The sequence below is a fragment of the Thalia democratica genome, chromosome 5, assembly GCF_965202585.1.
Source record: "Thalia democratica chromosome 5, ktThaDemo2.hap1.1, whole genome shotgun sequence".
Taxonomy (NCBI): domain Eukaryota; kingdom Metazoa; phylum Chordata; class Thaliacea; order Salpida; family Salpidae; genus Thalia; species Thalia democratica.
In genome coordinates, this window is record NC_139169.1 from 56,868,888 (window position 1) to 56,987,059 (window position 118,172).

The 118,172-nt window shown below is 25.3% G+C and overlaps 5 protein-coding genes across 14 annotated transcripts; 3 read left to right on the top strand and 2 right to left on the bottom strand.

Moving 5' to 3' along the window:
• Nucleotides 1-306: 306 nt before the first annotated feature.
• On the top strand, nucleotides 307-6,546 carry LOC145836659 (transitional endoplasmic reticulum ATPase-like). The gene is made up of 16 exons (XM_082944445.1): nucleotides 307-399; nucleotides 665-837; nucleotides 1,048-1,185; nucleotides 1,633-1,768; nucleotides 1,887-2,003; nucleotides 2,193-2,310; nucleotides 2,784-2,917; nucleotides 3,100-3,348; nucleotides 3,524-3,688; nucleotides 3,928-4,050; nucleotides 4,368-4,580; nucleotides 4,758-4,914; nucleotides 5,097-5,251; nucleotides 5,339-5,497; nucleotides 5,618-5,775; nucleotides 6,543-6,546. The coding sequence occupies exons 2-16, from the start codon at nucleotides 671-673 to the stop codon at nucleotides 6,544-6,546; spliced, it is 2,193 nt and encodes a 730-aa protein (XP_082800571.1). The 5' UTR covers nucleotides 307-399; nucleotides 665-670.
• An 8,058-nt stretch (nucleotides 6,547-14,604) lies between these two features.
• Nucleotides 14,605-21,746, top strand: LOC145836127 (uncharacterized). The gene is made up of 8 exons (XM_082943937.1): nucleotides 14,605-14,666; nucleotides 14,927-15,069; nucleotides 16,666-16,741; nucleotides 16,973-17,005; nucleotides 19,076-19,237; nucleotides 20,528-20,736; nucleotides 20,836-20,898; nucleotides 21,096-21,746. The coding sequence occupies exons 1-8, from the start codon at nucleotides 14,642-14,644 to the stop codon at nucleotides 21,120-21,122; spliced, it is 738 nt and encodes a 245-aa protein (XP_082800063.1). The 5' UTR covers nucleotides 14,605-14,641; the 3' UTR covers nucleotides 21,123-21,746.
• Nucleotides 21,747-35,204: 13,458 nt separating this feature from the next.
• Nucleotides 35,205-40,634, bottom strand: LOC145836005 (uncharacterized). Of its 3 annotated transcripts, none has more exons than XR_014369874.1 (5): nucleotides 40,518-40,634; nucleotides 40,219-40,359; nucleotides 39,146-39,259; nucleotides 37,425-37,536; nucleotides 35,205-36,017 (listed from the first exon to the last, which is right to left on the bottom strand). XR_014369874.1 is itself a non-coding variant. In XM_082943784.1 (5 exons), exons 2-5 carry the CDS (start codon nucleotides 40,373-40,375, stop codon nucleotides 35,852-35,854), a joined length of 501 nt encoding a protein of 166 aa, XP_082799910.1. In that variant the 5' UTR covers nucleotides 40,518-40,634; the 3' UTR covers nucleotides 35,205-35,851. The 3 variants fall into 3 exon arrangements, 2 of the variants coding, with proteins under 2 accessions (XP_082799910.1, XP_082799909.1); XM_082943784.1 differs by having other exon boundaries at nucleotides 39,146-39,211; nucleotides 40,219-40,375; XM_082943783.1 differs by having other exon boundaries at nucleotides 40,219-40,375.
• A 7,328-nt stretch (nucleotides 40,635-47,962) lies between these two features.
• Nucleotides 47,963-88,926, top strand: LOC145837220 (receptor-type tyrosine-protein phosphatase beta-like). Of its 8 annotated transcripts, none has more exons than XM_082945003.1 (44): nucleotides 47,963-48,086; nucleotides 48,380-48,404; nucleotides 51,964-52,029; nucleotides 55,208-55,326; nucleotides 55,521-55,686; nucleotides 57,469-57,575; nucleotides 58,495-58,657; nucleotides 60,580-60,674; nucleotides 60,834-60,981; nucleotides 62,433-62,530; nucleotides 63,567-63,732; nucleotides 64,017-64,114; nucleotides 64,812-64,959; nucleotides 67,721-67,827; nucleotides 68,664-68,814; nucleotides 69,174-69,283; nucleotides 69,384-69,567; nucleotides 69,763-69,866; nucleotides 70,184-70,352; nucleotides 70,865-70,968; nucleotides 71,532-71,697; nucleotides 72,100-72,206; nucleotides 72,423-72,591; nucleotides 72,916-73,064; nucleotides 73,136-73,286; nucleotides 73,602-73,751; nucleotides 74,124-74,284; nucleotides 74,686-74,833; nucleotides 75,092-75,118; nucleotides 75,377-75,476; nucleotides 75,822-75,845; nucleotides 76,469-76,519; nucleotides 76,789-76,803; nucleotides 77,505-77,586; nucleotides 78,923-79,013; nucleotides 79,427-79,503; nucleotides 80,465-80,594; nucleotides 80,908-81,038; nucleotides 81,237-81,391; nucleotides 83,752-83,893; nucleotides 85,155-85,256; nucleotides 85,485-85,596; nucleotides 86,908-87,138; nucleotides 88,011-88,926. In XM_082945003.1, the coding sequence occupies exons 1-44, from the start codon at nucleotides 48,021-48,023 to the stop codon at nucleotides 88,085-88,087; spliced, it is 5,142 nt and encodes a 1,713-aa protein (XP_082801129.1). In that variant the 5' UTR covers nucleotides 47,963-48,020; the 3' UTR covers nucleotides 88,088-88,926. The 8 variants fall into 8 exon arrangements, with proteins under 8 accessions (XP_082801129.1, XP_082801130.1, XP_082801135.1 ...); XM_082945004.1 differs by lacking the exon at nucleotides 77,505-77,586 and adding an exon at nucleotides 78,088-78,169; XM_082945009.1 differs by lacking the exon at nucleotides 86,908-87,138.
• A 14,540-nt stretch (nucleotides 88,927-103,466) lies between these two features.
• On the bottom strand, nucleotides 103,467-113,467 carry LOC145837295 (myosin light chain kinase A-like). The gene is made up of 2 exons (XM_082945102.1): nucleotides 113,318-113,467; nucleotides 103,467-104,688 (listed from the first exon to the last, which is right to left on the bottom strand). The coding sequence occupies exons 1-2, from the start codon at nucleotides 113,458-113,460 to the stop codon at nucleotides 103,554-103,556; spliced, it is 1,278 nt and encodes a 425-aa protein (XP_082801228.1). The 5' UTR covers nucleotides 113,461-113,467; the 3' UTR covers nucleotides 103,467-103,553.
• Nucleotides 113,468-118,172: the final 4,705 nt, after the last annotated feature.

Below are 118,172 nucleotides of genomic sequence, written 5' to 3' on the forward strand. Positions count from 1 at the left end.
AAAATAATGTTTATTTTACTTAAAGAAGAATCTGTAAAACACACTATAAACAAAAAAATAAATGAGTTAACAGTAATTTATAATTAAATTAAATAATTATTTTTGTGAACATAGACTTTATCAACATTTTATTATTTTAGACTTATAGTAATTTCAATTTCAAAATGAATGTAAAGTAAGTTGCTTATTTTATATTGTTATGTTTTGTGTATCAGTATTATAACTTCAAAAGTTCTATATAAATATAAAACATAAAATTTTAAAATACGTTAGGAATTACAACAGTTCTTTTAAAACAGTGATCTTTCAACTGCAATCTTGGAAAAGAAGATCAAGCCAAACAGACTAATTGTTGACAGTTTAACAAACGATGACAACAGCACAATCATCATATCTTCAGTTAGTTTATTTTTGCAATATATGTTGTTAATCTATAAAGAAAACTTTCTGTTTAAAATAATTTTTAGAGAAAATAATTTTTATTAAAGAGTCTAATTTGTTTATGTAATATAAAATTTTTCATTTAATATCAAGCTTTATTTTACTTAAATACCTCTTAATATTTTGCCTTTCTAGCTATTATTTAAAGTTATAAGAATCATTTTCTATTTTAACTACTTTATTTGTTACAATAGTATAAATACTTATAAAACCAATTTTTTAGGCAAAAATGGAAGAGTTAGGCTTGTTCAGGGCTGACACTGTTATGTTAAAGGGGAAAAAAAGAAAAGAAACAATCTGCATAGCTCTTAGTTCAGATGACGTTGCAGATGAAAAGATATGCATGAACAAATGTGTCAGAAAAAACCTCAGAGTTCGACCTGGTGATGTTGTAAGGTAATAATTAGATTTTGTTGTAAAAAATCAAGCATATCTCCTAATATTTAAGCTTTTCAATATTCTATAACCCAGAATTTACTAACATAAGCTAATAAATTTAAACAAACAGTTATTAAAATCAAATGTTATTAATTTTTAATTTTAACTTAAACTAGAAAGATAAATAGCTTTTTTTTTTATAACAATTTTTTTAAAATATAAAAACAGCATACATTCATGCCCTGATGTAGTATATGGTAGTAAAGTTCATATTTTGCCTATTGACGATACTATTGAAGGTCTTACTGGGAACTTGTTCGATGTATTTTTGAAGCCCTATTTCTTAGATGCTTACAAACCATTAACGTAAGTTAGAACTTAAAATGTTTAATGATAATTATAATTCTAAGTTATTTCTTCAATTCGTCCTGTTATGTAAACTACTTTTTTGAGATGTTTTGTCTTCATAATGTACTTATTAACTGTTATTAAAAATATACAAAAATCTTAACTTTTGGCTTAGCTTACTATTTATGTTTCTAAGTACATTCAGTATAACTGTTTTAAATATCGACCTCTATAGTTATTCTAATTAATGTATATGTGAAACAAGTTCAAATTACGCTTAAACATATAATTTACTTCAAATCTGAAGTAAAACAGCTCAGTCATTGCATCTTTTCTCAAAATCTAGTGTTAACCTATTTAAACTTAGCAGTAGACTCAACTTCTAAAATTTAGTACATATAATTTAATTTGTATAATTAACAACTATGACTAGATAACTATCGGTATGGTATATTTTTTGAACAGTAAAGGCGACACGATTCTAGTTCGAGGCGGTTTGCGTGCTGTTGAGTTCAAAGTCGTGGAAACCGATCCTTTACCATACTGCATTGTTAGTCCTGAAACTGTCATTCACACTGACGGCGAACCAATCAAGAGAGAGGTATGATAATTTAAGTAGTAAAATAAAAAAACAGTTGTGTTTGAAACTTTATTGAGACAAGTTGGATCCATTAAAATGATTTATCTTAAGTTAATTAATAACTCCTGCACTTTTTTAGGATGAAGAAGAGTCTCTTAAAGAAGTTGGTTACGATGATATTGGTGGAGTGCGCAAGCAGTTGGCTCAAATCAAGGAAATGGTCGAGTTGCCCCTTAGACATCCTGGCCTTTTTAAGGTTTAATCTTTAGCGTATATATTTACTTAATTTTTGTGTATTGAGAATTTTATCTGACTATAAAGAAATAAATTTTTATAAGAACTAAATAATGATATTAAAATGCAATAAGGTAATAAAGGATATTAAATTATAAGTTTTATAACTGAAAAGTATACTAATTAAAATTAAAATGTTAATGGTTTATAGGCGATCGGTATCAAACCACCTAGAGGAATTTTGATGTACGGACCTCCAGGTACTGGAAAAACTCTGATTGCTAGAGCTGTTGCAAATGAAACTGGAGCTTTCTTCTTTCTTATCAATGGTTTGTGGTTAAATAAATTTGTATGTGGTAATATCGGTGTTTTAATTAAAACATTTTAAGTTTAAACCATTATATACATTTAAAATAATACAACGTTACAAAAGTTCAGCAGATCTAATACGATTTGATAAGTAAACTTGATTACTTACAAAACAAGTCATTCTTGACTATCACCATATCTGTTACGCTGTTTAAAGCAACTTCGATACTCTTGTAGACTAAATAAATTTAACATGTTTGTACTTTTTTATTTTTAAAACCAATTCTAAAGAGTTTTAAGACTACAAAAGTAGCAGTTTTAAGAATAGTTTACCTTTTAGCACCTTTAAATAACCAATGGGTTCAACTTCTTATATTTCAAGCACAAAAATGAAGTTTGATAGTTTTTGGAATATATTTAACTATATGATTACGTATAAAAGAATAAAATGTAGTTATAGATATTCGTATGATATCAATTAATAAATCAACAGGTCCTGAAATTATGAGTAAAATGGCTGGCGAATCTGAGTCTAATTTGCGTAGGGCTTTTGAACAAGCTGAGAAAAATGCTCCTTCTATTATTTTTATTGATGAAATTGACGCTATTGCACCAAAACGTGATAAGGTTTTTGTGTATACTTATTTTCGTATAATTTATGTTAATTAACTCCACTAATTCAAATCAAAGAAGAGCTTTTTATAATTATTGATTATTTTATAAATAATATTGACCTTATTTTAAAACCTAGTCAAATTATTTAACTGATATTAAGTAATCTGAATCTGAAATAAAACTTTTAAAAACAGGCTAACGGTGAAGTTGAGCGTCGTATCGTGTCTCAACTTCTCACTTTAATGGACGGTTTGAGGAAGCGGTCGCACATCGTTGTCATGGCAGCTACTAACCGCCCTAACTCCATCGACGCTGCTCTACGTCGTTTCGGAAGGTTCGACAAAGAAATCGATGTTGGAGTGCCGGATTGTACCGGAAGACTTGAAATCCTCAGAATTCACACCAAGAACATGAAACTAGCTGATGATGTCGATCTAGAGAAGGTTAAAAAAAGTATTTTTGTTAATAACTTTGTCTAGTTGAAATGAATGCAAAATTTTATTTTTACAAAACAAAAAGCCTAACTTTAAAGCTATTTAAAAAAGTTTCTAACTACATATTTTAAGTAAGCCTAATTACTAAAGAAAAAAGTTTTTAACAATAAATTATTAATTTTAGGTAGCTAAAGAGACGCATGGTCACGTTGGTGCAGATCTTGCTGCAGTTTGTACTGAAGCAGCATTGCAGCAGATCCGGGGAAAAATGGATTTGATCGACTTGGAAGAAGATACTATTGATGCCGAGGTGCTGGATTCACTCGCTGTCACAATGGAGGATTTCAACGTAGTTTATTCTACTCATACTTTTATATATTGCCTGCCCTTTGACCAGGAATTTTGTGCATCAGAAATAAAATAAAATTTAGAGGCAGTAAAGCTTTATCTATCAATACAAAAACTATGACGTATAAAACTTTCGTCAAGTACAATTTATTTATTTTTAAAAAGTATTATAAACTAATACTGATACTAATAACTTATGTTTATTTAAACTAAATAGCTGTATTTATATTAATACAACAGTTTGCAATGGGTGCTAGCCATCCTTCAGCACTTCGTGAGACTATTGTTGAGATTCCTAATGTTTCATGGGATGACATTGGAGGTCTTGTAAATGTCAAAACTGAGTTACAAGAGCTTGTACAGGTTTGTATGTTTCACAACATAGATGACTACTTCAAATACCTTAATTGCCAATGTTGTCTTAAAAACAGTTTTTAGATTAAAAATACTAAAAAGCATCTTGTGCTCTATAAAACTACATATTAAAAACTCCTTTTAAAAAAGGTAAGTCAGTTTCACGTACAGTAAAAAGTTTCAATACAAAATTGTCTTAAAAAATAGTTTTTTATATTGCACATTAGTACAACATGCACTTTATTATTTAATTGTATATAAAATTATATTGCCTTAGTAACAAGTTACTGTGTCACATCAAAATGCCTAACCAAAAAAAATTTTAGTACCCAGTTGAGCACCCTGAAAAGTACCTTAAATTTGGAATGACCCCAAGCAAAGGCGTGCTTTTTTACGGACCTCCGGGTTGTGGTAAGACCTTACTTGCCAAGGCCATAGCTAACGAATGCCAAGCCAACTTTATCAGCATCAAAGGACCAGAGTTGCTCACTAAGTGGTTCGGAGAAAGTGCGGCCAACGTCAGAGATGTGTTTGACAAGGTTTGTAACAATATCTGTTTATTGTAATCCTGCTCAAACCACTTTTATATTAATATGTAGAGTGATATGTACCTGCTTGTTAATAAATATTCTAAAAACACTTTTTTTTATCCATCTTGCCATCTGTACAAGTTGATAAATTCTATAAACCAACAGTAGAGGTAATTTACTTGACAGGCTCGCCAAGCAGCACCCTGTGTGCTGTTTTTCGATGAGTTGGACTCCATTGCAAAGGCACGTGGTAGCGGTAGCGGTGGAGCAGGTTGTGGTGCTGCAGACCGCGTCATCAACCAGATTCTCACTGAAATGGACGGTATGAACGCCAAAAAGAACGGTTGGTTGTTTTATTTTTTTATGGTGAAAAATCCTTAAAAGATTAAAATTATTAAGTTAAAGAATAATACCTGAGAAAATTGTTTCTAAATAAAAATGACTCACATAAAAAAAAAATTCTCACAATGCACTATTTATACGGCTTTAGTTTAATCCTTGTACTAATATGATTTTACTTTGCAGTTTTCATCATTGGGGCAACAAACAGACCAGATATTATTGACCCGGCTATACTAAGACCTGGAAGATTGGACCAACTGATCTACATTCCTCTACCTGATGAAACTGCAAGGATGTCTATCTTGAAGGCTAACTTGAGAAAGTCTCCTCTTTCACAGGTAAAAATTTATTTTTAAAACCTCCTATATCCATATCTGAGGTAAAGGAATTTATAAGGTAAACTTAATAATATAAACTTAACACAGGAAATCGATTTATCATCAATAGCAAAGGTCACTAAAGGCTTCAGTGGTGCTGATTTGACCGAAATCTGTCAACGTACTTGCAAAATGGCTATAAGAGAATCAATTAAGAAGGACATTGAGAAAACAAAGCAACAAACCGAAGACGGCGTAGATGCAATGGTTTTCACGTGTTTTAATTGTTCATACGACATTATTTTTAATACTAACTCCAGCAGTGTAAATTGTAATAAAAATAAATTTGAAAAAAAAAATATCAAACTAACTACTGTGTTGTAACAGGAAGACGACGATGACGTAGATCCAGTTCCGGAAATTCGTAAGGATCACTTTGAAGAAGCAATGACGTACGCAAGAAGAAGTGTCAGTGATAAGGACGTCAGAAAGTACGAATCATTTTCACAAACCTTGCAGCAAGCCAGAGGCTTTGGCAATTTCAGGTTAGATAAAGACATTTTATTTATAGATATGTCTCTAATCAGTTGAGATTTTATCATAAATAACTACAAGTGATAGAAATAACAGAGTAGGCTGAATTATTTTTTTAAAAGGCTATAATTACTTGAATTAAAAAGAAAAAAATACAAAGCACTGTACTAAACAAAGATACAAAAGTTATGCAAAAAAACTTATGTTTTTTGTTTTTTTGCATAACTTTTGTATCTTTGTTTAGTACAGTGCTTTGTATTTTGAATTTAACTGGCTGATGATCAGAGCTTTATGAAAAATTAAAGCTTTGTGAAACATATGTTCCAGAATTTTTAAAATCGCCATTTGAATAAATTATATATATATATATATATATAACAAACTGAAAATGTAAATGACAGGTTTTTTATATGAAGAAAATTCTGTACCAAATAATATCTGTCAAAGGAATATATTGTTTTTTAAATCGTAAAACTTCTGAACAAGTATTGAAAAATTCACTGATACAGAATATGCTTGATGTGTAAATTTTAAAATACAGTAGGTAGAAAAGTAATAACTAAAGACTCATGTATTTTGGAAAGAAACTTGTTTCTATAGTTTGTATTAAGTTTTTAGTATGTATTGTTTATTAAATAACGAAAGAAAAGCACTTAAAAAATTTATTCTAAGAACTCGGTGTACGAATAAAATCTTATCAATTTTTAAGATTTATAGCTTTAGACTTTAACAAAAAAAACCTAATAAAAAAAGAAAGTTAAAAAAATAATATTTTCAGTTGATGATTCATGTTTAAAAAAGTTATAAGTTTATGTAAGAAATTAGTTAAAAAAAACTGTTTTAAAACATGCAATAGTATTAATTACAAATAAAACAAAGTAAAAAAATGTTTTTTAGAATATTTTTGTAGACCATAACTACTTAGGTTACTTCGTAAAACTTCATAAATGTACTTATATTAGTAAATTTGTTGTTATGAACTTGAACTAACTAAAGGAACATATCTAACAAAAAGCTGTTTAGCAAATTAAAAATTAACAAAATCGTCAAAGGTTAACAAAATTGATTTAAACTGCTTTTAAAAGTGTTAAAACTAATTTTATGCCAAGCGGAATCTGTCTTTTATTTTGGCAATTTTCCTTTGTTAATAAAAAAACTAATTTGTTTTTTCATAAACTTAATTAATTTACAGGTTTCTTATTTTAGTAAATTCAAAGTGTATGAATAAATGAAATAAAAGAACGTTAACAAATTAAAAAAAAAGTTCAGTTTTTACTAAAACAATTTAAATTTTTTTTTTAACGCAGTATTCTAAAATTCTAAAAAAAAAATCCTGTGCTATTCATTAGAACTCGTCAAAAAATAACACAAAAATATCACTTTTTTTTGTAAAAATTCAATTTCTTTAGTTATTAAAAGAAATCTAAAACAAAATAAGTAATTTGAAAAATCATTTATAATAAGTAAAAAAAAATCATATTATTCATTGCAACATTTATACGTCAAGTATATACTTAATATGCTTTAAAAACTAAAACATCCGTAAATGAGTTTAAAGTAACGTTTTAGTCAATTTACTTCTAAGTGGTACACAACATAGTTTTACTCTAATACACCATGATAGCTTAAATAGTAAAGCTCAGTAAAGCTGTAAACACCCAATAAAAAAATTATAGTTTAGTAAGACCAGTTTTAAAATGAATATTTTGTTTCAAGTAAAATTCGAGAATTTAATAAAATGGTCTAAAATTATTTTGTATAGGGTTTTAAAAACATTTTAAAAATGTTAGTAGTACTTAAAATAGGTGATTGTAAATGTAAAATACTTTTAACAAACAAGTTTTGTTAAAATATTTTTTGCTGTATGAACATTTTTGTTGTAACTTTATTACCGTAAATGAAATTCATTTAACAATAGAAAACAGTGAATAAGTTTTACAATTAAGTTAATAGAAAAAGAAACTTGCCCCACAATAACTTTTTTAGTGTAAAACACATTTAAACGTGATATTATTTAAGGCTAATGCGGTTTTTTAAACATAAAAGTTCAATGAAAATTGAAGTACGGGTTCGAATATATTATAATATATAATTAAATTATCGTGTGTTATTTACAAAAAAGTATCTTAGATATGAAGCTATTTTTAAGTACGTTATGCTTATTTAGAAGTCTAAAATTTATTATTTTCTTTAGAATTTTAACAAATTTTTTATAACGCTTTCGATTTGGGTTTTCACAATTTTATTCTATACATTTTAAGTAAATACTTTCGATCTGTTTTATTGTTAAAAACTGGAATGTGGAATAAAATTCTTTTTATAAACACTTATGCTTGTAATGTAAGTACAATTTTTTTTCAAAATGAAATTAAAAAACTTTTATGTTATCAGTAAGCATGAAATTGCTACTAAGTTTATCTATAATTACTATCTCTTTAATATTTATGAAGCGTATTTACTAAATGAATGTTTTTAGCTTGGTACACTAAAAGTAACTAGCTCTTTTTTCTCTACTATCCAAAAAAATTGTAAACCAAACTGAATAAACTTCGGTACTTAAAACCTTGTTTGTATCAACTTTTTAAAAACAAGTTTATGTTTTTAAGTACAGTTTTTGATGATTGCTTCAGTTTACTTTAAAGTTAAACACAAATGATTTATTTTATATTTACTGCATAAATTTACCACTAAAAACAAGCTTAAGAGTAATTAGGTTCTAAAAGGTTGATTTTCAGTTTTTAGAAACCTTGTTTCTGAAAAGAGTTGTTTTAGCCCCCCGTCTTCTATTGTTACTGTACTATGTACATAGTAGTATTTTTTCTTTGTACATAAAAATTATCTTGATTTTTTTCAAGTTTAAATAAAACCTTTTGTACCAATAAAAGCCTTTGATGTTGTTGCTGTTGGTGCTGCGATAAAGCTCATTAATTATTAATGATGGCGCGAAACATCTCAACTCTGTTGATGATGGCTATAATAACTACTGGTTAAAACTGATCAAACGAGCGGAGACTAAAATCTCACAAAAAGCTGACAATGTCTGAGATGTTGGGCTGTGAATAATTTGACTATGTCAATTTTTTCAACTTTACCCACAAACGTCGCTTCAGTGCTTTGTACTTAATCCCGTTTGGTTAAGATCACAACAGCGGTTTCTCGCGACTATTCCTGCCTGATGAGTCCTAATTAGGACGAAAACGGTCATAGGATTGTCTCGGATGCTGTTGTTGTTGATCTTGCGGTAAAGTTCATTAATTATTAAGTACCAATAAAAGTTTACGCTAGATAAGAATGTTACACATAAACAAAATTTTAAATTTCTTCTAAATATTGATGACTAAATAAATTATCTAAGGAACTATTATTTATGTATCTTTTCACCAATCATTCTAAGTTTAGTATTATTTTAGACTTATGCATGACATATATATATACATATATATTAGAATGTTTAGTTATAAGTCTTTTTAAAGAATGATGCTATGCACCTACAGCTACCAAAAATCAATTTTTTAATTAGATATATATAATTTTAACTCTTAATTTCACACATGTAGAAGTTTGTCATGTGATATATATATATAAGTTGTATAATCAAAAAAAATCATGTTATTGATTCGCTAAAGATTGATTAACTTTTTAATATTTTTTAAGGCTTATCCTTAAAGTGATTACAAGTTATAAAAATCAAAAAAAGAAATTTTAACTTAATAAGCTTGTACTGTTTTACATACTTGAGTCTTTAAAAAGTAAGTAAACTGTTTTATATTAAAAAAGCTTTATAATAGCTATACTAAATAAAATGAAACTTTTCTAAAATTTGTTGCTAGAACTCTTTGTAAACTATTTGTGATAAATTAATTGTATGTTACATAATTAAACATGCAAAGTAAGAATGTATATTTTTCTTAATAAAGTGTTGATTTTTTAAGTTTAACAACAAATTCAAAACAACAACGTTTTTTGAGTTTATATACTAAGTTTGTTACTCATATTTTTCTTGTAAACTTTATTTTAATTTACACTAATTCGTAGAAAGTTTAGTTTAATGATAAAATTCTATTAGTTTTTAAGTAGAATTATTGCCTGAGAGTAGGGTTGTGATAATTTTTGTTTTTTATTATGTCAGAAGAAAACGACATCTAAAAAATCTAAAGAGCTGCGGAAAAAAAAACTGATGTACAGTTAGGTTTTATATTAATATTTTTAGTTTTATTGGTTATGTTCTTCAGTATTTGGTTTCTTTTTATAGTTTAAAAAAGTAAAAATGTAGAGTAGTTAAATAACTTATGATATTGTGTCATATGTTTTTTTTTATGAAATATTAAACCAAATGCAATATAAATACTTCAAATAGAATAGTCAGTAATTTTTATTTTTGTTTTACTGCAACTTTTATAAATTAATTTTTTCTCTGAAAACTTAGGAATGAAACTTTAAATGTTACTATGTGATTTTATTTATTCACTCTTATTAAAATTTTACCTCAACTTTAAAAAGATCACTTTCATAAAGAACTAAAGTGCTCAACATTTAGAAAGAAAAGAGCATGTTTTCGAGAGTATTAAACTATTGTTATTTATTTACATAAAGTTTAAGACATAAATATTTTGATTTACATTCTAGAATTGTTTTTACAGTAAAACATCTAAGTTAAATAAAAAAAGCTAGTTTAAAACTTGTCGAATACTTATGTTATACAGTGTTCTATTTGATTATTAACTTTTGTATATGTCTTTGAAGTACCAAAGATACTATATAAATATAAAATTGATAGTTTCCTACCAAAACTCATCATTTTTCAGCTAAAAAAAGTAACAAACATTAAAAGAACACATATAAATAGTCTCGTAAAAAGATAAGAAAACAAAAAAATAATAAAGCATATAAGTATATAACCATTTATCAAAAATGATAACAAAAATATTAATTGTTAATGGAAATACTCTTCAAAAAAAGGCAAATTATAACAATTTATTATCCATAATTATCTTAAAATTCAAAAATTATGTTAGCTAATACCTCTATTTAAAATCAAAGTCAGATTTTGTGTTTTTTACAAAAATATTTAAAAAATTTACCAAGAAAACAAACTTTTAGTTTTAAGCAAAAGCTTTACAACTTACTTAAACAAATACGCAAAACTTTTTGAACAACTAACTAAACAAAGTTGCTTCAACTTCAGCTATGTTGCTTATTAAAATTTTTATTCATGTCAGAACGAAACTTTGTTTAAATTCTTTATTTTTATTACTAAAAGACTTATAACTGTCTAAAAAGTTTCAGATGTTGCAAAGCCAGCGAAACTATACTTATTTAGCACTTATCTTATCAAACGGTTGGACCACTTTATATACACTTTGTTTCACAATAGTTATAAATTTTTATTAAACGACAAAATAAAAACGCTCAAAATGTTCATTCCTAGGAACTTGTGCACGAAAAAACCTTTCGGTTATCGAGTCGCATACAACGGATACCTTTTAACGCCTTGTCCAGGACGGAAAAAATACAAAGTACTTAAAGTAGTTTTTTGATCACAATAGTTGTTTAAAAAACAGTTTAATGCTAAAAGTAACCTAACAAAGAAATAAAGATTGTTGTTTTACTCAAAATACGTTTTGCACTTTCAAGTCATTTACATATTGATTTTGATCTCAAATATGAAAGTTAATAGAAAAAATAAAAAACTTGTTTTTAAACTGTACAGTACTTTAAAAAGTTTTCATTAAAGATATGTAACTTTATATATATGGTCAATAAAAATTTAAGATATAGGAGCTTATATTTATTTAAAAGTATAAATAAAGTGTATATATAAACTTAAGTCGTCATGTAGTTAGATTAACAATTGCAATACGAGTTGATTTGTTTTAGAGAATTTATTAAACGTATAAGTTAGTTATTTTGAATTTCAAAAAATTAGAAGTATTTTAAAAATGTTTTTAAATGTTTTTCATGTAAATGTGTAATAAAATTTAAATAATGACAATGTTAGGTCTTTTTAGTTTTAGTAGAATATGTTATGTTTTTTTATTTAATGTGCTTTATAAAAACATGTTAATAATTATAACATATAATTTAAAAACAAGTCCGTATTAAGGGACAACGTTCTGGACAAGACATTAAACGGTATCCGTGGTATGCAACTCAAAAACCTAAGGTTCTTTGTGCACCAGGTCTTAGGACCAAATATTTTGAGCGCTTTTTATCGTTCAATAAACTATTAACATTATTAAAACTAACGCGAGTTTTTATAACGAACGAAAGTCCTTTGAAATATTTAATTTACGATTTTTGTAGTTATCAGTTCACACTAAGTAAGAATTATCTTTAAACTAACTAATAGTTGTAAAAAAATTAAGGGAATAAAATAAGTTATATGAGCACTATAAAAACAATACAAGCTATTAAAACTCAATAAAAACAGAAGAATTTATAAATTTAAAAATATTTTTTTCTATCTAACTTTATTAATTGTTGTTAATGATGTAACTGAAAGTTAAAAAAAAAAAGTTTAAGTTAGACCTGATAATGTTAGAAAAAAAAAGCAAATACTTTAAAATGAATAATATTTTAAATATTTTAAGTAATATTTTATTACTGCTAAAATTCTATACTACATTATAACTTCAAGTTTTATTGTTGCTCAAAATACTTTCACTTGATAGTGGTGCTAAGTTTTAGTGAGAAATATTTTTTTACAACATTTGTAGTTGCAACGAACGTTTTTAAATCTTGTCCAATGCCCGAGTTTTTAAATATACATACAAATACTTTATAGGTTTAAATATTGTTCAGGAATTCAAAAATATATAAGTTTAAATATTAACAGAAAAAAAACTAGTTTTTTAGAATTTTAATAATGTTTTTTGCTAATTTTAAAACTTCTTCAGCAACCAAAAGGTTTCATTACTAAGCACAAAACAGCTTAATTACTTAATGAGTAATTAGAAAACTTTAAAAAGAGTTCAAATAAAAAATTGTTAAGTTTTCAATACCAAGAAAATTTTCTAATATTTACTTATTAAATTAAAGACATTTATTTATAAAACTATTTATATAATAATTAAATAAGTTTTTGATAAAACAACTTTAAATTTTAAAATTATTGTAAATACAATCTAGCTACGTTGCAAAAGCTTTACAACAAATTAGATCAACTGGTATAAATTTATAAAATTCAAAACTAGTTTTTTAAATATAGAATGAAAAATTTAAACTTCGTAATACTTTTTGAGTTATAGTAGCAATATTTAAACCAACTAAAAATAAGAAAAAAGTTTAAAACAAAAACAAAACATCAATTTATTTCATACAACAATCAATAAAACGTTTCAACTCCTCTCAGAAAACTTAACATTTCTTTTTGTCACAATGCTACTAAATTTTGGCATCTAATAATTCCTGTCATTAGCTTAGTAGCTTCAATTCTTTTTCAAAAAACTCTCAAAAACACCTTAAGTAAATACCGACGGAGATGACAACGAGAGAAATGTGAAGAAAGCTGTTTTGAATTTGATTAAAGGCAAAGGTAGGGTTTAGCAGCAAGATGCAGTACAAAGCTCCACATTCATTCAAAAAGTAATTTTTTAACTAAGCAAACTTAGCTTTAGCAGTACACTGAGTTTTAAACTTTAGTTCTAATTAGAGTAAAATAATTTTGTTAGCTTTTTTTTACACGTTTTTGCAATTTTTTTAAATTTCACTTGAATTTTTGAAAATAATATAGTAAATACAACTTTGAAATTGAAAAATTATTTAATTTGAACTGATCTTAAAAAAACCACAATACAGTATAATACAGCTATTTAATTTTTTTCTAGCTTGTACAAATAAATTTATAACTATATATTTCAAGTAAATAGTCAAAAGCTATTACGTTTTTTCTTCGTTTTTAGAAATTGAGGTTAATTTTATTTAAAGTTAGATAAAAATCAAAGTACAATAGTTCATTTTTGTTTCAACTTAAATTATTTTTTAGTCTTTTAATAAAATTTTAAACATTAATTCAAAAATATGCATTCTTATTTTTTTTAAATAAGCATTTTTTATTTATTTGAATAACTAAACGAAATGTATTTTATCTAAAATTTAATTGTATACAAATCAAAACTTTCTAAAACTAATGTTCAGCGAACACAAATTCTGTTCATCTCTTAATAATAAGCTCTTTATGTTGCGCGATAAAAGTTGATGTTTTGAGAAAGTAAATAATGTGTTCAACGTAACCGCACTTCATAAAAATATTTATTTATAAATTAGGTAAACTTGTAAATGCGTCTTTATAAAGTTGTTTCTCTTCACTTTGCAAACATTTGCATTTTTTATTCTAATTTTTCAAAGAGTAATATAACATTTAATATTTATTTAAATATTTATTTTATTTAATATTTAAGAATTACTTAAATAATAACTAATAAATAAATATTTTCTAAAAACAAACTAGTTCTAGGCTTTCACAACCTAACTCCTTTTTTATTAAAGCAATTTTGAATTAACTGCTGTTTACTCTTATCGTAAAACATTTCACTTTAACTGCTACACTGAAAATAAAAAAGAACGTCTTTTAGCAATGCGGCTATAAAAATACCTTAAATACTTGTGTTTTTCATCATGTAACTTTGACTGCAACTTAAGGGCGTATGTACAAACATTACTTTCTTCACTTGAAGAACACTTAAAATGCAACATAAAGAAATCACATTTCTGAAGTTTGTCTACTAAAAGTCATATTAAAATTACTATTACAAGAGTCAATACTTTTGTAAAAATAAAGAGACTTCATTAGAATGCTTAAGTTTTGGTTATTAATTAAATAAAAATAATGATAACTTTTCAGCTACTTAAAATAAAGTTTGTAGGTACTCTTAGAAAATGATAAAACTTGTTCTTTTTTCATGTAAGTTTACAACTTTTTTATCGTTTTATGTTTCTTTTATATTTCTAAACTAACAATTTTTTAAAATTTAATTGTACAAGCTTAACCATTTTACATTTATATATTAGAATTTAAAAGTAAAATTTTATAAAATGAAACAAAAAGGTCTTTTTATGAACTAAGTTTTATGAGTCAAAACCGAAAATAAAACTAACAAAAGTATTAAACTTTCTTTTAACGTCACATAAAGTTTCTTATACAATGTCATATCATATTCACAGCGTTGTTTTTACTCGTATCAACACAAGAGTGCAAGAAATGTTCTGAAGTCGCGTTCTTCTGCATAAACGGAAAGTATGCCCCAATAGAAGGATGTGGGGACGAGGGAGACTGTGCCTGCCCATGCAGATGCGCTTGCACAGAAGTAAGCTTTTCAAACTAAAACTTGAACCGTTTTTGCTTTTTCAGCCACTCGTGTACAAACTCACTCATACGTTTTTTGTTTTAAAATTTCACAACAACTTTTTTTCTTGAAAAGTCAGTCTTTATTGATTGTCGAAAGTCATACATTATTGATGTGTGTACTTAAATAGCTTTTATACTGTGTTTTAGTTAAAATTCTTAGTTTTAAAATATATAAAAAATATTTTTTTAACTGTTAGAAACTAAAAATAATTTCCTGCGAGATAAAGTAACATAGATGTTTAATTTTATCTAAATAAATAAATGAGTTTATTACATATATAGATATTTGTAACATATTGTGCTTTATTGGTAACATTAAAATTTTATGTCTGAATAACTGGTAAAATGACTTACTTAGTTGTCCAAACTTATGATTTTTAAGTTTATAGTTTTATTCAGAAACATGATTTTTTATTTCAACTTTTTTATATAAGGTTTGAACATACCAATTCGATCATCAGACCACAAGCCTTCAGTAGACTGAGACTGCAGGTTTTTCGGTTGTGGCTGACTGATAAGGATGATACCGGTCTCGGTCTACCGAAGGCTTGTGGTCTGATGATTGAATTGGTATTATCAAGACTTTTGTTAACTTGAGCTTGTCTCACGGCTTACGAAAGTCCAGACTCTGTAGACTTTCGTCGATGTTTTCGTTTTTATTTCTAAAAACTAAATTTATTGAAATTTATCTTAATAGCTAAGTTTAAGTTTTTAAACACGCTCAATTCTCCTAATTATATGCACCTTGCACATTTGTTGTTTTAATTAAAAATGAAGTTACATGTTTTAGTTGTTTATAAAATTTTAGTTGAGAAAATTAAAAACAATTAAAATTTTAGCTGGCAGTTATCAACTTTTATTTAAGAAAAATGCTCTTCCTTTTATTTATACTTTAAACTAACATATCTACCTCGGGTAGCTGTCAAATTTGCACGAGTTTTTTTTACTATTACTGTTACCCCTAACCCTTACCCTCGGTCGATAACTTTATTTTTAATTTATTAAAATTCTTTTTTTCTTATCGATTAATTTATTTTTATTTATTCTTTTTTTTTTTTTGTATAGTTATAATTTTTATTAGTTATTTTTAGTTTTATTTTTTCTACCACTGTTACCCCTAACCCACGGTCAGTATTTTTTTTTCTTTTTGTTTTTTTTATAATTTATCTTTTATTTTTCTTTTTTTTTTCTGTTTTTTTTTTACTCTAGTGCAAAAATGACACTCCGTGCGAAACTGTAACTCAAGCAAAATTGACCCTTGGTGCTAATTTATGTTCGTGCAATTTTGTGCCTTTGTGCAATTTAGTAACCTCGTACAATTTTGTCTTCGTGCAATTTTGACGTGTTCCCAACTCCCTTAGTTCATCAAATTACACTACTTCAATTCTGTGTCTTAGGGTAGAAATAAAAAATATTTTTTGTCATTTTAGGGTCATTAAAACCATTTTATAGTACACAACAGATACTAACAAACTTTTTTTAAACTACTATTTATCAAAACCAAATTTTCATTCTTTAATTATTTACATTTAAATAAAATTATTAAACATTTTAGGACATAGATTGCAAAGATGGAAAGGAATGTAGACCTGTAGACGATCTAGAAGGCATTCTTGCCTGCTTTTCTAAAGGTTAGTTGTGTAGAGATTTATAAGAATATCTTAGGATTTAATTACTTAATTTTATTTTAATTTTTTTCTTCTTTGATCAGAATTTATACTTGACAAATTAAAATAACGATTAGTTTAGTAAAGTGTAATAAGCAGTGTTGTTTATTTAAAAATAAAACCGTGTTATACTGTTAACATAAGTTTATTATACAAAAAAGTTAAAGTTTAAGTTTAATAAATAAGAAATTACAGAAGAGTCTAATTCGGAAGAAAATGCAGTAGAAGGTTAGTTTTTTTTAGTATTCTTGCTTCTGTAAAATACAACTCATAAGAGTATTTTAAAAATTCAAACTTATATGTGGAATTTAATTAATTTTTTTGAATAATATATATAGTGTTTTAAATACATTTTTCGTTGGTTTTGATTTTAAAAAACAACTTTTACTCACAAACGTTATGCTGTTATCAACGATAGATTTTTAATTAACCCTCAAGGTTTATATCTTTACCTTTTACTTGTTCTTTATTATGTTTTAAACAAACTTTGTAAACTCTATTTTCCTTATATTACAAAATTAATTTTTAGTAAATAATACGTAAAATACTTTACAAAAAAATAAACTAATACACTAAGTCTATAATAAATTTTTAAAACATCACTAAAAACTATTTTTAAAACCACTACTAGATTAATGTTAGTTATGGTGGTTTTAAGTATAAAAACTTAGAGTTTATTTTAAGTGTAAAACTTTGAAACTAAAATATATAATTTTACCTGCTAACATTTTTAAAATAAAAAAATTATAAAACAGTACTATATTTGAATTTACTGTATTAATTGCTTAGGTGATTTTGTTATATTGTCATATAATGCTTTGACCGAAATATTATGCTTGTTAGACCTATGATGAGTTTTTCTAATACTAGTTTTATTTACTTAATTTGAAAAATAAAAATTTTAAACTTTGTGATATAATTAAACTATTTTGATAAAAAAATGTTTTTATATCATTAGAAAAATCATATACAATTTTCTTCAAAGTATGATAAAACTTAGTTAGGAAATAAAACAGCACTTTAATTGGGTAAAAGTTTATAAGGATTTTTAATGAATAAATTTTTTTAAAGCTTATTAATTTTCTATAGTAAAGTTTACATCGTAGCAAAAAAAAATTGTATACAATGTTTTATATTAAACAAAATTTCTACAAATGCGTACTTAAGAGAAAATAAAAAAATACCATCAGCTATTTAGATTTTTGTCAGCAAATTGGTATTCAACATGTAAACTAACAATAAACTCATTGTAAAGCATAATTTACTGGTTTCGTAATTACGTTTCAACCGGTAAGACACTATTGCTTTATATTTTATGCTTATTTTTTAAACTAAAACATATAATTTCTTTTTTGTTTTTAAATTAAATACTTGAAATACTTTAAAGTATCAATAATTTTTAGAAGAATAAAAAAGCTTTTGCGACGCTTTCAAAAGATCGAGTAGTTGAATTACATAAAAAATGAAAAAATATATTTATCCTATAAACTACAGAACAACCTTATTGTAGACTTTACACAAGACAAACACTTAAAAGATAAACGTCATAGCAGGCATATTAAGTTTTGTGTTGCTTTAAAGGTCTTTTTGTGGAGAAAACGAAATACAAATATATATTTAAATGTTTTAATCCTTCTTTTTTGGTATGTAAAAACTGCTGATAATAATATTTACAACTTATAGAAGTTATTAAAAAATGATAATTTAAATTTTTGGTTCAAAAAACAACAAGTTTTTTTATTGGTTAGAAACTAATATATAAATAATAAATCTGTTGCATAATTAAAATTATTTATATCACATTCTAACTAAAGCTTAATTTGTCGAAAGTAGACTTTAACTTATACAAACTGTTAATTTACTTTTACATAAATAGTTTCAAGATTTTTCAAATGTACCCACTTTCTCAGTATCTAGAAAAACATTAAACTAAGAATATTACGACACTTAGACCTAAAAAAAGTTGCAATTTACTTTATTATTTTTATTTAAGCTTAAGTTATACAGTATCTAAAAATGTGTTAAATTTAGGTCATAATCTTTTGGAAAATTTCATGTGTTTGCCTTTTTTTTTAAACAATGTTAAAAGAATTAACATTGACTTAGATGTGTTATTTATAAAGCATTAAAAATAGCGTTTGAATCAAATGTCTCTTTGTTTTTATACGTATTACATAACTGTATCCTTGTTTTTAGGCAGAATATTTTAAATTAATGAAAATTAACTTTAAGCAAACCATATACACATAAGTAGCATTTCAAAAACTCTACCAAAATAGGTTCTTTTTTTTCCACAAGGTGATAAAGAAACAGATTGCGTTGAAAACTGTGATTTAACCTCCCAATGCGATATGCTGAAAAGTGTTTGTTTACTATTTCCAAATGCAGAATGTGTTACTGATAAATGCAAGTGTTCTGCAAAGCTCGATGTTAACGGTACAGAACCAAATTGTAACCCAGGTATTTTTTATTTGTTTGTTTTTTAACCGTTTTCTTTGTAAAATTATAAAAAAACTTTAAATGCAAATTAATTTAGCGTTACTATAAATTAAGTTTTGATAAAAAGGCTTACAGTTAATGTAGTTAAAAGTGTTAGTAAATATGTAATTGTGTGTAAGTGTTTTCTACTTAATGCTTAACTAAGTGTGGGTTTTATATAAAAGGTATTGATCTTAACTATCAACAATAAAGTACACATAAAGAAAGTGGCAGGTTACCTTGTAGTCATCTCACATAAATAAATTGCTAAGTGACGTAACAAAAACGATAACGTTTAGTGAACATACACTGAAATATATTATATTTCACTATGGCACACAAGGATTTTTGCTTATTTTAATACAGTTTCTTTAAAAAAATTGAATGATATTCGGTTTTTTGTATGAAATACTTTTTTCAATGAGACAAAGCACTAATTTAAAAAAAATTATAGCTAAACTATCGAAATCTTTTTGAACATAATTGTATCTGTCTAAAAGCTGAAGTGTATTTTTACTGTGTTAATTGTAAATTATATAAGAAATTTTTTTACGTTAAGTATTTTATAAGCTAAATATAGTTTTTAAATGTACCATAATTCTAAACTAAAAGCTATGTAGTGAATTTTATTCTATAATTTTTGTTATAAATGTTTTTTAAACGTTTTACTTTAATTAATTTACTTTTAGCGTTTAAAAAACTATAATAATTAGCCATGTTTAAAAAATAATAAGATTCTTTTATACATTTGCTTAAAATTATAAAACTTAAAGATTGTCATCTGTAAGCTTGATAAGTTTTGCTTGATTTTGTTGAACGCTTGAATTAATCTGTATAATTTAATACTTTAATGTCAAAAGATATTCTCTTTCAAGTCTATAATTATCAAAATATCGTCAGTCTCTGTGGTTAGCTTAAAATTGTTTGTATTACTTAGTTCTTGCTTTATATAAAACTTTTTTCAGTTACAAAGATAAATTATCGTATTTATCAAAAACTATAATGTACTGATTTTTTATTATTAATTTTTTGTAAAATTAGATTTAAAGGTGAATCTTATAAATAACTATAATAAAGTCTTTGAAGTTCTCAATTGGTTTAGTTTATTTTACAGTATACATAAATATATATAAACAGTTTAAATTAGCTAATTAAGTGTTTTTATTAAGTAAAAGTTATTAGCTTACTAAAGCTAGGAATTAATGTACACAAAAGGTAATTTTTATTATTTAAGAACTTCACATATATATATATATATATTTGTTTATTTAGGTGCAGATGGAGAAGAAATTGATTATGGCTTTCCAGATTACATAGACTATTTCCCTGCAGTGCCAACAGAAGCAGATACGAACCCACCAACTGCCGCTGAAGAAAACATCGTCAAAGAAGTAGAAGCAGAAGAAGCAAAGTCTTTAGATTTCTTGGTTCCTATTCTCATTGGTGTCTTGGTGCTGATAGTATTAGTCGTTGCTTTTGTGGTTAGTAAAGTGTTCTATAAACAAATAACAATCTATCTTTACTGTTAAAAATAGTTAAAACATTGTACATATCTTAAATAACAAATGTCCAACTTTAAGGCCTGGTCAAAACTAAGTAAAAAAGAAGAAGGTACGGAAAATGAAAAAGATGTTAAGGAAAAAGTGAGAAAATTTTTGTTGTAGTATTTACATAAAATATTAATAACTATAGTGTGTAATATTTTTCTTTTAAAGTTTTCGTTGGTTAGGGAATTTAGTTAAAGGTGAAAAATTTTGTAGGCAAAACTTAAAAGCTTTACAATAGATTGCTAAAAAATACTGGCTTAAACATTTTAATCCACGTTTGTTTTATAATTTAGGAACCACTGAGTGCAGAAAGCGTATGAAGAAATTTTTGTACTTTAAAACCCTGTATGACGTCAAAATATGCAACAAAGTGGTTTTACTCACTGCTAGAAAAGTAATATTTACTGCCAGTCAGGTTTTTTTGTGAGGCAGTAAAAGATTACCAGATTTGTTTTAAAACAGCAATTATTTGAATTTTTAAACTTTGCCAAATGCTTTATGCTTCAATTTTTACAAACGTTGCCTTTTGTTTTGGAATTATATTTTTTCCTCGCTGCAAGTAGCCTTAATAAGTTTAAACACAGTTTTATTTTTATAAGTATAGTTAAGTACAATCTCATAAATAGATATGGTTTGTGGTTTTAAAGTTTATTTTTTATAAATTTGTGTACTTGGTTCGAAACAAGTTTTAAATACACTTTTCAATTTATTGTACTAGAATATAAAACAACTAGAACATTTTTTTTTTACACTATACTAAATGTTTTATATTTTATGATATTTGAAATCTGATACATACTTACAAACTGAATGTGTTTCTTTAAACTTTTGATGGTCTTTTTTTCAATTTAGTTTTTGTTTCAATCAAAAGGCTTAATACTAAAGTTTATGTATGATAAACTTTAACTTTTAACTTTAAATATAGTTTTTTGATAAAATTACTTGCAATAAAATACACAGTGTTATATAAGAAATATGTTTAGTTCTATAACTATTCTGCTGCTCTAACTAAAAAATATATATAGTTATCTTTTGATATTGAAATCAAAAAGTTACAATAAATTGTTACAATAATGTTTATTTAACGACAAAAAAAGGTGCTCTAAATATTTGGTCTAAGGACCTGATGCACAAAAAAACGTTTTAGTTATCGAGTCGTACACCACTCGTACCTTTTAACGTCTTGTCCAGGACAGTAATAAGTTTAAACAATAAAGTATCTAAAAATCATGTTTGAAGCTATAATCGTTTTTTTTTTTTGCACAAACGTTTTGAAGAAGAAAATATTTTTGGTTTTTTGATTACATATATATATACATATAAAATAAGGTTAATGTTCAAACTTGAACTCCTTCTACTGAGCCCACTTGAAAATGTTCATATGTTCCAGCATTTTTAAAATCGTCATTTCAATAAATTTTATATATATATATACATATATATTTATATTTAAGATTTTATTAAAAGTTGTGGTCGATAGTGCTCGACAATTTTAATTGAAGCTAAATATTTATCTAACCTAGGGGTGGGCAACGTAAATAGTTGACGGGCCGGATCCAGAAAAATATAGTCCTCAGCGGGCCGGATCATTTCGAGTTAGTTATATTTTGGATTCAGCTGGATCCTTTTATAAATCCGGATCCCATTTTAAACATATTATGCGGATTCGGCTAAATACCAATTTTAGATAAAGATCTGGATCCGAATGGAAGCTAGATTCAAAAAGATTTGGATCGGTTAGATGCTTATTGATTGGGTATTTCAGAATTTTGAATCAAAATATAAATTTCCAAGGTTCTCAAGTATGAAATTTTATGTTAAATTTAGTTAAGTATTCATAATTCTATGTATATTATAACTCTGGACCGAATTAATACTAGTTAGTCCTAAAAAAATTATAATTTGGTTACTAAAAGTTACTCGAGCCTAACATTTCAAGCTAAAACATAAAAAACTGCTAACTATTCGAAATTAATTAACTTTGGAAATCCCTATCTGAAGTTTATATAGATAATATTTTTTCAAAAGTTAACAAGCAATACAATATTAAACTACTATTATTTAATTTAATTAAGCTTAAGAAGATTCATGACATTTTTTTGCATGTATAAAAGATACAAAACAAAACATAATTCTGATATAATAGACAATTTTACTATAAAAAGCAAAAAAAATAATTAATAGATCTCAATGAAACACTTAAAGTTGATCATGTATTATAGTTGTTTAAATCTAGTTACATGACAGTTTTGGAAAATCTGCAAGTGCACTGAAATACCGATTAGGTTTGAAGTTAGCTTATCCTTGTTAATGTTTATGGTCGGAAATGTTTGTTTTTAAATGTATGAAGTATCGAACAACACAACTAGTTTCATGGTCATCTTAAGAAGTTGACAAACTTTGGCTCGATCAATAATAGATAAAATATATCTAAAAATCTTAAAAAAGCAACAAAATTTGTATGTTTGATTTTAAATTTTCTTATTATCTTATTTAAAAAACAGTTAAGCCTACATAGGAAATTACTTTGGCTTGAAATTTTAACACTTTTACTTTCAAAATATCAAATAGTTATAATTATCATACGGAATTTAACTAAATTCTGTACTTTAAAATTATTATTATCAAACAGTGCACCTAAAATACTTTAATAAGAGTACAAACATAAAATAACGAAATATTGAAACAAACAAGAAATTAAAATATATTTTTAGCATAAATTTTTTTTTAATTTAATAGACTTCTAGAGTAAGATCGATTTCACTAGTGAAAATATTACTAAACGAAAAACTAAAACATAACACTGTCACATTGTACTTTAAATTTTAAGTTTAAAAAACTTAGCAAGAATGATTACACTAAAAAGAAGTCAGTGAGACATTTTTGGATCATAAAACTTTTTAACAAGTTGTTTAAAATTTGTAAATTTATTTGAAGTAGATATTCTCAGTAATGACTGCAAATTAATATCAGTAAGATTTGAACGCAGCTTACTTTTGTTTATACACATGGTTAAGAATGTTTGTTTGCAAAAGTATGTAGACCAAAACAAAGCAAATGACTTCATTGTCAGCTTTTTTAAATTAACAAACTTTGACTTGATAAGTAAGTCATAAAATCTGTCAATTTTTCAGCTTTGAACTTTTCTTTTTGTGTACTGCCACATTGAAGTTTAACAATTTTAACAATATTGCTAAGTACATTTTCGGTGTCAAACTTCGACGGTGGTGAAATAATGTTGAATTCTTGACTTAATTTTTCAAGTCTCCAAAACGACGACCAAACTTATTATCAAGTGAAACTATTGTCATCAATTGGTCATTACTAAACTTAACCATATATTTAATCAAAAAGTCCTTAATGAAAAAACAATAGCAGAAAAAGTGCAAATTGCAGTCTAAAATTAAAACATTTGACAAAAATTCAAATTTGAGCAGTTTGAATTAAAAAATTTGTCGATGTTTAAAAAGATATTTTTTTTTTACTTTTTTAAACATTATAAATAAACTCAATACTTATCTGAAAAGACAGCAGTTTTTGACACGTCTATTTTTTATGAAAACATTATGGTCGGTAACATCATCAAAGTTAGTTCAACAAACAATTGCTTTTGGATAATTTGAGAAAGGATTACTTCAACTGACTTGAAACAGAACAAGATACTATAACAAAATAGTGTTTTATCACCACAAAATGGTAAGCCATTTTAACAAACGTTTTCAAAGTCAAAGTCTTACAGTTTTGTTTAATGAAATAGTTCAAAAAAGGTTTTGTACAAGTTTTGTGATAATTAAATTGGCTGGCCGGATTTTAATATAAATTTTGAAAATGCTTAGCGGGCCGGATCATCCACTAGCGGGCCGGATCAATATTGTCCGCGGGCCGGATTCCATTTAAAATTAAAAAAGGTTTGGGGGCCGGTCATTTTCACTCTTCGGGCCGGATCCGGCCCGCGGGCCGTACGTTGCCCACCCCTAATCTAACCCTATAAAAACAATAGTTTAGACAGCTGTTTCGTACATAAAACATAAAACTTCATGTACTCTTCGGTAAGCTACAGTTTATTAAAATAGTAAACAAAAATTTTGATTTAAAAAATTTTATAATAATTATGACGTAGTAATTGAAACAGTTTATTGTACAGTTTGCTGAATATGAAACAATAAAACAATAAATAGAAGACTAATAAAACTTTCTAACAACGAAAAATCCTTTAACAATGTAAAAAATGAATACTAAAAAGCATTAAATTCAGCCAATTATAAAGACACCTTAATACACGACCACTTTACTAAAAAACAAACAAAAGAACAAGAAAAAGAGACATAATATTTTTAAACCCACCAATTAGTCTAAATGTAAGTTCTAAAATAGGCAAACAATTCTTAAACCTGATAATCACATCATTTGACGAAAACCACCCATTCCATAAAATATTCAACCGCAACACAATTAAAATATCATACAGTTTTACAAGTAATTTCAGAAATAAAATAATAGCACACAACAATAAAATATTAAGCAATAACAATATAGACGATAAAAACACTATAAAAGATAAACTTTGAAATTGCCGTAAAGAACCTTGCCCTATAAACCACCAATGCCTAGTGTCAAATATAATATATAAAGCAACAATAACATCAAATAAAACAACAAAGCAGTATTTAGGCTCCACAGGAAATACTTTTAAACAAAGATACAGAAACCACAAATCATCATTCAACAATATTAACAAAAGACATACAACAGAACTAGTGAACAACATATGGAAAGATAACAATACAGACTACAAAATTATACGGAAAATATTAAACAGGACAAAATTAAAATTCAGTATTAAGTTCGGCTGCAAACTTTGTAACTTAAAAAGAATAGAAATTGATAAATCAGATAAGTACGTAACACTAAACAAGAAAAACGAAAGACAAAACATAATGCATTCATTACCAAAATTAGCAAAACTAAATAAATATTAAAACAAAGTAAAATTTAAGCCGCAAACATGATTAGTTTTAAACATTTTTCTAACAGTTTAAAACATTTTTTTTTAATAATTTAAAAGACCTTTCTAAAATAAGTACTATTATAGGAAGGTTTTTGAACGTATTTATATACCATTTGCAACTTAATATCAATAGGTTCATTTTGTTTTTTATATTTTATTACACAAAGCTTTTCAAAATCATACAAGATTTCTTTGTCAAGTGATAAATTTTAAATGAAATTTGAAAAATTTTTGTTGAGTGAATAGCTTAAAAATAACTTTAAATTATGACGTATTAATAAATTAAAATAAATACAAGAAATAGAGATTCAGTAATTAAAACTAAAGGCATGTTTATTAATAGATTGTTAATAATTTTGTTTTACCATTTAATGCTACTTGCGTATTTAAGTTAGGTCGCTCTTCTTCAATCAATATTGATTCCAGGCTGTAAAGTTCGCTTTTCTTACATCGTTTTAAAACTTTAAAATTTTGAACAATGTCAGAGTTTTGACAGGATGTGCAATTAAAAAGATGTTCAAATATTGCGCTGTTTTTATCTGTTCCACAGTGGTCTGTAATTCGTCGGAATATTTGCCGTGATGTTTCTCCAATGTAAGAGATGCTCTGATCTGCAGAGCAGGTATATTTATAAATAACATTTGCGTCAAATACTTCCGAGCATTTACTTTTGTTGCTGAAGTAGTCAGAAACCTTTTTGGTGGTGTAGGCCGGTTTAATACTAATGTTGTGTTTTTGAAATATGGATGCTATTCGTTTTTGGAACCTTATTGAACAGCTTCCAACGTAAACTGTTGTGAAATAAGCGTAGTTTTCGGTTTCTGTTTTCTTTTCATTTTTTGTGTTGATATTTTAATTTTGTTTAAATGTTGAATTGTCGATTTTGTGAGCTTCAAGAAATTTGTTGATTTTGGACTCTATAAGGTTTATTGGATACTGATTCTTGAGTAATAAGTTTTTAATTTTTGTAAGTTCATCTTTAAAAGCGGTAAAATTTGAGCATATATTAAGCGCTCTGTTTAGATAAACTCTTGGAAACTCGGTTTAATAAACTTTTATCTAAACAGAGCGCTTAATATATGCTCAAATTTTACCGCTTAAAAAGATGAAATTACAAAAATTAAAAACTTATTACTCAAGAATCAGTATCCAATAAACCTTATAGAGTCCAAAATCAACAAATTTCTTGAAGCTCACAAAATCGACAATTCAACATTTAAACAAAATGAAAATATCAACACAAAAAATGAAAAGAAAACAGAAACCGAAAACTACGCTTATTTCACAACAGTTTACGTTGGAAGCTGTTCAATAAGGTTCCAAAAACGAATAGCATCCATATTTCAAAAACACAACATTAGTATTAAACCGGCCTATACCACCAAAAAGGTTTCTGACTACTTCAGCAACAAAAGTAAATGCTCGGAAGTATTTGACGCAAATGTTATTTATAAATATACCTGCTCTGCAGATCAGAGCATCTCTTACATTGGAGAAACATCACGGCAAATATTCCGACGAATTACAGACCACTGTGGAACAGATAAAAACAGCGCAATATTTGAACATCTTTTTAATTGCACATCCTGTCAAAACTCTGACATTGTTCAAAATTTTAAAGTTTTAAAACGATGTAAGAAAAGCGAACTTTACAGCCTGGAATCAATATTGATTGAAGAAGAGCGACCTAACTTAAATACGCAAGTAGCATTAAATGGTAAAACAAAATTATTAACAATCTATTAATAAACATGCCTTTAGTTTCAATTACTGAATCTCTATTTCTTGTATTTATTTTAATTTATTAATACGTCATAATTTAAAGTTATTTTTAAACTATTCACTCAACAAAAATTTTTCAAATTTCATTTAAAATTTATCACTTGACAAAGAAATCTTGTATGATTTTGAAAAGCTTTGTGTAATAAAATATAAAAAACAAAATGAACCTATTGATATTAAGTTGCAAATGGTATATAAATTTCTAAAATAACCTTTTCCAAACTTTCCAAAATGCATAAATTAACAACTACAGCGTATTTTTCAAATTCAGCTATCTGTACAATAAACTGTACGATTGCTACGTCATAATTATTATAAAAATTTTCAATTTCAAAATTTCTGTTTAATATTTTAATAAACTGTAGCTTACTGAGGAGTACATGTAGTTTTATATTTCATGTACGAAACAGCTGTCTAAACTATTGATGTTATGTAATTAGATTAATATGATTTTATTATATGTATAAATATATATATAATATATATATATATATATATATTTATTTATTTATTTATATATATATATAATAAAATCATGTACGCAAGAAACTCAGCATGAATTTAATTGTATATTTCAGATTTTATCGAGGAAGAAACCAACGGGCCGCTGTTTTTTTCCGCATACAATAAAATAAAGTCTTATAATAAAACTATATTACAAAATTATTTGTTAGACAACCATGTTATGATAAGATTATAACGCAAGTAAAGGCTTACTAAATTAAGACGATTTTTTTTTTCAAATTGTTTAAATTTTATAACTATAATGTTTTTTTTTTTAGCTTTTATGAATAGACATAAAATGAACGATTAAACTTAACGTCTTAGGCTGTAGTTTGTCGATTCCTGAGGTGCATAGATGTTTAAAAACGAAGTACAAGTTATTAATTGATGATCTAACAAACACTGTCTTTAGTATTTTTTATAGAAAAGCAACTTAATTTGCAACTAATAATAATTATAATTATAAGTAATTGTAAAGCTTAAATGGCTTGAGTAAAACAAATATTTTATCGGAATGAAGACTCTACCTTTGTTACTACTTATTTGAGAGGGTAAAATTGTGGTTTTATTAAATCTTATAAGCTTTTTATAGGTTTTATTGTTTTTTTTTTTGAATTAAGAGGCTTATATACTTTATGTGTAAAAAAAAGATAAATAGATTTATAAATAATTCTCAGCTTAATTAAAAGAAAATTCATAGTTATAAACTGCTTAGACGATGACGCTACATATCTATTGTTCTGGTGCGTTTTTCGCATAGTCTTACGTAACCTATCAGTCAGTTACAATTTAATTTTTATAATAGAAAAATGGGATTCAAATTGTTGAAAGAGGTAAACTATGGACAAGTATTTTAATACTTTCTAAAGCAATCACGTGCCTTGATATCATCAAATTGTGATAAGATTGTTAAACTCTGTTTATAAGATTATATATAAGTTTTTATGATGTAAAAAATCAAGTCGAAAAAAAAAAACTGAATTAGGTTTTAATGATGACAATAATACCAGAAAAAAATTTAGAAGATTTTAGAAAAATACAGCTTTTTAAATTTTAAATCATTTACTCTAAGAATTGTTAGTATTAAATCAACTAAATAGTCAAAACTAGCGACAGTTTTTACAAAGAAATAAAAAATATCAGATAATATCAATATAAAAATGTCTGTAAAAAAACTACAGAGTCAAAATGAGTAAACCTAAATTTAAAACTAGTAAACCTATAAATGTCAAAGCTTGTGAATTATACGGCTAGGCTCTATGGAACTAGTTTCACTCTGATGATCAAATCAAGCATAATAAGCAGTTCTTGTAATTTTTGTGAAAATAAGCTAAAGTCTAAAAAACATTGTGTAAGTTCCAAATTAAAGGATGATATTATAAATTAAAAAAAAAATAGATTTCATGATACTCTTTAGCCCACTTTAGAAACGCAGAAGCCATAAGCTGTAAAGGGGGCCAAACGGGGACCGTGACTAGTAAAGGGACCATAAGACTACAATTTTAACGTTCTACTAAAAACTCTTGAATTCACAAAGAAGAGCAAAAAAACTTAGGCGTATAAAACGTTGGCTTTTGCTTTATATATTACGGGAAGATATATTGCACGCAGTAGATTTTTAAGAAGTGTTATCGGAGGGGGGAGGGAGGGAAATTGCTTTTTAAATGTCTACAAAGGGGGCGTTATAAAAAATATTAGGGAATCTGTGTTTTTAATGATAAATTGGATATGTATTAATAATTTTTTTGTCTAAAAGTTGCTGATTTAGGTCCCTTTGGAAAACCCTGTTTTGGAAAGTACAATATTTATGTACTACTTAAATACAATTTATTAATTTATTTGAATATGTGCATGTTCTAAAAAAGTTATTGAAAAAAGTTATAGCTTTAAGTATCTGAATATTATATTGTTTTGATGTATTAACAAGCTGATATTGTTTACTTTGAATTTTTAATTTTATTACCCTTCTAAATAGTGTTTTTCATAAAGAACGCACAGTAATTTACCTTTTTTAGTATTTAAACATAAATGAAACAAAATTAAATTTTAAATCATGTTGCTTGAAGTTTTAAATACTTAATAAAGAATTCTATACTAAAATATGAATCAATAAATATCTTACAAAATCACTGTAACTACTGTAAATAGTTGAAAAATTATACGCACAATATGTTTTGACAACTAAGCGAAGTTTTAAACAAGGCAAACAACTTTTATTATACTTTATACGAAAATAAAAGTACACAATTTGTGTTTATAAACTTATAGGGTACGTAATAAAATATATTTTAAAGGTTCGTTATAGCGAGTGTCTAATTAGTTTACAAGTTATAATATTATTTTATCCTTTCTATTTAAATGTGTTACTGCCGAAAAAAATTAAAGACAATGTATATGTAAATCAATACTCAAACTTTCATTTATTTGTTGTAGTAGTTATCTACACGCTAAGTATACTAAGTTTTAAGATTAAGATTTTTTTTAATGAAAATGTTGCGATCATCTGTTTGATTTGCTCAATCGATAATTCATAAATTTAAGCTTTCGGGATCGCGCTCGTAAATTTCTTTGTAACTTAGCCTTGTAACCAATGTTACGCTTGCATACAACCAACTTACTGCATAGCAAAGCTTTTTGAATGCGTTCACCACTTGTCCTCAGAAGCATGTAAGCAAGTTCAGCGTTAACTTAGGGTGTATTTATGAGATCAGTAAGTCTCACCACTTTTTATTCGCTAGTCTTCTGTTGCCATCTAGTTGTGAGAAAACAACTAAGACATAATTAGTAGAAAGTGTTAATTTGTTCTCTTGCACTATCAACGTTTTGCAACCGTACTGCAGAAAATTTAATAAACAACGACTTTGTGCTATAAATGCTTTGGGACTTGCTGAGTTCATAAACTATCATAAATAAAATGAAAGAATTATAAATGTATTTAGTCCTACAAAATACATCAACTCAAATTTTTTTAATGTCGAATACTGTAGATTTATTATGCTGTTTTTTTTACTTGTATCTTTACATGAGACTTATTGTAATTAATGTAGTGTTACTTTTTTAATATAAAAGTTTTGTTTAGACAAAGAAAACCTTGCATTTTTATTTTACTTTATTCGGATGCGCCTGCATTCCGATCATTTTTGAAATCAGGTTTTGACTGCATCCTTATTTTAGCAAAAAGTTAAGAAATAGTAGATCAGTAACCATCAAATTTGACAGTTTACTTAGTGTAGGCGTAGAAAGACTTCACAGTGTATAAGAGGCTTAAGGCAGTCAATCTTTAACAAGATCGCAAAAAGCCTTTTCTGCTAACTAGACCTAAAGCTTTAGTAGGTTCTAAAAACGTAATACACACCTCATGGTATATTTTATTTTTTGCATATATCCTGCAGCTGTTTCAGAGGGATAATCAATTCAGTAGATTAGTGTTGAAATTTAAATCCAAGTTAATACTTTTTTTTCAGATAATTTTTTTTGTAAGCAAAGTACTTATGCAAAAGGTTTTCTAGCAATGTACAGAAATATTCTTCTGTAGCTATCTGATTCTGCAACCGTCTGATTTGGCACCCTTGATCAGTATATAAGGTATTTTTCAAGAAACATTTAATTGGAGAGTTTAAAAAGAACCCTTAGTATTTTTTAGCTTTTTTATTTTGTATAAAAAGAATTAATAAGAATTAATTAAGAATAAATAATTTAAAAGTTTGTAACATACTTTAAGCATTAGTGATTAAACGCATGTTATTTTAGTAGGGCTAAGATTCTGTGGTATAAACGACTTTTTTGATATCTTGTTTTTATACTATGATTTCATTGTTTAGCAAAACGTACAATTTTACTTAAATAATCAAATTCTGATTCATTTAAAATTAGAAAGGTACTAAGTCTTAAAAAAAAGTTTCACATTTTAATTGATTCTGAAATACTTTTAATATTATGGTCCAATTGACACCAGTGGATATCTGTCCTGGACATGACGTAAAAAGGTATCCATGGTGTGCGACAAAATAACCGAAAGGTTCTTCGTGCACCAGGTCCGGGGACCAAATGTATTAAGCGTCTTTTTATGTCGTTTAATAAACTATTGTAAACTATTATAATTCTTCTAAACTAAGCATATATTTAATATCAAAATTAGCTAAAAGAAAACATGTCATGCAGTATTCTTGCCACAGTTTTAAATGAAAGTGTATAAAAGATATAGTTGGTTTTTTTTATTTAATCAAATTAAATTCATTAGTTTCACACTTTTTCTTTTGTATAACATTTTGCTTTTATTGAAAAATATATTTGAAAACAACTAGTTATGTTATATAAAGCAATAATTATATTATATATAAAGCATCAATTCTCAAAGTATAAGCAATTACGGCTCTATATCGCCCCTTTCGAGAAACTCTACTATGGACTTAAGAAACGTTAAGTTAACCTCCCACTCAGGTTTTAATGAAAAATAACTAGTGTAAGTTTTTTATTACTAGTTTAAAAATGCACCACATGCTTTGTTATCACCACATGTGCTGTAAAAAAGCTAACTCTGAACTTATTTGCAGATTTGAGATTTTTGAATACTCTTTTTAGTAATCTAATTATTTTTTGTTTCAATCTTGAATTAAAGAAAATAAAAACACGTATACTTATAAAACTTACAATTTAAAGACTTTTGAAAGATTGATTAGTTATAAACTTTGTAAATGTCAAAAATATTAAATAACATTTACTAATGCAGCTGCTTTATTTTCTACAAATAAAACATCGTATTGTTCAAAAACAAAGTTTATACGTTACAATGTTGTAATTTTTTTATTATGTGCAAAAATTTTTCCTTAATAAACATTATTTAAAGTGTTCCTTTTTATCGTACTCTATTAGAGGACTGTGACTAACTACAGGCGACCTTATATTTATAAAGGTCTGTATTTTAATAACCAAAATACATCATTTTACTGCTTTTTATCAACGTTTTACTAGCAGAACAAGATGGTTTTAGATTAAATCATTTAGATTTTATCAATAGAAAAGTTATGTTTCTTTAAATTAAAACATAATTTTCAACGTTAAATATTAATATTATGAATTTTTTTAAGTTATTCTACAGCAAATACTTAAACAGAAAAAAAAAATTAATTGTTTTTAATTTTGTTTATATTTTTGTTCAATAAACTTTCTACTATAGTTCTTTGTGACAATATACACAGTGATGAGTGTATAAAACTTAAGACTAAATTATTGATGAATAACTTAATTTTTCATGAGTCGCTTTGACACAAGTTGGCGACAAAACTAACATTATTTAGAAAGTATAAATAATTTATCTAATTTTGTTTATCTTTTTCATATAGAATTTATTTTAGTAGAACTGTCAAGTAGAGCTGCCATTATTATATTTTTTGTTAGTTTAGTGGTTGAAATTTCTCAAATTTCTAATTTTTAGGTATTAATGTGTTTATTCTTGATGAACTAAGTATAAAAAATTCTTTTTTTTTTAACTTAAAATTCAAGTAAGCTTCGTTTATAATAACCTGGTTTTAAAGCACTATCACAACTTGCTATGAAATTGTAGCCAAATAACATCTATGCTGTCCAGATAAACTTTTAAATGATTTATCTAACATAAAAAATGCTTCAGTGGCTACTTGTGCTTCAATTAAAAAAATCTTTTTTAAATGCCCACAATATAATTTTTTTTTTATTAGAACAGTCTCTTGAATGCACAAACATTCACTTACTTTATTATCTGTATACATATTTTTTTAAACATTTTTGTCGGTTACTTCAAAATTATAATATAATTACAACCAAAAGTTTAGTATTTGTTCCTGGATATTCTATTTGATAAACAATAAATTTTTAAATTAACTGTAGTTTTTTATTTTAAGACAATATATCAAACTTAGTGATTTAGAGAACATAACTATTTTTATTTAAATAACTGTGTTTTAATTTTTTTTACAATATTGGTTTTAATATTGTAGTTAAAATATTTTCTAGTACAAAAGTCTAAAATTATTCGTTTACATCTGAAATCTACATTTTCAAACTTATTATTTTTTAAATACATGCAAAAATTTTTTATTTCTTTTTGTATAAACTAAAAAGCTACTATAATTTTTGTCAGCAAAAAATTGTTTTGTTAAAAAAAATATTATTACATGATTTAATACACATAAAATTTGAGAACAAAAAATTATGTTAAGTTAGACTGTTTTTAGAAAAGTTATTCTAAACAAAATAAAAAACAATATATTTAAAACAAACTTGAAGCTTAAAAAGAACATATATTTGTAGTAGAAATTTTTTATCTATAATCAATGAAATTGTATTTAACTTAAATAAATACACTCAATGCTATTATCGAGAAAAATTTAAAGTCACCAAGATGTAAGAAAAAAGGCTAAGATATATTAAAACAATAGAAATACTAAGATAAATTAACCAAGCTTTGTACAAATCAGTAAAAAATATTTTAAATAATACTTTAATCTTCTAATTCTTGAAAAAAAAGGGTCTTAAAAATATTTGCAAATTAAAAAATCAGAAAAGTATTACGTCTTAAGTTACACACAATTTATAAGTTGAAGTTATGTTTGTATACAATTATTAAAAACATAATTTAAACATTTTTAAAATACGTAGCAGATATCAAATTTGTTTTTCGCAAGCACAACAAAAGATCGGTTTTTATAATTTACTAGTTATTAAATTATCCAATACAGAAATTTCATTGCATTAATAATAATAAGTTATGTCTGAATAATAATAGTTACAAACAGATAATGGTTCCATAAATATAGTTGTTTATACATTTAATTGTTTTTCAAAACACTGTCATACTTCACCAAAAAATTATATTTTACAAAACTAATAGATACTTTATATAAAAAGCTTAACAATTTGTTTTAGTTCATAAAAAATCGACAACTTTAAAATTTTTCTAATAATACAAGAATAATGACAGTTCTACAAATATAACTTTTAAAGTTTTGTGTCAAACAAAAATGTTTGTTAGAATAGTTTTTTTTGTCTAATGTAAAAAAAAAGTGTAAGTATTTAAAATATTGGACTTATACTTTGTAAATACAATAAAAAATGTAAACATCTCATCACATATTTAAAAGATTATTACATATTAAAAACAGCATAGTAAAGTATATATAAGATCTTAAATCTATGAGTTTAAAGATTAAGTTTGATTTGATTTTTTTTTTTACTTTGCTACTGCTTTTGTTTAATTTAAAAAAAATAGATAAACTTGTAACGAATATACTAACGGTTAATTTAAGTTTACTCCAAATATTATTTGACCACTTTATGACGGTAGATAGTAAAATATAGAATTATTAATCATTTTCATCAAACTATTTTACTAATCTTCGGGGCTTTTTTGATTGTCTAAACTTAAAAAAGTATTATAGTCTTTACATAAAAAATAAATTTAAATCATTGATATTATGCAAAAACATTGCTCAAAATATTTCAAAAACTTGCGAGTTATAAAATATTAAACTAAGCAAATGTACTTTATGCATTACTTAGATTTAAATTTTTTTAACAAAACTTAGTTGTTTATATAGCACTAATTTTCTTTTTAAAATCGATAATTAAAAACACAACTAAAAAATTACATTAATTTAATTTTTAAATAAATTACTAGAAAAATATTAAAGTTGTGTTGAATTATATTTTGTCTTTGCAAATTTCAACTCATGTTAAATAACAAACTTTAAAAATTAAAAAATTATTTTAGGTTTTTACTTAGTAGTGCTTTCTTGGTTGTTGTATGGTTGCCCTGATTTTGTTAAAGTTTGTTTGTTTTATTTTAATGCAAAATAACAGTTTTTCTTTTTTTTGTTGATGTCCTATATACTTCAATGCTTGCCTTGATGCTCTTCTTAAAGATCGTTTTGTTTTTATAACCGCTCTGTTTAATTATAGCTTTTTTCATAACTTAAATGTAAAATATCTATACACTAAGAAGCAAAAAAAATTGCTAAAAAACTTTAAGTAAATCATTAATTTTAGCGCTATATAACGGAGAACTAGTATTGGTACTACTAGTTAAGTAGTGTAAGCTATATATTAACAAGTTTATATATTGTTAAAAAAACATTATGAGTTTTTATGATAAAATTGCTTTCTTATCCTATTAAGTAGGACTAATTATTTGTCAGTTTATTAATCAAATTAAAAATAAGCTTTTAAAGGCTATTTAATAGGATTGGGAAACAGACGTATCAGATAAAACCGTTGTGTGTTATCAACGATATTTAATGGCACCTAAAATTCCTTGAAGAGATTCTATCTACTTTCACATTTATTTATAAAAAAGAAGTATATATACTTAATTTAATTTTTCAAAGTTGGTTTTCCAGGTAAGTTTATTTTGCAAACTTGGTAATAATCGTTCTTTTTTCGTATCATAATGATGCATTAAAACAAAAAGTTTATAAAGAAGTATTGTTGTAAGGTATTCAAAGTTCCTTAAATGAATCGAATAAAATAATTAATTTGTACATCTTTAAAATTTTATGTTTTTTTAACAGATAAAACAAACTAAAACTATAAATTTTAATCCTAGAAAATAAGTATTAGTTTAGTAAAATTTAAATACTTGTTGTTGTTTTTACGACAGAAAGCTTGTAAAGCTGTGCTGAAGCTTGAACTTGGCTACTTCGTCTGCGGTCAGTTAAGTAATTATGATGTCACAATAAATAATTAGTCTTAGTTATTGCCGATGAATTTATGCAAATTAGTGCAGCTAATAAAAAATAAACTGTGTACACACTCGTAAACAAAAACACTCAAATACTTGCTTAGTTTTAAGTAAATCATAATGAAAAATTTTGGTTTTCAACTTTGCTTTACTTAATTTATTCTTTGTTTTTGCTCTATAAAATAATTAATTTGTACATCTTTATAAATTTTATGTTTTTTTAACAAACAAAACAAAATTATATTTTTAAATGTTAAAAAATAAGTATTAGTTCAATAAAATTTAGATATTTGCTGTTATTGTTTTTACGACAGAAAGCTTGTAAAGCTGTGCTGAAGCTTGAACTTGACTACTTCGTCTGCGGTCAGTTAAGTAATTATGATGTCACACAAACTAATTAGTCTTTGTTATTGCCGATGAATTTATGCAAGTTAGTGCAACTAATAAAAATTAAATTGTGTACACACTCAAATACTTGTTTAGTTTCAACTCAATCATGAAAAATATTTGGTTTTCAACTTTTCTTAACTTGATTTATTCTTTATTTTTTCCCCACAAAATAAACACTTTTATAGAAAACAAGAAACTTTAACAACAAAAGGTATTTATAATTACCTTGGTAGTTTATGTGGTCTTCTGAAGTTACTTACAAATATTGAAGGATGCTCGATCATAAGATTTTCTCTTTGATGTTGTTCAACTGATCCTAGTTCTTCTGATACTGATTCTTTAAAACAGTATCAAATGATACTTTTATAATACATTTAACGATATATTGAAGCTTATATAATTCCTATACTAAACATTTATACAAAGTTTTCAAAAACAAATGTTGCAAAAAAACATTTTTGTAACCTTTTAAAACTGTTTTATTTATTATTATTATTATTGGAGTTTATTTTGCGAAGATGGACTCGGGCATTGAAACCTTAGCCGCTTAAACAATACACACGAAAAAAGGAACAAAAAAATTACATTCAATAAAAATAAAAAAACTAAACTCAACATGGTAAAAAATTACAACAAGTAGTCCTGTATGATCAATTATAACTTAGTATGCACAAAAAACAAAACGAAATAAATTCTCATATAAAAACTCATTCATTGACTATAAAAGATCACGCATTTACAAAAATTATATATAATAACTTATAATCTGTAGAGGGAAGGCGTAGGGAAAAAAAATTACTCTTAGTGATACTAATACTTTAAAATGAATATTTAATCGATAACCACTGCATTTTGCTTGTGTTTATATTATTTAAATCTATTTTTTTTAGTTTTAATAGAAAATGTCCTTCACGAAACCAGATCCTGCTGTAACCCAACCCACATATTTATTGTTCTGCAGAAAAAGAATTTGCCACTGACTGTTATTGAAATTATATTTACTTTTTTTTTTTAATCATTTCTTCTCAAATTATAATTGGTCTGAGAAAAAACAAAAAAATGATTGAAAAATTCTTTATATTTATCATTATCAATTTTAAAAAAAATTATCAAGTCAAACCGCAATCTTCTATACTCTAGAGACTCCAATCTGAGCTTTACCAATCTATCTTTGTATGAGGTATTTGAAATGTTGCATTTATTACAAACAAAACGGGTAAAAATTCTCAGCACAGACTCAATCCTAATAATGTATTTTTAAAAATAGGGGAACCATATTGGGGTATTGTATTCGAGTTTAGGGCGAACGTAGATTTTGAATAATTTAATAAGAATACTAGCAGAACTGGTCTTAAAACTTTTAAGTATTTGATAAGATGAATTTTGAGCCATTTAATATAAATAATTTACATGTTTGTTCCATTTCAGACTTTCAGATATATGTATTCCTAAGTATTTAAAAAATTTAATTTTACTGCTGTTATTTTAGTTTTATTAATTAAAAAGTTAATAGAAAAAGGTTTATTTTTATTGATGTTTAGAACTTGGCATTTTTTGGATTTAAATCAAGTTTTCTTGTTTTTAGCCATCCGTAAATATTATCTAATGTTATTTGTAAAGAAGTTTCTGACTTGCTAAATACTTTTGCGTCATTTGCAAATAGACTTATTTCGCTTTGAATGTGATTATTAAAAGTAATATCGTTGATGTGAACTACAAAAAAAGAATTATCAATTTAGCTAGAATTTGTTTTTTTATTTCTAGTATAAACCATAAACAACTTTAAAACTAATTATTATAAGTTATATGTATCCCCAAAGTCATTACATAAGTATCTAAAATAACTAATATTTTGAGTAAGTTAAATACTAAAATTTTACAAGATTAAATAATAAAAATGATTCATTTATATTGTCTTTTATTAAAGTTTTATTGTAAAGCATTACCTGCATTAAAACTGCAAGGAGATAGTGTAAGTACCCAGCCTTGTGATATTGAGCTTCTTCGAGAACCTTGAAAATAATAAGAAGTACATTTTTGTAAATTTTCATCCACAAAACCTAGTAATCAAGTATAAAGTTTTAGATTGATACTTTAAAAAACGAACAAGTAACTTCATATTATAATGTGTATAAGTTAATTAGGAATTTAAATCTTTCTAAAAGAAGTAAAAAACTTATACCGGAATAACTTGCAAATTAAAGAAGAAAGTTTTTCTAATTTTAAGGTACTTAATGGACTAACATCCTTTTAAACCTTTTTGATAATAAGACAACAAGTTAGGTTTTTGCTAAAGTGCTTTCTTTCACTGAAAAAATAAAACAAATAATCTAGTAAATATAAATAGAAGTTATTTTAAAATATTTTAAATTATTTTAAAACAGTGTTTCTCAAAGTGTGCTCTTCTGCAGATTTTTGTGAATAGAGCTTAACTTTTTATCTCATAAACTTTTGTGAGTAGCAAAAATATTTCATACTGCTGTGTTACCATAATGAAACGTTTTAATAGTTTTAAAAATATTTTTAAAAAATTTCTGTATGTGCATTAGGAAATGCTTCTAGAAATCCTTAAACAAAGGCTTCTTAAAATGGGCGTATAAAACTTATTAGGTATGAACATTTATTACTACAATCAAGTTTATCTACCTCAAGACCAGAATAAATCTATTACAGTTTATTCAACAAAAAAAAAAGTGCTCAAAATATTTAGTCCTAGGACCTGGTGCACTAAAAAACCCTTTCATTTATCGAGTCGCACACCACGGATGCCTTTTAAGTCTTGTTCAGGACAAGATTCTACTAATCACTTGATATTTTTTCTAAGTTGAGCTATTAAAAAAAAATTGAATTAGAATCTTATGCAGATAGACCTATTGAACATAATACATTTTTCCCATTATAAGGTAAAGACAGATCAACAACTAGGTATTAAAAGCTTATATTTTACTTAATTTTTGATAACTACACTAAGTTTATAGGTATAGGTATATTTGCAATTTAGAACCGATTAATTGCAAACCTTCCTGAGAAGACTTTTCTATTAAACCCCAACCATCTTCTTCTTTCAGATCATTTATTTTAAACTCATCACTTGCATCTCGATGATAATAAAAGTCTTCGGAATTATCTTCTGTAGTCGGTCCGTATCCGAGGTAGTATGCTAATGTATTAAACATCTATAATTGATTTTATACACAATTTAGAAAAATTGCTCAATACTTTAAAATATTTTTATAATAGTTTTATAAAACACAAAGTTTTAAAACTAAACTTTTATGTTATATATGTAATATTATTAAACTTTTAACTCTAATTTACCTATGAGTTTTATCAAGTACTTTCAAGTGTCAGCTCTGTTTTGTTATGAGATGTTTTAAAGCTTAACTGTAGATATCGGAGATTAACATGTGAACTTGTAATATTTAACTTTATCGATTATTCTCTTTCGAGTATTTCAGTTTTGTTTGTGAAAACGATATATATTTTTTTCATGAAACGTTATTAATTACTGGTTTCCTTTGCTTTTTTGAAAAACATTTTTGTAATAATAAGATTATTTAACTAACTAAAGTAGTTTAAAAAAAGAAGAAGCTTTTAAGTTCATACTTATATTTGATTTTTTAAACTAATTTACTGATTTTACTGTAACTCATATCCATAAAAGATGTTACATACTCTGATATTTTATACTGCTTTTACATGTAACATAATTTAGTTTTAAACTAATAGCTCTAACTGAAATAAAAATGGCTTTTAAATAGATTAGGACACTTATTATATTTCAAGCAAATGTTTAAAATTAAAAAAAAAATTAAGAAATTTTTTCCTGATTAGTATTTTATTAAACATTCAAACAAAACGTAGAAATCTATACAATAAAACATAAATACATAAACTAGAAGTAAATTAGTTAGGAACTTATTGATTACAATGAAAATATCAAAAACACAAACAAATAAGTAATAAATAACTATATGCTACTTGTAGTATCTTAAATTAAAAGAGAGTTTTAAAGCACGAAAGAAAAACAGCTATTTTCTCTTTTTCTTTTCTCTTTTAAATAGTAAAAAAGTATTGACAAAATGTTATTTTGTAGTAAAACATAACTTTATAGATAACCTTCATGGATAACTAAAACAACATTGTAGATTTTTGCCATATTTTAAGTGTTTTAAATTTTAATTCATGTGTGAAGTTCAAATTCAAAAAGAAGAATTTTTTGAAAACATATTTTGTAGCGTGCTAAATGCAGCTGTAAAAAAATTCTTAGTATTAGAAAAAGTAAGAACCATAAAGTAGATATAATACACAAAAACTACAGGTATGTATTAAATCAAAGTAAAAATTGCAAAAAAAACAGCAATAGTTTATTAAATAAGCTGTGAAAGTAGTGAAGGTAAGTTAGATAAGAAAATAAAGTACTGTATCTACTATGTTATTACTTGATCTATCAACGTATTTTTATTCACTAAAACATACAGTTTTAAGAATAAATTGCTATCATTGTGGATAAGTAGTTTATACTTGTTGTTAGTCTCAATTAACATATTGGGTTTAATTGTGATTCTTTAATTCATATTTGTATAATTGTCATATTTAAATTATTTAAATATCCACTTTAGAATTATTAGGTATCTTCAACTACTATCTAATCAAATTCCTTAGAGTTAAATTTTAACTATTTTAATCTGCCTTTTGTCTTAGCATATTTATAATTAATAATACTTAAATGGAATTCCAGAAACAAAAAGATACTTTTTCATCCTCTTACTTTATTGTTGAAAATCTATCAGGGCAGATTTTCACGATGTAATAAAACTGCACACTCCGTGTTTATTTTATTCACCTAAAAAATAGCCAATCATAATTTTCCATGTATACGTGTCAAAAATAAATCCAAGTACATCTCACCAGTTACAATAAAGTCAATCGTTGGTAGCCCGAGCTAATTACATCTAAGTCCAGAGAAGTATATTTGAAAACAAATAGTTATAAAAATAAATGAAAACTTTTACTAACTGCATAATGATTTTTTGGTAGTTTTATTGTTTATATCAATATTTTCATAAAAATAATATTGATTTTTTATAAATTAATTTTTTCTATTTTCTTACATCTTTTATTGTCATTTAAAGTTATAAAATTTTTAGAGCGACCTTAATAGCAATCAAATTATTTGTTAAGTGTTTCTTTCTATTTTAGGTGAACTCTAAGGCAGGGGTCGATAAACTGCAGCATACAACACAAAAATTTGCAGCCCGCGAGTTATAACGCTTTTCAGCTAAAGAAACTTTTAACTATGAAAATAAATTTTTTAGCTAATATTTTACAATATGCCTGTTAATTTAACAGTTACTTATTATTAATGCTCTACATTAGCTTTTTTTTCATATTTGGTTTAAATTAGTATTTCTTAATTGTTTATTTCAAAATTCTATAATATAATAAAAATGCGGCCCACGGAAGACTTTTCAATACATTGCAGCTAGCGAGCAGATAGCCCGCGAGTTATAAAAGTTTGCCGACCCCTGATCTAAGGTACAAATTGTAATTTAAAGTAAACTATAAATACTATGAACAAATGTTTTAAAGTTGCTTTATATTAAGTTACTATTATATTCTTTAGATACTGTAATTGCATCTCATTTCGATTTGTTTGTAAATTACCACTGTTTATCATTAATTTGTTTACCTATACTTATAGTTTATATATGACCATTCGAAAATTACTAGCTAATAGTTTTTTTATATAGAATGTAGGTCCTAACGAAACAAGTTCGGTGGAATATACAAGAACAGCATCAACTTGCACAATGTTTTTTTTTATTTAACTGACAAATATTTCTCCGTGTTAAAATATTGTTAAACAAAATAAATGCTTATTCCAATTTACAATGTGAGTGATTGTATCCTTTATTAGTTATTAGAATACTGTTTATTGAACGATAAAAAAAGCACTCAAAAAGTTTGGTCTAAGGTAAAAGAAAAAAAGCTTGGTACGAGAAAACCTTTCGGTTATAGAGTCATAAACCACATATCTAAACAATTTTTTACAATCAAAAAAAAATAGTATGAACTTTTAAACCTAAAAGAAATAGAGCAATTGATAAAATGAACGAATAGAAATAAAAATTAAACGACAATTAACTAAGTTATGTGTTTGCTTAAACAAGTTTTATTCATAATGTACTAAAAAACTTGTCTAATAAGATAAAAATGAGTATATAGTCTAAGCCTAAAACTCAAAATAATAAACATAAGAAATACATAACACTTTTAGAATTAAAAAGTTAAATAAAACTAAATTTATAAAACGAGATAAACAGTACTAAAGCAGACATGAAAATAGTTGAAAAATAAGTCACAGTTTTTTAAATAAGGTAAAATTGTAAAAAGCTGAATTACTTTTACGATGAATTTTATCAGTATTTTAAGCCAAAAATTTATTTTATTTCTTTTTTAAATTGGTACAAATACTTAAAGAAGTTAATATTTGAATGAAAAAAAAATTTAATATATATTACGAAATTTTTATTATTTTATAAAGAAAAAATTTGACTATAAACTCAATCTAAATAATAATAATAAATTTAAATAGTAATAAAAAAATAAGTACTGTAACATTTATACACTATGAATTTTATGCGAAAAAAAAAAACAAATAAACAAAAAATAAAATAAAGCAGTAACAATGAATAATAATATCAACAAAAAATTTTCTTCTATTGAATTTTTTATTTATTTTTTCCTCTGAATACTTTACTTATCCCAAAATGTAACTATAATGAAGCAAATAATATTTGCAAACATGTATAAAAATGTTTTAGGTTTCCTCAGAAAAATAGATTAATTGATTTCATGTTAACTTGAGATAGTAATCTCAGCTTACCATTTGTTTATATACTTAACTCTCTGTTATAAAGTACATCTATCACTTAATTTTTATATGTACATACTAGAGAAAAAATAAATATATATAAAGAAGTTTGTAAAAATTCTTAAGTTAGTTATAAATAAAATATTCTAAAGAATGACCAGATAGAAAATGCTGTAATTAAGACTGAACCACTGTTACTGTAACCAAACTAATCAACTTTTTAACTATTTTTTGTAATTGATGACAATTATTCTTAAATCCTTAAACAAAAGTAAACTAATAAATCACTATTTGATAAATGATTTATAAGTTCATCCTGAAACTTTCCAAAATGACTTTTACTTTCAAACATAATGGTAGCTCAGTCCATAATTTACTTACTTAATAAGCTAACAATATAATAATGTTTGCTTATATTTTAGTAAATTGACATACTATCTTCGTTGTACTTTATTCCTTTTTTGTCGTTTTTTTTTACGAACTCCGTTGATTTTTGCTAAATGTTTATCATAGAGAATTGACATTAATTTTAAAAGTCTAAGAGTTTCCATAATTTTATTATATTTTAACAAACTTTTTTTTTCGTATCTTTAAAAAACCATCGTTTTTAATATAAGGTTTTGAATTTTATATTAACAGTATAGTACTGTTAGGTTTTTGTTTGTATTAATTTGCTTACAACAGAAGGATCATCACTCATTTGTTGTGTCTAAAAGATGCAATCAGAAAATTTATAATTGATTATGAGCAGGAGTTTTTTAAGTAGTCCAATTTTAAATGCTTTGTCTGCTACAGACGTTTAAAAATTACACCCTAGACACTCAGTCCACCTGCTGCAAAAACTCATAGTAAAAGAAAAATTCAATTCTGATAGTCCACCATACTAAACTGAATCTGTGGTTGTTTAACCTGAAAATTTTTTAAGTCATTAAAAATCGCTAATGTAATAAGAAACAGCAGTTTTACCATTCAGATGTTATGTTACTCTTTGAACAAACAATCTTTACTTAAATACAAAACTGGACTATAATAACTGAACCTAATTGATAAAACGTTTAAATCCAAGTTTGAATGAACAATTGATTTGTCAGCCACAATTCTAGGAGCTTTATGATTGGCTAGCAGTTAATTTATTTTTATCTTACGTCTCAATTTTTTTTTTCTATTTATTGTTTTGTATACCTGGGCAAGGCGGGTTAGGGATAAAAATGAAAATTCAAAATTTTAGAAAAATTTCTAGGGATAGGGATTTAAATCAATGGTATTTTTAATAGTTTTCTGTTTCCTCTGCAACCCCTGAAAGAAAATTTAAAATAAACATAACAAAAGGCATTTGATGTTTTTTTAAGCATTGCTTACTAAAATTCCATATATATTCATTTATAAAACTAAAATACACAAAATAAACTTTTGCTTGCAACAGCTGTTTCTGCGTTTAATACGCGTCTTAAGACAAATTTTATTCAATGAAAAGCAAACTTGTAAGTACAGCGATATTCATTTACATTTATATTTATTTATATTTATTGATATTTAATAATATTTATTTATATTTGTTTATATTTGTTTATATTTCTTTATATTTATTAATATATATTTATATTTATTTATATTTGTTTATATTTATTTATAGTTATCTATATTTATTTTTATTTATTTTTATATATATTTTTTTATTTTCATTTATATTTATATTTATTTATATTTATTTGATTATATTAAAAACAATAGGTTTATACGACCGTTTCGTATATGAAATATAGTACCTTATATACTCCCCAGGAAAAATAAAGTTTATTAACAATGTTTTACAGAAATTTAGAACTTGAGAACTTTATAAGTATTATGACGCAGTAATAGTGGAGGTTTTTGTACAATAAGTGAAGTTTGAAAAAATACGCTGATCTTGTAAATTTAAGAATTTATTCATTTTAAAAAGTTTGGAAAGGGTGTATTAGAAAAATGTTTTAAACTACCATTATTACTACGTCATAATACTTATAAAATTTTCAAATTCTAAATTTCTGTTAATCATTTTTGATAAACTTTTCCTTTACTGATGAGTAAATGAGGTAATATATCTCATATATGAAACGGTCGTATGAACCTATCGTTTTTTATATAATCAAATAAATATTCAGCTCCAATTCAAATTGTTAAATCGCTATCGACCAGAACTTTAAAAAAAAAGACTATTAGTACATATAAATATATAGTTTATAATAAAAATCGGATTAAAACAATTCCAGAACATATGTTCCATAAAGACAAAAATATATCTTTAATCTTCAGCTGCTTCAATTTTAAATAGATAATAGCACTTTGGTAAACAGAGATTCAAAAATTATACAAAAAAAAAAAAAAATAATATGACGTAACTACTGAATATTTATTTTACAGTACAAATACTTGGTGTAAAAATTGATATTTCATCTAAACAAACAGCTAAAATTCACAAAAACTGCAATAAAATGACCATAAAATACTTCAAAATTTATTTTATTATAAGACGAGTGAATTTATATCATCTTGTCGACATATGAAGTTACTAATTTTACTAGTAGTTTGTTTTTAGTTTCTAATGTTTAAAAAAAATTGTTATACATGTTATCTTCACAATGTATGGCACAATTTTTACATTAATAATAACAAAAAATAAGTTTATATTTAAATTATTTCTTCAAAAGTTTAAGAACTGCAGTACGCTTTATTGGTATTTAAACTTTTTTAAGTTTTTTTTAATTTTTCTAGACCTGAAAAATTTTAGATAGTGCTGTAGTAGTAGACAGTTATGTAGTTTTCTTAAGAGTATAATTAATTTATTATCATTTAATTACATTTCAGTAAATTGAGCAACCTTCGTTAGTTAAGACAAATAACTATATAAGTTTATAATTACAAACTACTACGAAAATACTCTACTAGTAAACAAAAAAATTTTGAAAGCCTACTCAAAAAGACTAAAAATACCTTGCTTAAGATGTTATTAATTCGCTGCTCAATTATTATTTTACCTCGTTAACATATTATTATGTATAATATTTTTTCCAAAACCTTACAACTGCAGCCGACCCAACAACTTATAAAGCCGGGAATTACCCGTACTTAGAGCATTTTTGAAAAGGTTTTATGTTCACTTAGGATTCATGTTTGACCTCATGTGTTTCTTTTGATGGGTGTTTTAACATTTTTAGTTGTAAGCTCTTTATTAATAAGTTTAAATATTATTTAGATTTAGTTAAAGTTAAATTTTTTTTATATGATATAGATCACAATATTATGTGCTTAGATTTACATTTTTTTGTTGTTAAGCATAATAGTTTTTACAAAATTAAAAATAACACATGATGAAGTGTAAAAACAGTCAAATAAATTCAAATATAGTCAGTTTGTTTTATTGATGGCACTTAAAAACTAAAATAAACTTCGACAATTATTTTTTATTACTTCAAGCAATAAGTTTTTTAATGTTTTCAATGTACTAGTTGTACCATGAAAAAAAAGGTTTTATTTTGTTATTTTAGCTTCTAAAAACTTATGTTGTTTATCACATAAAATTATTTCTTAAGTTAACAAGGACTATAGATCTAAAATAGAAATTCATTTTATTACTCTAGAAGTATTTTTTCTGTAGAATTGAGAATGCTATAATAAATGAAAGATCTCTTTCAAAATGTTTTGTTTTAAGAATTGAGATTTTTAGTTGTTTTTCTGTTAAAACTTCTTTATCAAATTTAGCATAAATTATTTTGGATTCTTCTCTAAATATATAACAAACTACCAGCTTACCATTCATCTTAGTAATATTCTTGCAATAAGTGTCTTTTTAAATAAAAGTTAATACTCAATAAAAAACATTTTTTAAATTTGCAGTTTCATACAGGTTAACAACATCAGTTCTTTCTCTAATTTTTTGAAGGATAATACAAGCCAAGAGCTTGGTTATGAATACATTAATATTGAGTTTATATTCCTTGTTATTATTGACTTGCAGTTGGAACTTTGTTTGTGTGAGTTTTGAATTTGTTTTAAAGTAGACTACTATTATTTTATTTTTTATCCTAAAATTTTAATGTATTAGTCATTATTAAATAATAAAGCTTATATTTAGGAATTTTAAAATGTTTTATTAAAACAACTACTTCAAATACAGTTTTTTACTTGATATAATAAAAAATATAATAAAATTTAGACAAGAGTAAGAACGTATTATTAAAAATTTGCATAATGTTTCTTATAACTAAAAATTTATTCTTTTAAACAGCTATTTTTAACAAAAACTAATTATAATATAAAATTTTAGGTCCAATCACAGCAATCTACTGAAGGTAACTTTGAAACATAACTTATACTTAATAACTAATATATTTGAATATGTAACATTTATTTAGTGCAATAGTTCATCTTATGTTACAATATCAGGGTGGCAAAAAACTCTGAAATATGGAAAATCTATATCTTGACACTTTAGGCAAAAAAAACCTTAAAAAACCTAAAATTTGGGAAATTTTGAGAAAATTCTAGAAAACCTGGAATTTGTACTAAATTAATAATGTTAATTACAATAAAGTTTACAATTGAAAAGAATATGATAATGATTTATCCTAGGTTGATATTCTGGTGAATATACAAAATACTGAACTTGTGATTACTATTTTCAGAAAGGAAACTTTTACTGGGAACAATTATCTGAATTTTTAGTCACATGTGGTCTGAAACAAAAAGTCAATCTAACCAGGACACTGTGTCATTGTGCACATTTAATCTATTTACCTGAGTTCTTTGAAGAAGAAATTAATTACATTAAGGCCTTGTTGTATAGGAATGGATATCCTACTGATTTAATAAATAGAACTATTAGATCACACCTAAATGGTTTAAAAAAATGTAAGGAAATTGGACCAGAAAAATTTGAAATCACCTTTAAAATTCCATACATAAATAAAAAATCTGTTTATTCAAAGAAGAAGATTAAGCGACTAATAAGTTCTACTTTTTCGGCTGCAAAACCAAGAGTAATTTTAACCTCAAGTACTATGTTGACACCTGAAGGCAAAGACCAGATTTGATAAAAGCATGGATATATACAAATTCCAATTTTATTAATAGCTATATCAGTCTTACAACTAGACAGCTGAAGAAAAGAGTCAAAGAACACATACCGGCTTCCCTTGATAAGTTTTTGAATTAATCTAAAAATGAAAAAGAAAAGAAGTCTAATAAAATTATAAAAGCAATAAAAAGATCTGCTATTGCAAAACATTTGGTGAACAATCAGAGTTGTGCTGAATATAATATTTTCAAGAGATTGATGATAATTAATAGTTATTGTAATATTTTTGACTTAGTCAAAAAGTAAGCTATTTGTATTTTAAATAGAAAACCTACCCTTTCTAGGCAAAAGGGATTTGACTATATTGTTGCTTTATTAAATTAATGTTCATATTGTTTTTTTTGTATGTTTGTATTAGTCCAGCTCTAATAACTAGTATTTTGATTAGTTTTTTGTAATTGACTTTGTATGAATTAGTATTTGTTTATGATGATTACTGTTTTATGTAACTTAAATTAATCTTTTATTTATTGCTTTGTATTCCCTGATGAAAGTAGTGTTAAATATATCTGGATTTTTCACTGAGTGTCTATTGTATATTAATAAAAATAAAGATTAATTTACAACTAAAAATGGTCACAAAAGATGTAATATCAAAAATCTAGAAGTAATTTTGAAAACCTGAAAAAAAAATCAAAAACCTGGAGAAAACTTGTCAATAACATATGGCCACCCTGCAATACTTATAACTTAAGTTCATTAAGGTCATAAAGCGGTCTACCTTGATTTTTACAAGTTGCTCTTATTTTGTTAAGTTTAAATCTGAGCTATCAGATACTTTTTACCGTTTAACAAAATTCTAAGTAACTTTTGAGATATAAGCAATCAAAGTCGGCGATCTCAATAGGTACCTCGTTGAAGGTGCAAACCAAAAAAGCAAAAATAAAGGCTGTTTCACTAAAATATATATCTTTCAATTTTTAACTAATCTTTTTCAAATTTTCACGATAAATCTATTACTAATATTCAAACTGTTTTCATGCAGGATTTTTTTTTAATTACAAAAAATAAAAGTTTTATTGGAATATAACCACCTTTTTACGTTTTTTTTATCTACATACTTTATTGTTTAATATTTTGAATATTGTAACAGTATAAGATTTTAAAACTATAAAAGAAATATGGGTGAAAATTTGAGGTCTTTAGCTTGAAAAATGAAGTAGGAGGTAGATTTTTGAAATTTAAAATTTTTGAGAACATTGGCCCAGAAAATTTTGCACTCAATACATATGTATCAGAAACTTTTTACAAAAACTCCTATTTCTCAAAAACTAATTAAATTTTTAAAAACTAGCTTTTAGTTTATACTTCAAGCTTTTATATAAGAGCCAATGTTAATTTTTGTTAAAAAAATGTCGGACATTCCCTATGCCCTTCACTTAAATTATTAATTTAAGAATAAAATGTTTAAAGAAATTTATACTCTAAAGTTTTGTTGAAATGTAAAGTGCTAATTAGAAATACCATATCAATACTTTTTAGTTGTACAGAATAAGTTAATTTTATTTACTTTAGTTATTAGTTTTTGGTTGATTATTTATTAATATATTTTTAATTTACTAATATTTGAACTAATTGTTAGTGCTTAAAATAACATTAGGAAGGATTAGGAACATTTTTGCATGCTGATTTTATTTAAAGTTTTGAAACTTAGTTAGTATTTGCTTTTTGCCGTTTTGTAAAATTAACTTTTGGGATACGCGATTACAAAGTTGCTTTTAATAGAAAGACCAAGGTGAAAACAAAAATAGACTAGTTCATTGAAATTCTCTAGTCTTCTACAGCTTTTAAACAATTCTTATATAACTTCCTCAATTTAATCTTAACTTAAAAATAAACAATCTTATTGTATAATATTTTAGATTGTGAGTAATTTGTTTTTCTTAAAAAAAGTAACTATTACTAGTTTATACTATTTGGTCATAAAATTTTGATTTTTTAAAAGTTGTTGTGATATGAGTTTTTCTATCATTTCCTGAAATTTTGAGGTTATTTAATCAAAAAATTAAAACGAAAACAGATTTTAAGTAAATTTTTCAAAATTCTGAGAAATTTGACAATTTAAATTATTCCTCCTTATATTTTATACAACTAAATATATCTCAAAAGTAAATAAATGTTTTTAATTCTGTAAAAAGTATTATACTTTATAATTTAAGTTTTCATGTATAGGTTAATGTTATTTTTGTACTATCATTCTAATGTTTTTTTTAATCAAAAAAAATATTAGGAATGTTTTTTTTCCAACTGTTTTTTATACAATATACCTTGATTTTTTAGAAATATTGCTAGCAAGATTTTAAATAACTTGTAAAAAGAAATTAAAAAACTAATTTTATTGATACAATTAAATAAAGTTTAATTTTTATCTAAAATGTAAAACTTCCATATCTAAAACTTGTTCATTACATATTAAGTATTAGGCTGAGGTAGTTTAAATACAATTGTTCAAAATTGGTAGAAAATTAATTTTTAGTGAACTAGTCTGTTTGTGATTTTTGTTTTGTATCTTTAGTAAAAGTATTATGAATTCTCTATTTAAATTCTAACTTTAATTGCTTGTATATCAAATATTACATTTAATTTAGAAACAGTGAAAAAATAGTAGCTTATTTCTTCATGTAAAAATAAGACTAACTTGGAAAAAAATAAGATATTTACCTTCCTCCCCTTTCCCCTTAACTGCATAATTAAATTCATATACGTAAGATTTTGATGTTATCAGGTCTTTTAAATTATTTTTCATAAATTAATGAATCAAAATTATTTTACAGTTACTACTGAAGTTACTACACTAGAAAGTTCAAATGGAAGTTATACTTTAGTTAATCGTGCAACATGTAAGTTAAAAATGTTGTTTTTAAAGTTCCTTCCTATCTGCTTTTTTAATAGCATTAATTGTAATAAATTGTACCAGCACATAATAATTTTTTTAATATTCTAGAAATATTAACTTCAATCAAAAAAGTTTAAATACTTTTTATGTTTTTTATGTTTACATTTAGTTTAACTTTATTATATAAGTTTTTTCCATTAAAAACCCATTTGAAGTGTGTTGATTTGTTAACACACAGAAACATATGTTGGTACAATAAAGGAACATTACTGTATAATTTGTTTTTATTTATATTCCAGTGAACTTGTTTCACTATTTTGAACTATATTTTGAACAGATTATATATTTTCTATATTCTTATTTTAAACAAAGTTATATTCAAGTATGGTTTAAGTTAAATTTGTAGAAAGTATTTGTAAAGTTATATTTCATTTATATAATGTTTATTTATAATTTTCTATAGTATTTGAAAGCTTTTATAATTTATAATTTATTAGTTGTATAGTTTTTATTTATGCATGAACTGTAAATACATCTTTAGAAAGAGATATTTTTGTAATTGTAAATAAATCTCTGCTAAAAAGTATAAATAGCAGGGTTGCCCCACACTCATGTTAGTTTAGACTTTTAGTAAATATTTGGCTATATTAAAAACTTGGCTAATTCAGATTATTATGATAACTCAAGCTTACTAATAGTAGTTTAAGTTTTTTCTGTGAGAATGTGTTTAATTATTTTTTGAAAAGTGCATGCCATTTTTTTGTTAAAACATAAATGGATACGGTGTTAATTCAGTTTTCAATGTTTTATTTCTTTAAATTAATTTATGTAAAACCATTCAATTTTTGCTTTTTTTAGTTTAAGTTTTTATTCATATTTTTTGTCATATACTGGTGTAGTTGTTAAATGGAATTTAAGATTTTATTAAAGTGTTTACCAATTTTCTTCCTCGTCTTCCACAAGTATTTGATCTTCGTGCAACCATTTTTGAGGAGTTTTTTTTAGTTTGCTAGTAACAACTTTTTGGTAGTGAGCAACAGCATATTAGATACAGGGCTCCCACTTCCCTATAATTCCCTATGAATCCCTATAAATTTGTAATCTTCTGAAAAATCCCTATAAATCCCTAGAAAAAATTAAAAAATATGTGAAAATCCCTAGAAATTGTTATTTTTTTGCTCGGTGATTAAAATAAAAAAACTAAAACAACAACACCGCGTGGTTAATAAATAAGTAAAAAAAAATTTCACTGTATAAAAATCTTTGCAATCTCAGTAAAAAAACTGTGGCCCCACATAGCGGATAATTTTTGTTTTTAAATTAAATACAATTTATCCAAAGTTTGCTTATTTAAGTTTAATTAGAGCTCAAAAACCATTGAACTTTCGTAAATTTCTTATTAAGACTGTGCTTATTAACGCATAATGACATGTTTTGCTTTATGTACCTAAAAAATATGTTAGTATTATTTAAAATTCAGTGTTTTTCATCTTTTAAGTTTCCCTATAAATTTGCTATATTTTATTGATTTCTCTATATTTTTTTTTAAATTTTAGCGGGAACCCTGTAGATAGGTCAAATTTTTTATTTTTTTCAAACGAAACAGAGCTTCTTATGTTTGTTTGCATTGGGTAATCATACCTTTGATATTTTATCACTAGGATTAGGGTACCTTACAAAATTCAAGTGTTGCTGACCAATATTAATGTCTTGTGCAACCTCAGGCTTCTATACGACTTGGGATTTTACATATATATTACCTACTGTTTGAATACACCCTAAAGCAATTTTGAACTTTCTCTGCCAAGGTCATATATGGTATTGGTCAACTTTAGAGATTGTTTTTTATTTTTCATAAACTAAACAAGTTTTCCAATCCTGCAAGTTGACCAATATTGGAGGAGCATAAAAGCTTAAAGAAGAGAAGTTTTGTACTAAATTTATAAAGTATGCAGAAACGCTCTACCAGAGTCAGAAAATAGTGTTCACTATATGTTGGTAATAAATTTCTACTGCATGATCAGAATTGTGCTTATCTAAAATTGGATTAAGTAGGAATAGTGCTAATAAAGGTGATATTACACCATCAATTTATAGTCAGAAATGATGCTTAACAGAGAATCACTTGGAGAAACAATAAACTTGTAAGGTTCCACAAACTAGTGTTGATTCAAAGGCAAATAGTAGCTATGGAAGTATTAATTTGTATCCGGTCATAAATTATCTAGTTCTCTGAAATATGTTTGTGACCATTTTGATGGTGCTACTCTAGGTGAATCAATTATAAAAAAAGTAGGAAAAGAGCAAGTTCCTGATTCAATAGTTCTAACAGAAATTATTGTGCTACTTTTCTTACATAGATTAAAGGATTTTAATGAGCTTGTTAGACTTAGAAGTAAAATAATCAGTATTAAAAACAATTGAGAATAAAATTTAAATGTCCTCTCACATGTTGATGTTAAGCAAAATGCTGTGAACATGAATGTTTTTGCTGCTTCTGATGAGCACTCCTAATTTGCCAGGAAAGTTTCAGCATATAGTTTTATCTAATCAAAAAAATATGTATGCTTTCTCATAGCTATTCAATTTAGGATTCTTGTTTTATTTTTATCAAATTAGACTTAGGATTCTATTAGTTAGGATTCTTTTTAGTATGCAAATTTTCAATTCCCTTTAAATGAATATTTTTGTGTTTTGCTTAAAACCAGAAATAAGGAAATTTTTAGCTTATTTTAAGGTATTTCATTGTATATAAGTAAGTAAACTAAACAATAATTCTTCATATTATCGTCTCATATAAATCTTATTGAATATTAGCTAGCTTTGAGTCATAATTTGTTAAAGCAAGAGGTTATATTTTTATTAGAAATTGTTAAAAACTATATTGTTAGTCGTTTTGTTTTAATTAAACCATCAAAAAACACCAAAGTAATACAATTGTATATAGTTTCAAATACTTAGAATTTCTAAAGGAAGGCAGTATTAGGTAAAAGGTATACTTAAAACACTAAATTATTTTAATTTTTTTATTTCTTCAAATAATATTTACAAATTCACTCCAATTTTAAAACATTAATGTACTTTTCAAGAATAGTTTAAACATATATTTTTTTAATTAAGACTATAATCTAAAACTTAAATAAATTTGAAATTTTAGGACTACATTATTATAATAACCTTAGGTGATACTCTTGGAAATATAACAGAATTAGCTGCGACTCCAACAGATGGTTTAGAAACAACTGATCTTAGTATTACATTTCATGAAGCTAATCTGAATTTCAAACAGTGTCAAAGATTAGTAAGTTTGTTTATTTGTTATTGAATTTTTACAATAGTTTGTAAAATTTATTCATATACATCTAATTAGAAACGAGAAGTAAAGTTTTTGCATACACTTATTCTCATCTGTACAAAAATTTTTGTTATTTAGTACTCTTAAATTTATATTTGAAGCAAAATTTGACAAATAAATATTGAGCTAATTTAAATTAGGTTGAATGTTTTATCGAAACAAGCAATAAAGAAAAAACATGTTTATTAAACATAAACGGAGGATATTGTCGGTGCCAAGGTCTTAATCCTGGTAGTAAGTATACAGTTGATATTTATAAGGACAGCAGCTATTCCGAAAAGGGTGCTTCTGGTGTTGGTTTTACTTGTAAGTTTTTTTTTTCAAATGGAAATAGATTGTTCTAATTAAGGGTTTATTACAATTTAAATTTTTACCTTGAATAAAAACCCGGAAATTTTTTCTGTTTTTCTCAAAAAGTATTTTTTTTTCAGTTCCTAAAGTTATTTTTATTTACTATGATAAAAGTTTATAAAGCTTTATGATTCTAAAACACCATAATACACTTATAAACTATTTTTATGCTTTTGTCTCAATTTATTTATTTAACTACTTTTTTGTATTTTTTCAGGGTATCTACACTATAATTTTAAATCATTTAACAGCTAAACTTTACAAAAAGTATTTAATGACCAATCAATTTGATATTTATCTGAAAATCATTACAAATCCTTTATTAAAAAATTTAAAGTGTTTTATCAAGACATTAATGTGTCTTTTGACAATTTTATGCAGTTTATTCTCATGTAAAACTTTTAAAGCAGCAGTTCAAAAATAATGGTTTAGCTATGGGTTGATATTGCCCGTTAGCTAAGCCTTTCATTTTAATGATATTATTCAGAAGTTGGTTGAGCATCATTCTTAACTATGAAAGTTCGATAATTTTTAGAAAGTCTTCTCTTAAGTTACATATAATTAGAAAATAAATTGATAATTTTTTAATTTTAAACAACTTTCTAAGTTTTTTTAAGTGCATCTTTATAGATCTAAATTAGTTAATTATTAATTGCTTTAAAAAATAATTACTTTAATTAGTTGCAGTAAAGTTAACTAACAGTTTAAAAAAACAAGTGTTATTAAATTATAAATAACCTGCATACTTTACAATGCTAATAATGTTTACTTATAATCAGCAATCTTTTCAAAAAACTTAAGTATGTAATGATGTAACATGAACATACTTCTTATTTTTTTGACTCAATGCTTTTATTTATTTTTAAGTTTTAATTATTTTAGTGTTACACATAAGTTTTATATACTTGTAATTACTACAAACTATTATAGCATTTTTTCCGTAAGTAAAATTGTATATTTCCTATGTTATATAGATAAGTTAAGTAATAAGTCTAATACAAAGAATACCAAAAAAAATTAAAAAAAGTTTTTATTTCTTGTCAGGTATGTTGTAAAGTTATCCGTTTATCAATTTATAAACATATGCTATGAATTCTTAATATAAAACTATATATGACCATGCAAAGTTTTATTTTTATAATGGTATTTTTCCAGTTTTAGGTACTATTTATTGAACTTCGTGTTTAAAGCTTGTCGAATTTACTGCCTACAAAATTTTTAAGTAGGATTCTATAGAGATTTTGCATATTTTTTCGATTTAGGATGTGAATAAGATTTGAATTGGTTGTTTTATTTTTAAAACTAAAAATTAGAATAATTAAAACAAAAAAGAAGCATTTTATACGTAAAGTGCTTTAGATACGTTAAACTAATATATAAAAACTTATAAAAAGCAATTACAAACCACAATATTAATTTTTTCTGTGAAATTTATAGTTTTTTTAAAGCTGTTTTAAATTGTATTGTTCTTTGTAAGATACAAAATATAAGTTCGTTACTTTTTATTTCTTTAATGTAGGTCTAATTTTATAAACTTAATTTTCAATTGACATTTTTATTGTTAACCATTAAACTCTAAGTATTAAGATTTGTTTTCTTATTTCAGAAATATGTATGATGTTTTAGATTAATTAGTAAGCTAGAGAAACTATTATTTTTTGATATATGTTTTTAAGTAATATTAATTTGATTTCGTTGCTTAAGATTTGTGGTTGTTTTAACGTACGTATAATTTAGTTCCAGAAAAAGTCACCGACTTGAATATTGCACCTACTGCTGAACATCCTAGTTCATCCTTGACTGTAACTTGGAATGCACCGAGTAGTAATTACGATAAGTTTCAGGTTAGTCTAAATCAGTTTTTTAGATTTGGTTTACTGTCATTAAGTATGAACTTTGGTAATAGTTTAGTTTAATTTTGTTTTATATATGTGATTTATTATTTTATTTAGTAGTTACCGGTTTCACCGCTGAATACCACCATAATATTTACAATAGGTAAAGTACTTTATATAATAATTGTACTTTTACTTCTCCTATAGCTATAACAATGTTATTAAGCATACATTTTTGTAAATAATTTTATTTATAAATGTTTGTGTAAATTTTTCATATATGTCGCTTTACTTTACAGTTTTGTAATTTTAAAATTTCTTCAGCTGTGATACTGGTAACTACTGAAGTAACTAATAAATCATCTGTATACTACTACTTTTCAAACAAGTGGATTTGTCTGCTATATATGTTTTAGCTAAGTATATAAATTTTGTAATTTATATAAAAATTTTAGCTAAGTAGTTTTTATTTTGTTTAGTCATTTTGTTCAATTTTTTTCTTCTTTTCTTTTGAAATTAAGGCTTTTTAAATAGATTTTATTTTGCTAAAATTTTTTTGTTAATTTATTAAATAATTACATATTAAAAATGTTAAGATAACTATTAAAAAAAGTAAAAAAGTGAATAAATATTTCCTTAAGTTTAAAAATCTGAATTTTCATGATCAAGTTTTAAAAGTAGATAGTTATTTTTTTAAATGAGAAACATTTTGCAGATTTGAAAAATAACCTCTTAGTTGTTTGATTTGTAAACGTATCTATAAATTTTAGTGCATGATATTGTATAATATTACATTATTAATTATTGAAAGTATAATGATTTTAGATTATTATTTTTATTTCCAGTTTTGAAAGTTTTTACTGGTTTAAAATTACTTTTTATAATTTATATGTTTTTAAAGTTATTGTTAAGTATGTTTTGTTTAAAGGTGAATTTGAATAATGAATCTGGACTTGTTGAGCAGAAAAACACAAGTAGTCCGCATATAAGTTTTAGTAATTTATTCGGTAATACTATTTACACTGTGGAAGTTTTTACTGTAAGTAATGAAGTTCTAAGTTTCATTGTATCAACAAATGGAACTACAAACTGTTAGTTTGATTTTTGTTGATGCTTATACATTAGTTTACTGCCTATAACAAAGACTGTGACAACTAAACTTAAATTAAAGCAAGAAAGTCTATAATTTTATTTAAAACCAAAGTTTCGAAATTAAAATACTACAATTTATTTTTACAGTTTTTTATTAATAATTAAAAGATATTATATGAAAAATTTTACTCCATGTTTAAAAATTAAACTATTTAATTGAATTTATTTTAAGATTTGTAGATTTTATAGTATAACAGCATTTTGCACTTTTAGTTTCTTAAAAATTAGTTGTAAATGTAGTTGATTAACTTAAGAGGAGGTCTCAAAATTTTAAAAAACAATTTTTTATATATTTTTTTTCATTTATATTTTGTTGAATATCGTTTTTAAAGAAAGTCAATGTAACTATAATTGTAGTATTTTTTATAAGTAAGCTTTGCTCGTGGCAAAGATTACTTAAAATAGTTGATATAAAAAATTTGATTTATTGTATTTAATTAATTATGTATTAAAGAAGGTTTATGTGTTACTTTACATAGTTTAAAAAGGTTACAAATATATTTTAAAAAATATTTTAGTTACTTCACATTTGATTTTGTCTTACAACTTTGTCTTAGACAATTTTTGTAGTTAAGTAAAGTATATACTTTAATGAGTTTAATCAACCTTTTGTGAATTTAAATAATCTTAATAAATAGTTTCTTTTGCAGTTGGTTTTTTTTTGGTAACTTTTTTTATGATCATAGAGTTATATTAGTTTGTTGTATAATATTAATTTTTTAACACTTTTGTTAGTTATTGCTAATTTTAGCAAAGTGTTTTGCGTTGCATATAATTTTTACTTGCATATTGTTTTATTTAAAATACTATTAATTCTAATAGTTCGTTTACTTTGCAAAATAAATGTAACTAATTTTACATTAAGTATGTTTTCAGTTTACAAGCATATTTTCATGTAAAATAGATTTATTTTACAAATAAATTACAGCTTGTTATTCTAGCAAAAGATAAATATATACTAAATTTTTTAAATTAAACTAATTATAAAAGCAGTAGTATTGAAAAAAAATTAAGTATTTTTTTATAAATTTCAAGGGTAAAAAACATTATGTCGTTTAAATAGTAGGGGCTTTATTCTAGGGTTTTTACCTGGGATACGTGCTGTTTAAAATTTAGTTTTTTAACAATTTTCGAATGAAAGTCTTTTGAATTGATAATGGTTTTTTGATAGTTTTACTATATTTGCTTGATTTAGTAGTCTTCCAATGATCTTATTGCAAATAGTTTAAACTGTCGGAACTATTTTAGTTAAAGTTTTAATTTAAGTTATTACGTAGTTTTTCATATATATTTCTTTGCTACTTATTTTCCAGAAAAAAGTTAGCGAATCTTGGTGAACGCTACTTTATTATAGATTATGGATGTTTCATTTAGTTTTAAAATGATGCTTTCTTCCATTTATTTTTTAGTTGTTAATAATTAAGCTAAGTTAAAATGTGTATTATTTTTATACCTGGATGATTTTAACAATGTTGTAATATGTTTCATACTTGTGGCGATGTATGATGACACGTCGCAGTGGGCGCGGAGCAAAATAAACTAGAGTAGATAAAGTTATCTGTTATACTATTTTTTTTAACTTTAGCATGAGTGCCTTTATCAATTTAAAACACAATAATACTCGAGGTAGCTTAAAGATCCGCATTCATTATTCGTCCTTGAGTAAATATCAAATGTTAAAGTTAATTTTATATTATAACTCTATCAAGTGAGTATGAGTATATTGTTCATTTCTTATAAATTTAAAGCAAGATATGCAAATTAAGTTTCAATAGTTACTACAATAAACCATTTATAAATGTCAATAAAATTGACTATAGTTATATTTTATTACTGAATTCATTTTTGTGTTAAATTTCAGATACGGATTCAGTTTCCTACATAACAATTTCAGATGAAACCACCAACAGTTTTAAAGCTTCATGGGAAAAAATTGATGGAGCTCAATCTTATGAGGTGAATAATAACTAAAAATTTTTAAATAAAATCAGGTAATTAAAGGTTTATTTAAATGTAAATGCAGCTTCTGATAATTACGAGTGAAAACATAATATTTAGCAAAATTAAACAAAGTTTATAAAAATTACAAAACTTAAAGTCATATTTTGAATATAGTTGTTCAGAGACAATGGGGATACTGCAATAGATACAGTTTACAATACCAATTATGAGTTTTCTGAACTTACTTCAGGTACAGAATATACAGTCAGCGTATTAGCAAAAGGTTCAAATGGTAGATCTCCTCCAACAAAAGCATATACCTGTTAGTTTAATATTTATTTTTGTTTTATTACTTTTAAAATTTATTATTTTATATTTAAAATAGTTATAAATATTGTTTTATAAATTAGTTCGAAATACATTTATTTCTATAATGTTTTTAATTTTTTTAATATTTTTGTTGTGTCAGTATATATTAAAATGCTAATAGTTTTGTTTAGACTGTATAAAGGTATTTAAAGTTTACTTATATTTTTAATTTTTATAGTACACATAAATTTCTTTTCATGAGATTTTTATTAATTTTAAAAATACTTTAGATTTCTTTTTGATTTATGTCAATGAAAAAAAAACTTAAATCGATCATATTTCAATCTTTAACAATTATAATTTTCGTTCAGTTTAGTTTTTTACTTTTTTTTTTGATATTTTTTTTTGTCAACATTATAGATTTAACATTGTATCATATACAAAACTTAAAGAAATATTTAAGTTAATAATAATGTAAGTAGAGCATCAATGACAACATGATATTGTGATTTTTTATTATTATAGTATCTTTTTATTCTTTTTAGTAATTAGCAAATTAGTTTTCTTAGAATAATGCCAATTCTTCTCTAGATAAAAAATAGATGTAAAGGTTTAAAAAGCGACTCTGTAAATTGTGTCTAAATTTTTAAAAGTAAAGATTTTTTTTCATGCTTTCTATGTTTACCTTTGTTTATTGCTTCTATGTTGCATCAACAATTAACTGTTAGACAACTAAAGCTTGTATAAAAGTTTAGTATTTTTTATACTCGAAACTCTAATCTAATACATATTTTAATAAGTATATGACGGAAACTTTATAAAAACTACTAAGTATTTTAGTTTTAAGTTTAAAAGTTTTTGTTAAGAATTTAGTGTGATTAAAAATCTTAAACATATTTTTTACGTCTAAAATTGAAACTTGCATGAATAACGTCTAAAGACATTGTGATAATTATAACTTTCAATAAACTTTAGCTTTTAATAAATTTGATTTGTTAAACTATAAGGTTACTTTCAGTTTAAAATATTTTGTTATATTTTTTAGGTTATATCTAAGTTGTATATTTCAAACATGTTTCATTGTGAATTATTTAAAAAATATTTAGTTAATATCATAAAAAATGAGTCTTACAAAAACGCAATAAAAATAACAATGTATAAAATTCAAAACTTTGAATCTATCTAATTAAACTAAAGCTTTGTTAAAAATAATGTTAGTGTTAATATTGAAAATGATAATAACAATTTTGTAATCTTTTTAAAATTCAACAAAAAAAGTTCTAAACTTAAGTAAGTTTAAGAAGACGAATTAGATTCTATTTGAATACGAATTGTTTAAACAACTGATGATCTAAGATTGTTTACTATAAGAGTGAATCATTGTATTGTTTGTAATAATCCTTGGAAATAAAGTCTAATAGTAATACTTATTCTAATAATAAAAATAACAAAAAAAAATTTCAGTACCAGAGAAAGTAACAAATTTGAATTCTGAAAGTAGTTCAACGTCATCAATTTCTATAAGTTGGACTGCTCCATTGACGAATTACGAAAGTTATAATGTTAGTCGATCGAATCTTTTCTACTTGATTAGTTATTTTAAAAGAGTTAACTTTTTTATCTTAGAGTATAATAAACTGAATTTAGTAGACCTATACTATTTTTTTAATTATTTTAGTATGACAAAAAAATAACCTTTTATGTTGCTATGTAGTGTTTGTTTTTTGTTAAAATTTTAATAAATTTTTTATAACGTTATATGTAAACATGTGCGAAAAATTATACTATAGCTTAAATTTATAAAATACTAATGTTATGTTTTTTAAAATAGTTAACACTCTTGACAAACATTTTTTTATTATTTTTAAAATTTTAAAACTAGTAAATCTCATTCCAATTTAAAAATAGTTTCCTATTTTTTAGAAAGATTAAAGGTTGAGTAAACTAGTAGAGCTTTTAGTGTAATAATTAATAAATAAAAAAACCTTGCCCTCGGTGGTAGTTTTTTTTATATTTTTATTTAATTAATTTATTAATTTTTGTTTTACAATAGTTTTTATTAGTTATCTTTTTATTTTTGTTTCTTATATCACTGTTACCCCTAACTCTTACTCTCGATCAGTAACTTTTTTTTATTTTTGTTTTTTTATTAGTCTATCTTTTAGCTTTTTTTACTCTAGTGCAAAATTGACTATTGGTGCAAAATAGTCTTCGTGCAATTTTGTACCCTCGTGCAAGTTTGTCTTTGTGCAAAAGTATCTTTGTGCAATTTAGTCCCCTCGTGCAGTTTGTCTTCGTGAAATTTTGACCCATTCCCAAGATTAAAACCTATAAAAGAATGTATAATTAAAACCAATTTTTTCGGTGTTAGAACTTGCAGTTAATTTTTTAAATTGTTTACTTTAAATTTTTGAATTTTTAGTCCTAAAAGTTATTAAAAATAAGTTAAGAACTTGAAATAAACAATACAGTTGTTTGTACAACTAATTTGGTCTGTTTTTAATATTTGTTTTGACTATTTTTTGTTTATTAATTATTGAAATATTTAGTTTCATTTTGAATATGTACTTAATTTAAGTTTTTTTTTTTATCAATTAGGTTCAATTATTTGAAGAGAACCTTCAAAAAGAAGAAAAGAGTATTAGTAATACAGAAACTCAAGTTAATTTTAATGGTTTGACAGCTGGTACTCTTTACAAAGTTGATGTGTCTACAGTTGGTGTTGGCAACAAAATAAATACTGAACGTATAGATGCTCCTACTGGTAGTATAAATTTATATATCCATATATAGAAACTATATATTTTGTTGCTATATTAAAAATGGTCTTATATACTTTTTCTCAATATGCTAAATATTAATTCTAACAAACTGTTTATATTTTAATTTATATTTATCTTTATATCAAAGTACAATATCGGGACAAAAAGTTAACAAAAAAATTGTTGTAATACCAGGATGATTTGAGAATGAAAAATATATTATAATAGTTTTTACGTAAATTTATATTTATAATTGATTTCTAAATAAAGTTTTTATATCTTATAGTTCCTAACGATGTAACCTCCATTAAAATTTCAAATGAAAATACAACTGGATTTGAAGTTTCATGGAGTTCACCTTCGGGAACTGTTGAAGAGTATGAAGTTTGTATATTCTGAACCATTAGTTGGACTATTGTTTTATTAATATTCTATTTTGTTTAATAAATTAAGCTTAAAGAAATAAATTATTATTTAGAAAGACTACATATAAAAATAAGTTTTTAGAGTTTCTTATTCTTTAGTTTATTTATTATTTTAGTCTTGAATTGTAAATACCTAAGTTTAGTGAATTTTAAATAAACTTTGCAATTAATCTTGTTATTTCGCAATTGTTTATGTAAAACTTAACTAGAAAGTATAAATTGTACTTACTTAACTAAAGTATACTCAACTGAACATTAATAACACTACAAACTCCGTCACTTACTTAACTAGGACACTAACTTTGAAACTATCGAACATGCTAAAAAGTATAAGGCGTTTAACAAATTAGCTTAGCATTTTTTGTATAAAATTTTAATCTTTTTTAAGATTAATTTAGACTTTTTAGTTGATAAAAGTAATTAAATGTGTATATAAAAAAAAATGAAAATAGATCACTTATGCACGAAGCGTCACTTTAAGCTTCAAGTGTTCTAATTAAGAACTTTTATAATTTAAAGTTATTTTATTTAAAACGTTGTTTGCTAATTCGTTTTCAAAATAATGTTGGTTCTTGCAAAAGTGACGTTCTGTGCATTTCTGACACCTACCCGAAAAACATTTATAAGTTTGGTTTTATTATTTTTTACTAAACCAGGTAATAGTTGGAGGAGATTCAAGTGATTCAACAATCAACTCTAAAACTATTAATAACTTAGACCCTGGAACTGAGTACAATGTGATTGTGTATTCAAAAAGTAATGGTTTAAAAAGTCTTCTTCCGGCGTCTGAAACTGCGTACACAAGTAATTTTTTATATATGTTTATGTTTACTTGAAGCTTTTTCTCCCACGAAATTTAAAGTAATACAATATATAAACATATATATTAAATAAACAATTAACTAAGCCGGGTATTACCCATACACTAAGAATTTTTGATTAGTTTGATATATATTAATTTAACAATGTGTAAATATTTGTGTAACATATTATTTTATTGTAGTTTATAATTTTAATTTATAAATGTTTATATAACTTTAAAAAAATATAGGTTTAATAGTTTGTTAAAAAAAGATCCTAGTGAAGTGACTTCACTGGAATATAAATAAAAACAAATTATACAGTAATCTTCCTTTATTGTACCAACATATGTTTCTGTGTGTTAACTAATCAACACACTTCAACTGGGTTCTGTAAAAAAATAATTACTGTAATGAGAGAATAGAAGCATATAATAAAGTAGGTGTATACATGTTTTCATTAAAATAAAATATTTTCTACAGATAATAGTTAATAATAGGTAAAATACTTAATATTAAATCCGACTGTTATAAAACTATATAATATTTGTGATTATTAAGTCTAAAATAAGTAAAGTAAGTTAAATTTCACAACAAAACAACAAATCATAATTTAAACAAACAACTCACGTTAATGGGAAAGATAACTGATTCAAATTTTATCGTTGTTAACTAATGAAACAAATACATTCATTACAACTAATAATTACGTCACATTATAAATGAGGTTATTTAAACTATTTAATTTGTATTGCAAATTATATTAGTTTAGTTTTTATGTAATCTATTTTAAACAAAAATAAAACATTAACCATTAGTTAGTGTATTAATAAAATTTAATAAAACTTAACAACGGTGAAGGCAATAAAAGTCAATAAAAACTCGATGTAACATGTATATTATATATTGAATGTTTGTGATGATTGAATCAAAGTTATATACAATTAGGAAGCAGATTTAGTTCAAATGTAAAAATCAAAAGTGAAAAAATTAAACTTTAAGAAAACAAAACACAAAAAAATTGTTATTGAGCTTACAATGTACTGACCGATAATTAATTTACAGCGACGCACATGAAATCACAATGACTTAAATTAAATATATATTGTATTTAATAATTATTAAAATAACATATTAAAATAATTATTAAAATAAAATAATTAATTAGTAAAGTAGCAGTCGGCTGTTTAATTTAAATATCCCATACAGATATTTTAAACATTTAATAAGTAAATTGTGTTATATATGAAAGTTAAAATGTAAAACAACAAGGTAGTAATATGCTAAGTATAAACCTGCAGTAAAAAACCTACTAGCTTTCTTGGGCGTAGTAGGTAAAAAAGCACGGTTTATCTGTGATTTGAATACAGGCTTCCAATTAAACTTGGAACTTAACATATAAAGGTGTGAAGAAATATAGTCGGAGGGTAAAGTGAATATATGAAATTTCGGAGAATAGAAAGTGACTTGTGTGAAATAGATGTGAATAATAAATGAATAAAACTATATGTTACTTAGGATATATAATTATATTAATATATGTTAAGTGAATGTGTGTGTGTATGTGGAAGGTGAATGAAAAATATGAAAGGTGAGAAGGCGCCAAGGTGTTATTTGAAGAAAAACCGTCGGTTGTGTGCACAGTTGTTTGAAATATCACGTCTTTTATTTAGTAATTGTTTACTATCTTTTGCTGATATTTATATATTGTATTACTTCAAAATTTTCGTCTACTTAGTTTTTTAACACTAATTTTAAGTTATTTTGCAAATTATTTTGTTGGTAATGACTGATGAAAAGTCGAAACGTCGTCTGCGAATAAATTTTAAACTTAGAATGTGTTTATCATTGAATTGGTATTTAAAAGTTCGAGTATGCCCACCTGTTTTTTATTTAAGTTATATCAAAGTTTAGCTTTGAAAAATCGAATTGAGACATATTAAAGTTACTCAAAGACTCAAAGAGTGGCAACCCTGATGTTTGCATGGTGGCTTTGTCTTGTCCAAGGATTTGAAAACTTCTCCCGCAAGCATGTTTAAAAATGGGATACAGTCTGCGAAAAAAAAATACCTTACCCGGGAATATTTTACTTTAAAATTTGGCCTGCTACCCTCAAATGCCTACCGTTCTTTGCCCTTGTCTATGAAAATAAAACTCCTAAGTATTAATCTGAAATTTGTAATGGATAGACAAGTCAACATTGGATATTTATTGTTTTTATCAATAAAAAATCTATTCAAAAATTAAGTACTTTAAATCGCCTTGTATTTTTAAATACAAATAATTTTATTTTGTATGTTTCAATTTAACCATGATCAGTTAAACTACCCACAGATGATACCAGTAGTAGTACGAAATTCCTAAAAATAATTATCTAGTATAGAAAAGATTATATTTCGTAAAACTTCACAATACTTTAAAAATTTGGTTCAATAAACTATAAGCTTGCTGTTATCTGATTGTGTTTGAAACTATTTATGTTATGTTGATATAAAATTCTATTTAATTCAAAGTTTTAGTCGTTTTAATTTTTTGTTTTTATTGCTTTTTTCTCGTTGCTATATGTAATTATAGATCAAATGATAAGTTACTAAAACTAAAAGTTCAATAAAAAGTTTAAGTTTTAATCTAAACTTAATATAAAAAATAAATAAATAAAAACTTCGGATTTTGTATTAGTAAATCAAATTTTGTAGTTATAGTAGGTTCGTACTATTTATACATTTGTTTTGTAAATAGCTGAAAAATTAATTTATTTTTTATAGTCCCAGACGAAGTAAAAGATCTAAAAGTAACACCAGTGGATGGATCTGAAACAAAAGAATTAAAAGTATCTTGGGGTAGACCTAATGGAGGCGTTGAAAGCTATAATGTAAGTTTAAAGTGTTGTTTTTTAAATGAATAAATTCATGACATATTGCTGATGTAAACTGCTTGAAGCTTGTAACATAAACATATATAAGATGTATGTATATAACTTAAAGAAAAAAAATCTATTAAACCTCCTGAAAGCTTAAATATTGAATGTTAGAGCATTTAATTTGATTTAATAACAAACATTTTCAGTCGAAATTAGTTGAAGTTTCATTCATATGTAGATTAGTAGGTATTTGATTAAAAATGGGTCAATAAAAAGTATTTAAAGAAAAACTAGTTAAAATAGTATTACTTTTTAATATAAATATATTTTTAATACAGCCTTGATTTATTTCTAGCTTTAAAGCTATATTAATGCATCTTTAACTTTTGAAAAACTTTTTGTTGTAAAGCCTTAAAATAGATAACAAAGAGTTTTATATAATGTTTAAAAGTCAAAATACATATATAGTATACACTGTTACAAAAACTACGATTTTTGCTTTTTACAACAAATATATATTGCTTAAGTTCATGTTAGCTGATATGAATTATAAGTTAATGTTAATTTACTGTCTTTTAGTTACAAAACTGTATAATTTTACGCTAGTTTACTTTTATCTCAACTCTAAAATTTATTAATTAAGTTATAATATATTTTGAAACCTTTGATTAACAAAAATTTTACCCAGATTAAAATGAGCTTTTTTTATTAAACAGCTCTTATCACTTTATTTCAAAATTTAAGTATACAAATGTCATTTTTTATGTTTTATTTATTTTTTGTAAAATATGCTAAATGGTACTCAAAGTTTGTACGGGGTGTTTTTAAATTAATTCAAAATTCGTAAGGTTCAACTTGGAAAAGTTCAAAAAAATGTTTTCTCATCAGAAACAAGTGTAAAATTTTACAACCTTACTGCTGGTGAAACGTACGAAGTTAAAGTCATTACTATAAGTAATGCAAAAAGTAGTTCAGCTGCTGTTGCTTATGGAATAACTTGTAAGCTCTGTTTTTGTGTACTAATTTCCAGTCTCATACTGCTAAAGTTAAAAATAACTTAGTTTACCCTTTCCGTTTTTCTTTACTATTGTAATCTTTACTGAAAGCTGAACTGTAATATTTATTATTATAGTTTTTGATTGTGTATATCTTGCTTTAGTTACAAAGTAAAGAGATTTAGATTTGTTATACTAGCATACTTTGTTTTTTTCGAAAGTATTGATTTTATTGTTTGTTAAGAGTTTAAATTTAAATTTATTTTTTTATTTTATATTTACTTTTAATTTACTTTCTTTTTTTATTAACTTGAACTTTTATGTGTAAAAAGTGAATACTTTATAACCATAGTTATGTTTCAGTACCTATGTCTGTAAGATCACTTAAGCTAGAAGCAGTGAAAAGTTATGAAACTGAACAATTAGAGGCTTCTTGGGAAACTCCAACTAATGGATCTTTTACGGGTTTCAATGTGAGTGTGAAAATAAATTTTATAAACTGATCGTTATTCTTCAAGTATTTGAAATAAAATATTTTGCTCAATTAAAACTATTGTTTTGATACTTTTATAGCTTACTCTTTACGAATCTGAAAATAACACTCGTGTAAGGACAGCACAATTCAGTGAATCTGTATTAAAAGACACGACTTCCTACATATTTACGGATTTAACTCCTGGCACTAAATACAAAGCTGAAGTTAATTCTACAAGCGGTGGTGTAAACAGTCAACCGGTGTATGAAGAAAGCTCAACTTGTTAGCTTATATTGCAAACATTAATATTTATAATGTCTTATGGTACAGTTGTAATCAAAAGTAATGTCAACAATTAGTATTTTTTTATTACTAGCAAAACATTTTTCTCAGCTAGTATAATTGTGTATACTAACTATGAGTTCTTACTTTTGTTTTCAGTTACAAACAACTACTCAATATTCAAATCACATACAGATCCAGCCGTAGCAATGAATATAGCTTTTCCTAATAATGAACACAACACAGAAAGCTTGCTGATCAATTGGAATAGTGCAGAAGGAAATGTCGAAAGTTATAATGTATGTTTTTTTCTTCTTTTAAAAATTTGTTTAAGTTTTAGTACTACCTAAAACCAGTTGTCACATAATAAGGTTTTATTTCAGAAGCGTATACTTTTAAACGTAAGCTTGTATATTACCATATTAAAGAGAAAACCTAATAATTTAAAGTTATTTTTACTTCAAAAATGCCTTTTATTTCAATTTAAAACAATAATACATTTTCCATGACAATAATATTACTTGTAACAACTGGATATAATACTTTCAAGAAGGCTTAAAGTTTCAAAACTCTAGCTATGAGTAATAATTTAAAGCATATAAACTCGTTTTTATAGGTTACTATATATAACAATGGATCAATAATCAATGCAACTACTACTGAGGATAGCGAAACTCAAGTTCTTTTTCAAAATTTAACTCCTGGAAGAAATTACAGAGTTGAAGTAAATACAATGTCAAACGATCTTTACAGTTTATCATCACTCAATGGAACATCTTCAACTTGTTAGTTTTGCAAGTATTATTAAACTTATTTGTGCAAAAGTAACTTAAGTATAATTCTAAAAGTGTCTGAGTTATATTTTTTCAAATAAAGTATCTTCGTAACTATTTTTGTAGCAAATTAATTTTTCTGTTAACTATTTTAATCTTTGCTATAAGTTATTTTTAATAGACTTTTAAGTTTATTGTTTGCATGTCATTTGTTAACACTTAATAAGTGACATATATAAAAAAGCAATTAAGGGGTTTATGCAAATAGTAATAGTGATTAAAATCTATTTAAAAAAATTAATCTAAAGTTTTTTTTTGATATATTAATGACTCAAATTATCTTTTAAAAAGTTTTAAATTTGGCTTGAATTTTTTTTGACTTACTTTGTATAGGTTTTTTATATCTTGCCATTTTATGTTTATGAATTATAAAACTTAGGAGAATAACTTAGCAACATTTAGTTTTAGTACCGTTTGACTGAAAGTTGTTTTTTTTAAATTTATTTTTTGTTGACTTATAACAGACCCAGAGGCAGCAAAAAATTTCACAGTATCTAATGTTGATAGTGAAAAAACCAAATCTCTCTTAGCAGTTTGGAATACTATCGGTGATTTTGATACATTTAATGTAAGTATTAAAAAATAACTGTTTAAACTTATAATAACATTTTGTATTATTCTAGTGTTTAATACATGTTCAGCATGTTTTGAATTTGTCTTTATACTTATTCAGTTATCTTCAAATATAACACCTTATGATTATATTTAAATAAAGTTTTTAGTTTGTATATGTTTTTTATAAAAATATACGTTCACATTCTATACCATTGGTTTTCAAAAGCTTGAACTTTAAGATTTTAGTTAAAGTTTTAAAGAAACTTGATTAATATATTTTAGTACTTTAAGTATTTCTTAAAGTATTCCTAAAGTACGTTGAAAATTGTTAAAAACAAAACTTGTTTTATCAAATTAATCCTACTAGTAATTATTTTGTCAATTAATTTTTCAACAAAAATAAATGAGTATGAATACTGAAAGTATACATATTTTTACATTGTGTGTTAAACTTAATAACCATATATAAAGTATGTTAAAAAATATAATTTATTGTTGCTAGCTGTAAATGCTTATAAGTTTCAAATATAATCTTATTTTATTTATTTTATTTGCAAAACTTTTGATAAATAACAGATAAGCCTCACTAATACTATCGATGGATCTACTTTAAATTGTCCTGACATCAAAAATCTAACTTATACATTTACTGACTTGGTTCCTGGCACTACTTACAACTGTGAAATAGTTTCAATATCAAATTCGTTACAAAGTGAAACTAGTCAAAACTCGAGTTATACGTGTAAGAGTTAATAATAATAAATTAAGTGGTAAACATACAGAGAAATTTATAATTTTAATTACATAAGTAGACAGATGATTTTTATGTGTATTTTTGTTTTTAGTTTCTGATAAAAAAACAGGAAACTTTTTTATTTAAATTATTTTATTAGGAATAGGCTTTATTCATGCTTTGTAATATATGTAATAATCTTAAATTCTTAACATATTTATAATGTGCAAAGTTTTATATAACATAAATCTTTTTTGTTTTATCTTACTTATCACTATATATTTTTTATTTTCTTATTGAATTTTTATGCATCATATTAAATTTTCATCTTATAAATCGATTTATTTTAACTTATTTTTGGTTTTACTATGATCAAGTGATAAGATAAAAAAATAATTCAAATTTCTTCAGACCCTGCATCTGTAATAGATTTACAGTTTGAACAAGTAGTAAATAATGAGGAAAATAAATTAATTGCAAAATGGACTTCACCTGAAGGAAACTATTTTTCATTAGATGTTTGTTGCACCAATTTGTTCACAAATAATGTACTCTAGATATAAATATGAATAAGAACATAACTTAAAAAACTCACATGAACTATGTTCAACGTTCATTGAGTAGAGTATTTGAATAAAAGAAAGCAATCTTTTTAAACATGTTAAGCTCTTACTTACTTAGTATAGTACAGCTATTAAAAAATTGTAAACATAACTTTAGTTTTAAACTTTCAGGTATCCCTTGATGGCACTGATGGTTTTTCGAACAAATATTCACTTGATAACGCAACGAATTCGTATGAATTTACAGAGTTACTGCCCGGTGTTAAATACGACATATCATTTACTACTTATTCATCTGTAAATGCAGCTAGTGACCCGGCTACGAATTCCAAAATTACAAGTAAATCGTGGTGAAATATATTAGTTTTTTTAAATATTCAAAAAAATTTACAAAGATTAGCTATCTTTGTAATGAAATAAAAAGTTGTTTAAGTTATTATTAGAAATTGTTCAACTGATACTACCAAACTAAAAATTATACTTGTTGTAATATAAATTTAATGCACTCAGTTGTTAAGCTAGTGTAAGTGGTTACATTTATGTTTTAAATATATTTTTTAAAGTTATTGCGCTACTACAGTTGTCTTTAGGTTATCGAAAATTGTATGTTCAATATAAGCAAGACTGTTTTTTTTCAAATTAGATAAAAAATTTATCCGTTCAGGACCAGCATCTACAAGAGATTTTGTAGCAACTAAAACTCCGGGTACGGACTTAAATGGGTCTGATGAAGCAAAAAATGTTACTTTAATATGGGATGTTGATTCTAATGAAGACGTTGTCAACAACTATATGTACCGAATTATTTATAATGTAGGTAAAACTTGTCATTTCAAACCATTTAAAAATGTTAAAAAAGTAACTTTATTTTGTAACACATAAAGGGCGAAACAAAAGTTTCTTCTGGAAAAATGACAACCATTCTTTTAAGTCCAAATACAAATTATAGTCTTGGAGTAAGTGCTTATGTTGAGTTTGATGGAATAACAGAAAACGGATTGTCAACTATAACCAGCTACCAGACATCTTATGGACGTTTGTTTTCATTTTTTTCCTCAAGATGCTTAACAAATATTGTGATATAATGTTTCGGTTAATGAATTATAGCAGTTTTTTTACTTAATTAGTTTTGTCGTAAGTTTAAAAGTTGTTATTTTAATATTGTTATCGACTAACTTAATGCTTAGCTAAGAAATTCTTCTAACTTAAAAATACGTATTCATGTTAAGTTTTTTACAACTTTGTAAAGTATGACTTAAATTTAAGTTAAAGTAAGTTAAAAGCTGTAAGATTACAGCTTTGGCTTTTATAGGTTCATTTTTTTGAACATCAAATTATTCTATTTTACAGCTGCACAAATTGAAAGTAAAGACAATTATTTTGATACACAAGACTCTAGTCTACCCGAGACGATCACATTTAGTCTGTTGCCCGGAACTTTCTCAAATAAAAACGGAGAAATTGAGATTTACGCAGTTTATGTTACTGAGAGCAATGGAGGTGATTAAAATTAAAACTTTTTTGTTTACACAATAAAGCTACCGGAATAATCTATATAGTTGATTGCATGAAACACTACTAATTGTTTTAGTTTTTACGACTAATGATTAATCAGTTATAGGAACAGTGCTTACATAATAAGAAGATTGTTTTTGTTAAGTTTACATGAGTTAAAGTTTTATAAAAAGTTATACGAAGTCTTTATAACATAATTAAAGTTTTTATTTATATATTTTTTCCGTTTCTATACCAATCAACAAGGCCTTAATTTAAGTTCTCAGATCTTAAGAAGTAATTAAAGTTCTTAATTTAAGTTAAAATTAAAGCCGAAAAAAAATATATTTTTATTCGATATTTACAATTTTTTTAAAGGTGAAAGCTCATCTCCTGACGTTGCAAAAATAGACACCTGTGTTGATTCGGAACAGAAACCGAAAGAGTGTGTTACATTATGGACAGATAGTCAAGGTGTTCCTATCAAAAGTGCAACGAGTAGAAGAAAAAGAAGCCCAGTTGAAAACTCTGAGATTAAAGTAGTATTAGTTTTAAAAAAAATATAAATTAAAGTCTCTGGTTTTTAAAATATTTAAAGAGCTAATATTTCATAAATAAAAAACAACGGACTTACACGTGTAGTTTTTAATCGTATCATTTGTAATATTTTGTGTTATAAAACAATTTTTTTAACTTATTTAACGTATAATTATTTTTATAAATGAAAAAATATTTTAACAAATCAGTAATTGCGTACTAATTGGTCAAATTATTACTTAAAGGCAATTTAATCATTACCAAGCCACGGTTGGCTTTTTTTAGATTTGTTTTTTATTTAGTAAAAATTTTATTCAATTACTTGAGATGCATATTTTGTTATTTTACTTTAATTTTGTTAAATTTTGTATAAAATTAATCTGATTGAATTTTGTCAATTCAGTTCACTATTGGCAATGAACAAGTAACTTACTACGATGGTATTCAGTACAAAAACCAAAAGTTGTCTTCAGAAAGAAAATATAAAGTTTCTGTTGCTGCTAAAGTAGTAGGAGTTGAAAAGTTAGTTCCAACTTCGTACAGCTCTGAAAGTTAGTTTAGTTTATTATTTTTTAATAGCAACATCATTTCAAGTTCTAATGATTTAAAGCTAAATGTGTTTAATTTTTTCCAAAAAAAAAAGTCAATCATTTTTAAAACTAATCAGTGTTTTTTATTAAGCAGCTGTTTGTCTAAAAAAATAGGTATTTAAAAGAATAGTTCAAACATTTAATAAGTAAAGTTTTTTTTAAAAACAGTCTGTGTAACAAACTTTACATAAATGTTATCATGAGTTTTTTTTTTAACAGTTTCAGTTTTACCTGAACCAACATCACGTGAGTTTTAAGGTTTTTATGTATCTTTTTCATTTTAATTGCAGCTAAAAAAATTGATGAAAGTTTAACCTTAATTTCTTTTGTAATATCCTTTATACCCTAAAAACTTTTTATTTAGTGGTATACTCTAGTTTTTGATACAGTTTATGATAAAGCTACTAGGTTTGATATATAGTTCTAGTACAGTTTTTAAAGCTTTTATTTTCAATAGTTCATGAAATCCTGCAATATTTAACAAGTATAACTTTAAATATATAGCGGCTGGTGTTATAGCAGGAGTTGTTGTGGCAGTTGTGATCGTTATTGTTATTGTTGGCTTCATCATTTACAGAAGGAGGAACTACAATGAGAAAGACAAGTTTTAATTTATTTACTATAAAAATAAAGATTAAAGTGGTCCACATGTTTTTAATTTTAAGTCTTACAATTTACACACTTACATTTATTAATTCTTATAAGTCATGTTAATTTAATCAAAAAAATACTCGTAGTTAAGGTGAAATTAATAAACAGTTCAGAAAAACTACGTATCTTTTTACTTTGAGGAGTTTGATTTTCAAAATAAGTAGATAAAACTTAAACGTTTAAAAAGTTCGATTAAAATATCATTTAGCAATTACTGGATCACACATGTTCAACTTTTAACAAACAATTTCTAAATAAGTTATTTAGTTGTAAAATTGTAAAGTTGTTCAATAAACAGAAGCCTCACGATTCCGCTGAAAAAGTAATGAAATATTTGCGTTAGACAAAATATAATTTGCAATGCATGCATGATTATAATTTATTTAACTGTGAAATCAAAATAATCATGATAGTTTTTTTTTTCTAAATACTAAATCAGTTATTTCAACTCAACTTTTTTGATGTAATGTGAAAATAATATGAGCTAAAATGTTTATTGAACATTAAGTTAGTTATTTAAAAGTTTATAAATATCAGTTAGGTATTACTCTAAAATATATTGTTGTTTTCCATTAAATTTTTGTTGTGTTAATTAAGTTGCATGTATGTTTCTGAAAATTTAAAACTTATAAAAATACTCTTAAAAAGTGGTTTTTAACTTATGAAAACAAATAAACAGATATAAGTGATTGAATATATATTTTTTAATTGCTAAATAACTTAATTTGTCATAAACATTTTTAAAATAATAATTCAAACTTGTATTTAAGTTTAATTTGTTGAACTTTATTTTACTTATTTTATGTATATTTTGAACTTACTATTGTATTATCAGTAAACTTATAAAATAAAAGTTTCAAAATACTTTTTTATATACTTTAAATTTTTAGTATTAAAGAATAGGTTAGTTATTTTTGTACATGAAATAACAATTATTTTTTTCAGAAAAAATAGTACAATGAAAGAACTACCTTTTGAAAAACCAAAACAGAAAAGGTTACAATTTCTATATATTTTTATTGCATTATGTTTGAAATTAAGTTTCAAAAGAGCAGTTGCAAAACAAGTTAAATTTTAAAAACAACAAATTTTTCATTTATAATAAAAAAACATGTTTTTCTCATTTTTTGCTTCAAGAACTGTTGTATTAGACCAATAATTAACTACATTAATATCTGTTCAGTTGGTTTGTTTTTTAAACGATAGAAGAATAATTTAAGCCGTTGTAAACAACAAAGTGTTTTTTAACAATATCAATTTTGCAGGCATGTTGAGAAAAGGTTAGTTTGCTATATTTTACGATTAAGGTTTTTAAATACAGCTTTTGTAAATATATTTTAGTTTTTTTCTTATTTCTTTCTATTAATACAATTTAAGTCTTGCGAAATTAATATTTGATATTTTAAACCTAGATAGAAAGTATACTTATACATAGTAAATTGATACATTATAAAACAAAATATGTTGATTCCAATTATCTCATTCTACTTTATAAACTTTCTACAATTATATATAACTGTTTTTGCAGTTTTTTCAATTAAAAAATAAATTAGAGTATTTTTATTTGATTATTATCTGTTTCATAAACTCTTTATATACAATATTGTAGAACTACATTTTGAATTTATTTTTTATAATTTTTTATTATTATTTTGAGATAACTTTAATTGTGAATTAAAAACGATTCATTATTAGATTTTATATAATTTAGTTAATGTTTATGTCCGGTGTTAGTTTTTTAAATATTTCATCGGTACGAAGTTTGTTTTTTTTTTGAGTAACGGCTAGCAAACGATTTTTTTTTGTAAGTTAAAAGATGCAAGCTTTTTTTTTATTTCAAATATTTTAATATGTTAAACACTTACTACTAGACCATACTTAGCAAGTAAATCAAAGCTTACTTTATATTTTTAATTAATTTTTAATTTCGAAGTTATGATAAAGTTTTTATTCGTTCTAATTTAAACGATCGCTGCCACAGAGCTTTGAGTTTTGACGATTTTTTGTCAAAATTTCCCGATTATGACTCAATAGAAACAAAGCTGTCGCAAGAGTATCATGAGGTTCCAACTTTAATTTGAACTAGTTTTTTGGTCTTATTTCTTTTGATATCTTGCTTTCTAAATTTTAGCAGCACTTAGTTTTTGACTAATTTCGCCTGTGGTTGAGCTTTTTTTGGTGATTTTATTTTGTGGTTCAAATATAGTTGAATGGTTTTTATACTTGTTATCTTTTTTTTTAATGAAAATTTAACAGTATTTATAAGTTTTCAAACCCAATTTTATTCATTTAAGCTTATTAAAATAAAAAAATAAAAAATTTTATTAATCTTTTAAATTTACTAAAAATACTATACTAACTATTTTAAGTTACTTTTTTTAGTTATGTCTTTAAAATTTTATTTTATAACTTTTCTTTAATTTTCGTTTTTAAATGATTAGTAGTTGATTTTTAATCCTAAATATGCAGCACTAACACACTTTTAAATATAATTTTGAATGCGTGTTATTTTTACATTCTAATCAAAAATTCACTACAACTTGGTGTAAACTCGATTGTTTTAGGGAAGTAAACACTGCATCCTTCTCTCAATACTTCAAAGATATGCACGCCGATTCTGGGTTCAAATTTGTCAAGGAGTATGAGGTTTTTATTTGTTTTCATTTTTATATTATGATCAATTTATTTTATGTTTTTTTTTTTTGATCAAGTTTGCTGTATTAAGTTAATGTTTTCTGCCGGTGCTGATTCTTACTTTTCGTGCAAAGTAGCATTACTTTTAATTTTTCAAATAAACCAGGGTAGCTAAAAAACCTTGACTCATGGAAAAACCTGGAAATTATTATATTTTGAAGAAGAACTGGTATTTTGAACAAAAATCACTTAAAAACCTGGCAAAATTTGAAATTTTAAATAGTTTTTTACATGCCAAGTAATAAAATTTTGATTTGCCATAAAAATCTATCACATAGACAAAAGTTTTTGTTTTCAGAATAATTTTTATTTTAAGTACATTAAAACTAGCTTTACAGTATCTTTTTAATCTTGTAATATTGTTTAATATGGTTTTTTACTATAAACCTAATTTAATACTAAAATTAGACCCAACAACTTGTACATTTAAAAACCTAAAATAAACTCAGAAATCTGGTAGAAATTTCTTTAAAACATTTGGCAACCCTGATAAACTTTTACAGTTTCAAATTAAGAAAAAAAAACGTTTAACTTTAAGTTTTTTTTTATAGTTTTTTTTTTTGTACTAAGTAGTAAACTTAAGATAGTTTACATATAGTATATTAAGTTCAATTGTATAACAATTTTTTTAAAAAGGTTTTGCTAATAGTAATTTAAAATGATTTTAACTATCGATAATAGCTGCTAAAAACTTGATTGTTGTAGGAACTGAAGCAAGTGGGAATGGATCAAGACAGATCAACTTCTGTTAGTCCTGAAGTTAGAGGATGTAACAGATACACCAATATTCTGCCTTGTATGTTTAGTATGAACTTATGAAATATTTTACCTTTGCTTAGTATTTCATTTTGAAGTTTAGTTTAAAAAATGTGAACTAACTTTGTGAGTAGTTGATTTTCTACTCTCCAAATATTTTTTCGGACTCTTTAAACTGTAAAATCAATTCATACCTGTTAGATAGATAAATTTAAAACTCGTACTTTTTATAAATATAAAATGCAATTGACAAATTTTTGAAATAAATGTTTTACTATTTGAGTAACTTGTTTGAAATCATGTATGACTCTAAAATGCTTATCAATTGACTCTTAAATTTCTGAAAAAGACTTGGTGCGTATAGCATCAAACCTGAAAAATAAATAATATTAATGTTTGCTTTTTAATATGTATGACTCTTTAATATACTCCTAATATGTTAAAATTCTTCAGATGAGCATAGCAGAGTGAGACTGAGCTACAAAGGGACGAATCCTTATTCAGACTATATAAATGCTAACTACATACCTGTTAGTTAAATTTTTAAAACGAATATAATTTTCAGTTCATTTAGTAATCTCAGTTTGTAAACTTTACTAGAAATTTCTTTTAAACTTTCTTAATAGTACTAAATATATAAAAACATGTTGTGACCTATTTGATAACTCCTGTTATGAGGTTATTTAGTAAAAACTTCGTTAAACATTTTTTTGTTTTCATTAATATTTGTATACTTGTTAGACTTTCGAGATTTAAACTTAGCTTTAATTTGTTCTCTGAGTATTAAAACTTTAATTGTAAAATAAAAGCTGTGATTAAATTTATATTTTAAATACATATTCAAAGCAAGCATTTGTGTTAAAAAAGCAAACAAAAGATAATAAAAAATCGATGTTTAGTTGAGTTGAGCAAACAATTTTGTTCCTGTTGATAAACCTTTTAAGAACCTTAACACTTAAGTTATAATAATCGGTTGTTAACCTTGAAAAATTTATAGCTTACAAGGTTTATTACTTTTATTTTATTACTTATGATGATAGCATCTTCAAGTCACTAGTTTTTTTAAAATAGGTTTTTGAACAATCTCAGTAGTACAGTACTATAAAATCATTTCAAACTTATGTTATAATAATATTTTTTATTAGTCTACCGATACAAATAATAATTAATTGTATTTAAATAATTTAGTTTTTAAATTATTTTGATTCTAATTATTTTTAGTCTTAAATTTTTTTAAGCAGGTTTTTATTCTTTTAAATTTAATTGTACATTACAAATAAGTTTTGTTCTGGTACTAATTTATATTAGAAAATTTATACATATATCACTCATTTCGAAATTTGGAAACTTTTATTAAATACTTTTTATGGTGTAAATCGAAAAGTATATGTAAAAAACTTAAAAGTATTTTATTTTTTCTTTATAAAAAAATAAACAAAGCAGCAAGTTTTCTTATTGTTTAATTTTTATTGTAAGATGTTTTTTTTTTAGGGATACAACAATGAGAAGGAGTATATAGCTGCACAAGGGCCTCTCCCTTCCACTAAAAACGATTTTTGGAGGATGATTTGGGAGCAAAATTCAAACATTATTGTCATGGTTACTCAGTGCAATGAAAAAGGTTCGTATGTTTTTCTGTTTTTTGGTTAAGGTATTAAATGCTTAAAACTTATTATTATTATATATACGTATATTTTTCTGGTTTCAAACTCTTCTTTAACATAATAACAATGTTGACATATTACTTAGTATGTTTAGAATAATATAAAGTCAACTGTTCAAGTATTTTACACTTTTTTATTAATAACTTAATTATAATAAGTTTAAAAGAAAAATTGGTATGATATTTGTTTAAAGATAAAAATGTATTTAAGTAAAAGAATGTTAAAAGTTTGTTTATCAATAATAATAATAATAATAATAATAAAATACAGGGAAAGTGAAGTGCGACCACTACTGGCCATTTGACGAGGAACCAGTTGAATTGCAAGATTTAACGGTTACTATGACGAATGAGGAAACGCTTCCTAATTGGACGATCCGTCATTTTGATGTTTACAATAATGTAAGTTTATTTAATTAGTAGTAACGATAATTTGTGTATTCTTGGATAACAAACAAAGAAAAACTAAAATATGTGAAAGTTTTTTATAATTGTTAATAATAGCTTTAAATTAATAATTAATTCTGCTTAGAAAAATTTTCACTGCTTCTATTTTATATAAAAGTTTAAATCAACTTAAAAAACTACAATACCCCACAGGTAACCAGGGAAACGCGTCAGGTGCGCCAATTCCACTACACGGTGTGGCCGGACCACGGAGTGCCGTCCCCTCCACAGACGCTCGTCCAGTTTGTCCGCTGTGTCAGGACTTGCATCAACGAGACCAGCTCCGGTCCTTCAATCGTTCATTGCAGGTACTTGTTTGATTAACTTACTGTTGGGATAACAAATTTTTTTATTAATTTTAATTTATTTATTATTCACATTAATCAACATACTGTTGTGTTATTGTTTAGAGTTGTCAGAGGTTTTCCTTAAGGGGCGATTTAGGCTACCTGGGGGCAAGAGTTTATCAAAAAGGAACGGAAAAAGTAAAACGGAAAAATTTAATTCAGTACAAAGGGCAAATATAAGTATGAGTTTGGAATATCCTGGTTTAAAGAATCAACACTTTTCAGGAAGCTATAATGATTAGATAAAAAACATTTTTTGAAATAGTTATTTATAAAGTATTTCGCAACCTGTTAAAGCTATTAAACACACCATAAAAAGTTAATTGGAGCGCAGCTTAAAGTTTTTATTTGCTCTTTGTTAATAAATCAGTGTTGAACAAATATAAATAGCTTAGTTTAAACAAACAAAAGAACTTTGATCAACCTTTAGGCTTTTAATGGTCGTAAATTATTTTCTTAAATTATCTAAAACTATGTATATACTTGTACAGTACATTAGTGTTAATTGTATATTTTAAGAAAAATTATGTAATAATAAAAGCTTAGATTTTTTTTTAATTTACACTGTTTTTATTTCTAAGTTTAAAACTGTTTTGAAATGTTTTTTTTATAGTTGACAACTTAAGCACGATACGACTTTAATCCTAAAAAAGTATAAAGATGATAACACTAAAATTTAATCTATTTGAAAAAAAAGTAGGCAAACTGTTTGTCAGTAAAATTTTACAGAAACGAATGTTTGTTTTAGGTCTCAGTGTATTTTTAAATATTTTTCATAAGTTAGTTTAATCTGAATAATCAAACTATAATTTTTCATTTTTATGAATATGCACACTTGATTATAAGAAAAGATGTAAATATTTTATTATAAATTTTGATTAATAAAATCTAGTTACAGATTTTCAACAAACTACTATATTAAATTTAGTTTTGTTGCTGCCGAGCTTGTTAAAAACTTATACAGCTAACAATTTGTTTTTTAATCCTTTGTTAAACATGCTAAAATTTAAATAATATGAATTATTCTATAAAGTATAAGTTTTTTTTCGTGTGAAACTATTTTTGTTTTGTGTTATAAATACAAGTTTAAGCCTAATAAACATCAACTTGAAAGTCTTTTTATTTTTAAATTATCAAATTTACCCATGCAGCAAAATATCAATCACATGTAAATATATCTGCTTGAAAGCTTACTTTTTTAGTTGTTGTTATATTAGCTATTTTTATAGTCATGCCTTGATAATCATCAAAAATATACAGTTTAAATTAAACTAACGTATTGTTTCAAATTCTTGATTTATAAACTATTTATTGGCAATAGTTGGAGTTTTGGAAGTATTTGTACCAAAAAAGAATTTTTGTGAAAATATGACATATCATTTTTAGTATATATATATAATTTATTTTGATATTCAATGTTCATCAACTATATACATTTTTTTAATCTTAAAAGGTTTAGTCTATTTGTGCTGCTAGTGTAATACAATGCACTAATTTTATTTTTTTAACTAGTTTATACTATCACAGCTTTAATTAATAAAAAACTCTATACTCTTAGTTGTGCTTAGTTTGCATTAAAAAAAGTTACTTTAATTGGAATAAGAATTTAATACTTTTTGCGTAAAAAACAAATAAGTAAAAGTAAGACAAAGCCTATAAAAACTAATTCAAAAGAATTAGTAGTATAATTTTTATAAAACATTAGAGTCTTAGTTCAAGCATACATACTTATAAGTAGAATTATAAGATTAATATTTTTTTGAGTTTTAGTCATATTGTTTAGTGATGTCATAATCTATAACGGAAGTAAATCTCGATGTTGTAAAATTTGCATGTTTATTTGTTTTGATTAACTTACTACCTTTTTTAAACAAACTATAACTTTTTTATTTTTAATTAATTTTCTCTTTACAATTTCTAAAAAAAATAACTAGTATTAAACTGTTCTGGAGTATTGATATATAATTTAAAAGCACACTGCTTAATTTTTTATAGACATACAACAAGGTTTTACAAATAACTACTTACTCTCAAACAAAGGATATATAAATTGTTATTTTTTCTAATATTAATTTTCTTTAAAATAATGAACTAAGAAGTAATGTGCAGTGTATTGTTTTATTACCTTACAAACAAGTTTAAATTATTTTGAAAACTTTAATTAAGTCTAAAAAACTGATTAATTTTATTTAAACATTCCTTTATAGTCCACGTTCTGTAAACACCATCCTTACATAACAACATTTAGTGTTGCACCTTACTTACTATATATTGCAAATTATTTATAACTAAACTGAACAACTTGAATGAAATTTCCACAGTGCTGGTGTCGGTAGGACGGGAACCTTCATCGCGTTGGACAGATTGCTGCAGCACTTGCAGAAAGGTGACAGTAATTACGTTGATATATTCGGCATCGTGTATGAGATGAGGCTCTTCAGAATGTACCTTGTTCAAACCGAAGTTAGTTGGTGAAATACTTTTAGAATTATATTTAGTTTTAATCTAGTGACCTCATTTTTAAAAATTAAGCTATATAAGTTTTCAAAACATACTTTTTTATTCTACAAAACATTTCGCAAACTTTAGGTATTAATAGGTATTTGTATGTTTTTATATGTGTTTGATTTAACTCTAATTACTAAAAATTTAGGGTTTTTTTAAGAGTCTTTATATTGTTATACATTACTAATTAATGTAAAAAATATTTTTAGCAATATATCTAAAATAATTATTTGACTGAGCTTGTAATTTAAAAATAACTCTTACATAATTAAAATGTCTTAACTTTAGTTTTAAAAATCTCAAGAAATTGGCCCAAAATTAATTTTTAAGTAGAAGTTAAACTTCTAGTTAACATTGTTGTTTTTTCAAAGTACATGCAGTTTCTTGTTTTAATACAGAATTTTAAGTATAATTCGTCTAGACGAGTTTTTTACCATTTGTAAAAAAAGATAGTTGTATCACTCAAAAATAAAATTTTTGATTTTGAAAAAAATTGTAAATATCATGTGTACGTTTATTTGCAAATCGTGATTAATTATATTTATTTACATTAAGTTCTGTTCAAACATTTACTTTTTGCATTTGTATTTTGCAAAAGTAATTTAGTTAACTAATATCCAAAACTTGGTTTAATAGCCTTTACTTTTTAACCGCAAATGATTATTTACTTTGTCCTTATTAAACTTATTTTCTCGTACGAAAAAAAATATTTGTTACACTATTTAAACTTATATATTTAAAAGTTTGTTTTTTTGTCAAATTTAACTTTTGACTTAACATAGAAGCTGATAATTATTTTTACAAATATACTGGCATGAACAATTGCATTTCTGAAATCTTGCTTAACAAATTTTAACAAGTTTTTCTAACACTTAAGGCTGTTTTTTTTTTTGAGGCATGTTTAGCTATACCATAAAGTTTTAATATTATTTTGAACTACTATACAGTTTATAAGTAAACGCTAATTACTCAAAACTAAAATGTTACTTTTTTATTAACTTTTTAAAGTATTTGAGTAGAATGCATACTCCATATTAAATATGTCATGAATAGTTTCAAGTATACTTTATTTTTATATTAATTCAAACTTTTACATTTAAGTGTTGATAAAAATAAAACCGCAAAATTATTATTATAAGCTCAAGTTTCATATCTAGTTCAAGTTTACAAAAATTTTGCCTTATCACTATTACATATATAAAATTATGATGTTTAACAGGCGCAGTATATTTTCATACATCAAATAGTTTTTGATTGGTTGAATGGTTTGTATGACCAAGTTGATGAACCAATTTATCAGAACACTAATGGTGCTGTAGAGGTATAATTTGTTTAAACTTAGCATTTAATAATTTTTGTTTATTTTGCCAGCTAGAGGTACTTTGTTTAAATTTACTTATTTTATTTGTTTTTATTTAGCTGAGGTGAAACTCTATACTGCAAGTGTTCTTTAAATATTTAATATAAACTTTTAATCCATCTAGTTTGTAGCACTGATATTATTTTTAGCAAACTGTTTCATTTAATTTTTAATATTTTAAACTTTTAGGAACCTGTGTATGAAAATACGTCTTTTCATGTGCAATTATCAAAAAAACTATCGAACAAGTCAGATCAATATAACGGGCATGTCAATCTTGCTATGCAGCCTAGTGATAGTGGTTTGTTTATTTTAATTTTTTCGCTACAATATTTAACAACATTTTTTTGAAACAAAGTTTACAACAAGACTAAAGCTAGTTGTGCAGATAGTTGTAGTTTTCTCTAGTCAAGTATAGTAAATATTTGTTAAAATAACATAAAATAATTAAGTAATTTTGCCCAGGAAAAGCAGCACCTGGTTTTCCTTTAAACACTTGAAGACTTTTCTCTCTTTTGCGTTAAGTTTAAGTATTTAATTAGTTGCTAGTGTATTAAACGTTTTTATAGACACTTACTAAAGTAGTCGTTATTAAGTTAAGCTTAATTTAAAACTATGTTATCAAATAATTAATGATAATTATATTTTATATAATTAGTATTTGCTGTCTTTTGACTTTGCTCTTTTTTTTTATTTACATTTTTAATTATTTAGTTAACTACTAGTGTATAAAGTTTTTATGCTCACTTAGCAAAATAGTCGTTATAAAGTTAAGCTTAATTACGATTTATGTAATCAAATTAACAATAATGGTTATATTTTAGGTAATTATGTATTCGCTTAAGAAATTTAAATTTAAAAGTTTATAATTAAGTGATAAATTACAAATTTATTGTAAAATGTTTTTTTATTTTGTGTTTTCTTTTTTTTTTTTTTTTTTGTTAAAAGATTAACTAAAAGTATAGAAAGATTGTCCAAAACTTTAATTTATAGCTTATCAAGCTTTAAACAAATTAAGTATAATAAAGTTACAACGTAATCTATTTCTAAGAACTAAACTATTGTGAATAATTGAAATATTTCGCTAAATTTACTTACACGGAAATGCTTTTATAAAGGAATTAAAGTTTTCACTTATCAATACTTCCTATAAATTTATTTCAGTATTGTTTTAATTGTAGCTTAGTTTAATTTTTTAATCTTATAAATATATTTCTAATTAAAATGTATTTTTTTCTGTTAAGAAAGCATATGCTCTAACAAAACATTAGAAATTAATTTATTATCATTCTCTTAGTGAGGCTTACATCTATTAATGTTTTTAGTATAAATAGAATATCATTAATAATTCAGCGCGCCCTTTGTAATTCATCACGAAATTTACCGTGAACTTACTTGTTTATAGTTCAGTACTAAAAGAAAAATTGAGAATCTGTTGTGACTTTTTCTTGTTTGTGGATGTTTTCCTAAGCCTAGCAGCTCTATCTATGATTCATATCTACTAGTTTTGCGAACATAATAACGACTGTATGTATTAGTTACTGTTATATTTCATTGGAAAAAATGCATATTTTAGCTCGGAACTCTTATTTTTATTATTGTTTATTCAAAGTAACTGCCGCATCGATCGTCGTAGAAACAGAAGACGAAGACAAGGAATCGATTAGCAGCAAGGAAAGTTCCTGCGAAAAGCATCTGATAAGCAGCAAATCGTCGCTCATAAGCCACAGTTCTTCGGCAGAACTTTCACCCGTTTCGACCTCACATTCGACTGGCGACGTGGTGACGATTGATGTTGAAGGTTTGGAAGGATCAGAAGAAAATCGGCAAGCCGCAAGCGATGGTCTCTGCTGTTGAATAGGATTGATCACTTTTCAGTTTATACTTTTAGTTACAACTTTTTTCGTATAAGCTTGCATATATTTTATGTTCTTTGTTGAAATCATCTACACAAAACGTTTATTTAATAATGATTCAAAAAATACTTTCTTTTTAATTTATCAATCATATTCTTTTTGTTGCTTATCATTTTGTATTTATTTTACTTTTGTGCAGTCAAAGTGTATGTTTTGAAATTGTTGAAATATGAATATTGCGATAGAAAAAAAAGCGCTCAAAGCATTTTTATAAGCTGGCAATTTGCGGTCGATCAAATTTTTCCGGGCGCGCCGTGAGTTATTGAAAATATTTATTTAAATGCTTTGCTGTCTTCGTGCGAATATATTTTTTTAATGTGATGGTTGCATGGTGTTATATATTTAAGCTTATTTGAAATTCTTTACAACTATTTTGTTTTTATATTTGAGTTTTTTTTCTTAAGCTATTTATTTTGTGTCAATGAATGTTTTAGTTGTTTGTTGATTTTTATAGTTTATTATTTTTGTTATACAGTGATTATTATGTTTGTATATGTATGTTTTTTTTAAGAATATTTTATAAAAGTTTAAAAAAAAAAATTATTGTGTTTTTTTAATTTGTCGTACACACCAAAACAATTTTTACACTTACATAAAGGTAAATTAAATTAAGTTTTATTTACGTATGATATCCTAAGACAGAAATCATACTACTGTTATTCTTTACAATGTACTATTAACATAACATCATTTTAGCTATGTAATAAAAGTAATATTGGAATAACTTTAGCTTATCAATCGAGTAAAAACAAAATTACTATTTTTTAATTACTAATAAAAAAGTATTTACTTAATCCAGAGTTCGACTCAAGTGAAAGCTCAAACAGTCGCAATGACGTCACAATGAATTCCAAAGCTGTGAACACTGTCGTATGATGACGTAGTTATGACGGTACTTCAATGTTCGTGCAACAATAACAAGTAAAAAGTAGCTAGCGGCAATCCAACATTGCTGCATTGACAAGCTTCTTTGATGAGTAAGATCGCTATTTTTTTAAATAATGATGACAAGCTTTTTCCGTCCTTTCAATTCAGTTGTAATAATGCTATCATATAGTTGTTTTTTTTTGTGTAAAGTCTTTTTTTCTTAATTATTGTCATGGTTTTTTCTCGATAACTTTTGCTACATCATGATTTTCTTTTTTTTTTGAATTTAACTTATGTTTGGTGAATCAGATTATTTTTTCACAGCGTAATACTTAAGTTACTGTGAAACGCTTTTTGTATGATTAAGTTGTTTATATATTTCTTATATTTTTTTTTACTTTCAAACTTCCATAAAATAATGATTATATTATCAACATTACATTCGATTGTTATCAAAGTGAACTTTTTGTTTTTTTTTAAATAACCAATTATGGCTTTTTAAGTTTTTTTTTCTTAAATAATTATGACCACCGAAATTTTGCTTTTATCACGAACTGTTTTAAGCCATCTGCTTTTATTCTATTCCAATCCACCAAAGTGTATTTTCTATTTATTTGTTGACTTTTATTAAACTAAGCCTGCACTATTTAACTAAAGTTAAGACAGTAGGCTTAATTAATGTAGAGGTAACTTTAGTTATTTAGATAGTACAAAATTATTTTATTTTTCTTTGTACTTGATATAATTAATTAAGAGTTTTATATTTTTAGATTATCATATGGACTTTTAAAGTTCCGAATTGCCTTAAATAAATACTTGCTCTAACTGATACTTTTTTTTAATCTAATATTCTACATGACTTTGTTTTTCTAATATTTTTATCTTGTTATGTTTATAAATATGCAATAAATATATTCAACATGTGATTATTTTGTGTTGTCAAACATTACTTTATAAAAAACAGTTATCGACAGGTTTAGTAAAACTTGTGCGTTGTCAACTTGTTGAAATTTAAGTATATAGTAATAATCAAATCTGTTTTATATTTAGAGAGTTAAATATTTTTTTCAATGTATTTAGTAGTTTGAAAAACATTAAAATTTGTATTTGATTAGTTTTTTACTGATAGCTTCAACTAGGTTTTTGATAAAACTAACTTAATTTGTTTTTTACACCTTGGAAAAATTTCTTAATATAAATTAGTAATATTTATCAGATAGCCTTTTGTGCTTAATAATAAGTAGTAATTTCTTTGATAAAAATATTTTTATTTAACTTTTGTTAAAATTGATTTAAACTTAAGTTTTACAGTTTATTTCATTTAAATTTAATTATATTTATTTAAGTCCGAGTTGATTTTAGAAATTGTTTTTTATTTTGAGTGGATTCTTCATGCAAAAGTGTTTTTGTTAAGTATAAATTTAGTGGTTTTTATTACTTTACTAACAATAATTTGTATAATAATGTTTGTTATTTTAATTTATAAAAATAAAATATTTTTGTTTAATTACACTCGGACGAAAATAGTTAGTATTTAAAAAGCATAAGTAGTTTTTTTAACCAATCATAAAAATTTTAAGACCAGATAGTTAAAAATGAGTATAAGATTAACTTTATTAAACTATTATGGTGTTGAAAATTCAGTACAATTATTTATAAGAGTAGTCAAACATGTCAATATATAAAGCAAATTAGTTTTTGATATTAATAGAGTTTTCAAAAAAAATGCCTAGAAGATTTAAAAAAGATTATGCAAAATTATACAGTAAAAAGTAGGTCTGATTATCAGATTTGATATTAGTTGGTAATTTACAATTTATCAAAATTTGTTCAAAAATGCTAAACGTACGTAAGTTAAAATTTTTAATGTTTTAAATAAATTTGTATTTAAACAAAATGTTTTGTCTTTGTAGAAAAAAAAACGTTAATACGCTTTTGTTTTCGGGAGATGTTTGTTACTGTTTTTGAATTTCAATGGTAATGTTATAGCTCATCCGAAAGTTGAGTTAGTGTAGGGTTGGGCAGTTTTTTAACCATCCGGCCAGGTACGAAAAAAAATCACTTTTTGGCGGGTTGAGCATTTCAATTTCATTTAGCTCACAAAATTACTTGTTTAATTTGCTTCGAAAAAATATCAAATCCATGTGACCTTTTTTCATGTCTAGTATAATTTTCACATCTTCCGTAAATTGTACCTAAAACTTAATTTTCATTTAAAATCCTATAATACCTAGTTTAATCCAAAAGTTTGTTTAGCTAAATTTACGTGCCCGCGGGCCACAGTTGTACTTTTTGCGGGCCAGATTCCACTTAAAGTCTGTAAACAATGACAGGCCGGATCCGACCCGCGGACCTACATTTGTCACACCTAACTTAGAGGGTATATATTGATAAACTTTTCGTATTAATATCAAGAAAAAGGCTAATTTATTTAAGTTAATTAAGTTAGACTTATAGATGATGTTAAATGAACAAAATACAAGGCATGTTAACACAGTTGTTTAATTTTTTTTAAATAAAAAAAAATATCTATGAATATACTAAAATATTTGTACTTTTTTCTACCGACTGCATAAATATTTTCAAGCTATGGAATTTTTGTAACATTTTCCTAAACAAACTTCGTCTTTAATAATTTACGCAGGGATTGGTAAACTGCGGCCCTTAAAACATTTTTCTGCGGCACAAGATGTACTATTTAGCCGGATATATACCTTTAGAATTGTACAAAAAAGTTTAAGTGGTTAAATCTTATAGTTAGGCTAACAATTTAAAAATTAGAAGCTACTAGTGTCTTTATATTCAACATCTTGACATATTTTAAGGACAAAACGGTTTATTTTTATTGATAATACAACTATTCAAATAACTGGGGTCTACGAAAACCTTTTTGTTATACATTGCGGCCCGCGAGGTTTTGCGTAAATTTATAAAAATTGCATAAAAAAATTGATTATTACAAAAAATGACGCAACAATTAATCAATACAAAATTCAATTGCGAAATTTTTTTAAACTAATATTTCTATGTTTTGTATTTTTGCCGTTGAAATCGAACATTTCAACTGACTTAAGTTTACTAAAGCACGGTTTTTTAATGAAGAAATTAATTTTTTTGGTTACTTGTGCCTTTTCAGGCATTTTATACAGCCAAAACAATGTAGATATAACTGGAAGTTACGTTTCAGAATTCTTACATATCAAGCAAGCTGAAGAAGTGAAAAACTTTGAACATGATGATTTTTATAACGATTTCGAGGAACCTTTACAAGACGATGAGCGACACAACTTTGAGTATCCGGACAAAAACAAATTAGAATATTCTGTTCAAAAAAACATTGAATATCCATATCAAGACAAATTGGGTTACCCAGAACAACAGAATCATTTTGACAAAAAAGAAGAGAAAAATTTTCAAGACCAAAGTAGTTTAGACATTTACGAAAAGCAACAAAGCTATTTGGAAGAAAAAGAGCTGAACGATGAAAACTACTTGGATGGATCTCAAACCTTTCAGTATGAAAAAGAGCAAGCATTTACTGAGGAAAAAGAGAACCCTGAAGAAAACTTTTACGATCGAAATTCAGATTTCCCTAAAAAAAATTTTTACGATAAAGAACTAGAACATAAAGAAAAAAACTTTGATGAAAAAAAGGCAGAAAATTTCGACGAAAGCTTCAATGATGAAAATCTAGACGATTTTAAAGAAGAAAAAGAAATTTCTATAGGTATAAAAATGGCAGGATATTTTAGCATATTTGCTAAAACAGCTGGAAGTTTGCAACTTTATATTTCAGAGCTCATACCACGTTTTATTTCGTCAAAGCAAGCGAAAGAAATTGATGACTTCGAAGTTAATGATTACTACAACGATTTTGAAGTTGATGATCGTTTCCTTAATTATGAAGATCCTTTGCAACACGAACAGCAAAACAATCTTGACTACCTGGATAAAGGCAACTTTGAACTTCCGGATCAAGAAGATTATTTTGAATCAAATAAAGAATACCTTCAAGACAGAAGTAGTTTTAACAATTATGAAAACCAAGAAACCGATTTGGAAAAGAAAGAGGTATATGATGAAAACTATTTTCAAAATAGTTTAAAAGAATCTGAAACCCTTCAGGATGAGAAAGAGATAGCATTTACTGGAGAGAAACTTTATGAAAAAGATTCTGAAGATCGTGAAGAATACGATTTTAATGACAACTTAGACAACTCTATAGAAATGTTTCATGAAAAACAACTAGAACATCCAACAAAAGATTTTCATGAAAAAGATCAAGAATATTTCGAAGAAAACTTCTATGAGCAACAGCTAGTCGATTTTGAAGAGTTCGAAGACGAAATAGCAATTTCTTTTATTGAAAAAGTAACAGATATTTTTAGATTTTTTACTGAAACAGCAGGAAGTGTGCAAATTTATGTTTCAGAGTTCATACCAGGGTTTATTTCATTGAAGCAAGCAAAAGAAACTGACGATTTCGAAGTTGATGATGTTTTTTATGATTATGAACAACATTTTCAACACGAACAGCAAAACAATCTTGAGCACCCGGACAACGACTATTTAGAAGCTAACTTTGAATTTCCGGAGGATGACTATTATGAATATCTGGACCAAGGTCGTTACTTTGAATACCCGGAACAAGATGATTATTTTGAATACCCGGAACAAGAGGATTTTTTGGAGACTTATAAGGGTAAATTTCAAGACACAAATAGTTTTGACATCTACAAAAACCAAGAAAGAGATTTGGAAGGAAAAGAGCTGAACGATGAAAACTACTTGGATGGATTTCAAACCTTTCAGCATGAAAAAAAGCTGGCATTTACTGAGGAAAGACTTGAGAAGGAAAACGAGTACCGTGAAGAAAGCTTTTACCAACAAGATCCAGAATTTACTGAAGAAAACCTTCTTAACGACGATCTATTACTTTACGAAGAAAACTTTAGTGAAAACGAGCCTGAAAACTTCGAAGAAAACTTCTATGATAAAGAGCTTGACGATATTGAAGACTACGAAGAAGAAAAAAAGCTTTCACAAGATGAAAAACCAAAAGGATACTTTGAAATGGATTACATTAAACTCGCCTTCATTTTGTTCATTCACGCTGTTTACATTTTCATGGCTTCAAAGTTTGTTGTTTCATATATATATTTTTAAACTTTGAATTTAAAGTTCAAGATTATTATAAAGATTATAAATCAAGCAGATAAATATAATGACAAGTAGTGTAACTTACTCTGAAGTTTAATTATTGGTATAGTATGTTGTTTGCTAAAATACTTAAATTGATTCGGTATTCTTTGTCATAGATTTTTTTAACTTTATTTGTCTACAGGGTATAAAAAACTTATATAAAAGTTTTTAGGTCCACGATGCTACTTTTAAATAATTTTACTAACAGTCTTTATTTAAAAGTTTAATAACTTCTTATCTGCAGATGGGTGTCAACCAGAAAAGCAAGAAAAAAACCGGAGGAAACTCCTGTTGAAGCACAAGTGGAAACTTTAATGTTAGGAAAAGAAGGCGAAATTGAGGTTAGATTTTAATAACTTTCTTATCATTTACGAAACAAACTTATAAAAATAAGTTAAAATTATGTATTAAAACATTTGAATTGAATTAAGAGGGTGTACAATAATAGTTTGCAACGAATTTCTCAACCTATAAATACAATATATTTATTGCTTGAGCAAAATAAAATTAAAACTAAACAAAGTTTTTCATTAAGAAATTTGTTAATAATTACAGGAAGAAGAGGAAGATGAATTTTTTGACGGATTAATGGATTTAACCAGTGGAGATTCTCAACTTCCAGAAATTTTTCAGGAACCCGAAGCAGTCATAACAACGAGCGTTGACCCAAAAAAAATTACCTTAACTGAAAATGTTGTTGAAAAAATTAAGGATGTAGAAGCTGCTGTTGAACAACAGAAAGAAGCTAAATGTTTATTACTAATTATATTATTCTACATGTGTATTTAGCTTATTTAACAAACTTTAATTTTTTTTTTTATGATAATGTCTCACCTAAAAATGAATGACTTCAAAAATTCACAAACTGAATAAGTTGTTTATAGGTAACAATTTTTTTTTTTTAAACAATACAAATTAAAAATGTTGGCTTGTTTAAATATGTTTGCTTTATAGCTTCAAATTTCTCTTAAAATAAACTGCAAAGTTAATAAATTGTTATACCTCAAGTGCTTCAAAGACCAAGGAGGTTTACCAGGACTAGAAACCCAGGCACACTAGTTGGTGCACCAAGGATGAAGATAACAAGAAACCCTGAAACAATCGACCAATCAAGGATTAGAGCAAGTAGATCAACATTGATCAAAACAAGCAGAAACCCCGCTCCACCATTGCGCAAAATTTCAAAGACAAAGTATTAATGAAAGAGACGATCATCAGCTTAAGAATAATAACTTGAATAACTGAATTTTTAACACGTAACTAAAGAATTAAATAAACCGGATATAAATTAAATTTGATTTTTGTTTGTTATTTTTATTTTTTAGATGAACTGTTAGTTTTATGAGTATAACATACTCTTTTTAACTGAAAATTTTATTGTTTAAGAACTTAATACTATAATATAAACTATTACAAAGACTTTTATTTAAGTTGTATTGCATAGCTTTAATTTTTTCTACAATACTGAAACTTGTAGATATTACACTTTATTAAAGACTGTTGAAAACTTTTTTAGTTGGCGGCAACGTTTACTGGAAAAAATTCATCGCGTGCAGAATAGTTAAAAATGAAATTAGTATAAGTTTAAAAAACTCAAGGAAAAGTTATAATTAAACAATTATTTGATAAGCTTTACCGTTAATAAAATTGAAAGATGAGTAAATTTCAAAAATTTTGTTTTAAAAAAAACTTATTTTAATTTTATTTGAACAAGATGTTTTCAAGCTAAACATTACGCCGCGAGCCATATATTCTAATTGGCAAGCCGGATCCATCTTTGCATTAGGGGTTTAGTACCCTGGTCATGGAAGGAGGTACTAAACTTATCCACAACCTATGTTTTACTAGAAATATAAAAAGCTTAACTGCTTTAGTTTTATAACTAATTAAAGTATTGTACAGTAGTTGCTTATACAAAATTTTAACACCTAATCGACAAAAGCGAACGATATAACTACAAAATTTATAGCTTTTAGTCAAGTAAAGCTTAAAAGAAAAAAAAAGATAATAAATTAAATTTATAAAAGGGAACATTTGAGTCAGTAATTTAGTTTGAAATGTTTCTAATATAAAAACTTTGTGCAGAGCTAAAACTAACATCAAAATATATACAATAAAAACTTAATTTTTAATCAAGTTTCAAAATGGTCAAGTAAACAGTATTAATAGAAAAGTAGTAAATGCTGAGCTTTTTGTATTCAGTAAAATGTAGACCTTTTTTTTAACTTGCTTAACCAAAATTAATTTAGAAAGTTTTCTATTACTAAAAAAAACAAGTTAAAAATTAGAAACTTGTGTTGAAAATATGTTTTAACTTTAAGTCATCTTAATTTTCGAGTAATAGAAAGTTGTTGTAAGGAAGGGTGTTTGAATCTTTAATTGGTTAACTTTATAGTTCTAATTCGAAAAAGCTGTTCTTGGAAACGTTTCTAAATAAAAATGCTTACCAATTTTCGATTGTTTTTTTAGATTAAACTTAATTTCTTCGACATTCATTTAAAAGCTTTTAACTCTTGAATGCACCTTAACTTTAACACATATTAGAGCTCAAAAGCAACACTAGTTTTTCACAAGTTTATAGGCGCTTAACTAATTAAAACAAGTTTTTACCATTATAGTTTTTAAATAAGTACAACAACCGTTTTTTCATGGATTCTAAATTTATTAATAAGAATAATATTTGTACAACAAATTATGCATTACAAAGTACTATATTATAGATACAGTAAACTAAAGAAAGTAAAAGTTTTTTAACTGCTTTATTAATTCAACACCTTTAAAAGTAAACAATATTTTTCTTCCTTTTACAGAATGAATTCCATCATTAAATTAAAGTTCAACCAAGCTAGTCTTGTATTCACCAAACTAAGTTTACATTAATTCTAAATTTGTGAAGAATTAAGTCAACTTATACATTAATTAACACGTTTACAATAAAAACAAAAAATTTTATAATAATCTTTAGATGCAGACAATGTTTTTTTTCCTGTTTAAATTCCATCATCACGGCCCGTAATTTTTGTTGTAATATTCGTTGCGCTTATCTGTTAAAAAAACTTTTGTTGGAATGAAAGAATAATTAACAACAATAAAAAGTGTTAATAATATGGTAGCTTAACAATTGTATATAGTTCGAAACTTTACCTACTATTTTAAAGGCTTAAAGTAAATATAAAATAAATCAAATCAATTTACATTTAGCTTAAATGCTCTGAAACTAACTAAAGTTGATTTTTTAACTAGTTTTTACTTACACATAAGGTGGTGAAGCACTTTTGTTTTTTTAGATGATAAATCTTCAAGAAGTTGCTTTGCTTTCAAAATGTCAATCATGGAGTATCCTGTTTTCGAAAAAACAAGATAAAATATAAAGTCTGTTTTTATTTGATAAAACAGTAAGTAAAATATGACTTTTGTTGGACAGTTTTTAGAGTTTTTCAGTTAATACATTTCTTAAAGTTTAACTTTTTTGACTTTTGTACTTTTTTTACTTTAATATTCCACAACAAACCTTTAAGTGCAATATAAAAAACGCTTTAGATAAAATATTAAATTTTAACTCAGTTGCAAAATTAAACCGACCTTTGATCACGAAAACCGGAGGTGCTCCCAAATTAGGGGAATTTATTTTTGTGTCGGTGCACTCCTGCACAGTTTTGATGGTTCTGCCTCTACGACCGATAATGAAACCGACTGATGACGCATCGACCGAAACTTTCATCGTCTCAGCTATAAATGGCCTGTATAGCGGTTAAATTTTGATAGAAGTTGACAATTTAACTTAGTTTGAGTTATTGTGGTAAATAATGCAAACACTAGCTAATTTTTATAACAGATCATTGCTTAGAACTTTGGCAGTCAATGTGAAATTTAATTTTGTATTTGTATACTCTAAATTAGGGGTTGGCCGCAATTATATACAAATGGCTAGACGTAAAAAAAGTCATTGGCGGGCAAGAGCATTTGAGTTTCATTCCACCCAAAAAGGTTCTTTGTTATCTAGTTAGTTTAAACAAAAAACTAATTCTATTTAACTTTTTTCTTTCCTATATTTAGTGAAAGTTTTAATTTTTATTAAAGTTGGCTAAGAATCCTTTTTTGCTATTCATTTCAATTCCAAAAATATCTATCTTAGTTTTAAAAAATTGTTTGAGGGCCAGAATTACATGCTCGCGAAGCGAATTTTTAACTTTTTGGATTTCACTTAAATTTTTAAACATAAAAACAAATATTTAGTTTTTGTAACAACTAGTTTGTTTACAATTGTGCACTTATAGACTTAACTTCACCTTTCTTGGGCTTTAATAAGATTTTCTTAACGTTAGCAAGCTGGCTCGCTGGACTGCACGTTTCCCACCCCTACTTTAAACTATTGAAAAGACTACCTTATATTTTTGAAATGCGCCACTTCACCAAGAATCCATTCTTTGACTATTCGAACTGACTTCTGCGACCCGCAAACAGTGAATACTGATTCCTCGTTTCGACTCGGGCTTTTTATGTACGTGCTCGTCAGGTGTCGCACTTCTTTTATTTTACGACCTAAATTTCATAATGTAGTAAAGAGGTTTTGGTAGAAGTACAGGAAAAAAGGTAACAAAATTTTTAAACAATATGACTTAAGGATACGTAAAGCAAGATTAGACTTTAAATTGGGAATAGGCTGTAGTTAAATGCTTTTGTATAAATGAAAAATATTAAATTTACGATAAAAACAAAATTGATAAAAACATTCTTTGATAGATAAATTTGACTTTTTAAGGTTGCTTATCAGTTTGAAAGGTATAACACTAAAATAACGGTTCGAAAATGAACTTAGTGCATAATACTAACCGTTTACCCCTACAATTTCAGCTACAAACTTCGAGCTTGGCACTCTCACTTTTTCTTCCACGTGATCACTGCTTATAACTTCTCCAAGCTGCGAGGGCAGAAGCTTAAGATCGGGACCGGAGCATTTCAGGAAGTTTTGGCACAATTTGTTATCACCCGCACACATCATTGGAGCTGCTTCAATGGTTGGAGAAGCTTCAATAACCTGGTGTTTGTTGTTAAGTTTATCAAGAAAAAAAATAAGTTAACAACTAAAGTTTTTAGTCTTTGTTAGGTGTTATTGTTTTAAAAGGAGTTTGTTAAAGCTAAAGAAAAATATTTTTAAATAATAAGATAAAACTTAAGATTTTTAGTTAGAAAAGTCATTTAAGTTTTTTAAGTTCAATATATAATTTACGCATAGCACTTAAACTATAGATTAGCACTACATTCGAAAGCTAAAATTGAATTTTCTTCAAGTGCAGTATTAACTAATATTCGTTTCTTAATATCTTTTGATGGGATTTTTAGACATTGTTACTAGCTTGTGGCATAGTAACTAGATTTATTTAAATTAAAAGCTATACAAGTTAAAAAAAACAAGCATTTTCATAGCAAAGTTAACATTCTGACTAATCTGGCTTGTAGTAAAAACGAATGAAGCACTAAGTAGAATGATTAAGATATAAACTGAAAAATATATCAAAATCTAGCCTGCTGATTGCAATTTGAACCGTCGCAGTTTTGTTGCAAGCAATTTGACCTACACAGACGGTCAACTTTCAGCCCATAAGAATAAACACTCGTCGATTTTGTGTAATACTCACACAGAGGCTTGACCACAGGATGAAACTTGCCCGCCGCATTACTTATCGGTTTGTCACCTTCCATTTCAAATTTGCACAACTAAGTAAAACTTAAATTAAAACTTAAACTGACACTGTAAATTAAAAAATTTGTAAAAACATATACATTTGACCTTTAAAAGTCTACAAGTTAGTTTTGACTAAACTCTTTTTTTACTAGTGTAATAAATTGATATCTAGTTTGTGTGTGTAAGATCTTGATGTTCAAACTAATAGAGTTTGAACAGTAATGTCTAAACAAGTCTAGTAATTCATGACATATAATTGTGACAACACTTATCCTTAACTTTAAAGATAGAAAAATAATCAGTTTTAGAAATTATGTGAGAATATAACTAGATATAAGCTTTAAATCTTAATACAGTTCAAACATTTAATCAGGTGAAAACAAGTTAAAGCATTACTTTGCTATTAAATAGAAACTACTTTAAGACAAGATTAAAGTATCTGATTAGAAATTAATTAGAATTTTTGAATATGTAAATTTCTTAATTGTCACACAAACGTACGTAAAAATCTCGTTTGAACAAATTGGGTTTCTTCAATGTTTAATCAAATTTTTACTATACTAATTGTAAGTATTTCTTACAGAAAATTATTTATATAATCACCTTACGTTTATTTTTTATGCTAAAAACTTTTAAAGCCATTTTATTTTTATTTTTTACCAATCACTAAAATTAGAACATAAAATAGGTTTTAAATATAAATTGAATTTTCAGTTGTTTGTACGTGTTTTTTTTAATTAACATTTAAAATAAAAGTAAGTAGTTTTACAGTATACTATTTTGTTTTATAGAAATTTTCACTGAAATTGATTTCTACCTGTATAGAATTAGATAAAGACAGATCGTAAAGTATGATTTTATGTTTAATCTAAAGTTTAGATAGTTCTAAAATTACTATAAACCATACTAAAATTATAATAATAGCTATTTGCTAAAACTTGGTTATTTACTTGGTGAAACTAAAAACAGTAAATATCACCTTGCTATCATAAAATTACATCGTTAGTTGTAATTATTATAACTTTGAATAGTATTAATTTTTAGAAAATAAAAAAATATCGTTATTTTTATATAATGAAATACTTAATATAGGTTAATAATGGACTGACAGATATTTAGTTCGTTAATTCTACTATTTTAAGTTTTAAGTAAACTACTACTTGGTAAACATAAAGTGAAATTTTGTTATAATAGTTAACTTGTTCTTTTATATTCTGTTTTTTTTTTAGTTTATATGTAAACTTACAATAGTATTTAGAATTTTATGCAGTTTAAAAAAATATTTATATTTTATTGTAAGTACTTAGTATATACTTAGTATATACTTGGTATTCTAGTTATTTTATTTGTTATTAAACTATGAAAACACGTTGATAATTACACTTACAACTTTTAAACTACTATAAATTATTTTTCTTTTGTTTTTAGTCAAAAGGAATACTTCGAAGTTAGAAATAAAATATTTTAAATTAAAAATCTGTCAAAATAATTTTGTTATAAAAACTAAATAGAGGAGGTAATCAGAACTTTAATATAAAATTAGTATATTTTTATTTAAAACCTTTTGTAAAATTTACTTTTCATTTTTGATAAAATGAAAATTAAAGCTCAATTACCGAACCGAAAAAATAAATAAAAATTCAAGACAACAAAATTGTTATCCTTCTACACTCTATACTATAAGTGTATAGTTTTTAAACAATTTTAAAGATTCATTTAGAACTTGTGAAAATAACTATAATTTTTAAGATATATTTTTACGTTCAAAAACTTCTTTTAAAATAGAAAATTGTTTTATAATAAAATATATTGTTATATTATTTCAAAAACTTTTTCTTGATCTCTATATAAAGTTTGAGAAAAAGTCGTTTATTTATGTAGTGAATATTTATGTATCATTACTTTCTTCTTTTTTCATTTTTTTCTAAATATATAGAATGCTAAAACACTATTTTTGGAGTTAGTCTGGTTTGAGAGTATGTTCGATTTCCGCTCTTCAATAGCTTTAGTATATATATATAAAATTCAAAGCCCAATCTAAAGGTAAAAAAGCGTAAAAAAATCTTAGTTAGTTTTAAAGATAAGGAAAATAATTGGATCTAAAGTCTAAACATTTTTTTTTATTACAAAAAAAACTAATCGAGCTAAGGTAAAACTCGTAAATTAAGTTAGAATTTAAAACTTCATTAACTTTATTAAAGTATCAAAATTGGCTCCTATCCATATGTACTTCAAGAACTTTTTTGTTCAAACCGTATTTAAAAAAAACATTCACAACTACTTAGTATAGTTTTATGTTTATACGGTTTTTTACTTCTAGGCAAGTAAATATGTCGTCAAAAGTTTTAATTTCTAGCTGGAATACCTTATAGGCGCTAAAAATTAGAGCTAATTATATTTTTTAATACTTTATATAATTTAACTTAAAACGCAAAACTACCTACCTTTTTTAGAAAATCAGTTTGATTCAGTAGTTGGCCCACAACCATTTATTATTATGATAAGCTAAATAAACTGACTAAATTGTAAACTATTTAATTAGACTTCAAGATAGTTTTTTGAACTTAGGTGGTCTAAATTTTGGTTCATTAGTATACCACAAAAGTACAAGATATCGGGATTTTTGTTTATAGGCAGTTTGTTATCAGCCAGTACTTATAGGTTAAAATTTGCTTCATAGTTGTAATTTAGTTACATTTTGTTATAAAATTTTCACATGGTCATTTTAATCAGTTTCTAAAGTGAAAAAAGAAAAATATTTTTTCAAACTGCATAAAGGATAAGCGCTTATGTGCTGAAAATAAGCAAAAAATACACAGAGTGAAATAATGGGGAAGTTTTTCACAGACTAAGTTTAGAGAGTCTGACTTTTAAGAGTGGAGGATAAAATTTAATAGCTAGTTAATAGGATACAAGTTTAAGTGCATATTGTTAAAGTTATAGATTAAAAATTTTACTACAAGGGTAACGGTATTGTCTTATAGGTTGTAGTGTAGAGTTTAAGCTTAACGAATTAACGTTTAAAGGATACAATGACTACTTAGTGAAGAATTGAGGGTTGTAACGCAAAGTTTTAATGGTGCTATTTATTAGGGTTAAGGGAGTTAAGCTTTGGGTTTATTGTGAAAAATGACTTTTTGTTTGAGTTCAACATCTACACCACGAATTCCCAAACTTTTTTTTAATTGAAGAAATTAAAAAGCTATTGCCCCCTCCCCAACAAGACTACTCAAAAATTACATTTAAAACACCTTGGAACCTTTTTTTGCTCTTCATCTGGAACTCAAGAATATCTAATGAAAGTTTAAGAATTACTAATAAATACACCTAAGACCTTTTTTTTTTCTTCATCTGCAACTCAATTAATATCCAGTATAGGTTTCAAAATTACTACCAAAACACCTAAAACCTTCTTTTTTTTTTCCTCTTCGTCTGCAACTCAAGAGTATGTAATACCTTAAATAACATTCACTTATTCCTACTAGAAGTATTTTACCAAGTTGTTTACTACTGTTAAATCATTTAAATTTTATATTAATACAAATACTATAAAAAAAAGTTGTTTTAATCGAAAACAAAAACTGATCTAACAAAACTTCTTTATCAATTTTCTAATTTGTAGAATTTAATAATTATTAATTTTACTCGCAGTTTATATTAATTAGAATATTTATAACGTTAGTTAGATAAATTATTAAAACCTTTTATATTTTTCATACTTAATGCTAAAATAACTATTGTTTAAGTTTTAGAATAAACATAAGAACAAAAACTTTATTTTGTAAGTTTTTGTAAAACAGTTCAACGAAATAAAAAAAAACAAAGAAAACATTACATTATGAATAGACAATTTTTTGAAGCTTATTAAAGTTTTTATAACCAAACAAAATTTAGTCTGATGACTTTAAAAAATATATACTAACATAAAAAAATAAGCGATTTTACTAATAAGTATTTTCTAAGTTAAAGTTTCCAAACTTCCATAAAAAAAATAAAAATAATAAAACGAATTTCGTGCACGTGTTTAATTAGACACAACGTGTTAAACTTACTAAATCAAAAACTGAAAATTATCCTTGATCATGATTGAAAACATTTTGTTTAAGAATAGTCCTAACAGTTTTTTCTTAGTGACCTTAAATACATTGGACTTAAACAAAAAACACAAAACTAGATCGAATAAAACCTAAAACTATTTTTTTTAAACAAAATTTGTATACAGAAACTTTTTATTTCTTTTTGAACGTTATATATTTACATTTGATCATAAAATTTATGTGATTTGTTGTTTAACGTAATGAAACTAAACATAAAAGACTTTTTAATGATAAAGAAAACGACACAAGGCGGACCAAAGTATAAATACTTAAAAATTTTAAATAAATTTTAGATTTAAACTACTTCCTTGTTCTAATTAAAGCAAGCTTACTGTTTTGATCATTTCAAATAAAATTAAAAACGTTATTTACAAACCTTACACTTAAACAGTCCTGTAAAAACGAACTAATCGTTCTCGTGGAGCAGTGCAGACTTTGAAATTGTTAAAAGCAGTGAAAAAATTAAGCAAAAACGAGTTTATTTTTCACTTCAAAGCAAAACTTGCCAGTTACAAGCCGGAACCTGTTCCCTACTGGTAGGCATCTCCCTAATAAACTTCAGCATTTCCTCGTTTTTCAACCACGGTTGCTCCAACAAGATCGAACAATCGACCCTCTCCTCTTCGGGCTGTAAAAGCTTCCTGACCACATCCTTGGCTGGCTCTGATACACCGCCCCACAAGTCTTGCCGGAAAGAGTAGCTCCGCTGCAGTATCTTGCTGAAGAGTAGGTCGCGGTTTTCGTCGTAAAAGGGGTACCTGCGCACGAGCAGCATAAAGAGCACCACTCCCAGCGCCCACAAGTCCACCTTGCTGTGGTAGTGGCAGTCCTGGGTCTTGTTTACCAGGGACCTTATCAGCTCCGGCGCGAGGAAATGGGGCGTGCCGACCAGCGTCTTCATGTAGGACAGCTCGTCGTTGAGCACTTTGGACAGGCCAAAGTCGGAAAGCTTCAGCTGCGTGAACGGCCTGTTGTCCATGAGTAGCATGTTCTGCAGCTTTATGTCTCTGTGGGTGATGCCGAGCGAGTGCAGGTGGCTCGTGGCCAAAGCTGCTTGTGTGAAGTAGAACTGAGCTTTCTCTTCGCCCCACTCTTGACGGGTCGTGTTGTTGATTCTCGTGAAAAGATCCCCTCCAGCAGCGTACTCGAGCACTATGTACAAGAAATCTCGATCGATTATGACGTCATACACGCCCACTATGTTGGGGTGGCAAACGTCCTTGATTATGCGGGCTTCCTCGAGTTTACTATCCTCTATTTGTTGCTGGGAGCTTGACTTAAGAAAGAAATGTGTACTTTTATCGCGCCTTATTTTTTTGGTGGCACAGTTTAGGTTGTTTGGTAAGTTATAAGAAAAATAAACTTCACCAAAGCCTCCTCTGCCCACCATTAGGCCACTGCGGTAGTTTTTATTTATAGGTGGAGGCAAAATGAGGTCTTCTGTTTTGAAATCGATGAAGTAGAGAACTTCTACTTTAGCCTGGCAAAGACTTATGGTTGATTGTGAATTGAGGACCATTGGAACTTGAGGAGTCAACTTCACTCCATTGACAAATGTGCCATGTCTTGAATGGTCAGTTATGTAGACGGTGTATTCTGAATTGTCATTTTCCTTGTTATCCAATCTTTTAATATTAGTTTATAAATTATTTTTTTCCAAAAAAAAAAGGCAAAAAAAAAAATCAAACTAAGTTAAGTAAAGAGTATTTTCATAAGTATTTACAATAGACATTGTTTTTATGGAATAAGATTAAAGGTTATCAATTTTTACATATCACACATTACATTTTTACATAAAAGTTACAGTTTTTATTTTGATAAAGGTTTAACGAAAATAAATATTAATAATAAAAATAACTTCATTACTTATACAGTGTAAATTGGTAGCAATAGTTGACATTTTAAAGTGAACTTACATCTTTTAAAGATATAAATAAAGCTTAAACTAAAACTTATTTATATTAGTAATAAAATAATAATAATCATAAAAACTTATAATATTATTCCATAATCACTTCATTTATGCTAATAAAACTTTGCTCAATTTAAAAATTAAACAGCTTCAATAAACGATTACTAGTGATTTAAGTTTATTGCAAAACTACAATTTCCCAGTGGCAACACTAACAGTGATCATTAGTTACAAAAAAAATCATAAAATAGATTAACTGTCTGATTGTAGTGACTATTTAAACGGTTTTTTTTTTTTTAACCTTACCTACTTTTCTTGTTAGAATTATTTTTCTTGTAATTTAAATTAAGACTAAAACAAACATATTCTACTTATAATAATGTGCTCTAAATTTTTCATTAATTAATCATTTAAAAAGATTGCCATTTTCTGTTTTTTTTCAGATTGCCAGGCAATTTTCGGTTTTCAATCAAATAATTTTAAGGGTTTTTTTGGTTTTTCATAAACTTGTAAAATCTAATTTTTATAAGGTAACTTTAATACAATAAAAATAATTTCAAAGATCATACTTATTTAAAAAACAGCTGGCTCTTTTGAATAATTTTACTTAACCTAGGAACTAATTAGTATATTTTTCTTAATTTTAACAAGATTGACTAGTGCCAAAACTTAGTTCAGTCTTACTTGGAGGAAAAAATACATAAACCACTGATCTTTTACAACTTACCTGTTTTAAGCGTCTCAGGCCGCATAGTAGTTAAGTTAAAATATACTAAAACTATTTGGATTTGTACAAATGTAAGTTTGATAAATCTGACGTTTTTAGTCAATTTTAAAAAGATTCAAAAAGGTCATACCTCAGAGGTAAAGATTAAAATTGAAAAACAAATAATTTTATCAATAAATATATACTTAAGTAATACTAATCAAAATAAAAATATTTTTTGTAAAGCGTAAGCTTCTAAAGTATACTTTTTTAAAATACTTTTTTGTTTTGTTAGTTAATACTTTCAAGTTTTGTTTTATTTTTCTTTATAACAACTTATATTATACTCTTCTTAATTACACCACACAAACAATTCCCAAAAAAAAGTTTAAAAACGAAAAGATAGTCAAAAATGATTATAAGTATGTTTATGGTATAAGATATTTTTAAATTTCTAGTAAAATTTTTATTTACTTGGAAAGTTATTCATGGAATGATATGCTTAAATTACTAACTAGGTTCGAAACAGAGTTAGTAAAATAGTTGAATTTAAAGTCTTTATGAGTGTTATCCCTATATAACATATTGTAAAATAAAAGCATTAGTATAATTAAAATTAACTACAGTAGACTACCGCTTAAGTACGCAAATTGAACCCGACCAAAAAGTGCGTACTTAGCACGGGTAGTGCGTACTTTTTGACGACATAGTATAATATTAAATTTAGTTGTTTGTTTTCTTTCTTAAAACTAGCCACCAAATAAACAAGTCTTTTTATTTGAAATAACATTTGATACACAATTATAATCTGCAAAATTTTTTAATAGATTTTAAAATGATTTATTTTTTCTATAAAAAGTTTCTACATAATGCTAGTCAAGCTAAGTTTAGTTTAGTTAATACATTTAATATAATTTTCCATTAACTAAAAAGTGTTTGATTCTTTTTATTTGAAAGAAAAACGTTTCAGGACTGTTTTTGTAAGAAAGTTTATATCAGTAGAAACATTTATAGTATAAGTGCACAATGATAAGATGCTCATTATTTTTTTTTAATTTTAGTTTTTTGTTGTTGTTGCTTCTTTTTATATGTTTATTTTGACTTTATAAAAATTGTAACTAGTTTTTGTGGTTAACTAGTTTTGTATTATGTCACATTAAAATTAGCCTTTCTTTTGCAGATATTCTGAAAGTTTTTAATAAAAAAAAATTAGATTAGAAAAATGATTGGAAAGCGTCAGAAAATGACTCTATGAAACAAGTCTTTAGAAAATATCTAAGTCTCAGAAAATTTAGAATTTTTTTTGTCTTTCTAGGTAAGTGCGTACTTAAGGCGAGGTGCGTACCAAAAAAAGTGCGTACTTAAGCGGTAGTCTACTGTAATGTATACAAAAAAAAAGAATGTTAAGATTTTTTGCAATAAACATTCAAGGCTTTAAAAATATTCATAATATTTAACACTACAAAGATGGCAAAAACTAAACTATTTTTTGTTAGTTATAAATCAAAACTTTTTTTTTCACTTTTTTTTAAGTGTTTTGATTTTTCATAAATTCATAAAGAGTGAAAACTAGACCTTTAATCTTTGAATAACTTATATACATTTTTATGGATTAAAGTTGTAGTATCAGTTTTTAGAGGTTAATCATCTTTGTCATTTTATAAAGACTTATAAAATGCAAATCTTGTCATAATGCATCTTTTAGACTTATACAATATTTTGATTTCAAATTAAACGAACAAAAATTAATTCAAATTTGTAATTAATGAGCCTGAAAACACTGAAACTACTTGAAAATGTCAAGCTAAAATGAAAACAGCTTGAATACCTTTTTCTTATCTAAAAACTATTTTCTATATTTCGATAAATTTTTAATTAATTTTGATATTTTAAACAGGTTTAAAAGTTTTTCAATGTGTTTTTGCTATAACACTAATGTTTTAAAAATATGGTTTATTGAATGACAAAAGAAATTGCTCAAAATATTTGGTCCTAGGACCTGGAGCACAAAAAACCTTTCGGTTATCGAGTCGCACAACACTTAAATACCTTTTAATGTCTTGTCCAGGACATAGATAAAATATCTCAATTAAAACTTATAATAATTGTACTAACAGTAATTTTCTGATTTCTAAAAACATAGGGCATAACAAGTTGAGAGGACCAATAAGTTTAATCTTGAAGTCTTTTGGCATTAGAAGAACATATTTTTTAACATGTCATCTAAAGACAAAAACTAACTTTTGTCAATTTTTTATCATGATGTGAACTTATTTAAGCTAAAATAAACATACTGATTATAAAACAGCAAAATTAGATTAGATAACTACCTCCCATAAAATTAAATTGTTTTTTTTTATGTTTATATATGAAAAACTCAGCAAAATCTTTTTATAAAATTTAGAAAGATAATGAACGTAAAACTACATAGATTTTTTTGAATTCATGTCATAAACATGGGAACGGGTCACTTTTGCACAAGCGTCACTTTTGCACGAGGGGACACTTTTGCACGGCGACACTTTTGCACGAGGAGAAACTTTTGCACAGCAACATTTAAATTTTTTTTTTTTAACTTAAACAATATTTGCTACTAAACGCAAGTTGTTTTGAATAAATAAAATGTGGTAGTTTTTCAATGAAGTTTTCATTTGAAGTTTTACGTAGAACAATATAATAACGTACCACAACTCATTAATTTATACTTATTAGCTTAATTTAAATAAAATAGTTGAATACACTTCTTTAATTTTAAGTACATTAAATAAAAATAATCTTAATTTTGTTACTTTTTAAACAGAAAGATAAACTTAATTTAGTAAGGCTTTGAAACACAAATTTTGAGTATTATTTTTACTTATTTCTTCTTGATGTTATAATTAGCATTATATAGCTGTTAAAAAAGTATCTTAAATTTAATTTTGTTTCAAACAATTGTTAAATTAAAAAAAAAGATTTAGTTAGTTTATGAAGTGTAAAGGTATTTTAGATTTTACCTGATGTTTATTTTTATTTTTTAATTTAGCGTGAGAATAAAAAAAGCAATAAAATAGCGCTTTTTTCATGATTTAAACTTAGATTATTTCATTACAATAATGTTGCATTATCATGATAAGCCAATGAGAGAGTTACATTTGGAAGTTTGAACTTATGTTTATCAAAAGTATCAAGAGATGCTTACACCAGCATTCCATGATCATAAAATAAGCCAATGAGAGCCTAACGTTAATGTCCTTAGAGCGTTAGGTTTTTATTTTTGTTGTTAGTCAATGTATTTAAATACTTGATGTTGTTTGTTCTACATCATAGCGTAAATAAATATAAGTTTGTGGCTAAAATTTTGCTTTTTATGTTAACCTATAAATTTTATATCAAATTATGTTTTTATCTTTGTTATGATAAATAAACTATAAGTGTTATTTTATTTTTTCATTATGTGTCTTCTAGTTTAAGTGGTCTAGGTTTTGATGCCTAGGTTCATCATATGAACAAGAAACTTGTAACCGTATAATAAAATATATAAAAAAGGCACAGTTGTTGATTAATATATTAAAATTCAAAATAAACTAGAACAACTTAATTACACTTAAATTATTTTTTATCCTAGTTTCTAAATAAATTAACTTTATTGTCCCTGGTATGAATCTTATATAAATAATTTTATTTTATCTTTTCTTTAGTTTGTTTCTGACATTAACTTTTACTGTTTAAGATTTTAGATCTTTCATTTTTTGCCTTTAATATAGGTAAATATATTATAGGTAAAATTATTTATTTTTCAGTTTCTTTTAATGTTAAAGACTTGGTAGTAGCTACAATACTTTTAATTAGCCTGCATGCAAAATTGATTTTCGTGCAAAAAAGTTATTGTGCCAAAATGTCGCTGTGCAAAAATTTCATTGTATAAATGTGGCATTGTGCAACAATGCTGTCATAAAAAAGTGTCATCGTGAAAAAATGTCGCCGTGCAAAAGTGTCCCCTTGTGCAAAAGTGACCCTCTGTGCAAAAGTGTCCCCTTGTGCAAAAGTGACCCTCCTTGCAAAAGTGTCGCCGTGCAAAAGTAACCTTGTGCAAAAGTGACCCTTGTGCAAAAGTGTCGCCGTGCAAAAGTGTCCCCTCGTGCAAAAGTGACCCTGCGTGCAAAAGTGACGCCGTGCAAAAGTGTCCCCTCGTGCTAAAGTGACGCTCGTGCAAAAGAGTCGCCGTGCAAAAGTGTCCCCTTGTGCAAAAGTGTCCCTTTGTGCAAAAGTGACCCTCGTGCAAAAGTTTCCCCTCATGCAAAAGTGACGCTCGTGCAAAAGTGACGCTTGTGAAAAAGTGACACCCACCCCATAAACATATAGTAAAATGATTCAAAAAATAAATTTAAGTAAAATTAACAAGATTGGTAAGCAACATTTTTATAATTTAGCCTAACATTTCTCAATTTAGACCAATTTAGATTGAATTTTTTTTAAGTGGTTAATATTGCTCTTTAGGGACTATTTTGGCTGTCAGGGGGTAAGTGTTAATTAGTAAGGCGGAAAAAAGTAAGTTGGCTGGTGTAAATTGTAACTGGTGATGGGGCAATATCTAAAAATGGGGCAGTTTATTTCAGCCAAGAGGGCATTTATGAAAATGAGCTTTGGAAACTCTGACACAACATTGTTGGTCGGCGCCCAGTTGATCTTAAAACCAGATGAAGCGACATAACCTATCAGAAAAGTTGTAGTTGAGTAGCTTGTTAATTTTAGAAACTTTGTACATTTTTTATTATTCAATTTCAAATTATTTAAAAAGATATGATCCATGAAAAATATCATAAACCTTATGTGTTTTTAATGAAAATAAGTTTGATGATGACAAAAATTTTTTATCTACATGATATATTTTTTGTATCAAATCAACATTTCACTACTTAACATGTAAAAATTACTTAAAATTCCAGATTTTTTTCAAAACTTCCAAATTCCAATTATTTTTTAGGATTCCAAGTTTATTGGCCACCCTGAACAAAGGTAACAATTTAATAAGTTATTTAAATAAACACATAGTTAGGCTAGGGCTAATTAGTACAATTATTAATTTTTTAGAAATATATTTAACACAAAAAAAATTAAAATTGCCATAATAAATCCTAAAACAGAATTTGTATGTTCAAGATGCAGCTTTTTTCTAAAACTTAATTTTTTTTAACATACGATTTTTAAAGTTTTATTAGGCATCATACTGAAAACAAAGTTAGACACTTTAAACTTATATTTAGTTATAACACATATAAATGTAAACATAATGTTAAGACAGTTACACTAACTCAGAAAAAAAATGAAATAACTATATAGAAAACAATGGTTTTTAGTATTTACAAAGCAAATAAATAAAATAAATAATGTTTGTTTTAAAATCCATCAGTTGGGTACTTTAGATATTTTCAGATCTAGTAAAACAGTAAACAAATTTTTTCTCCAAAGATAAATTATTAGGGATCAAAGTTCTAAATATAGCTTTATAGCTTAAAAGTATAGTTTCTATAGCAGCATAAAATAAAGTAACAGGTATAGAAAGTTGAACTTTTTAATTACTTTCAATAAATTGTGATTTTAAAAGATCTTGATTCACGAAAGTTAAACTATGTATAAAATTGTTTTGGTTTAAGAAAAGCTTTAACTTTTGTCAAACTTTTGGTTTAAAAGTATAATTCATAAAACTGTTAAACACATAAAGCAGTTTTATCTTTAAATATAAGCTACAACAACATTTAATAACTCAGGTTTTAGAGTATATGTATAATATTTTAGTTTAAGTTATATTAAATACTTACAACAACTAACAAAAAGAACATTGTAACAGTTTCTGGATATTATAAATTTTTAAAAGTTGTTTTTTTGGACTAAACATAGTTCTCTAACAACTAGATTCTATCATTAATTAATTTTAGTTTATATACACATTCTTTTTAATATTTTATGTGGTCTAGTACCTTAAAAACTGCTTCCAGTTAATTAATGAAAAGAAATTTCAAAACAAATTATATTGATAGCATACATTTTCAAGTTTAAAACCATTTAAAAAAGCTAATCTTGTTAGTTACACATAATCAATACACATAAACTAAATTTTGAAAGGATATTTAAAAAAGCTTAAATTTTAAGTGTTGATTTACATAAGCTAAATATATTTTAAATTTTTATAAACTTTGTATAATACTCTCTTTAACAAAAGTTCAGAAGATACAAATTAAAAGTTAATGAACAGTTATTAAAGGCCAACAACTTTAAAAGTATACACTAAAAATATATGTAAGACACAAGACAAAAGATGACTACATCATAGTGAAATATAAAAATTCTAGTGAATTATTAAGAGTAATTTTCTTAATATGGTAAATATTGTAGCTTGAACAGAAAGGAGTGATGTTAAAATTAAAATACAATTTATCTATATATTTTTTGACATAGATGAACAAGATGTCACATTAAAAATTACAAGTCACAAAAAAAAAACAGATAGATTTAAAATTATTTAAACAAATTTTAACTGACTTGAAAATTTGGAAAACCATAAGAGGGGAGACCACCATGATTTTACAAGTTGATCTTATTTTTTAGAGTACTTTTTAACGACTTAAGACAATTCAAAGTAGCTTTTGAGAAACAAGCAATCAAGTTCATGAACTAAATAATTTCCTTATATAAGGAGCTAACTAAAAATAATTAAAAAGACTATTTCACTAAAAATCTACGTTCTCCTTCATTTTTTTAACCAATTTTCTTTAAATTATTATAGAAAATTCATTACTAGTATTTAAATATTATTAATGGGAGAATTTTATTAATTCTGGAAATTAAACAAATTATTGAGAAAAAAACACTTTTTTTGTCTTAAACTTTTGCATTTTTAATATTTTTATAATTTCAACATTGAAAGTCTTTTAAACTATATATAAAATTTTTCTAAAAGTTTTAGTCCTCTCGCTCAAAAAACAAAGGTAGATTTGTTTAACTTTTTAAATTTCCTAGAAAACTGACCCTAAAAATGATGTGGTCAATAAGTATTTTTGGAAACTTTTTACAAAAATTGCAATACCTTAAAACTAAAATATTTGTTTTATTTTTTTTTTAAGTAACTCGCAGTTTATACTTAAAGCTTTAATATAAGAGCTAATGTTTTTTTTTTTAATGTTATAACCTTTCTCCCCTATTGCCTTATTATAGGGTTTAAATTTACTCTTATTACTTAGTCAGCTTAGTTATTAATTTTAAAAATTAAAACATACATGTTACTTATTAAAGTTTTTAAATTTTATATTTGACACATTTGAAGTCTATTTATTGACTTAAGTTTATTGTTTGCAGCTACTGCTATTACTTTTATAATAAAATCTTTTTTCTTAACCATCTACAAGTTTTAGTAGGGTAGTTTTTAGTGGCCTGTTTGTTTTTTTACTTTAGAAAGTGGCAACCTACTAATAAACTAAACTGTTAAGTTAAAAAAATAATAAATATTATGGTTTAGAACATTTGTCTATAACTATAACACAGACTAAATAAAGAAGTCTGCATTTTTAATTCAAACCAAACTTACAAAACTAATTAGAAAATATTTAATAAAAGAATGTAATAAAAAATCATCATATATCTAAAGTATAAAGCTTACCTGTATATAATAAAATGAAGTTTACTGAATGATCCAAGTAAATTAGTACTCTCTATGGCCTGGGTGCACAGAGAGTAGTCTTCTTGTGATCTTCCAACAAACAGAGACTCTTTTACTAAAGATTTAAAGTGGAACTCTGGCATTATTGGCTGGAGGATTGCCCATGGCTTGTCTTCAGAGGTCATTTTGTTTTGGATCAAGTTTTATTTATGAATAACTACAAATTAAACATATATAAGTCATTATTTATACATCAAAAAACTACTTTCATATTCATATAATTTTTTGAACAACTATTTTCAGGTGCATAACTTATTTAAAAAGTATAACAAAAAACATTTGGTTGCTTTTTTTAAATTTATTTGAGTACTTTCGAAGTGAGTTGTAAAAAGCAGTATCTTACTAAATTAGAATAAACTGAAATTGAAACAAAGTTATACTGTATTTAAAAGTTTTAAAATATAAATAAACGTAATAATCAAGTGTAATAATTAACTAAATGCTTATACTAAAGAACTTTGCTGTACTAATATAATTTATTAGATTAAAATCAAACTAAAATAAATCAGCAGTAAAAAATCTACACATTGAGAAAAAAAAATTAACAAAACCATTTATTTTAAATTTACTTAATATAAGGATTTAAAAAGTTTAGTTTGGTATACAAACTTTCTCTATTTAAATAAATTGGGCCTTAAAAATTTAATGTATAAGGCTTCTAGAATATGTAGCTGAAAAGAGTTCTTCACTCTCACTAAAACAAAAAAGTTCTCTTCTATATAATTTTTCGCGAACTCTTGATTGTCCAACAAATGTTGCCTAATTACCAAGAAAAGCTAGTGATTTCATGGTTGTTCCTAAAAAATACTTATCAGCAATTGAGAAACATTTGTTGGACAATCATGAGTGTGCAAAAAATTAGAAAAAAGAGAACTTTTCAGTTTTAGTGAGAGTGGAAAACTATTTTCACTTACATATTCTAGAAGCCCTATACATTCAATCTTTAAGGCCCAGTTTATTTAAGCAGAGAAAGTTCTTATACCAAACTAGACTTTTTAAATTTTTATATTAATTAATTTTAAGATAATTGGTTTTACGTAACTTTTTTTTTAAGTGTAGTTTTATTTTCATTTTTTATTTCTGGTTTATTTTAGTTTGATTTTAATCTAACAAGGTTTATAAGTACATACAGCAAAGTTCTTTAGTAAAGCATTTACTTAATTTTTACACTTTATTATTACGTCATTTTATGTTTTGAAACTTTAAACTACAGTTAAATTTTGTTTCAATTTCGATTCATTTTAATTTAGTACGTTGCAATTTTTGACAAGACTTACTTTGAAAGTATGTAAAAAAAATGAAATGTGTTATGATATATTTCTTAAATATATTTTTTATAATGATGAAAAAAATAAATATTACAATACCAAGGTAAAAGTACATCATAAATAGAAATTTACTTATTTATTTAACTCATCTACTGAAGTAATAATTCTCATATAAATACTAATATACTATTTGTACTGTAATATTTTATGTACTAGAATATCTTTATCTTTTTACCCTAAAAGCATTTTATTTAGTTAAAAAACAAATTTTATTTGGCCAAATACTAAAATATTAAAACTGAAAAGTATATAAAATTGAACATTATACATTTTCTGAACAAAAAATTTTAAAATTAATTAATTGTCATTTTAAAAATGTTCAAAATTTCACTTTATTACCTTTTAACTACATTTGTTTTATTCTATTTAAGATTTAAAACAGAAAATTTTTAATTTACTAAATATTTGTAAACAAATTAAGTACAAAGTTCAAAAATGTATCACAGAAAAATTTTACTATTTAAATACAATAACATATACAAGACACACAAACTCAATAAAAATAAATATATTTCAAGCAGTTCTCATCAGTAGAGTACAAAGCTAACAATAATAAGATTTTACAAACTTATATAGTAGCCAAGTGATCATAAAGTAATCAAAAGACTAATAAATGACTAAAGCAACTAGTAACAATTAAAATCATTTAAGTTTACTAACATTATAATTTATCTACAGTAAAACTATACATCAATATAATGACAATAACTTTTATAAAGTGTTAGGAAAATAAAGAAACCATATAATCAATATGTCCTGGACAAGACTTTAAAAGGTATCCGTGGTGTGCAACTTGACAACCAAAAGGTTTTTTTTTTGTGCACTAGGTCCTACAACCAAATACTTTGAGTGTATTTTTTGTTGTTCAATAAATTATATCTTTTTGCTTAGGTAAAACAGGTTTCGTTAAAAAATTACAAATAGCTTCTAGTTAAATCAAATCAAAAACTTTACTACAAATTTTAATAATTTTAAATCCATTCAGATTATAAATGTTTGCACATGTTAAATTATTAACCAAATTTATGATTACTTGGTTACTATATAAGTTTGTAAAATCTTATCTCTTCTTAGCTTTGTACTTTACTGATGAGAATTGCTCAGAATTTATTTAGTTTTATTGATTTTTTCTGTCTTGTATATCTTATTGTATAACTACTGGTAACTTATGTTCCAATATTATCTATTTTTATAATTTGTTTTTATTTTACTAATAACTATCTATACATACTTTTATTTCACCATCTCTATTACTAACATGTTTTTATTTGTTACTAATGTTTTTTTTATAAAATACACCTTCAGCTAGGTGATTTTTTTAATACTGTACTATAAAAACAAGGATTAATAAATATAACTCTCACTTTTTTAGATAATTTATTGAAAACTTATTTAGCACTGGCATTTTAAAGGACAATCATTTAGCTGTTATTAGCAGAGCATTCATAGCAACTTTATGCAGCATGCTTGTCCTTTTTTTCTTTTTCTTTTGTTTCAAAATCCCCTCAATACATTCCCCTAAAAAAGTTTGCGAAAACTATTTGTAAAACCACCATAATAGTTTTAAGCTGAAAGGAAGTTTAAATTCTAAAGAGATTTTACTTCTCAAAAAATAATGACTTAAAAACAACAAACATTTAACTTTTTATTTTTAAGCATTTTTCAAAGTACATATCAAATAACTAATGTAAACCCTGGTTGTCTTAATCTACTGTTGATGAAACTTATACTGTTTTTACATTTTATAAATCTTTAGCAAACCCATTCAGTGTAGCTTTAAAACTTTAATTCAGTTTCAGTACACTACGTTTTTAAGTTTTTAACTTGTTTACAACAAAATTTTAATGGTATTGTTTAAAATTCAACTATAGTAAATTAACAACATGGCAGATTGTTTAAAAACTAATTTTAATAAACGATTTTTACACTAAAAACTTTTGTGATATTTATATTTGGTTTGGTATATAAATTTTTTTAAAAAATGCTTACAGCTATAATTAAAGACTAAATTTTTATTGACTATAGCAATTTGATTAGTAAAAAAACTTTTGTTCTAATATTTTGACTACTTTTAAATAAAGTGTTTTATTTAAATTAGATTCAAACCAAAATTACGTTAGTTGTTAAAGTATAGTTATTACAAGTACGACCATTCTTTATGTTTGGATAAACTAAATATTTTAGATATAAACTTACATAGTCTTGTAATATTAAAATAAAATTTATTAAATATTTTTTTGAATCTTAAATATAAGTAAACACGCTTAAGCTTTGGATTAATATTAAAGATAAAAAGCACTTACTTAGATTTTGTTAAATTTAAGATCATAAATTATTAATTTAGACAGTGTATGAAGTATATAATTTTATGAGATTGGATTTTTAGAAAAAAATCCTAGCAAAAAATATTCAAAAAACAATAATGTTGTTATATTTCCACAGTCAAAAAAGTTTTATTTATTTAGGGCTTATAGTTAAATTTGTTTTATTTTAAAGAGTTGAAACAAGATCACTAAAAATTTAAAAAGTTTAAATTAAAAGCAAAAAAAATAAAAAAAGCTTTACTACGATATCAATGTTAAAATGCAAATTAAAGTTTTTATCAATATTAAATACGTAGCACTTATTTCCAACTTAGGACAACCATTGTTTTTAATATTAATGTATTTCCTTTGAAATGGATGCTATGCTAGGTTTCGATTTTACTCTAATTATTTGTTATAAGACTTTAGAACACGTGCATTAGACTAGGTTGACGTTTAATGTATATACTATATAACGTTTGATAAACTAAAAACACCTTTTTAGATTTCTTTTTAATTATTTTGACAATGTACATAAAAAATGTAACGAAGATTTAAAACATACAAGATTTTAATGCTGTATGAACAAAGTTGTAAAACATGTGTGCAAGTAAGTTAGCAAAGATTTATATAAGGTATATTTAAAAGCAGTTTAAAAAATCTATACGAAACTTAAAGAATCGTAAGTAAAAGAATTTTTTATTGATTATTATTTGTTTGTAAAACATTTCATGCGTAATTAAAAACAACTAAAAGTAATATTTTATTAACAAAAGTTTTTTTTTTCTAAACAGTCTAATAAGTGTTTTATAATCATGCAAAGATATGTTGAGTAAAAAGTTGTAAATAAAAAAGGACATAAGCATGAGTGTAAAATAAACATAGTACTAAATAGTACAAAAATATAAATATTTATTTTAAGGCTGCTCAAATTGAAAAATGGATAGCTTCTTTAATATAAGAAAAATAATGTAAATAAAAATTTTTTTTATAAAGGTGTAAATAAAAACAGTTTCTTAGCTAAAAGCTAAAAAAATACAGTAAATATTGCAGTCTATATTTGTAAACCATACCTACAAAAACTCGCCACAAAATAAAAATGCAAACTTTTTAAAAACAGCTTAAGTTTTTTGTGTTTATCAAAAAGCAATCAAAAAATTAATC

Coding starts and splice junctions, on each gene's coding strand:
- LOC145837220 (XM_082945003.1), top strand. CDS start 48,021: ATGAATACATTAATATTGAGTTTATATTCCTTGTTATTATTGACTTGC. Junction 73,287..73,601: donor CTACCAGACATCTTATGGAC/GTTTGTTTTCAT, acceptor TCTATTTTACAG/CTGCACAAATTGAAAGTAAA. Junction 75,846..76,468: donor CTCACGATTCCGCTGAAAAA/GTAATGAAATAT, acceptor TATTTTTTTCAG/AAAAAATAGTACAATGAAAG.
- LOC145837295 (XM_082945102.1), bottom strand. CDS start 113,460: ATGCCAGAGTTCCACTTTAAATCTTTAGTAAAAGAGTCTCTGTTTGTT. Junction 104,689..113,317: donor CTTCATTTTATTATATACAG/GTAAGCTTTATA, acceptor TAATATTAAAAG/ATTGGATAACAAGGAAAATG.
- LOC145836005 (XM_082943783.1), bottom strand. CDS start 40,375: ATGTTTAATACATTAGCATACTACCTCGGATACGGACCGACTACAGAA. Junction 37,537..39,145: donor TCCTTGCAGTTTTAATGCAG/GTAATGCTTTAC, acceptor ACTGTTTTAAAG/AATCAGTATCAGAAGAACTA. Junction 36,018..37,424: donor AGACCACATAAACTACCAAG/GTAATTATAAAT, acceptor ATAATTAAACAG/AGCGGTTATAAAAACAAAAC.
- LOC145836659 (XM_082944445.1), top strand. CDS start 671: ATGGAAGAGTTAGGCTTGTTCAGGGCTGACACTGTTATGTTAAAGGGG. Junction 1,769..1,886: donor GCGAACCAATCAAGAGAGAG/GTATGATAATTT, acceptor GCACTTTTTTAG/GATGAAGAAGAGTCTCTTAA. Junction 5,498..5,617: donor AAGACGGCGTAGATGCAATG/GTTTTCACGTGT, acceptor GTGTTGTAACAG/GAAGACGACGATGACGTAGA.
- LOC145836127 (XM_082943937.1), top strand. CDS start 14,642: ATGATAAAACTTGTTCTTTTTTCAT. Junction 19,238..20,527: donor AGAACCAAATTGTAACCCAG/GTATTTTTTATT, acceptor TTGTTTATTTAG/GTGCAGATGGAGAAGAAATT. Junction 20,737..20,835: donor TATTAGTCGTTGCTTTTGTG/GTTAGTAAAGTG, acceptor TCCAACTTTAAG/GCCTGGTCAAAACTAAGTAA.